We start from the raw sequence: 144179 nt of genomic DNA, 5'->3' as shown, positions 1-144179 counted from the left end.
ATTCTGGTCCCAAGATATTGCTCAGGTCCCATCCTCAATGCAAGTGTGTGGAATGTTTTTACCTTGTTTTATCACCTGCCAGGCAAAATAAATCTGAAAAGTAATAGCACACCTCTCCTGTATGATCTGAGGTATCATTTATGTCCGTACCACAAAAGGTGCTGGACAAGTTATGCATTTTGGAAAAAACCCTAACCTAAAGTATGAACAATAGTAGAGTACTTCTGTAATAAAAGTTATAAATACTGGTTATATACAATCAACAAACTCTGCAAATGTTACTAATTTCCTATTCATTTAAGATATTAGCATGAACTAAATTATGGCAGGTATCACGTTGGAGTCTGTCCAGGTACTCTTTGGTTGGCATTGCCGTAGCGATAAGTGTATGATAATTTATGCAGCTGATGCTGAAGTCCAAGGCTACAATCCAATTCTGGTTTATATTAACAAGCAGACACACATACACTTTCTCTCCATTTTACTTTGACTATTTATTCCTCCCATTTCTTTAACTGACCTATTAATTCAGATATTACACATGAGGAAAATATGTCTTAGCCTTCCTTGAGTAATTCCTGTCCTTTTCCTTTCCACTTTTTTGCTCACTCATATTTCTGAAAGGTTGTTTTGGTAATAAGTGTGACGAATGATTATAGTGGCCAGTAAAGTTTAGTCACAAAGCAAGAGAAGATGGTCATACTTTCCACTGAAGTGAGTCTCTCGCTCTTTTTCTCTCTCTTTGCATGACAAATGGAAATCTATTAGCAGACTGTTAAAATGGCCAACCACTCTTAAAATGGGGGAAAAGTTTTGCACCTTTGTAGTTTTATCTTTGTAGTTTTAAGATATTAATTACATTTGTTTAAAGGTGCAGTAAGCGATGTTAGCAGTTCTGAAACTTCCATCGGACTTAGCCACCGATTTAGACACGCCCCTCTTTCCCAAACCCCTCCCTCCAAATATACAGCTGCACTGTCAAGACTGTCACTGAGCAGAAAAGCAGCAGTGCATCTTCTTAGTAACAAAATAGCACACTCAACTGACAAAGGTTATGAATCTGGTTATGGCATTAAATCTGAATGATTGAAATGAAATGACTGACAGGCAGAAAGCAAATCAAAGTCCTCTGATTGGCTGATTAAAGAATGTGACAGTGGCCTAGGGTTACATTTCTGTTTGGTTTTTACAGAGTCTAGTGCTGTCACAAGACTAGTTAGATATCTCAGGACACTTATTACAGTTCTTTAAGTGAATGTGAGAAGCCACTGCTTACACACTAACCGCATCATTAACATCATGTGTGCTCTGTGTGTGTATTAATGACAATGAACAGAGCACTATATCCACTGTGAAGCGCAGCATATGCAGAGTATATATTTATATAATAAAATAATTGCCTTTAGCGGTTTAATAAGCACATTAGCCCATACAGCGAATGGCTTTTCCGGAGCTGAGAAGTGAAGTCGTCAGAAACGCCAAAATAAAAGCTCCATTTAACTAGACGTGTGAAATTGAAAAAATGGGACAGAAATGTATTACTTCTGTATAGTAAAATGTAATATTCAATGTATTGGTAGTAATAATAATAATAATTCAATAATAATTACATTATATTTAAACAATATCTCACATTTAAATTTCATAACAAATTTCCATCAAATTTAATGGAGTAATCTATAACAAAATTAAATAATAAAAAAGCTTGGATATTAATTATTCATTTATTATTATTAATTTGATTTTGGATGGAAAATCAATTTCAATTTGATAGAAAAATAGGCTTACTTTTTTCTTTTTTTTTTTTTTGAGTGTGTGTTGAGTAGTTTTTTTATGTATCTAAGGAGTTTCTCATTATTGTTTGCTTTACAAATAGTTGTAGGAAAATATATTTTGTAAAGCTGCTTTAGAAAAATATTTATTGTGAAAAGTGTTTATCCACATTTTTTTTTTCAGGTTTATACATTTTAAATTACTGTAATACAGTGTAGATATATACTTTCTGCATTATATTTTAATAATTTGTTTTGGCTTAAGTACAATTACAATATAGAGCGAATTATTCATTTTGCAAACATCGTGTTGTCTTTATAATATCACGCTTGTTATTTTTCTCATACCATAAAAAAGGGTCTTTATACATGAAAATGCATAACTGCCTTTATATTTCAGGAAGAGAAGTTTATTTCAGAGAAGTGAGATAAAGGCAGAGCTAACTGGGGTGAAGTTATTTCTATTGCTGCTGGCTTCATCACATTACAACTCTCCACAGCTTTTTCTCGACCACACCACCAAACACACTGACTTACCAAACAGAAATCTAGACGGACACACGCTCGGCAAACACATACACACACACATTCCGAAAAAAATTTCCTTTAACTTTCTGCTGCAATCACACCAACGTGCCCCTGTTTCTCTTTCTCAATTGCTCACATCATCTCTCACAGGTCAATCTTTAATGCTTAACCGAATTGTCTGTCTATGAGTGATAAAGTTGAAAAGCATGGGGCCAAAGTGATTTGGCAAATGGGCGTGGCTATATGAAGTGTGAGTGATAGGAGTGACTGTTTACACTGTAAAGTCAAAGTGACTGGGTGTGGCAATGTAGAGGTTTCTGAAAGATCAATTGAGCATGGTGGAGTAAAGTGTAATAAATATGGCAGGCCTAGACAGAAATTGCGTGCATAAAACTCCACAGAAACTCTGCAGATTTCCACAAAATTGCAGCCTCTGTCTTTCACAAAAGTACTACATATCCCCCATCTTTTGCATGTTTGTTTATTTATTTTATTGTCTTGGCTAATTTGGGTATTCATTTGAGTAATTTCAGCTCCATTTAACACATTTTAGTGGGTTTAACTCTCTTCAGCAGTAATCCGCAGATTTAACACAAAAAATAATATAAATAAATTACATTAAATTATTAAAAAGTTGAAAATATATAAAAAATTAAGGTGGAAATGCATAATCATAGGCTGTGAAAAGGGTCCACTTGTAATTTCAACATACTATGGGTGAATATGTGAAGTGTAAAGTGATTGGGGATGGTGCAGAATGCAAAAAAATAAAAAGTAATAAATAACTGATGGTGACTGTGTCACTCATGTTGATTTTGTGAACAGAGAGTAGCCGACAAAAACACAGGCATTTTGAATCATGCAAAATAGGAAAGTAACACCTGAACATGCAGAGACAGGAAGCTGGCCTTCTGAACAGGAAATGAAAACCATGAGGTGACAAAAGAAAAAATCTTTGTCAACCTGCAGATTATTACATGAGGCTTCTGTCTGGCTCCTTTTCTAGCTCAAATCGGTGCCAAAAAGAATAGACACACACTGAAGGAAGTGAAGAAATTTTCCATCCAAAAATGTTTCAGCATTTCAATAGCTCTCTCTCTCTCTCTCTCTCTCTCTCTCTCTCTCTCGTCTGAGCACTGGTATGTGTCAGGATGCTGTAAATTGTGTTGGCTGGTGGATGTGAACTCTTGCTGGGTTAGAAAATATTCTTGTTACTCAGTAAGTCTGGGCACCTTTCGAGTCAGTGCAGCTCATCTCTGTATTGAATAACCTCATTTAAACCTGGAAAAACCCCACCCACTATTTTTCACTGTCCCTAACTTCCTTCATATTTTATTTCATTATCTGAACAGAGCTATTCAAAGCCAACTAATCTACTAAAGTATTCAAAAAATCCCTACTTTTGTGAATATTCTGCTGTTTTTCAACACATTTTGGTTAAAGCAAACAGACATTATTTATCTGAAAATCTTTGAGGTGAATTCACTAAGAATTACCGGACATTTTGTACATTTTCGGGTTCCAGTGAACTACAGTGGATAAACTTCTACAGCAGTCAAAGGGAGTTCATAGCAAATGTATTTTTGTTTTTCCATTTGCTCCAATACCAAAAGAAAATTCCACTACTAAGATTCCATGGAACAATAGAGAGTCATGGATTATGGCCATCTAAAAAGAGAAAAATGGCTAATTTAATGTCACTCGTTTAGCAGCTGTATGTGAATCCCCATCAAAACAGGGCTGACTTTTTATTTTTTATTCCAGGCTAATGTAACACAAAAATATTGCTGTAAATGTTCACTAAATAAATAAAAATTGAAAATATAAAAACGTTTGCTAGATTTAAGGCTGCTAAATAAGGTGAAACCGCAACATCACAGTCTGTGAAAAGGGTCCATTGCGTCCATAATAGGAGGTCTTTTTGCACAGAGAAGATTAAATAATGACTATGACTTCATCTACAGGAAATATTCACTATGCAGCACAGTTTTGGTGGATTAGCACCTGGTTAAACTGGATTAGAGGAAGAGCGATATATTGGTTTTACCGATATATCGGTTTTACAGATTATTCAGATCTGACAGCTGCTTTTTGGAACTATAGTTATCGGCAAAAATCTCTACCGATAGATAGAGTTTTTCAAAGCAGTGTAACAGAGCCAAGTCCCTGGTGTATTTCGGCTTGTTTATAGTTAAATGTCCAGCGTTATGCACCAAATCTGAACTTTTCTGGTTATTATTGGGACTTTGGTTGCACACTAAACTGCTTTTGGGATTTAATTCATTTTGGACTCTTGTAGTCTCAATGTCTGTACCTTACATAGTAAGGAAAGACTAAGAAATGTTTTATCATTTTATAAATTGCTTTAAAAAAAAATAACTATTGGCCGATTAATCTGTTATCTGCCTTTTCCACTACCTTGGTTATCAGTATTGACAAAATCAACTATTGGTCGACCTCTAAACTGGATTGCAGGTTAGTGAATAGTGTTGGTTAAGATACTTAAAAATGTAATCCACAACGAATGACTGATTACTTCTCTAAAACTGTAATCAGATTATCTTGCTGATTTTATTTTATTAAGTTACTTTTAGTTTTTAGAATATTAAGTTACTATTATTTATTTTTAAGTTACTTTTTAAAAACTTTCATAGAATTGTTTAGTTTTTCCGCTCAATGAATAATAATAATTTTATGAATAATTTTTTCTTGTTCACTGTCACATGCACATCATACTGTTCCCCCTTACAATGACTCGTTGGGGGGCACACACCCTTAAACTGTCACAGAAACACAAACAGATGTACATATGAACATAATTCATGTTTTAAATGTATTCAACATAAATTATATAAATTGTAATAACCCAAGTAATGTACATAAAAGTAATTAAATTAATTGAAAGTCAGTAACTGTAATCTGATTACAAGAAGTGAAAATGTAATGTATTACACTATTTTTTGAAAAAGTAATTAGATTAACTAAATACTAACTAAATTATCGAATTACTTTGTACGCAGATTACACTGCTAGTGAATAAGACACTGTTTTTGCATTGAAATACAGTGCGCAAAAGTACCCGTTTAGTGCGTTCGCCCCTCTGGATTCATAACTGAGCAACACTGTCTAGCTGCACTGCTGAAAGTCACCAGTGATGTTTCAAATGCCCTTGATAAAAGCAGCATTGTGCTGCCCTACTTTACTGATTTATTGAAGGCATTTGCCACTGTAGGCCTTCAGTTATTACAGCACCCCAAACTCCAGCATTGCCCTACATCACAATGTTAGAACCACTTTTCTAATAGCATTAATTGTGATGTTAAAAAAACTATTTGTCAACATTATAAAGCATCTCCAAGCTGATCTTTAGTCTTTCTATGGCATCTAGGGCAAGCATTACTATTGTCATTGCTCATACTTATGGTTACATTAGGGTTAGGGTTATGTTCAAATACCTACACTGTTAAATGTTGGCATGTAACTCCGACACCGTTTGTGCTACGGACATGAATGATACCTCGAATCATGTAGCTTGTTGAGAAGAGGTGAGTTGTTACTTTTCTAGGCAATCTAACTTACAATGTTTGTCTGGCAGTAGGGCATGGCAGTATGGAAACAAAAAGAGTTTTTCACTAAATGAACACAAGTATGAATGATATTTACTGGGGGTCTGGGTAGCTCAGCGAGTAAAGATGCTGACTACCACACCTGGAGTCGCGAGTTCGAATCCAGGGCATGCTGAGTGACTCCAGTCAGGCTTCCTAAGCAACAAAATTGGCCCAGTTGCTAGGGAGGGTAGAGTCACCTCCTTGTGGTCGCTATAATGTGGTTCTTGCTCTCAGTGGGGAGCGTGGTGAGTTGTGCATGGATGCATGGATATATATATATACAGTCGTGCTCAAAAGTTTGCATACCCTTGGAGAATTGGTAATATATGTACCATTTTTAAAGAAAACATGAGTGAGCAAGCAAAACATTTCTTTTATTTCTTAAGGGATTCATATTCAACTGTGGGTTATAACAGAATGGCACAATCATAAAACAAAACATGGCAACAAATAAAAAAATAAAAAAAGTCTGCATACCCTTAGTTCTTAATACTGTGTATTGCCCTCTTTAGCATCAATGACAGCGTGCAGTCTTTTGTAATAGTTGTCTATGAGGCCCCAAATTCTTGCAGGTGGTATAGCTGCCCATTCGTCTTGGCAAAATACCTCCTGGTCATGTAAAGTCTTTGGTTGTCTTGCATGAACCGCACATCTGAGATCTCCCCAGAGTGGCTCGATGATATTAAGGTCAGGAGACTCTGATGGCCACTCCAGAACCTTCACCTTTTTCTGCTGTAACCACTGGAGGACTTGTTGACCAAACATAGCGCTTATGGTTGTTACCATAAAGCTCTATTTTGGTCTCGTCACTCCAAATTACAGTGTGTCAGAAGTCAGAAGGTGTTGTCGGGCATATTGTAACCAGGCTTTTTTGTGGCATTGACACAGTAAAGGCTTCTTTCTGGCAACTCGATCATGCAGCTAATTTTTGTTCGAGTATTGTCATATTGTGCTCCTTGAAACAACCACACCGTCTTTTTCCAGAGCAGCCTGTATTTCTCCTGAGGTGACCTGTCGGTTTTTCTTTGCATCCTGAACAATTCTTCTGGCAGATGTAGCTGAAATCTTTCTTGGTCTACCTGACCTTGGCTTGGTATCAAGAGATCCCTGAATTTTCCACTTCTTAATAAGTGATTGAACAGAACTGACTGGCATTTTCAAGGCTTTGGATATCTTTTTATATCCTTTTCCATCTTTATAAAGTTCCATTACCTTGCTATGCAGGTCTTTGACAGTTCTTTTCTGCTTCTCATGGCTCAGTATCTAGCCTGCTCAGTGCATCCACGTGTGAGCTAACAAACTCATTGACTATTTATACACAAACACTAATTGCAATTTAAAAAGCCACAGGTGTGGGAAATTAACCTTTAATTGCTATTTAAACCTGTGTGTGTCACATTGTGTGTCTGTAACAAGGCCAAACATTCAAGGGTATGTAAACTTTTGATCAGGGCCATTTGGGTGATTTCTGTTATCATTATGATTTAAAAAGTAGCCAAACAACTATGTGATAATAAATTGCTTCATATGATCACTATCCTTAAATAAAAGATAGAAGATCATATTTTCAAAATCAATGCCAAAATTTCACAATTTCTGCCAGGGTATGCAAACTTTTGAGCACAACTGTGTGTGTATATATATATATATGTTGTCTTATTGTGTATTTCTATATATACTTATATTTTCTATTCGCTTTTTATTTTTATTCTATATTTTATTATCTCTGTCTTGTTGTTGTATTGTTTGTGCACTGGAATCTTCTGTCACCAAGACAAATTCCTTGTATGTGTAACCATACATGGCAATAAAGCTCATTCTGATTCTGATTTCTGTATTTACTTCACCTTCACCAGGAGCTTTTATTTTGGCGTAAAACTGAAAGTGCTTAATGCTGAGTTGTTTACAGTTTACAATGTTCCTTATGACAAATCTGGTAAAAATTCTGTCATCTCCTTCATTTCTGAGATACTGTAACACATTTTAGATTTGTATAATAACTTGTACAGGTTACAAATATTTGCAATTGCATGAATATATGAACCCACAGCACCTTTTCAGGGACTGAAAAGCATGCACACACAGCTTGTCATTCATTCACGCTGAACTGCACACAGACCATGTATTAATTTAATTCAATTGAACCCTTGTGGTTTAATAATAACATGACTAATATTGCGATTTTTATATTATTTTCAGCCCTGAATGTTCATGAAAAATGTCTCATGATGGACACTTTAGGAAACTTAACATTTAAATAAAAAGCAAATTCAAATCATATATTCACGATATTGCTTAATTTTATATCGGCAGCAAATTATATAGTTAATATTCGATATATCGCCCAGCCCTACCTGGTGGATGATAGTACGGGTGGAAAAGGCCTACAAACTTACAGACTTTAAAGAAAGGACCCGAGCCATATGACTTAGCTTAACGTAGATATCATCCAAAACCCCCTAGGTACATGCATAGAAATTAGCTAAAAACATTCATAAATCATCAGCAACCACGTAGCAATGCCCTGACAACCAGTCACAACACTAGCATTGTGGTGATGCTTTGCATAGGAAAGAAATAAAAATGTAGTTTAATTTTATGATATAAAGTTGTGGCAATACTGAAATGTTAAGACAGCAAAGTTAATGGTGTTTTTCAAGTTTATGTAAAATTTACTGATTTCATGGGGCCTTCATATTTCTTCATAGATAGCAACACTGATCTGTGTTTATCCACAAAGGCACTCTGGGAAGTCATCGTTTCCACATTTGTAAACTATTTGTGATAAATGCCTCACTCAACATGTCTTTATTTGGGATTTATCAAGTCCTGCTGTTGAGCCCAGAGATTAACAGTTTTCTCATGTTATTCTTCATGGTCTTGAAGAACGGATTATCCGCTATAAATCAGCTATATTCCCAAACAATATGTCTTGTCAGTGTTGTGCAATGTACTTTTATGTTGTCATACTGTATGTTTATATCAACCTAGTCTCATAGAATGGATGTTACTATAACTACATTTTTGCAAACTGACTTTTACGTGCAGAATTCTACATTTTGTTGCAGTTTCCTGGTGAAATCAACACTAGAGGGGCTACAACAACTGTGTTTTATTCACTTTCACAAAAATAATGACTACAACGGCTCATGACTTTTTAAACACTTATTTTTCACTCTATTACTCACACACAGCTATGTTATGGTATCGAAACACTTTTACTATAACGCATTATTTGAAAAACTATACATTTAAAGCATGTATTATAGACCCACCTACATTTACACACTTATTCCAATGTGATTAGCTTCTGCGGTAGCTCACCTGATAGAGTGTCGGACTTTGGACTCGGAAGACCGCGATTCAAGACCAGTCAAGCACGCAAGCTGACACGTGAGACGAAAGTGTCATAGAAGCGATACGAGATGACGTTGTTGCTTCAGAAAATGTGCTTTTCATTTCTCATTTTGTTTTTGGACACTATAGGTTATAGGTTTAGGTGTTGGTTAAGGGTAAAGATGTCTGTTTTGTTCACCTCTTATTTCATTTTAGATCACTATTGGTAAGGTTTAGGTTAAAATTTTAGGTTAGGGAGGTAAGTTTTACTCATTAAAACCTTTATAATATTCACCTTAAAAACCTCGTCTGATTACGACACTATTTCATTCGCATTTGGAGGCCCCCGCCCCGCATTTCACTGGGAAACTGCAGCCAAATGTGTAATAAGGCACGTAATTTAGTTTTTTTTAAAATGTTGCCACGGTCACATAATGTTTATTAAATAAGGCTGGTTTATACAGTATATGCGCTGAAGTAACTTTCCTAGCCAGGGTTCTTTTCAAAAATCAACAAACATCTTTTTTGCGGTTCATTGAGAGGAAATCTGTTGGAATAAACTGGTCTAATGTCAACAAATCACTATAACTAAAAGATTAAACATAACCCCAATAATACGCCATATACTGTATCAATCCAGAGGTTCTGTTTTCAGTCAAAAAACATTATTATTTCCACTTGATCTATAGCAACAGTTGATAAATTAGGAAATTAAATTAAGTTTCACTTGTTGAAACAGTTAAAAGAGCGAAAAAACAGGAAGTTTATGAGTAACGGCGAGTGAGAAGTTCTCACTTTGTAAATATCCTCTTTTGGAACAGGCCTCACAAAACCTAACAAAGCCTAATACTGTTTGACCCAAAGTGTGTTGAGAAAGAAGCATTTCAGTTCACTTCACATTTTAAAACAGAAAAAAAATGTGAACAGTTCGCAATGACTAAACAGAACAGCCGTTCAATCCCTCCCGCCAAGTATTATTACCAGCTACAGATGTATCGCCAGTAAACAAAACCATGATCTGAAGAAGCCAGTCAACATCATATAAACACCTCTCTTGGATTTTCTAATGAAAAAGCAGTTTAATGCTATTATAAAGCAAGTTGTTCAGAAATACATTTTCTTCTGAAGCACTCATATATTCAGAGGCAAAGTCGCTGACCAATGGCATTTGGCGTTTGGTATCAGATGTACACCACTGGCTCTTCAAGTTACTTTGAATACAAACAAATAGGTTGCAGAGAAACATCGGAGGAGAGTGAGAGCAATCAGTAGCTCTTATGACTCCTAAACACAGTTAAACACTTCATAAAATGAAAATCAAATAAGTGTGAAAGACATGTACATATAACGCCATGCAAATGGTTTGCATACCGGAACCTGAACATTCACAAGACAAAGACATACAAGAGGAAGCTTCAATGCATGTCAGAATATATACTATATTTATTTTAAAAGAAAAGGGGTCTAATAATGCTAAAAGCCTCTTAATTTGTTAACTAAGTAACTTTTATACAGAAAAAAAAAAAATATATATATATATATATATATATTTAACTATATAACTAAGGGAACTAATTGTTTTAAATGTATAGTATTTAACTGAATAGTTCTTACATGATTACGAACTGTAAACTATACAGTCATCAAAATGACATCCTGCAATGTTATTGTATTTCAAACGGTAGATTTCTGGCAAATACAACTACCATTTTTTAACAATAAATGTAAAAACTTCATTTGTATGTAAATCTTTTTACATTGGACTGAAAGTTTATGTAAAATATTTATATAGAAGATTTATTATAAACTGTGGAAACAGTTATCTGTATATATAATTAAATATTTTACATTAACTTTCAGTCCAATGTAAAAGGATTTACACACACACACGTATATATACATATACGTATATATATATATCACCAAGTTTATACATAATTTTTTTTCAATCAGCGAAATACAAATTACTACAAAACTTCCGATTTATTGCAGACAGAAAGACGCAAGACGCAAATTAAGCCATCGACAAATAAATCACAATAAAAACAATGGTTACCCCTTTTAAAAATCGACATAATCAAATGGATGTTTTGGCTTTTTTGATACAAGCTGCATAATTAAATACATTTTAATGCAAACACACTCAAACGTTATAAGAGTTTATGAGTAGTAAGTGTCCTGTCAATCATAAATTACATAAGTAATTGAGTTATGAATGTAGTATGTAGAATGTAGTGTAAAATCAAGCTAAAGACATAATAGTAAACGTGTTTGAGCATGTTTGTGTTGCGTTCGTACTTACCCGCGTGTGGTGCAAAAGCTGTATCTCCACTGAGAGAGAGACAGGAACTCACACATGGGTCACCAACCAATGTGGCTCACCACAGTGCATTCTGGGTCACATACTAACATATATCCTTTGTGTGTCACAGTGCAAGAGCAAACGCAGCACAGAGAGTAGCATGCATGCAGAACACTGTGTTAAAAAGTTTAAGTGTGTTTAAGTGGGTTTCAATGTGTGGTCACATGATAAAGACAGAAGCAACTTTGTATGTGTATGTGCAGCGATCATTCTCTCTATCACCATGGAAACCAGCTTTTATCTTATTTGCATCTGGGTGTACCAGCCGCAGAGAGAGCTGTGTCATTTTACCCCCAAGAAACACTGCTGGCCTCCTTTAAAAGTTTGCCATTAAATCCACACTAGTTTCACATGTGTAAATACGCTCCCCTAATCCTGAGCATAAAGAAAACAAAGCCATAATCCCAGTCCTCATTTTAGTCACTGAGAAACTTAAACTTCAAACTTCAAAAAGAGGAAACGACTTTCATACACTGCTAAAGATAACAGGACGCAACATCTTGCACCGGAAGAGGGTTGTGTTTGCTGCATATATGCGTACTTGTGCTTGCATATGAATACGTGTGCATGAACTTGTGTGTTTTTGAGGTTATTTGAGGTCTGTCCAGTAGTTCAGTCATGCCAGGTGTTATCTCAGACTTTCCACATGACTGAGCTGATGGTCGAGTTCCTCTTCTTGACTCACTCACCTGGCACAAAAACACTCACATCTCACTAATGCAACTCCTCTGGTGTTATTTACACAATTACAGAGAAAAAGGTAGTATACTCTTTCAAGTAAAGGTTCCAAAAAGGGTTTGACAACCTGATGCCATAGAAGAAATATTTGTTACTACGATGCCATAGAAGAATCTTTTAATGTCCCTACGATGCCATAGAAGAACCTTTTTAAGAGGCCGTTGACATTGAACTTGTTTTTGTATCGCTGTTTTTCAACCGCTTTTCTTTGTAAACGTGCTAGATGGACATCTTTAATCGGTGCCACACATCTCAAGTTTTCTAGAAGGGGCGTCATGTTTTTTAGATGCATATCTAGTTAAAAAGAACTTCAACTTTTAAAAAACATGTCTTGAGACACCTGTGTTCTGTCCTATTTGTTGAGCTGCATATAGCTTTTTAGTGCAAGAACACGTTCGGTCTGAATGGACCTTAAATTGATAGTTCACCCAAAAATGAAAATTCTCTCATCATTTACTCACCCTCATGCCATCCCAGTGTGCATGACTTTCTTCCTTCTGCTGAAAACAACAAAGAGTTTTAGAAAAATATCTCAGCTCTATAGGTCCATACAATGCAAGTGAATGCTCGTACCACGGTCAGTTGAACTACTGCGCAATTTGATCACGCTCAAACAAGCTTGTAAATGCAAATGTTAAAATGCATCGCCTTCAAATCATGCACTATGGTAAACGTGTTTAGATGTCATTTTTTCAAAGTAAAAAATACGTGTTTATGAACATATAATCTGCGGTTTGCTTGTGATTTCTGTGAAAGTGAATAAAAGTATTTGTTGTTGTAGCGCCTCTAGTGTTCATTTCACCAGGAAACTGCCACGATACGTAGAACGAGCCACGTAAAAATCATTTTGCAAAAATTTTATAATAACATGATTCCATGAGACCAGGTTGTTTTTAGGTCAAACATGTTAGGTTCTGTGATTCTTTAGAAAGCCATCGATATACTGGTGTCTCAAAGAACCCTGGAAGGCTTCATTGGATGACACACTAGAAAATTATGAATAACCAATTTTTTTTTATCTCTATAGAACAGTTTAGCCAACTGAAGAACCCTATATAGCATATATTCTTTTCTGAATCTAAGGTGCAAGAGAACCTTTGAAGAACCTTTAATTTTAAAAGTGACTGAGAGTAATGAGGAGAGAGAGAGAGTGAGAGAGAGAGGAGAAATGGAAAGGAGATCTACTCTATACATGAAGAAAAGGAATGACACAGAGAGAGAGAGTGAGTGTTCAACATAAAATGCTTCATTTCTAGACTGATTATAAACCTTTCCTTGCTCACTTCTGACTTGGAACAACGCTCAGTATCAGGATGCCAAATACACTTATCATGTGAAATACCTAATCCAACTGCTTTCTCAAGCCTCCGCTGGACAGGAAGTCCTCGTCTAGCTATCCCAGCAATAGTACACATGCAAAGTCTGCAGTCTTACCTGATTCTAACAGCCTCAGATCCAATCCCATACGTCCGCTCTGTCTGCCGATAGGAAGCAGGTTCAGTCCGTCCCTACTTACGGTCCCCTGGCACTGCAGTACGGCTCACAGCTGGTGCATTCCTGCTCTGCTCTTCCTGAGCTGATGGATAGAGGAGAGGAGATTAAGATTAGAGACAAGGAAATAGGTAAAGAAAGAGAGGGAGAAAGAAAGAAAAGGAGAGACATAGAGTGGCCACAGGGTAAGAACTTACTGTAAAAATCATCCATTACGGTCAATGTGAAGTCAGCAGATCATGATCAGCCAATCAGAATCTTGATGTGTGAAAGCAAGAGAGAACTGCATAATGTATTTGTTATTATTTAATTTCATTGTCAGTGATCTGCATGAATAGAAGTATTATGATTTAAAGCAGAAATGTCAAGTAGTTATTGAATTCTCTGTGATGACACGCAGAGTAGAGTTAGGCATTTCGAGTCGAGTACTCTAACACATAAAAAACTGAGTAATCGATTACTTGAAATTTTGAATTTGAGTTTAATCTTCAACTTTTGATCCTGTTTTTCTAATGATAAAATGAGCACTATGCATAAACAACAAGATCTAGATGAAAAAATGAAAAACAAAACAAAAACATACCTCCCAAGTCTTCTGAAGTGATATAATCAATTTAAATAACGGCAGAATTTTCTTTTTGGGTGAACTAACGGCAAGATTTAGGTGACAGAAGCAGTTTCAATGTTGCCCACGGCAGGCAAAGGGCACAAAGGAAAATCAAATTGCAATATTTGAGTAGTGTTTTTACTAGTCGAATATTTAAAGCAGAATGAGTACTCGATTAATCGTTTACTTGTGCACATCCCTAACACAGAGCAAAGACTTCTGAAAAACCGATCCATTTTCTTACACTCATGACATTTGATCATCACTAAAATACAATTAAAGGGAATACATTTCACACCAAAATCAAAATATAAAAATGTTATTTTACATTTAAATTAATCTTTTGAAGACATTTTGCACTGTGACACTACTTTCATAACAAATAAGTACATTTCCCCCCTCAATTCTCATTACCGTAAAAATGCATCTGGATGTTTTACTTTTGAGTTTGTTTGAAATTGTCATTATTTTCAATTTATGTATACAGTATACAGTACTGTTTACAGCATATACCCAAGTGTGACGAGAAGGAGGGCGGGGCCGGGCCGTGACTTCGCACACCCAGCCCCCAATCGGGCTAATTAGCCGAGGAGAGAGATAAGTGCAGCGGGTTGTAGCATATGCTGCACTTATCCCTCTCCTTGGCTGATTAGCCCAATTGGGGGCCGGGCGTGCGTAGTCACGGCCCGGCCCTGCCCTCCTCCTCGTCATACCAATTTACAATTTTTGATTCCAAGAAAGTTCAAGGAACGATAGTTTTTGGTTCCCAAAACATTCCCAGAACAGAGCTCTAAGGTTCTTTTTGGTTATCCAAAGTTTGTTTTACATTGTGGATAATGGTTCCTCTAATGTTCCTCCAACGTTCCCTTAACCTATAATTTCTGGTAAACTTTCTGCAACCATACTGCAACATTACATCAATAATCAGTCTACAAGCAGTGTCATGTTTTGATCTATTGTTTATATCATCATTATAATAAGCCAGACACATAACAAAACTTAATATGTGAGATTTAATTATGACATTAATATGTAAGATTGCTGGAACATGCATTTTTCATTATTATCACAATAATGAAATTGAGCCCAGATTTTACCTTTCCTAAAAAAGCACTCTACCTTAGCACCGGGCATTGTATATAAGTGTGAATGCAGTGATGAAAATCATAATTTTCCAGATACAATGATTACATTAAAACTGGCATAAATAAAAAAATAAATACTTTACTATTCAAATAATATTCTGTATCATTATATTTTGGCATTACAGTCATAAAAATGTAAGAAATAAAATGTATGAACATACCGTGCAATTAAATAATGATTGTGCTATTAAGTATTGATAAACAAAATCAGTTTGTGTAAAACCACATCAGTTGCAATAAATGAAACACAAGAAAGAATCATTCTTTCTAAACAGTTTTTAGAACTGATCTAATTCTCATACTTCAAAGCTGCAGATGGTGACTGACTCATCTCAGCTGTTAGGATGCATTTGATTATGAATTTAATCCTGTGTAAACAGAAAAAAGGATTAGACTTTGAGAAAGGGAGATGGATTGAGAAAGAAAGTGAGTGAGAAAGATGCCAGGCATGAGCTGGCTTGGGAATACGCCTTTTTCTCTTGTCATTCTGGCATAATCTGGCTCTCTTAATCCCAGAGGATCACCCGTAGGTGATCACCCTCTCTTCATTCTTAAAATCAGGATTGTTTTAGCTGTAAAACTAGAACACCATCCTGGTAATGATGTCATTTTGTGCTCGGTCAATCAGATTCGGAGAACACATACACAGAATAATAAAGACAGTGATGCCATTACTGGTCAGATCAATGTAGAAATGCTCAAATGATGTACAGTTTTTTTGTTCTTGGAGCTATTTAAATACTACAGCATCAATACACTGGTAACACTTTACAATAAGGTTTCATTTGTTAACATTAGTTAACAACATTAGTTAACATGAACTAACAATAAACAATACTTATTAAGCATTTATTAATCTTAGTTAATGTTCATTTTAACATAGAGTAGTACGTTTTTTAAATCAAATGTTTTTTAATATGTTAACATTAGTTAATGCTCTATGAACTAACATGAACTAAAAATGAACAATATCATTTTTATTAAATAACATTAACAAAGATTAATAAATGATGTAATAATATATATTGTTCATTATTTGTTCATGATACCTAATGCATTAACTAATGTTAATGAATGGAACCTTATTGTAAAGTGTTACCAATACACTGTTAAAATACGTATTATATTCAACTTCGGAAGTGTGTAATAATTTCTAAACCACTATAATTACCAAATCGAATTGTAAAAATAATTACTGTATTCAAATAGGCTTCTCAACCACTTCTCCCATCTGCAATAGGTCAGGAAAACAGATACGAGATTATAATATATATACAGTATATACAGTACATATACTAATATAGATGTATTAATTATATATACAGTTGAAGTCAGAAGTACACATACAATTAGGTTGAAGTCATAAAACTCATTTTTTAACCACTCCAAAGATTTAATATTAGCAAACTATAGTTTTGGCAAGTTGTTTAGGACATCTACTTTATGCATGACACAATTAATTTTTCCAACAAATGTTTACAGACAGATTGGCTGTTCACATAACCTGAAAGGCTGCTCAGCAAGGAAGAAGCCAATGCTCAAAAAACGCCATAAAAAAGCCATATTACAGTTTGCAAGTGCACATGGGGACAAAGATCTTACTTTTTGGAGAAATTTCCTCTGGTCTGATGAAATAAAAATGGAACTTTTTGGCCATAATGACCATCATTATGTTTGGAGGAAAAAGGGTGAGGCTTGCAAGCCGAAGAACACCATCCCAACCATGAAGCATGGGGATGGCAGCATCATGTTGCGGGGGTGCTTTGCTGCAGGAGGGACTGGAGCACTTCAAAAAATAGATGGCATTGTGAGGAAGGAAAATTATTATTAAGCCATGAAGTTAAAGCTTGGTCGCAAATGGGTCTTCCAAATGGACAATGACCCCAAGCATACCTCCAAAGTTGTGGCAAAATGGCTTAAGGACAACAAAGTCAAGGTATTGGAGTGGCCCTGACCTCAATCTGATAGAAAATTTGTAGGCAGAACTAAAAAATCTTGTGCGAGCAAGGAAGCCTATAAACCTGACTCAGTTACACCAGTTCTGTCTGGAGGAATGGGCCAAAATTCCAGCAACTTATTGTGAGAAGCTTGTGGAAGGCTACCCAAAATGTTTGACCCAGGTTAAACAATTTAAAGCAATGCTACCAAATACTAACATATTTTATGTAAACTTCTGACCCACTGGGAATGTGATGAAAGAAATAAAAGCTGAAATAAATCATTCTCTCTACTACTATTCTGACATTTCATATCTTAGGGGGCTTTCGCACTGGGCGCGTTCGCTGCGGTCCTATTCCGAGTGCGATTGTTCCCGATGCCCCCCGCAGCTTTGGTCTGGTTTCACACTCACTTGATTCTATCGAACCCCGGTCCATTTGAGTTCATCTTACGTCATCACAAACACGCATGGAGAACACAACGCGACTCATCATACTTTTTGTTTTTTTGTTATTTTGGTGCCATTATGCACAGCAGAGTGAACGACAACTGCGTATATGTGCGCTTCATGGTGTAACTCATCAGATGTCCAGGGGAAGGTGGCTTGCTGCTGCTCGCAAACTGCGTTTTTTGAGGAGACAGCTGATTGCAAGGAATTCATTTGCATCTTTGTTGACACTGCACGCTTACTCATGCTCGTGTCCAAGGTGAAGTTATAGCCACTGTCATCTCCTATTATACCCTATATTTATAACCTATAATAGTATTTATGTATAGTTTTTATAAGGTGTATAGATAGATAGATGTCGTCATCGGCTAAAACGCATGCGCAGGTTACTGTACTTCCTGAACGAGTGCGCACCCGAGTCCGAGTTGCTTTCACATTCACGCGAATCATGCTACAGTTCCATTGCAACCGAACTCAGACCACCTCCTACAGGTAGTCTCGGGTTCGATAACGCGGTGCGCTCCCCAGTCCGCATGACAGCTTTCACATTGCCAATTTTTCATGCAAACCGTGCTGTGTTTCGAACTAAACTGCCAGTGTGAAAGCACCCTTAAAATAGTGATCCTAACTGACCTAAGACAGGGAAAGTTTTCTGCGATGAAATGTCAGGAAATGTGAAAAATTTAGTTTAAATGTATTTGGCTATGGTGTATGTAAATTCTGACTGATATAAAATATATACTTTATTAGGTACACCTACTTATTCATGCAATTATCTAATCAGCCAATTATGTAGCAGCAGTGCAATGCATAAAATCATGCAGATACGGGTCAGGAGCTTCAGTTAATGTTCACATCAACCATCAGAATGGGGGAAAAAAAATCTGATCACAGTGATTTAGACTGTGGCATGATTGTTGGTGCCAGATGGGCTGGTTTGTGTATTTCTGTAACTGCTGATCACCTGGGATTTTCATGCACAACAGTCACTAGAGTTTACTCAATATGGTGCCACAAACATCCAGTTCTGCAGATGGAAAGCCACGTTGATGAGAGAGGTCAACAGAGAATGGCCAGACTGGTTCGAGCTTACAGAAAGGCTACAGTAACTACGATAACAACTGAGCAGAATAGCATCTTAGAATGCACAACACGTTGAACCTTGAGGCAGATGGGCTACAACAGCAGAAGATCACGTCGGGTTCCACTTCTGTCAGCCAAGAAAAGAAAGCTGAGGCTGCAGTGGGCCTACCATCTGTGTACCTCAGCAGAAATTGAGATTCATCAGACCAGGCTATGTCTTTCCAGTCTTTAACTGTGCAGTTTTGGTGAGCCCTTGCCAACTGCAGCCTCAGAAAAGGAGAAAACGTTGTGGTAATCAACATTATGCCACAAATGCAGTCGATTGAGCTTAACTTGTTTTTAACCTGGAACATTCCTTTAAATCAAGTAACCTACAGTTATATATCAATATTTCTATGAATATAATGTAAATATCAATATTTATATCAATATTTAAATTATTGCCATTACATGCCAGGTTTACTATAGCTTCTTCCATCAGCAGTGAGGGATTCACATGTGATAAATGTAAGGAATTAGTCAGAATCCGAACACTAGTGAAGGTCAGTGAGAAAGAGAAGCCGGTAGATACTGTTTCGGATGTGGGTAGAACAGCGAGCAACACACACTTCTGCTCTAGAGCCCCCGCAGCAGGGCGATCGGGTGATGTCTCGGCAGCATACTTGCTCAGCGACACCACACTCCTGTTCCTGTTAGGGTTTCCAATCGATTCTCCACACTCAGTGATGCACCCACTGAGAATCATGTTGAAAGAGCCCTAATAATTGGTGATTCTATTGTAAAGAACGTGGAAATAGAGACTTCAACCAACACTGTTAAATGCATTTCGGGGGCTCGGGCATCTGACATCAGATCAAATTTTCAGAGCTGGCTAATGCTAAACACAGATTTTCTAAAATTGTTATTCATGTCAGCACTAATGATGTCCGGCTTCGCCAGTTGGAGATCACTAAAGATAATGTTAAAGAGGTGTGTGAACTTGTAAAAACGTTGTCAGACACTGTAGTATGCTCTGGCCCCCTCCCTACTCGTCATGGTGATGAGGTTTATAGTAGATTAGGTTCACTGAACGGCTGGATGTCTGAGTGGTGTCTGGAGAATAGCATAGGATTTATAGACAATTGGAAGAGTTTTTGGGGTAGACCTGACCTGCTAAAGAGAGATTGACTCCATCCCTCCAGGGAAGGTGCCGCTTTTCTCTCTAGTAATCTGGCTCAAAGTCTTAATAATGATAGTATTTGACCAACTGTGGCCCAGATCAGGAAGCAGACAAACTGGTTAATCTGAACGTCTGCTAGCTGCCTTGAGACGTCACATAGGTCACATAAACAACAACACATAGAGACTGTATCACCTAGATATCATATAGAGACTGTGTCTGTTCCCCGAACTACCAAACACAAAACTCTCACTAAATCATTTAGAAAAAATTTTATTTAAAAAAAAAAAAAAGGAAGATAAACATCATATAAAGGCAGGGCTACTAAACATTTAGATCTCTTTCTACCAAAGCACCAAATGTAATTGTAAATGAAATTATTACAGATCATAGTTTGGATGCGCTCTGTTTGACTGAAACCTGGCTTAAACCGGATGAATATATTAGTTTAAATGAATCTAGTTATTGTTATAAACATGAGCCTCGTCTGAAGGGTTGAGGAGGAAGTGTTGCTACAATTTACAGTGAAATTTTTGGTGTTACTCAGAGGACAGGATATAAATTTAAGTCTTTTGAACTAATAATGCCTAATATGACACCGTCAGATATAAATAACAAATCTCTGGCCTTACTCTGGTTTCCTTGGTGAAATTGCAAATTTTCTATCTGATCTAATAGTTAATGTAGATAGAGCTTGAATTGTTGGTGACTTCAACATTCACATAGATAATGAAAATGACACATTGGGATTAGCATTTATTGATAATCTCAACTCTCTTGGAGTTAGACAAAATGTGACAGGACCAACTCATCGCCATAATCATACACTAGATTTATTTCTGTTATATGGCGATGATGTTGATACTATAGAAATTCTACCGCAGAGCGATGACATCTCAGATCATTACCTCGTCTCTTGTTTGTTGCGATCAGCTAATGTCACTCAATCTACACCACGCTATCGTTTAGGTAGAACTATTCTTCCAACCACTCAAGATAGCTTCACTAATAATCTTCCAAAATTGTCTTACATACTCAGTAAGCCAAAAAGTCTAGAAGAACTTGAGGAAATAACTAAAAATCTAAATACAGTCTTCTCTAGCACTCTTGATAGTGTCGCCCCACCTCAGAAAACAGTGTCTCATAATTTTGCTCACGACCAACTTCAATCCTTCACTGTCTTAGGTCATGAAGAGCTAACAAAACTTATAAAAAAATCAAAAGGCACAACATGTATGTTATATCCAATACCAACTAAGCTCTTAAAAGAGGTATTCACAGTAATCTCAGAACCTCTTCTTAATATTATTAACTCCTCGCTATCCTTAGGACATGTCCCAAGAAACTTTAAAATGGCAGTTATCAAACCACTTATTAAGATGCCACAACTTGATCATGGAGAACTGGCTAATTACAGACCGATTTCAAATCTACCATTTATGTGGAAAATAATAGAAAAGGTAGTGTCCTCCCAACTATGTTCATTTTTACAGAGTAATGGAATATATATGAACAATTTCAGTCAGGATTTAGGCCCCATCACAGTACAGAGACTGCACTTATCAGAGTTACAAATGACTTGCTCTTATCATCTGATCACGGCTGCATTTCTCTTCTAGTGCTTTTAGATCTTAGTGCTGCCTTCAACACGATAGATCACGACATTCTCTTGAATAGACTAGATAATTATGTTGGCATTAGTGGACTTGCATTAGCATGGTTTAGGTCCTATTTATCAGACCGCTACCACTTTGTATGTGTAAACGAATAATTGTCAAATCAAACAAAAGTTAAGTATGGAGTGCCACAGGGATCAGTTTTAGGATCTCTGCTTTTCTCCTAACTTAAGTTTCCACTGTTATGCCGATGATACCAAACTTTATATTTCTTCTAAACCCAATGAAAATTCACAATTCTCCAAATTAACAGATGGTATCAATGAAATCGAAGACAGGATGGCCAGAAATTTCCTTCTGCTCAATTCCGACAAAACAGAGGTACTAATGATTGGATCAAAAACCTCTAAAAATAAGCCGCTAAAATATTATTTGACTCTCGATGGATGTACTGTTACGTCGTCTTCTTCTGCAAAGAACTTAGATGTTATATTTGATACCAATCTGTCCTTTGAAAATCAAATTTCAATGTTTGTAGAACAGCATTCTTCCACCTGAGAAATATTGCTAAATTATGACACATGCTCTCTGTTGCTGATGCCGAAAAATTAATTCATGCGTTCATGACCTCAAGACTAGATTATTGTAATGCATTACTGGGAGGATGTCCAGCAAGTTCAATGAATAAACTTCAATTGGTTCAAAATGAAGTTGCCAGAGTGATGACTAGAACTAAGAAATATGATCATATTAGCCCAATTTTATCATTACATTGGCTGCCTGTTAAATTTCATATTAATTTTAAAATTCTGTTAACTACATACAAAGCTTTAAATAGTTTAGCTCCACAGTACTTAAGTGACATTCTGACACACTATATTCCTTCACGTTCATTACGATCACAGAATCCACTGCTACATATCACTGAGAGATGACGACAAACTACAGCCTGTGCTAGCCAGACATCACTTCAGTTTTTTTACTTCAGAGGATGAACTGATGGCAATTCCAACTGTAAGACATCGGATACTTCATATGCCACTGCCTGAACCTTGGACTTAGGATGGAACCCATCGTACCTCACTGAAATGACCTGCAGGTTGAACTGCGATGCACCTCATCATTTATCTCTGCCTACATCACCTTTGTCTATAGATGGACTAAACTCATGAAATGGAATACATAGACTATTATTTAACTGCCAACAAAAGCCTTCATCAGCCAACTAACAAAGGACAATGCTTCTATGTAAACTTCTGCAGTTAATCCAGGATGGACTTCAAAAGACATTAGTCATTAATCTTAAAGTTCATAAAAAAATATTTTATTTTTATTGTTAAAACACTGGACATTAACACTTACTTAATTTACAAATGTAAAACCATGACTTGCACTGCACACAAATAACTAATATTGGCATTATATTCATGTTGTTTAGCCAGAGGGGAACTGGCCCCCACAGTGATCCTGGTTTCTCCCAAGGTTATTTTTCTCCATTAACCAACATCTTATGGAGTTTTGTGTTCCTTGCCACAGTCATCTTCAGCTTGCTCACTGGGGTTCTAAATACAATTATTATTTAAATATTTAATTTCTATACACCATTTTCAATCATATTTAATCAAACTACACAATTATCACTGTAAGACATTATAGATATTACAGTTTCATTTTTATTTTTTTTTATGCAAGATTTCCTGTAAAGCTGCTTTGAAATGATGTGTGTTGTGAAAAACGCTATACAAATAAAAATGACTTGACTTGACTTGACTCAATAGGTCATAAAAACAGATAGCCCTGCCCAAAACCATTGCCATTGGTTGAGCCAATGTTGCTATGTTGAGTTTGTCAGAATGTTTAAACAGACAAAGCAATGTTTAGATAGCATCACAGAGGGTATTATGCTGGGATACAAGAAAGTATTTTAACACTGAAAAAAATTTCACAAATCACCTTTAAACGTTGCACAAAAAAAAAAAAGAAAATAAAAAGAAAAAAAAAAAAAAGGTTGGTAAATGTACATGTCAGTCAGACAATTACAGCCTGTCTAAGTGGCAGTTCCTGCTCAAAATAAGCTGCAAAGTGGACCAGATTTGATGCTAAAAGACAAAAGTTTGACTACGCGAGATTATGTATACATACTGTATGTGTAGATGTATATGTGTGCATGGGTATTTGTGACAGTGTAAGAAAGAGAAAATGGTGCAGAAATATATATTGATCCACAGACACACTGTGTCTCACTTATACAGGGATCTCTAAGAAAACAGGGCCTGTCTGGATTTGAATTTGTGTTCAACCACTTAAGGTTTTTGAGTTACATCATTTTCTATTTGGAAAAGGAGCAAACTTTTTGGTCTCTTCTGTTTTGCTCACAATACTTTTGGCACAAGGCTGCCATCACATTCAAACAAGTGACAACAGATTCCACACATGCAGGCTGGCCCTGTGTTTACAGAAGATAAGCTTTTGCTTACAAAAGTCACCCAGCGTGAGGAACAGCCTGCCTCCGTCTGTTTAGCTTTTCACTTATGCATTGCAAACTCCAGATCACCTTTATCGATCAAACTAAACAAACAGTTACAAGGCCATAGCATTATTCATTCATATACCAGGGAAGTTGCCACTTTGTAGACAAGCAACCATAAGATACAACATCACCCTGACCAAAAACACAAGAGAGAGAGAGAGAGAGAGAGAGAGAGAGAGAGCGAGAGAGAGGCACTGGACATAATTATACCCTCATTGAGCCAATCACATGACAGCGCCTGAAAATAGCAGAGGGCCACACCCAGGCTGAGCCATCAAACGCCTTCTATTGGGATGTCATTATCTGCTTATAGGATTCACGCACTAAAAGACGAGAGAGAAAGTGAGGGAGGGTGAGGAGAAGACGAAAAGGGGAAAAACAAACTCTAGAGACCTGAGTCATTGCCACTGAGGGAAAAAGAGTAATTGAAGGAAGGAAGGAGGGAGACAGAGAGACAAAAATACTTGTTACCTTGTTGATATACTATATATTGATAATGGATAAAAATGCAAAAAGTAATGGGTCAATAACAAATAGAGATTTCCGAGATGAAAAAGAGAAATCTTTTGAAAATGTAATCTTTGTATAAATGTTAGTTTCAAACGTTTTTGGAATGATTTTTTTTATTGTGTAATGTTACATTTTCCTTACACCTTGAAATGTGCAAGTGTACACATCTTAATCATAATTTTGTATTTCTATCTTTACATTCAAAAATGTTTGCAAACATATTTTTCAAAGTAACAAATATTTTTACAAAAGTTTTGAATCACAAATATTGAATCGTCATTGAATTGAACCTTGTCTATATCACACTTACTTTGATTTGCCAGACAAAAGTTTTTCAAATATTAATTAAATGAAAGGAATGTTCCAGGTTTGATACAAGCCAAGATCAATCGACAGCATTTGTGGCATAATGTTGATTACCACAAAAAATTATTTTGACTCCCTCGTTTATTAAAAAAAAAAAAACTACTATAAGGCTCATTTAATAGAAGTGTAACATGATTGTAGGTTAATAAAATTGCTTACTAACCTTATCTGTGTAAAGTCATGACAACGTAATGCCAGTAAGCCCTGTAATCTGGTAAACTCCAGAATGCTGGACAATCCCTGATTTTAATCACACTAAAATCATTATCATAAATAATGTACAATTCTTGTGGATAAACTTTTGAAACTGTGAGCATTATAACATTTATGGACTGGCCCCATTCACTTACATTGCAAGTGTCTTACTATAACTGCGGGTTAAGTTTATTTATGCATACCTCTTTACTGCATTATAGCCTATACAGCTAAAAAAAAACTCGCTTCTGGCGCCCCTCCGTGGACATTTCACTTGGAAAAAAAGCTTACACATTCCCATACGCCCAACAACAGTTACCGCTTTGGCCACTGGGGGCAGTTTTTCACATTTCGGTAAGCACAGACCGATTATCGATAAGAAAAGTCAACCTACTGTTTCTGATTTCACTCTGAGATCAGTCTGGTTTGTTTGAGCATCCCGACCAGCCTGACACAGCAATACTTACTCAACCAATGGTATGAGTTTGGTCCAGGACTATCTGTTTGTCCACCAACCAGTAAAGCATGCCAATAAACCACTTTGAAATCTGAAAATAGAGAGACAGTGTCACTATAATGCAACATGACAAAACTAGATTGCTACCATTTTTATCAACCTGTCTACCATCTTGCAGTGTAGAGAAATGTGTTAATTATAGGGGAAGCGATCTAGTTTTGTCGCGTCTCTTGCTCCCATTGTAGATAGATGGGTGAGAGACTAAGAGTGAAAACAACAACCCACAAAATAGCCGAGCAAAGACAGTCATTTGCGCCACCCACACACTGAGACACTGAGGCCTTCATCACTGTGTGTCGAAATGCACAGTGGGTTTCATAATGCAGTGACATCACCTGTGTGATCAGATAATGCAATGTGCGAGATTTCTGCTGTTAACGCCCACGTTCTAATGAGGTCACGTCACATTTACAAAAAGGTTTAAATAAGGTTACATAAAAGTTTAACAAACTTAAAAGTTTCAAATTATAACCAAAAAAGATTTACAGACTGATGGCATAGGAGAACATTTAGAAGTTTCACAAAATGACTTTTTATTCTCTAGTTCTTCAGAAAACCATCTATGAACTGGTGCTTTAAAGAACCCAGAAATCAAAACACTAATCTGAAGAACCCATATTGTTACATTAAGAAATTTTTTAATCTTCAAAGTAGCATTTAGCCAACTCAAGAACCCTATACTATATATATATGTATACGTATACATTTACATTTATTCACTTGGCAGACGCTTTTATCCAAAGCAACTTACAAGAGGAAAACAAAAGCGAATCATCTTAAGGAGACAGTGGTATGAAAAGTGCCATATATATATATTTATCTGAGTACACGTGATGTAACGCGAGTCGTCACAATCATGTGGAGCGATAGACTGCCTTCATGAGCGCTTTTAGCTTTACTCTCTTCAACATGAGCACTCTTGGTGTCAATCAAACATGCGTGCAGGTGCTCTCAATATCTCATCATCAGTCTTTGTTTGAGAAAAAACTAATATGAACTCACAATTGTCATGTTTTCTTGAGAAAATAAGTTTGTATATATTCTAGTCATTTATATGTGGAGTGGTGGTGGCGTAGTGGGCTAAAGCACATAACTGGTAATCAGAAGGTTGCTGGTTCAGTCCCCACAGCCACCACCATTGTGTCCTTGAGCAAGGCACTTAACTCCAGGTTGCTCCAGGGGGATTGTCCCTGTAATAAGGGCACTGTAAGTCGCTTTGGATAAAAGCGTCTGCCAAATGCATAAATGTAAATATTGTATATCACTTTTCACAATACACATAGTTTCAAAGCAGCTTTATAGAAAAGCCTTGTTCTCTGAAAGCCCCCTGTAAACAAGCTGAACTGACCATAGCAAGGAAAAAACTCCTTTCATTGTTATTTAGTAGTGAAAAATAAACTATAAATATATATAGCCGCCTGCTAAACTGAATGCTGATAGGTTTTAGGTGAGTTTTGTCTGAGATTTTTGCTTATTTGTAGAATTGGGAAGAGTGATGCACCAAGATGGTCTGTCAATCACTAAGACAGCCTGACTATTGATAATGCTGACAAATGTACAAGCCTCACAAAAATAAAATCAAGATTCTGTGTTTCTGCAAATTCTACAATTTCATGTGGATCGAAGGCCATAGCAAAGGCGCGGGAAGGGGGGTGCTGAGGGTGCTGAAGCACCCCCTGGTGAGCAAGACTGGAAAACAGTATCAATGAGATTTCATATATTTCATTGTATTTATGTAGTATATATTATACAATTTTCGCTTTCAGTATATCTGTGATTTATGTTAATAAAAACAGCGTTCCGTTTCGGAGAGATGTTTCGCGCTTGTGGGCAAGGCCCCGCCGAACTGAAGAGAGCCCTTGTGATGGATAGTTTCCCTTTTTTCTTTTATTTCCACAAAAGCAAAAAAAAAAAAAAAAAAAAAAACTTAACAATTGTTAACAATGAAACAGTAATTTGACAATAAATTAAGATTAAATTGTGTTATTTTATGATTATAGTGTTTAATAATAAATATTGTTGTGTAATATTACAGTTTATATTAATATAAACAAATTAATCAATCCTCAATTTTAAGATTTTTGCTTCAGAAGAATATTGTGCTTTACTCATGTGAAAGCTCATCCTTCGAAATTATAATAATTTACAAAAAACTAAAAACAGTACAGAGCTTTAGTGATCTCATGTTTCGTTGCCCTGCGGATGGCACTAAAACCTCTGAGCATCGGACTGTCTCCCAAACTTTGTGTTTAAAATGAATAGCTTGTGTTGTTGTTGTATCCCTCACTTATTTATCCGTTTAATCGCTGGAGACAGCTGAAGACTTGACTACGAAGTAGCATGAGCCAGCAAAGACTCACACATGTTAGATTAATGCACATACACACAGAGATTGACACCTTGGATATTGAAAATCTCATGAAGACATTTCTTTGCAACACCCCTGTGTGCAAGGCCACATTTGGTGTCTTCAAGTAACAGGTAGGACATTTCTTAATAGCTTAATATTTTAGAATAGGGGTTCATTTTAATAGATATTTTGTCTGAACAATTATATTGTGTTTTATGGTTATTTCTCATTCACACTGACACAACAACAGTTTTGATTGTGGTAGAATGAAACTAATGCCTTGGCTGTCTTACTGAATGACTTAATTGCTGGTGAAAATGTTCCATTGCGTTTTGTATGTATGTGTGTGTTCGGTAATAGACATGATCCCCAGGGAGACATGGTTATCTGATGCCCTCGTTGCACTTGCATGATGTGTATATCATCCGCCTTAACTGCAGCACCCCTTGCCAAAAATTTGTGACCGCACCTTTGGGCCATACGCTCAGCATAAGAGAGATCTGAAAGAGAGGTGTGGGGAAATGATGCAGTTCAGTGGGTGACTGCTCTCTCTTTGATTAAGCCTGATGGATGATTGATTATTTGTGAAAGGGCTGTTTAAATTCACAGATGGTCTTGGCGTAAAACATGTCGCCTGGATATTACATACTGTGCATCTCTTATTCATGGGGCGTGAGACTGGCTGCTAAGACAAAATAAAGTGAAATTCATAAAATCATGTCCTTCTCTTTTTTGCCATTTTTAAATCTCTTTGTCTGAACTTAAGCAACAATACTTCTCCTTTTTATGTAATGTGATACTTTAAGCTACAGTGCAAAGATCTGGGCTCTTGTACTGTGATTTCAGACCTTGCAAATTAAAATAGCATTCATGAAATTTTAATTGCACAAAAAAGGAAATGAGGAGCGCATATACTGTATTTATATGTGGTCTGCAACAATCTTTAGGTAGGTGGTCCGTGTCAAAGTAACATCCACATGAATGCCAGAAGCCAAGGTTTCCCAACATTGCCCAGAGCATCACGCTGCCTCTGCTGGCCGGCCTTCTTCCCATGATGCATCCTACTGCCATCTCTTCCCCAGATAAATGACGCACACGCACCCGGCCGTCCACATGATCTAAAAGAAAAAGTGATTCATCAGACTAGGCCACCTTCTTCCATTGCTCCATGGTCCAGTTCTGATGCTCACGTGCCCATTGTAGGCGCTTTCGGCGGTGGACAAGGGTCAGCATGGGCACTCTGACCTGTAAGCGACTATGCAGCCCCATACGCAGCAAGCTGCGATGCACTGTGTGTTCTGACATCCTTCTATCAAGTCCAGCATTAAGTTTTTCAGCAATTTGTGCTACAGTAGCTCTTCTGTGGGATCAGACCAGACGGGATTGCCTTCGCTCCCCACGCACATCAATGAGCCTTGGTCGCCCATGACTCTGTCACTGGTTCACTGGTTGTCCTTCCTTGGACCACTTTTGGTAGGGGAACACCCCATATGACCTGCCATTTTGGAGATGCTCTGATCCAGAACTGACTGTTAACTAGGAGCCTAACATATCCCACCCCTTGACAGGTGCCATTGTAATGGGATAATAAATGTTATTCACTTCACCTGTCAGCGGTTTTAATGTTGTGGCTTATCAGTGTAAATATACAGTTGTGCTCAAAGGTTTGCATACCCTTGGAGAATTGGTAATATATGTACCATTTTTAAAGAAAACATGAGTGAGCAGACAAAACATTTCTTTTATTTCTTATGGGATTTATATTCAACTGTAGGTTATAACAGAATGGCACAATCATAAAACAAAAAGTCTGCATACCCTTAGTTCTTAATACTATGTATTGCCCCCTTTAGCATCAATGACAGCGTGCAGTCTTTTGTAATAGTTGTCTATGAAGCCCTAAATTCTTGCAGGTGGAATAGCTGCCCATTCGTCTTGGAAAATGCCTCCAGGTCATGCAAAGTCTTTGGTCGTCTTGCATGAACCACACGTTTGAGATCTCCCCAGAGTGGCTCGATGATATTAAGGTCAGGAGACAGTGATGGCCACTCCAGAACCTTCACCTTTTTCTGCTAACCACTGGAGGGTCAACTTGGCCTTGTGCTTGGGGTTATTGTCATGCTGGAAAGTCCAAGAGTGTCCCATGCGCAGCTTTTGTGCAGAAGAATGCAAATTGTCTGCCAGTATTTTCTGATAACATGTTGCATTCATCTTGCCATCAATATTCACAAGATTACCCATGCCTTTAGAGCTCACACAGCCCCAAAACATCAGTGAGCCACCACCATGCTTCACAGTGGGGATGGTATTCTTTTCACTATAGGCCTTGTTGACCCCTCTTCAAACATAGCGCTTATGGTTGTGACCATAAAGCTCTATTTTGGTTTAGTCACTCCAAATTACAGTGTGTCAGAAGCTGTGAGGCGTGTCAAGGTGTTGTCATTTGTGGCATTGGCGCAGTAAAGGCTTCTTTCTGGCAACTCGACCATGCAGCTCATTTTTGTTTAAGTATCGTTGTATTTTGCTCCTTGAAACAACCACACCGTCTTTTTTCCAGAGCAGCCTGTATTTCTCCTAGGTTACCTGTGGGTTTTTCTTTGTATCCCAAACAATTATTCTGGCAGTTGTGGCTGAAATCTTTCTTGGTCTACCTGACCTTGGCTTGGTATCAAGTGATCCCTGAATTTTCAACAAACTCATTGACTATTTATACACAGGCACTAATTGCAATTTAAAAAGCCACAGGTGTGGGAAATTAAACTTTAATTGCTATTTAAACCTGTGTGTGTCACCTTGTGTGTCTGTAACAAAGGTATGTAAACTTTTGATCAGGGCCATTTGGGTGATTTCTGTTATCATTATGATTTAAAAAGGAGCCAAACAAATATGTGATAAATGGCTTCATATGATCACTATCCTTAAATAAAAGACATTTTTTGCATGATCAGTCATATTTTCAAAATCAATGCCAAAATTTCACAATTTCTGCCAGGGTATGCAAACTTTTAAGCACAACTGTATGTATTATATATATATATATATATATATATATATATATATATATATATATATATATATATATATATACACACACACATATATATGCATTCAGAAAGTACTCAGACACAGTTTTTTCACATTTTGTTATGTTGCAGTCTTATGCTAAAATGCTTTAAATTATGTTTTTTTTTCTCACATCAACCTGCACTCCATACACCATAATGACAAAGCAAAAAATAGATTTTTGATAACTTTGCAAATTTATTAAAAAGAAAAAACTGAATTATCACAGTGACATAAGTATTCAAACCCTTAATTCAGTACTTAGTTGAAGCACCTTTGGCAGCGATTACAGCCTCAAATCTTTTTGGGTATGATGCGGAAAGCTTTGCACACCTGGATTTGGGGATTTTCTGCCAGTCTTCTCTGCAGATCCTCTCAAGCTCTGTCAAGTTGGATGCGGACCGTCGGTGGACAGCCATTTTCAGGTCTCTCCAGAGATGTTTGATTGGGTTCAAGTCCGGGCTCTGGCTGGGCCACTCAAGGACATTCACAGAGTTGTCCCTAAGCCACTCTTCCATTGTCTTGGTTGTGTGTTTAGGGTCATTGTCCTGTTGGACCAGGTTTTCATGAAGGATATCTCTGTATTTTGCTGCGTTTAGCTTTACTTCAACTCTGAGCAGTCCCCCAGTCCCTGCCACTGAAAAACTTCCCCACAGCATAATGCTACCACCACCATGCTTCACCATTGGGATGGTATTGCACAGGTGATGAGCGGTGCCTGGTTTCCTCCAAACATGACGCTTGGAATTGAGACCAAACAGTTCAATCTTCGTTTCATCAGACCAGAGATTCTTGTTTCTCACAGTCTGAGAGTCCTTTAGGAGCTTTATTTGCACTGAGGAGAGGCTTCTGTCTGGCCACTCTGCCATAAAGTCCAGATCGGTGGAGTGTTGCATTGATGGTTGTCCTTCTGCAAGTCCTCCCATCTCCACACATGATCTCTGGAGCTCAACCAGAGTGACCATCGGGTTTTTGGTCACCTCTTTAACCATCTTCAATCCCTTCTCCAGCGATTGCTCAGTTTGGATGGGCGGCCAGCTCTAGGAAGAGTCCTGGTTGTTCCAAACTTCTTCCATTTAAGAATTATGGAGGCCACTGTGCTCTTGGCAACCTTCAATGGAGCCAAAAACAAATTGTAGCCTTCACCAGATCTGTGCTTCGACACAATCCTGTCTCTGAGCTCTGCAGGCAGTTCCTTTGACCTCATGGCTTGGTTTTTGCTCTGATATGTATTTTCAGCTGTGAGACCTTATATAGACAGGTGTGTGCCTTTCCAAATCATGTCCAATCAATTGAATATTGCCACAGGTAGACTCCAATAGTAGAAACATCTCAAAGATGATCCAAAGAAATGGGATGCACCTGAGATACATATCACATGTCATAGCAAAGGGTCTGAATACTTATGTCAGTGTGATATTTCAGTTTTTTTCTTTTTAATAATTTTTCAAAATTATCAAAAATCTGGTTTTTGCTTTGTCATCATGGGGTATGGAGTGTAGATTGATGTGGAAAAATAAAATAATTTAAAGCATTTTAGCATAAGGCTGCAACAAAACAAAATGTGAAAAAATTAAGGGGTCTGAATACTTTCTAAATGCACTATATATATATATATATATATATATATATATATATATATATATATATATATATATATATATATATATATATATATATATGACAAACACACATACACACACACACATATAGTGCATTCAGAAATGAGATATCATTGAACACAACTGTATAGTCTGCTATAATTTTGAAGTTATGTAAAATTTCAGATTCACCCACCCCTAAACATCACCTAAAAAAAGTGAACTACATGTATGCGTTTGTGTAGATGTGTGAGTGTTTATATGTATGCCTTTGTATGACATGTTAAGTCAACATGAAATCAAAAACGACCATATTCACTAATTAAAAACACATATTATGACTTGTCTTTTTTATATTTCATATAAATGGAATAACTTGTTCTATCTATGAAACAGGGCAAAGATGTGGGCCCTTGCATTGCATGGAGATATAAAGAGACTTTCTGCTATACTATTGCAAATGTTGGGAAATCTGAAATTAAAAAGCACTCATAAGAGGAATGCTCCTGTCTGCTGCTGGTTCATTCCTTCATTAGTGTCCCGTGTTGTTTGCCGCTGACCCCTGCAAAGAAATGCTGACACACTCAAAGTCCTATATTTAGACTTTATTAGCAATATTAAATTCCAGCTCAGATGCTTTCACCATAACGCCTGGAAATAGTTCACATCCAATATGAGCGTCATAGTCATGTGCATAAAACAGATAAATAACCTCACAGAGTTCTCCAAAGATGGGCCATACTTAACGAAACAATCATTTAAAACGAGACAGATATCATTATGAGGTATGAATTATAAATGAGTTATAATGAACAACTTGGTACACTGAGTCTATGTCCCCAGACTTTGACGATTTGTGTTGATGATTTCTTTCTTTCATAAATGCACTTTTTAAGCTACAGGACTGGAACACATCTTTATACTGACGTTCTGACAATTGTATAACAGTAATAATCATAATCATTGCATCAAGCCAAAATGCTTCTTCCCACGAGGCTAAAGTGAAACAATAGCATATTTGTGAGCAAAGTTAGCCTGAGGGAACTGTCAATGGATTAACGATATCTCTTTAAGTTATAAGCCTTTGGACAGATAAAATCTTTTTTCCCACCGCTATGATTGTGTCAGCTTGGACTGAGGTGTAATTTTGTGAACAGTGTTAAAGCTAATGTATGTTCTTTCTGCACCACTAGAGGCACCAAACAGAATTGCAAAAATCTGGTTGTTTTTGAAACTGTTTTCCCAAGCATTCTCCCATTTTCCATTGGTCAGACAAACATATTGTCCTTCCCCCAAACTCAAGCCACTGGTTGAGCCAATGTAATGTATTACTAAAATTAAGTTTATAACTCAAACAAGATGTGCATCTATTCAGACTCAAAAAGCGTTCAAGAAAATACATATGTTTAGCTTATGTGCTATGTGTAGCTCAATATGTGTTTGAGTTGCATCTTATAAAATTTCACTATTGAAGAAATGAATCCTATTTAATATCTGTTGCATTATCTATTTGATAAATGAAAAATAAAACATCAAAATACAATATATCAGAATACATTCCATTCTATTATTTTCTAATTGTCTCGAAGATGTTTTTAAAATCTGGAGCTATCTGGGCATTTTGTAAATCCATTTGTGATAGATACACGTGCCGGGTCGCTAAAAACCAGAGTATGTAATAATGTTTGGAGAAACACCCATGCATTTAAGGATTAAACTGATTTGTTCATAACTGTTCAATCATCCACAATGTTAGTGCAGTTATTTTTTTTAGCATTTAGGATGGCAACAAATCAAATCTTCTACCCAGAAACGTAAGACTCCAGTCTCATGGTCAGTTACGGATCTAGCCAAGTGCAACGTCCAACTCCAAAAATACAAGTAGCTGACCAATGTGCATTTGAATATCTAGATATGACCTCATGAAAATCCCCTTCTGCTAAAATACTTATCAGAAAGTACAAACGCCCAGGCAGCCACACCCCATCGCACTCTTGCCTTGTCTTGCCTAGCCTCTTATTTCATCTGTCTTGAGCAACACACAGTTTTCACACCTAGATGTGTGTGAGGTTTCTGACAGCATCACTCAGAAATGCAGTCCAACACCAGGATTAGTCATTTGCAATACTCTTTTATCCAAAACGATTTACAGTGCATTCAAGCTATACATTTATCAGTTTGTGTATTCGCTGGGTACCAAACCCGCAACATTGGCATTTCCTGTGCCATGCTCTACCAGTTGAGTTACAGGAACTTCAAAACAAGTGCAACAACTGTGCAGCGCTAAACTGCTACGATTCAGCTCTTGGATTGCACTATTCATATTTTTATTTCATTTTAGAAATGCTATGGTGGGAAATATGCTTTCACTTGGGTCTGTGAGTGCAAAGATGATGAGAGAGCTCAGATTCAGCCCAGTAAATCAAAGAAACTCTTTGCGCATATGTTAGTGAAGAAACTCTTCTTACGCCAACACATACCAAATAAGTAATATTCATTTAATTATATTAAATAGCCATCTAGCATTTAAGGTATCCAAGTGCTTGGCAACAGCATTGTGTTCATGTCACCATATTAGCCATTAAACTGCTACACTCCCACCTGCTGGTTAAGAGAGGCATTGAAACACAATGCCAGTTCATGCTCTGCAATGTAACTTTCTAAAAATCGAGTCTTATCTATAATATATCAGTTTATCTATAACTATTTACACTAATGCTGACTAGATGTTGTTTACTATTTGCCTTAACATGCATGCAGACAGTCCTAGATACTAAAAGGTTTGTTGCTCTATATTAACATTCAAATTCAGATAGCAAACATTACTTTCCAATTTAGCACACCAGCACATAACAAATGATCCATTAGACCTTTGATGTGTCATTTAAGAAACATAATTTAGACAAAGTTTAGTCTGCTTGGCTAACTCCAGCTAACAAGTCTGGCTTCAAAACTATCATACAAATGTTTAATAATTGCATATTTACAGACTTGCAATCATAGTGCACAAATTTGCACTATATAAACTCAGCAAAAAAAGAAACGTCCCTTTTTCAGGACACTGTATTTTAAAGATAATTTTGTAAAAATCCAAATAACTATACAGATCTTTATTGTAAAGGGTTTAAACAACGTTTTCCATGCTTGTTCAATGAACCATAAACAATTAATGAACATGCACCTGTGGAACGGTCGTTAAGACACTAACAGTTAAAAAACTTAGGACACTAAAGAGAACTTTCTACTGACTCTGAAAAACACCAAAAGAAAGATGCCCGGGGTCCCCGCTCATCTGCGTGAACGTGCCTTAGGCATGCTGCATGGAGGCATGAGGACTGCAGATGTGGCCAGGGCAATAAATTGCAATGTCCATACTGTGAGACGCCTAAGACAGCGCAACAGAGTGACAGGAAGGACAGCTGATCATCCTCGCAGTGGTAGACCACATGTAACAACACCTGCACAGGATCTGTACATACGAATATCACACCTGCGGGACAGAATAGCAATCAACAACTGCCCGAGTTACACCGGAAACGCACAATCCCTCCATCAGTGCTCAAACTGTCCGCAATAGGCTGAGAGAGGCTGGACTGAGGGCTTGTAGGCCTGTTGTAAGGCAGATCCTTACCAGACATCGCCGGCAACAACGTCGCCTATGGGCACAAACCCACCTCCGCTGAACTAGACAGGACTGACAAAAAGTGCTCTTCACTGACGAGTCGTGGTTTTGTCTCACCAGGGGTGATGGTCGGACTTGCGTTTATCGTCAAAGGAATGAGCGTTACACCGAGGCCTGTACTCTGGAGCGGGATCGATTTGGAGGTGGAGGGTCCATCATGGTCTGGGGCGGTGTGTCACAGCATCATCTGACTGAGCTTGTTGTCATTGCAGGCAATCTCAAAGCTGTGCATTACAGGGAAGACATCCTCCTCCCTCATGTGGTACCCTTCCTGCAGACTCATCCTGACATAACCCTCCAGTATGACAATGCCACCAGCCATACTGCTCGTTCTGTGCATGATTCCCTGCAAGACAGGAATGTCAGTGTTCTGCCATAGCCAGCGAAGAGCCCGGATCTCAATCCCATTGAGCACGTCTAGGACCTGTTGGATCAGAGGGTGAGGGCTAGGGCCATTCCCCCCAGAAATTTCCGGGAAATTGCAAGTGCCTTGGTGGAAGAGTGGGGTAACATCTCACAGCAAGAACTGGCAAATCTGGTGCAGTCCATGAGGAGGAGATGCACTGCAGTACTTAATCCAGCTGGTGGCCACACCAGATACTGACTGTTACTTTTGGAGTACTGACTCCCCCCATGTTCAGGGACACATTATTCCATTTCTGTTAGTTACATGTCTGTGAAACTTGTTCAGTTTATGTCTTAGTTGAGGAATCTTTTTATGTTCATACAAATATTTACACATGTTAAGATTGCTGAAAATAAAAGCATTTGAAAGTGAGGACGTTTCTTTTATTACTGAGTTTATATACAGTATATATTCACACATATATATATATATATATATACACACACACACACACTACCGGTCAAAAGTTTTGAAACACTTACTAATTCTTTATTATAATTTTTTTTTCAAATTTTAGAATAATAGTAAAGTCATCAAAACTATGGAATAACATAAATGGAACTATGGGAATTATGTTGTGACTAAACAAAATCCAAAATAAATCAAAACTGTGTTATATTTTAGCATCTTCAAAGTAGTCACCCTTTGCCTTGAATTTGCAGACATGTACTCTTGACATTTTCTCAACCAACTTCTAGAGGTATCACCCTGGGATGCTTTTTAAACAGTATTGAAGGAGTTCCCATCTATGTTGGGCACTTATTGGCTGCTTTTCTTAATTATTTGGTCCAAGTCATCAATTTCAAAAACTTTAAATTTTTGTTTTATAATGAAATTAATATGGTGGCACAATTATATTTGTCTACAAAATTAATTTCAAATATTTAAGCATATGCCTTCAGATAATATATTTTTAAGATCATGAGAAATATTTCAACCCGTTAAAACAGCTGGTTTTTGTGATGTAAAAAATTAAAGATAAATCATATCAGAATTTTTGCACCTTTAATGTAAAAATTACAACTTATGCAATGCCACTGAAAACCAAAGTGACACATTTCAGAGAAAAAAAAAAAAAAACTTAGAATAACCTAACTGCATAAGTGTGCACATCCCTGAACTAATACTTATACTAGTTTGATTTGATTACAGCACTCAGTCTGTTTGGTCAGGTGTCTATTAGCTTGGCACATCTTGACTTGGGTATATTTTCCCACTCTTCTCTGCAAAAACGTTCCAGATCTGTCAAACTGCGTGGTCATCTCCTGTGTACGGCCCTCTTCAGGTCCCCCCACAGAGTTTCTATAGGATTCAGGTCTGGGCTCTGGCTGGGCCATTCCAAAACATTAATCTTTTTTTGCTGAAGCCATTCTTTTGCTGATTTTGTTGTGTGCTTTGGATCATTGTCATGCTGAAAGGTGAAAGATCTCTTCATTTTCAGCTTTCTAGCAGACGCCAGAAAATTGACTGGTACTTGGAGCTATTCATGATTCCCTCCACCTTCACTAAATCCCCAGTTCCAGCTGAACAAAAGCAGCCCCAAAGCATGATGCTGGGTATGGTGATCTTTTGCTGATGTGCTGTGTTGTTTTTGCACCAAACATACCTTTTACAATTTTGGGCAAAAAGTTCAATCTTGGTCTCATCAGACCAGAACACATTTTGCCACATGGTTTTGGGAGACTGGATAAAAGTTTTTGCCAGGCATGGATGTTTTTCTTTTTTTTTTTTTTCATCAGAAAAGGCTTGGACTTGCCACCCTGCCCCATAGCCCAGACAGAAGAAGAATACAGGAGATAGCTGCCACATGTAGGGAGCAACCAGTACTTGCCAGAAAGAGCTGTGGCTTCTTTAATGTTGATGTAGGCCTCTTGACGGCCTCTCTGACCAGTTTTCTCTTTGTCTTCTCATCAATTTTGGAGGGACGTCCTGTTTTGATAATGTCACTGTTGTGCCATACTTTCTCCACTTGTTGATGACTGTCTTTACTGTGTTCCATGGTATATCTAATGCCTTGGAAAAAATGTTTTAGCCCTCACCTGAGCGATACCTTTCAACAATGAGACCCTGTTGATGCTTTGTAAGCTCTTTGTGGCCCATGGCTCTTGTAGTAGCATGCAACCAAGAAGATGACAGAAAAATCCAATAAGAACAGTTGAGATTTATTTGGAGTTACTCAGAGTCAATTCAGGTGAAGACAGGTGTGTACTATATCACATGAGCTTGATGATTGGTTGATTCTGAACACAGCCACATACTCAATTATAAAAGGGTGTGCACACTTATGCAGTTAAGTTATTCGAAGTTTTTTTTTTTATATATATATCTGAAATGTGTCACTTTGTTTTCCAGTGGCATTGCATAGGTTGTAATTTTTAATTACAGGGGTGTGTAGACTTTTTATATCCACTGTGTGTGTGTGTATATATATATATATATATATATATATTTTATTATTATTATTATTATTATTATTATTATATATATATATTTTTTTTACTTCTATCAAGAAATACATAGAATATTTGCTACTTAGCATATAAATGCAGCATGGTTTAAAAATAAGACTGTTCTGATTAAAGCTATCTCTTACAAAATCATTAAACAAGCAAAAGTACTACCAGCTCCAGAACTGTACTAAATTACTGATACAAGTCTTCAGACTCAGAACTTAAACTACCATTGAGATAAACTTCACCTTTAACTTCATCTTTAAACTGTCACATCAGCACTTTGAAACTTGAATAAAATTCCCCCTGAAATCTGCACTGACCTTAATCACAGAAAATAATCTGGGACTAGCACCCCTATAGAGAAATGTTACACACACACACTGTAAAGAAAAATCAGTTAAATTTACGGTAAAATACCAGCAGCTTTGGTTGTCAGAAATGTACTATAAAAAAATAAATACTGTGACCATGTTTCAGGTTTCACGGGATGTAATTTGAATGCCTGTATATTTTACAGTTAATAACCATTTATACTGTTAAATGAATGACATAGCATATACTAAACTTCTGGAACTTTAAAAGTCTGCTTATAACTTCAGCAATCACTGTACTAACAACAAAAGGCCACATGATGACTAAAAGTTCATCATGAGTGGCCCTTCCAGGATTAATAATTAAGACACATGTAGAGACATTGAACAGTGTCACTCACACAAACACCATCAGGGTAACAGTTGTGACACTAAAATAATGCAATAAAAATGAACTAAACTACATAAACTAAAACACAGAACAACCCAATGTACACAAAGAAGAAACATAACTATTCCCATAAAATATAATGAAATGGGATGGGTCACACAGGGACTTCTGGGAATGCCCGATTATTTTCTTTTACTGTAATTTTAACAATAGTTTACTGTAAAAAGTACATGTATTCTTTGTTAAACATGTTATACCGTTCACCCAAAAATAAAATTCTCTTATCATTCACTCATGCCAACCTAGATGTGTGTGACTTTCTCTTTTTTTCTGCTGAACACAAACAAAGATTTTTAAAAGAATATCTCAGCTCTGTGGGTCCGTACAATGCAAGTGAATGGTGACCAGAACTCCAAAAGCTCCAAAAAGGAGATAAAGTGAGCATAAAAGTAATCCATAAGACTCTGTTGGATTAATCAATGTCTTTTGAAGAGCTCCAGTTGGTTTTGGTAAGAACAGACCAAACTGAAACTCCTTTTTCACTGTACATCTTGACAGCATTCTTCATTTGTGTTCAGCAGAAGACAGAAAGTCTTACACATCTGGGGTGGCATGAGGGTAAGTATATTTGGGGTCTACTATCCCTTTGATTAAAGAGTAAAATCATCCTTTTTAAATCTATTAAAACCAAATGTTAACAATATTTTACCGTAAAATTACATGTATTGTCTTGATATATATATATATATATATATATATATTATTATTATTTTTTTTTATATATTTTTTTTTACCATACTTGTTACGTTACTACACGTAACCAATTACTTTTTTTTTTTTTTTACTGAAGCATTTTTACATTCTTTTACTGTTAAAATTACTGATTTTTTTTTTTTTTTGTGAAATCCATGCAACAGCATTTATTGTGTTTTGGATGCTGGTCTGGATACATGGGATACATGCTGGTGTCCCAATCAGGCTTTTTACCTAGCTTAGCTTTTCCAGATCAACACCAGCACTAACAACCAGCATAAACCACCTTTCAAAGAATGGAATTCAGGCTGATCTTTTCAGCAAGGGGGTATAGAGTTGAAACACTATCAAATTATGTAAGACCCTTAAAATGAGCCAAGGCACCTATATTCTCCAAAACAGCTTTCTAGAATTTTCCAGAGGAGAATTATTACACCATCACAAGTGTAGGTAAATCACAGTGGAGATCACTGACTCATTCCAAACCTGGAGCCAATCCAAAGTTTTCGTTTTCTGGTATACTGTTAAGGATACAGCAACAGCAATTTTACACATCCACAGACCTCGTGTATACCTGGTTATGGTCACTTTGCCTTTAAGATGTCGCAATTAAATTAACAGGGTTGAAGAAGTGGCGTTTTACCACACACATACTGAACTTTCAAATCCAAAGTGCATCCCAACATCCAGACCACATTCATCTCATTGTTTGGGTTCAGTACTCACAATCCAGCATCCTGCATTAGTGTCAAAGTCAAATCAGCTGCAGATGGTCAGGGCAGGACCTGCAGGGTGGAGGGTGCTGATTTTACTTTTTACTAGAACTTTACAAGGGTGAGTAATCAACTACTTGAGGCAGTATGTTTTGAATTAACCATATATACCATATAAAATTAACACAAGTATTCTAGCATATCCTAACTTTGAACCATATTCTTACTTACAGTTCATTCATTATTGCCTACATTGTGCCAAATGGCGATAAACTCTTAAAGGGAAAGTTCACCCAAAAATGAAATTTGTCTCTTCATTTACTCACCCTCATGCCATCCCAGATGTGTGACTTTCTTTCTTCTGCTGAACACAAACAAATCTTTTTAGAAGAATATCTCAGCTCTGTAGGTCCTTTCAATGCAAATGAATGGTGACCAGACCTTTCAAGCTCCAGAAAATCACATAAAAGCAGAATACAAGTAACCCATATGACTCCAGTGGTTTAATATGTCTTTTGAAGTGATGGAATCACTTTTGGTGAGAAACAGATCAATATTTCAATCCTCTTTTACTACAAATTTCTATTTTAACTTTTAGAATGTGAAAGTTAAAGTGGATTTTTACAGTAAAAAGGACTTAAATATTGTTCTGTTTCTCACCCAAACCTGTTATATTGCTTCTGAAGACACAGATTAAACCAATGGAGTCATATGGATTACTTTTATTATGTCTTTATGTGACTTTTGGAGCTTGATCTGGTCTGGTCTGGTCTGGTCACCATTCACTTGCACTGAAAGGACTTACGGAGCTGAAATGTTCTTCTAAAAATCTTTGTTTTTGTTCAGCAGAAGAAAAAAACTGGGACAGCATAAGGGTTAGGAAATTATGAGAGAATTTTCATTTTGGCGGGAACTTTTTCTTCAGTGTATATTTGACAAGACTTCACAGCAGTGTCCTGCAGCGTAAAATGCTATACTCAAGCACATAAAAATAAAATAAAAAAAATAAAAAAAATGTTATACAACATTTTCTAATTCTTCTTGTATAATTATTACGCATGATTATTACTAAACATTTTAAAAAACTATAAAGAATCTGCTCCAACTGAAAAAAAAGTTTTAGTAAAGAAATGTATATGTAAGCACAATGTATATTTGCAGTATTTTCATGCATTTCAAAATAGGATATGCCTCAAGATCAAGTTTTTAAAATAATGAGAAACATACATTTAGTGAAGTGTGTCCAAACATAGATAGATAGACAGATAGACAGATAGATAGATAGATAGACAGAATGCCACCTACACTAACGTATTTACAATGAATCGGGTTCTTCTAGGTTGTTTAGAAGAACCTACCTGACAAATATAATCGTCAAGTAGCCTAATAATAATTATCATATTTAACAAACAGCCACACACAAAATAATGCTTACAAACAATGCTAACTGATCAGAATGTCATAGTCAAACTTCGTGTCAGTGACAGTGTTTTAAATGAATATACCAGTCAATTCTTGTAGATTGCTCTTTCCTCTAGGCTCACCACCAGACTGCTCTGTACCACATGTTAACCCCAGCTGGCCTCCATTCTCGCGATATTGGCTGCATTCCCGTGAAAAAACAATTGCATTCTCGCGAGATTTCTGTATCTGCCATCGCTGTGGAGACGGGGAGAGAGTGCGAAAGAAAGGGACACAAACTTGGGGGGGGGAGGGGGTAGGAAAGAGGGCGAGATTTGTCCTCGTTTCCCTTCAGCAAACCTGCCCTGATATCAGTGGATGGCATCGCTCCCAGACCCAAACCCAAACATGTCCAACCTCAAACCAGGCACCAAGAAGGACACCAAGATGCGGATCCGCGCCTTCCCCGTGAGTATCAGCCGGGATGAGCGCGCCCCAGGCGGCCGCGGGGATCACTCGAGTTGCGGGGATTTGGCAGAGCAGCAGGCCGCAGTTTGTTTAGATGTTTTGAAACGGTTTGAGAAACTTGTAAATGCTCTGGAGGAGAAAATGGTTGTAATGAGGATTATAATAGTGTCCAGATGGCGAATATGTTAATATATGGTTGCATTAATAGAAAGAGGAGTGATTGAGATAAGGATTGAACATACATAAACTGTGTAGAGAGATTTTTAATTTTGCAGGGTCTGTTTATCTTGATCATTGTACTGAAAATAGGTAGAGTAGTGCAGATCGTGCAGGGAAGATACACTCCTCACCTGCCTGTTTACTTTCAGTGTTTTGATCTGGTTTTATGTGGTTGGTTGGTGTTGTATTTTTATTTATTTATTTTTTTTTTTGGTCTTTCTGATGGTTGATATTGTGTGATTTTTGTCATATAGATTTAGATACTGTTTTATTGAAGGTTTGGAAACTCCACAGTGTGACACCTGTCAGCAAGTCAACATGACTCAACAAATGTCATTCTCTGGGCCTGGCCCCTGGAGTCACGAGTTCGAATCCAGGGTGTGCTGAGTGACTCCAGCCAGGTCTCCTAAGCAACCAAATTGGCCTGGTTGCTAGGGAGGGTAGAGTCACATGGGGTAACCTCCTGGTGGTCGCAATTAGTGGTTCTCGCTCTCAATGGGGCGCGTGGTTAGTTGTGCGTGGATTGCGGAGAGTAGCATGAGCCTCCACATTCTGTGAGTCTCCCGGTGTCATGCAAAGTTAGCCACATAAGATCCGTGCGTCTTGACTGTTCTCTGACACCCGGATTGAGCTGAGTAACCGCGCCACCATGAGGACCTACTAAGTAGTGGGAATTGGGCATTCCAAATTGGGATGAAAAATTAAAATGTTGTTCTCATTCAAATAAGCTGTAATAAGAGGATAAGAAATCAGTCTTGTTCAGATAAGCTCTGTTTTTCTTTTGGGACTTGACATGTCTCACCCTGTCAAAGGAATTCATCAGAAATCTTACAGCTGCCTTAACTTCACTCTTAGTATTACCCGCTCAACACTTGCAATGTGACCTAGATTCTAACCCAATACACCCCACGTCAGTTATCTTCTGTTTTGTCTTTAGGTGTAAATTCATTGCATGGGTATATGGCCATTTCTGTGTGTCATTATAAAGTTCAGTATCATTGTAAGTTTGGGACTTGTTGTCATTTTGAAGGAAATTTAGGCTACCGCATATTAGTTGAATTAGCCAGGTGTAAAAAAAAAAAAAAAAAAATGATGTATTAACGAATTAACTAATCGTGAAAAGTGTCATTTACACCACTCCATTTAGTTAAACCACTGTAACCAATTACAGACATATTTGTCTGGTTATCAAGTCAAGTTGCGGACTTGTTTCAATAATAGAATGAAAGAATAGAACTGCTTTTGTTGTCGATAATGTGACTATTTTTGAGCGTATGTCTCAGTGTTTAATTCATTGACTGTTTATTAAGACTCATTCGTCAGTGTCTTTGCATCTTCATTAGGGTTGGGAACTGAGAACCGTTTCTTGTTCGGAACTGGTTCCATTCTTGACAAAAAAAAAAAAAAACTGAATCCGATGATCTTCGTGACTTTTGGTTCCGGTAACGGTTCCCCTGCGAACACCATACTGAAATACGCTGACAGTGTTTCCATCAGCACCTCTACTGGGTCAAAAGCATAAAACACACAAACAAATGACTCTTATGAGCCGGCTCTATTGAATCTACAGCGTGAATCAGACAGCGCTACTGGTATGGTCCGATTCCCGAAAGAACGTTATAGATGAGCCGGTTCTTTTGAATGTACAGCGCGAAACATACAGCGCTTCCAGTATAGTATTAATCTTGTACTGATGTGCAAGTTATGAATGTCCAACTCGAAATGAAACAAGAACTGTTGAAGTCTTATAAGCTTGAAGTACAACATTAGACAACAGAACACAGTCTAAACCAGGGGTCGGCAACCTTTTTGACATGGAGTGCTATTTTCTTATTTTCCTGGTTATTGGCTGTGCCGTAGTACGCAATATTTTGTTTATTTCCATATTACTGAACTTATGTCATCTGCCTATCGTTGGCCTACAGTTCACAGCATCTATTTTGCAATTGAATCAGTCCGAGAGATTTATTATGAGGGATTTTCTAAGGATGCGTCAATGCACATCTGCGTCAGATGCTTTTGGAGCATCACCTTTGCGTCGCGTCATAAACATACAGTTTTTAGGTCGCTGTGTCAAGTTAAACATAGTTTGAAACATGGACAAACATGTCTTGAAATCCCTGCGTTCGTATTTGCGCTCCATAAAGCTATGTTTGAACGCAAGTATGTGTTTTCATCTTGTTTTGTCTGCTGTCGGTGAGTGTGGTTTGTTCTCTGTATAAGCGCGTTGCCCAAACAGCTGAAGTTACGCTTACTGCCCCCTGGAGAAAACAGGTGGTACTTCAAGCTTGAATTGCTCAGATGGTAGGAATATTCCTTATCACGGTCCAGGGACATGATTACTTGTGTTAATTTTAACGCATTACACTGAATTAACGCATTAAATCGACAGTCTGTATATATATAAAATCAAGCTTTTGACACTTAGGACAATTGAGGGACTTGTACACAACTATTACACAAGGTGCAAACATTCATTGATGCTCAAGACGGCAACACACTACTATATGCATACTATATGTAAATATCTGTAATGTAGATTCTGAAGAATAGTACTAAATAAAAAAATCTTTTATCTCTTATATTTGTAAATATTATGAAAGGGGTGTGAACATTTATGAGGAAAACCTGTCCTTTTGTACAAAAAGAATGAACACAGTCACAAATTTGCTTATTAAATTACTGATCATGAAATTGTGTGGAATCTTAAATATTTCTTATGTCATACATTTTTCAAAATCACACAGAGGGGTAATCACTAGTACGCTAGCAACAACGAGAGAGGAGCAGTCTCTTTTATTTATATGAAGTTTTTCGCACATGACGTGCATTCCAATCCACATCTTGATGTAATCCTTCCTCATGATCATGCAGACTCATCACATTTTAATTTTTTGTTTAGTTTCCCATTCAGCTTATGAAAACATGCTGCTTGATCATGAGGAAGGATTATATCATGATGTAGATTGGAGAATTTATATAAATAAAATAGTCTAACTCTCTCGCCGTTGCTGGCATGCCAGTGATTACCCCTCCGGGTGCCAATGCTGGTACATAGGTTCCGCGTGCCATAGGTTGCCGACCCCTGGTCTAAACTGTCTCTGGAACTGCTACTGTTTTGTCTTGTGACTTAGACCTGTGAGACTTTAATCAAGCAGTGCAGTTACTGACTGGTTGTTCATATGACAATGTTTAATTAAAGATACACGAGTTTTGTTTGGATAAAGTCCAGATATAGCCTAATTAGGATCAATTATTGGATTGGATATATGTCTCTAAGTCAGCAAACACAACTTTTACAAGAATTGTATTACATTTATTTCTGATTTGTTATATCTGCTCTGTAGAAATCTTAAAGGATCTCATCATTTGGCAACAGACTGCAGAAGACAGTAAATCCAATAAGAATTGCATTTCTCATTTTCAAATAATTCTTCCTCAAAAGTACTAAAAGAACTACTGGAATCATTACTGGAGCAGTTAAGGAACCAGAATCATTAAGAGGAATTGAAATCGGAACCTTAATCGTTAAATTCCTAACAATTTCCGTACCTAATTTTCATGACCTGTGCCTATTAGGCATGTAATAGTTAAAATTTCTCACAGTTCGATTTGTATCATGGTTTTAAAGTAACTGTTTTGGTACGGTATTATATTTGATATGTTCAGAAAAAAAAATGTACTGCCAAATCCAAAGTAAGAATGGTCTATTTGGTAAACACTTCAACAGCTCTGCCATTATTAAAAATCACCATGGTTTTACTACAGGTATATGGAAACTACATTATTACTGTTGTAAAACCAGGGTCCGAACTGAAGTTTTTAGCCCACCAGCCAAGGTAGATGAAAAAATTAACCAGCCAGTCAGAATTCTTACCGGACAGTTTTTTTATATATTTTTTTTAATTGCATTTTACAAGTGGATTTTACAGACATAAGAGAAAAATAAACAATACTATGAGCTAAACTTGCCACGATATCATAATTTTCACACCAGTGCAGTGTTCACATTTAAACCGACTAACACGGTATTACCGCTGGTTGGACGCAAAGTGGCACTATGGGGTAATTTTCGTTAAGCAGTAGCCTACACAATAACAAAAGGCAGCTTGATTTCAGACTTTGAACTTTATTTTTTTTATTTATTTTAACAAAAAATTCAAATTAAACTGAAAAAAATTAAGGGCTATTAGAATGTGTTCAACTTATTGAAGGATGGCTTTTCAGTAGTTGTGAAGAGCAACATCTCTTTGGCAACTAACCTACTTCACCCGTGCATTCTCTCCATCATGGGCAGGTATTTCGTTGTCTGGGCAAATACATCACTTATTGTGCGATGTTGAGTGTTTAATGTTGGTGTTTTATTACCTTTCATCCCAGGTCCCAGTTTAGCTGCTTCGGAAGGGTAATGACTTTGAATGTGTGTAAATAAATTTGTTTTGTTCCCTCCTAGGGCTGGGCGATATGCAAGAAATATGTTCACAATTTTTATATATATATATATATATATATATATATATATATATATATATATATATATAAATCACAATATCGAATTACATCATCAACCCCTTGGCTGATCGGGATCGGTGAATATTATTGCTTTAGTGATTTGGCATTGAAAATTAAAATACGAAAAAATTAAACCAAAAGACATTTCTAAATTCAAATTGCACTTCAGACTAAACAAAAAAGCAATTAAAATAACGAAGTGGTCAAAAATAAAATAAAAAAATCATATACCGTTGAAGTCAGAAGTTTACATACACCTCAGCCAAATACATTTAAAATCAGTTTTTAAATCACCATTTTCTGAAATTTTCCAAGCTGCTTAAAGGCACAGTTAACTTACTGTATGTAAACTTCTGACCCACTGGAATTGTGATATAGTCAATTAAAAGTGAAAAAATCTGTCTGTAAACAATTGTTGGAAAAGTTACTCAAGTAAATGTCCTAAACTACTTGCCAAAACTATAGTTTGCTAATTTGAAATCTGTGGAGTGGTTAAAAAATGAATTTTAATGACTTCAACCTAAGTGTATGTAAACGTCTGACTTCAACTGTATAACCACCTTTCCATTTACTGTCACGCAACTATCCATCTATGACTACAGGCTGAAAATTACTAATACAAATTAAGATCTAAAAACAATTATAAATGTAAACAATTATAATGATGTTAATAATCACTGAAATATAAATCATGGTTCGAGGTGAACGTGTTTTTGTATTATTTTATGATTTAATCACAGATGTATAGGCCATATATAAAGTTATCCTGCAGAGTTGTTCTCACAACGAACTACTCTGAGGAAATAAAGCGAAATTAACTCAAAGCAACTCCTGAGCTGAGAATGTCTGAGGTTATTTGCAGCATTCTCATAGACGATACTATTCAGAAGACTGAAACAAAGAAAGAGTGAGAACCCTTTACATACGCGTGTTCCACGAGACTGTACGCCTCTGAACAAACAGCGCATCAGACATGAGCATAGACAGCTTTTCTGTCATCTGTTTTTAAATATATAATAAAGTGTGTTTCTTCAAGCACGTGTCTATGTGTTTAACAGCATTCCATGACGTCTTACAGTTACCCACCATGTACATTATATTCGCTACCTGCAATTAAACGTCTTCTGTCAGTGCTCGTACTTTGCTGCCTTTGTAATTTGATATGTTGGAAAAGAACATCTGGCTTTCAATGCATTATTTAGGATAATTTATCATGGGTCGCAAACTCTTCATTAGGCAACTATTCTTTATTTAAGGCTATTCTATTTGTTAGGCTATTGTATTGATATGGAAAGTTCCATTCATAATGTTTCCCCCCTTTTACCCGTTATAAAATTTCACACTGGTGTTGTCTAGTGGTGCATCAGGAAATTTGAGGCCGATACAGATCTCAGATTTTTAACACTAAGATCGGCCAATAGTGATTTTTTTAAAAAGTGCCTTTGGCAAACTTTTGCAAGTTATATGCTGCAGATATATGTTTATGCCACACACAGACAAATAACGGAAACACTACAAAAAGTTCCATTTGTTTACATTATTTAACAACATTAATGTAGTTAACATGGACTAATGAAGTTAATGTTAGTTACAACATATATTCATTTTTAAAATCAAAAGTTGTATTAATGAACATTTAATGCACTATGAACAAACAATGAACAATTGTATTTTTATTAACTAACATTATGATTAATAAATGCTGTAAAAATATATATTGTTCATTGTTTGTTCATGATACCTAATGGATTAACTAAATTAAACCTTAAAGAAATTAAACCTTTTTATTAAATGTTACCAAAATTACATAAAAATTACATTAATTATGAATTGCTAGCATTTATTTGTATTGAAAACAGTTATGAATAGTTCTGTTGTCAATATCAAAAGGTCATTGCGACATACTGGCAACCAGTAAAAACTATGAGAGCATCACACACAGCAGAGATACTTTCAAAAATAAGAAAAATATATCCATTACAAGCTCTGTGTGAGAACTAAAACTGCTCCAGTGAGAAATCATTAATATCTATGATTTGTTTACTGTCTTTGGCATCTTGTTGTAACACAAATCACTAATTATTAAGCAAATGCGTGAAGACGCGGTGCTGTTATTGGAGGTTAAACAGTAATATCTGTTATTAGTGGTATTGTGATCAACATTAATCTGATTTAAATTGGGATCCTCACAGAATAGTGAGGATAGATATGAGAATAGAGTGACTGATGATGAGATATTGAGAGCACCTGCACACATGCTTGATTGACACTGAGAGCACTCATGTTAAAGGAAGTGAAGCTAAAAGCGCTCATGAAGGCTCAAACAGTCTCTGTCGCTCCATACAACGTCTGATTGTCACGTGTACTTAGATTTGTATTCGCATGTTTATTTGTTAATTCGTTTTATACCTGTTAGCAGCCTCTTTGTCCTCTTCCTGTTCACGGTGCAGCAGTCAGAATAACTACCGTAATGACTCTAGAAAATGGGCAACTTAATATTCATACACGTGTAATTCTTAACACATTTTTAAAAATAAAACGGAATATTCATGTGAATTACATCATGTCTGAAAGTTTAAGTTCGTGAATGCTTAGAATTGCCAACAACTCACCCTCCAAAGGTCACTCTGTCATGCTTCAAGGGCTGAGCAAGCACATTCATTAGAGTAGCAGTGTATGTGTGATTCCTTGCGTGATGCAAAAAAGATCGGCCCTGATTCAAGGCACGATCGGCCGATCACAGATTTAAAGGTAACACCATGCACCGTGGCAACCCTACTATAAGCATATTTAAAAGTGAACTGCTTTTTTAAAGAATTGTATCATTTTATTATTTATGAAATATTGAATTACCTGATAGTCCATTTAGAATTATTTTTCAGATTATTCATTTATTACAACAAAAGTAAATTTGTATTTTAAACTACAGGTTGTCATATGAACACCCAGTTAGTAACTCTCCACATAACACAGGAACAGGTCTTGGTTTATTTGGAGTAGGGCTGTCAAATAGAAATTTGTATATTCGTCGAATTTAAGAAAAATATGCACATTCGAATGCTAAAATGGCGCATTTTAATTTTGGATGTGTGCCAGGCACTGGCGATGACTTCAGACCAATTGCATTCTTGCGCTAAAAAAGGCTAGATGAAGCACAACAAAATGCAGTTTAATAGAAACCAGGTGTCTCAAAGCATATTTTAAAGTTCTTTTTAACTTAACACGGCATATATACATGCATATATACATGCACGAGACGCTGAATAAACAAAAACAAAGTGAAACAAAGATGTTCGTCTAGCGTGTTTACATAGAAAAATGAATGGTAAACTGGATGGTTGCAAAAGCGTTCGGTGTGAACAGCCCCTTACAGTAAGTGGAGGTCTTTGGCCATTGCGTCTTGCTCTCTTATCAGTATTTCTCAGATTAAGCAGTGGGTTTGTCTGTAAAGGAGTTCAAGTTGGAAATATGTGTCTCGAGATCCTCGCGTTCTGTTCCTTTCTGTTGTGTTCTGTTCTTCTGGGATCATGAGCCGCTTTACCACCGAGTTCAGCCGAAAACCACTGCTATCTGGGAATAATTCTACACTACATACAGCTGTAATTAATGAAAAATACTGTGGTATATCGCTGTTATTATGAAGTCTGTGTCTATGGTAGTATATAATGTGGCACCAGTGCAAGTGTAACATCATGTTAACACAGAACTGCCTATTGAAGCGTTTCCTCCCTCATTTTACTTTTGACTTAAAATTTGAGAATATGAACCGACTAAGTCTTTTTTATTTTATGCACTTTAGTTTAAAATTGATAGTTTTTTTTAACAGCCTGGAATGTTCTTTGCAATAATATAACACGGTGCTGTATGGTTATATGTATTCAGTGCGCCCTCTTGTGGACTAAGGAAATGTCATATCATATATCAATGTCGAGCGATTTCTGCAAACAGTTTTTTTTAATTTTTTTTTTTATGGCCCATGGGCGCTGAAAATTGCCTGCTTGCATGTTAAGCGTCTGAGACAAGTAAAGGACCAATCAGAGTTTTTTGGTTGTTGTTGTTGATATGTGCCATCGTGTTACTATAATAAAAGACCAGTGTGCAACACAGTCTCATTTAAACGGTCCGCATATCAGAGTCGCCATAGATACGCCTGAGCCCATACTGACCACGTTTACATGCACTTAAGAAAGCGGGTTATTCCAGGGTTTTTGCAGAAAGCGGTGTTCTGAAACATCATGTAAACGAGAATGCAGGTTTCTCCCGGAGAAACCATGTAACCATGTGGCCATGTAAACACATACGCGGCATTCTAACAGGTTTTTGAGGAGCGCACATGTGCGTGTAACAGACCGAATAGCAAACGTCATAGGATGGAGCCCAACAACAAGTCAAAAAACATTTCTGGGAGTACAGTGGGAAAAGCACATACACTGTAAACTATACCCATTTATAAACACCAGTGTAAAATATTGACGGTCCCTCACGTTCGCTTGTGTGCGCTCGTACATTGAGGGAATCCCGTAGTTTTATGTAAAGAGAAACCCCACTATTGAAGCGCAGTTCCGCTGCAGGTCATGAAAGAAAGGGAAGGAAACAAACACAGCAACAACTCTGGAATATCTGGAAATAAAGCAAAGCAACAGAGAATAAAAAAAGTGATTGGGCCGATACCGATAACGATTATTAGTAATACAGGAGATCGATAACCGATATTTGAGGCCGATATACATTCAGTAAAAATGTACATTTTAGTGTGTGGCGGAATAATCCACCACTCTGGCTCGTCATCGTCGCCCCGTCTCTTAGGGCCGCCCTTCTGCCAGGCTCACGACAGGAGTTGGGCGGGAGAGCAAGAAGAGGTGCATAATTAATAAGTCTCGTTTGGTCAGTGATGAATGAAGCACACCTGATGGGGATAATGCTTCATCACCGCTGTCTTTAAAACGCAATGCGCACCTCTTCTCGGGGAGCCGGCTTCAAATCTCCATGTGTGCACACACTGGCATCCTCGCACGCCCAGGACCAGAGCTGGGAGTGATCGGATGAGTGGACGCGCAGCCGGACCTGTTCTTCGGACCCCCCGGACGCCGTAATGAGTCGCCGGGGGTGAACTGCTCACGTTGCCGCCGACAGGCTAGATGCCGGGCCGCCTTCCCCTCACCCTTGCCGCGGGCCTGGGAAGACCCCTCGCCGCCCCTCGCGCCGTGACTTTGGAGGGGAGCGTGAGTGGCCGACTGACCCAGCCCGTGCCTTGGCTTTCCTATGAACACTACCCTGCCCCTTTCACGGAGCCCCGTTCATCGCGAGTATGCCAGATTCCCCCTTTATTATGAACACTATTCCCCCCTTGGACACTTTATTACCCCTTTTGGCATTTTTTCGTTTATTATTGTTTCCAATAAATGCCTCTCCGAGGCTTGACGCCACACCCAATGTGTCTGTCTCTTGCTCACCCTGCCACAAGTGTAAAAATTTACACTAACACAAACTCCAACACAAAATGTCATATGGTCTCGACATTTCCATCCCACCAAAGGTCCGGACAATAATAACGTATTATTTCATAGCCATTCTGACTACTGACAATTAGGGGTGTAACGATCCATCGATCTGGATTGATGCATCGATCCAATAACCAACAATGCAATGTTATCGATACAACACATAAATATCGATATAGAATTTTTTTTTAAGATGCACCTTTATTTTAATACTCTCATGTCAGCCACGTCCGTACGCATTTCTGTCAGGCGATGAAGCAACCTTATTACATTCATTTCACTTTATGATTGCTAAATACGCTTTTCATGTGGGACAAGGATGTGCGCAGGGTCTGTGAAGCCAAATTGCGCTCTGCTATCCTTGCGTGTGCATCAACCGTGCTTCCCATGAAACGCAAACTCCAGACCAGTGACAGGATCAGTGCGAGCACGTCAACCGGGCATCCCGCGAAACGCGAGCTCCAGACCAGTGACGGGATCAGTGCGAGCACGTTGTGTTTGAAAATCCCAGGAGATCAGCAGTTACAGAAATACTCAAACCAGCCCGTCTTCATGCAGATACGGGTCAGGAGCTTCATTTAATGTTCACATCAACCATCAGAATGGGGAAAAAATGTGATCTCATTGATTTGGACCATGGCGTGATTGTTGGTGCCAGATGCAGGGCTCCAGACTGCGACTAAAATGATCGCAAATGTGACCAAAAATAATTGATTGCGACTTTAAAATCTAGTCGCCAATGGCGACAGTCGGGTAGTGTGCGTTCATATGCGGTTTCGTCAGATATCATCTTGTGAGTAATTGAATACATCTATAGAGCATGCACCAGTGTGTCTCACGCCGCTTTTCACCCGTTCTGTTGTGATGAGCTCACTGAACCACACGCAACAACAAATCCAGCGCGAGAGAGTCGTGACCAAATGACTCTTTTGAACCGGATCTTTTTAATGAATCGCCAGAAAAGAACTGAGGGTTTGAACTCAGGAGCTCAGGTTAGCAGTTTGAATCGGATTCATTTTCTCAGCAAATCAGCCATCAGGGAACTCACAACTGGGAGTGCAGGCTTCTTTATAATTAAAAGTCCCATATTGTGTACCACTTTTTTTCATTATTGATTGGAATTGGAGTAGCACAGTAAACTGCATGTGGGATTTCATTCAGTTTAACACTTGTAGTCTCTTTTAGTCTGGAGCCCTAAGATGGTTTGGTTTGATTATTTCTGTAACTGCTGATCTCCTGGGATTTTCACACACAACAGTCTCTAAAATGTACTCGGAATGGTGCCAAAAACAAAAACCATCCAGTGAGCCGCAGTTCTGTGGATGGAAATGCCTTGTTGATGAGAGAGTTCAGCACAGAATGGCAAGACTGGTTCAAACTGACGAGGTCTACGGTAACTCAGATAACGGCTCTATACAATTGTGGTGAGAGGAATAACATCTTAGAATGCTATTCTGAGATGCGGGTTGGCACTGTTTTGGCAGCACGAGGGGGACCTACACAATATTAGGCAGGTGGTTTTAATGTTGTGGCTAATCGGTGTATGTATATATATATATATATACACTGATCAGCCACAACATTAAAACCACTGACAGTTGAAGTGAATAACATCGATTATCTCATTACAATGGCACCTGTCAAGGGGTGGGATATATTAGGCAGCAAGTGAACAGTCAGTTCTTGAATTTCAAGTGTTGGAAGCAGGAAAAATGGGCAAGCATAAGGATCTGAGCGACTTTGACAAGGGCCAAATTGTGATGGCTAGATGACTGGCTCAGAGCATCTCCAAAACGGCAGGTCTTGTGGGGTGTTCCCGGTATTCAGTGGTTAGTACCTACCAAAAGTGGTCCAAGGAAGGACAACCGGTGAATCAGCGACAGGGTCATGGGCACCCAAGGCTCATTGATGCGCTTGTGGAGTGAAGGCTAGCCCGTCTGGTCCAAGTCCACAGAAGAGCTACTGTAGCACAAATTGCTGAGAAACTTAATGCTGGCTGTGATAGAAAGGTGTCAGAACACAGTGCATTGCAGCTTTCTGCGTATGGGGCTGCATAGCTGCAGACCGGTCAGAGAGCCTATGCTGACCCATGTCCACTGTCGAAAGTGCCTAAAATGGGCACGTGAGCGTCAGAACTGGACCATGGAGCAATGGAAGAAGGTGGCCTGGTCTGATGAATCATGTTTTCTTATAGATCATATGGATGGCTGGGTGCGTGTGCGCCGTTTACGTGGGGAAGAGATGGCAGCAGGATGCACTATGGGAAGAAGGCAGGCCGGCAGAGGCAGTGTGATGCTCTGGGCAATGTTCTGCTTGGAAACCTTGGGTCCTGACATTCATGTGGATGTTACTTTGACATGTACCACCTAAATGGTACATGTACCTAAATATTGTTGCAGACCACGTATACTCATTTCATGTTATTCCCTGATGGCAGTGGCCTCTTTCAGCAGGATAATGTGCCATGCCGCACTGCAAAAATTGTTTAGGAATGGTTTGAGGAACATGACAAAGAGTTCAAGGTGTTGGCTTGGCCTCCAAATTCCCCAGATCTCAATCTGATTGAGCATCTATTGGATGTGCTGGACCAACAAGTCCGATCCATGGAGGCCCCACCTCGCAACTTACAGGACTTAAAGGATCTGCTGCTAACGTCTTGGTGCCAGATGCCACAGCACAAACACAGAGGTCTTGTGGAGTCCATGCCTCGATGGGTCAGAGCTGTTTTGGCGGCATGAGGGGGACCTACACAATATTAGACAGGTGGTTTTAATGTTGTGGCTGATGTGTGTATAAATATACATATAAATATTAGTAGCTAATTCTGTTATGGTGTAATTTTTTTATATTTATGATTCTGCCTTCCTGAATTGCTCTTATTCATAGGCTAGTCTGCACTGTCTGTTTTGTCTCAAGACCTGTCTGTCTTTAGGCTTGAGAGAGAGAGAGACAGACAGATGAGAGCTTTGCAGTGCCTGTGTTTGTACCAATTTAACTGTCTTCTGGCATGAGGCCAGACTTTTCGCAGAGCAGAAGCTGTGTTAGTAACACTGTGACATACATAATAATTATCGTGTTCATTTTGACATGCATAATTACTGGCAGCTGTTTAAAACTGTAAGTCACACACATGATTAGCTATCAGATGCCTGCTAGACATGTTTATTGTGATATGCTGAGTCATATCAAGCAGGGTTGGGCAATATTCAGAATTTACAAATTGGCTCCCTTTCAATTCATGAGTTGGAATATGAATTGAATTGGCTACGCCCCACAGGATGTTGTATTGGAATGACAGGAGAAATGCAATGCAAACACATGCAATTCATAGAAATTCAACTGAAGTCATAGTCACTCAAGAATTTCATTAATCCAATACAAGTTTTAAAACAAAACAAATAATTATTACATCATTAATTTGGACTTATTATGCAAGTTTATTCCTGATATGTAAAATACATTTTTTTTTCAACTGATATGATATTTCTGTAAACTAAGAGTTTAATAAATGTCAAAACAATTAGCACGACCATCTGCATTTATTTTTCCACATAGCAACAAAAAATATCCACCACATTGTTTTTAAATAAAATAATGGCATCAAACTTATCTAATGTTTCTTAAAATACCCCATATATTGTGTATGAAACCATGTTTATGGGTAATTCATATTGAAAAATATGTATTATTAAAAATCACACTTAACAGCAGTTGTTTTAATTCAACTTTATACTTGAGTACAAATTACAAATTGGCATCCTGTTCAGGAATTCGACTGCCGTTTAAAAGACATAGGCTATATTCAATTCTTAAGTGCTGAAGGTTAATGGTAAAGACCTGTGGTCATGTTTAGGCCAGTTTCCTGTGCTGGACTTGATACCTCAGAACAATTCAGTGTTGGGATCAGGTGAAAACTTTGCATCTCCTGTGTTATTTATTTGGATCTGTGCAGAAAGCGAAGTGGGTCTCTGGGTCCGTTTTCTTTAATATAAAAAAAAAGTATAACTACTAGGCATACACTTTATCTCTGAAAAAAAATTATTGTAGCTAGAGCTGTCACGATTACTCGATTTAATTCGATTAAAAAAATTCCTCGATTACAAAATTGCTGAATCGACAAATCAAAAATAAGGCAGAAGTGACAGTCCACGGATGAGGGTCCAAACACATAATGACAAGAGGTGTCAGCTGTAACACCTTGTCCTAACCAGATGTGACACGATAAGATTCCGGCAACACACAATCAGTCTGTCCACACCAGGCGCGATGCGTCACCATGATATTAATACACATAAATGAGGATAATTTACAATAAAATGCAGAAAACAGAGGATTCACAGATGAAACAGTCTGTTTATAGAACGCAACTAATTTACTCACTGAAGCTCTGTATTGGCATTCACTTTCAAAAACCCAGAGGGGATAAATACACAATCATACACATACACAGTTACTTTATGAATCGCATCCTTATTCAGTCTGTTACGATTGTTTATGTACACACAGTACTCCTGTTGTTATTTTGCCGTTCTCCACGTAAGAGGAAAGAAAGTTGGAATGAGCCGGTATGTCTTCCCTCTGCCATTCTGAATCTGAAGCGGTTTGTGTGTGTGATGGCACCATCTGAAGAGAGCGAGACTTTAAGCACAACATTCGGTAGATGTGTGACACTAGGGCTGGGTGATAGAACGATGTTATCGGATATCGACGATGTCTTACAAAGATGCCGATTGCGACACTCATTGACAGAATATGATCGACAATATCGGGAAATGGCAAAACCATGGATCTGGGAAGTCGCCAAATACATTAAACAGTAGCCCAGGGTGTGAAACTAGCACCCGCCATCCGCAAAATGCAACAAGGCTGAATCCAGTTCGCAAGCTCCTCGTCCAAATGTATTTCATGCACGGGTAATTTTGCTCATCTACCTGCAACAGGCGAGCAACGTGTAAGGTATCTTGGAGTGACACATGACAAGAAATAATGTTAGTAACAAAGAGACGTGCTGGAAGAAACGCACTTTATTATATTTTTAAGAACAGACAAAAGAAAAGCCATCAATGCTTGTGTCTCATTCGCTGTTTGTTCAGAGGCGTGCAGCACAAGCATGTCATGTGGAACCAGGGGCCGACTGACCATAGGGAGAACCAAACACACTCCCACCATCCAAAAATGTATGGGCAACAACCACCCCCCCCCCCCACAAATGAGATGATAACACACATTTGGCAGCATTATTTTGGGAACACGAGAATTTATTAGGCTTACTTATTATGATTATCATTGTCTTTACATTTATAATTGTCTTTAGTTCTTAATCTGTAGGCTATTAGTAATTTTCCACCTGATGTCGTTGGAGACAGTAAATGTTTAAATAAGGTGGTTAAATGAGATTGTTTGATCACTTCGTTATTTTACTGCTTTTTTTGTTTAAAGTGCGATTTGAATTTAGAAATGTATTTTAGGTTTTTCGTGTTTCATTAAATGAATAAAATGTTTAAAACAAAATCAGCAAAGCAAAAAAAAAAACAAAAAATCACAGATTCTTGGCAGGGGGGTTGACGATGTAAACAGATAATGCGCTATTTTTTTTAATGCGACTTGTCAAAATGATTTTTGCCAAAATCAAGTTGTTGTGAACCAGCTAGTGAGATGCCGACTTATTCTGCATAAGAATGATTTTAGACTAATTTGGTGACTGCACTGGCAGGCGTGACGTAGCAGAAATAGAAACCATTCCAAAAATAGAATGCCCTGTCACTGTCGCACATCGTGTGTCATGGCTGGTTCGGAAAAAAAATCTCTGATTAACATGGAAAAGGTAAAAAAAAAAAATGTGTAGCATGTCGCAGTGTTGTGTCGCATAGGGCTGCACAATTAATCAAAAAACGAATCGCGATTACGATTGCAGCCGCCACGGTTAGGTAATCGTGAAAACTGAATATTACAGCGTTCAATTTAAGTCTGCTCCTGCTTGGTCAATAGTTTCTATTTACAACGTGTTTTTGCAGCTGTTGAGTATTCTAACCAATCTCTAACATGTCCGTTGAGCAATGAAACGACAATGGCCAATCAGAGCTGCTTAAATTAGTCCTCCGTCCTATCAGTGTTGACAACTGATCCTAATGCACAAGTTTTCAACCGTCTGAATGCCCAGATGCTTGCTTTATGTTCAACCTCTGTTTGCGGTGGCACACGAAAATGAATACTGAAGAAACATCACCTGACACTTGAAAAGATGCTGTAGAACAAGAGTGAAAAGCACTTTGGAATTATTTTGGATTCACTGCATATTGCACTGCTCGCTTTGAGCGTAGATGTTAAATACACTGCAGATGAGCAACACGACAAAACTAAAATGCTCCCGTTCTAATCAAGGCATAGACGCGGTGTAAATAATTTATTTATTATATGCTGATTAGACAGCTTTGTTTTTAATGAGAGCTTTCGCGACAGTGCAGAACTTTGTGCGGAGCATCATTGAGCTCGCGTCGAAATGCAGGTCTCAAACAGTGTAAACCTGCAGCCAGTGTAAACCTGTAATGGGAGAGTTTGTTGCGTTGCTCGATTTCTGTGTACAATTTATTAAAAATCTAATAACAATTTTGTTTTGTCATGATAATAAGTTGGCCAATGTGAATTTGATTTGTACAAAAGAGCAATAAAGTAATTCAGCTTAACTGTTCTAAGTGTGTTTTGGAGGTGTAGCCAACATAATATGGCATGAATAGCATATTTCAGGAATCACCGTCATTATTATCGCGTCTGCTCTAATAAGACCCATTTGCCACACAGCTGGTATTAGCAGATTTAACATTTTCACTAATCGCACAAACTCCGATCGCAAATGACTTTTTTTAATTTCCAAAGTGCAACTACTGAGGCCAAAAATGATCTAACGGTGATCTTACATGAACAAGATCACCACTGAAGATCTAACGGGATCAATGGTCCCCTGTCTCGCCACCAAAGGGCTTACTGAACGCAGTAAGTAACTTGGTCAATTTAAATCGGCTGTTAATAAGTTTGAAAATTGAATGTCATATTATTTACTGTACGTGGACTAATAATTTAAGCAGTAATTTAGCAGTAATTTAATTTATTCTATACCATAGATATCCATTTTAAATCATTTTTATTTGGCCTAACATTAACAAACATTTGCAATATTTAATGCTTAAAAGATGCTTAAAAGAAACTGGAGCGCAGCTCATATTCACCATTGAAATCTGCTACTCTGAAGAACTCCGCACAGGACACGCTGAACTCTAAACCTATTTATCTACACAATCGTTTGCAATAAAGGCTTTTATGAAGCAACATAAAATAATAAAATGACAAAGATGTTCGTCGGACTTGTTTAAATTTACATGCACAAGCACTTTCTGCTCAGTAAATCTGACTGAATCAATATGATCTAATAAGGTTTGTGTTCTGTTCTGTGGAAATTAATGTAAGTGATATTTAAAAAATAAACAAATAAAATGGCATTTATATTTCCAAATAATTCAAACATGAATTACAACTCCTCGTGTAAATTAGATTTCATGATGATTAATTTTGTAATGGTTCGCAATGCCCCACTTCCATAGGTGAATTACGGACCGGGCCAATGGGGCCAGTGCCCAGGTGCCCTTGACTACCAGGGGCCAGAGAGGGCCCTGGGCTACAAGGTCTCGCAGCCCATCTACTTTGAAAACAAATATTTAATATAAGCTTGAATATGTGGGCCCCACAGCTTATACAAGGCCCCGTCATTAGGCCCCTGTGATTATGAGGGCCCTCAGTCCTCATATAGAACCCTTTTTCCTTCCTGTTTCTTATTACATTTTTGGAGCCACTCATAAATCCTACAACACCGCTTGTTTCATATTTGATACATGACTTTCTAGAACCTCTGCATCATCAAAATGATTCAAACTTAGCTAAAATACCTGTTGTATGCTGTGTACTAGATGTTTACTGCCTCCTGGTGAAAGTTTCCATGCTCTTCTGGAAGTAGAAGACCTAGTAATATATTTTCAAAAATGGCTACCTTCACATTGTGATGCACTCGACTTTTTGATGTGAAATCTTTGCTGATTTTGATAAAGTAAAATGAACAATAACTATTATATTTTTACTGATATTTCAAAATTAGTATTTATTGAATTGAAGCAACATGTGCACATTTAAAAATGCATTATTTTATAGACAAATTGTGTTTAAAATTTGTGTATTAAATATGATACAACAGGCTTTTGAGGTATAATCTCTCAATCATCATTCCATTAAATTCATATCCACCACAATAAAAAAAGCTTTTAAAATACTGACTTATAGTTTTTAAAGATATACTTGAAGATATATTTATTTTACATATGCAGCTTGCTCTATCATTATATAGATATTGTGGTTTTTATACATATCTCATGGTTTGTTATTATAATGTGATCTTACTATAATAAAAAAAAAAGTTTTACAATGTAAATTTTTTTTTTTTTTTCAAACATCAATGTAGTGTTTGGTGTATAAAAAGATGATAATTGATTGAAAAAAAAAAAAACATATTGCATTTGAGGTGCTGATTGAAATGTCATACATTTCTATAGTGCAAGGAGAGGAAGTTGTCATGGCCAAACTCCAAAACATTTGGTATCTCTGAAAATCCCAGGGTGTCCTCTTAAGATACACAAACTATACACCATTTATTGCTATAACTGCATGTTTGCTCTACATTACAAAAAATAACTTGGCTCTGGTGGTTGGGAAAAATAAGTTTTTGATATTTTATTTTGTGTGGTACAAAAGTACTGATTGGACGTTTACACATTTTGTGACATGCTTGATTTTTGTTTTGTTTTTGATATGCATAATCAAAGTTCAGATTGATATGTATAACAAACGCTAAAATAGAACTGTCTCTTTAAGAACAGCCGCTGTTCAGCGAACAGTTGAGCGGTTTCTTTACCACATCCGTGCTGTGTGTTTGAATTAATCTGACTGTAAATAACAGAACAGGTATAAAAAGAGTCATTATCTGCCCCTGCCCACTTCCAATAAATATTTTATAGTTAATGGCCATTATCACAGGTAAAACTCAATGTGGGAACCCAGAGAACTATATTTATTGAATAAAGCCACAGCTCTTTATGCTGTCAGTCAAATATCAACGTGAGCCGTTAAAAGCCACACAGCTGCGCCCTTGCACCCCGCAGACATATAAAACTTTGGCTTATATGTATCTCTCAATGACGCAATTAATGTTAATAATATTGTATTCTTTGTTGCATGTAAGTGATATTTAAAAAAATAAACAAATAAAATGGCATTTATATCTCAAAATAGTTCAAACGTGAATAGAACTCGTCCTCAATGAACAAGAATTGTGGGCAGACATTGTTTCCAAAAAGATAAAATATTTTATTTCCATGGCCTGTTTTCTCATATTTAAGTTACAAACTGAAATGTCTTGATCGTGTTGAACAAGTTAAAGAAAAAGTAGATCTTGCATAAAAAAAAAAAAATTTAAAAAAAAGTGGGCACACCTTGAGCTTGAATTATATACATTTTTATATTATAGATCTGCTTTGGGTGTCTGTTGGCTTAAGGTATTGTTTGCAAAATTGTTTTGTGGTTTCTAATTGTAGAGTGCATCAAAACTTAGGCTAATGAACTCATTTTAGCCAAACGTGACTTCACCTTGACAACTTTATGCAATCTGAGTTATTAAATAATATATTTCCGATTACTCGATTAATCGTCAGAATATTCGTTAGATAACATGATTACCAAAATAACCCTCATTTTAGCATTTGAAGCCGTACAATTGTAAAATACAGTTAAAAATAACTGTTATAAGCACATTTTGAAATCTATTCATGTGCCAAAATGCTTTGTTGCTTGGCAACCATAAACAACCTACAGTTAGGTTAATCAGCTAGGGTGAATTAATGTAAATTGGGCACTTTTGACATTTAGATGACTGTAAATACATTTCTATTTTATTTGTTTATTGTGCATAAAGTTAAAGGGGATTGTTAGGCATTGCCTTGACCCTAATAATCACTGTAAAATCACTCTGGCATCACTCAAGCTTATTGCTTTATTTGACCCTAAACATAAAAGAACCGGCTAACTGTAATGCCTAAACAGTAGCTTTTAATTTCGTTGACTAATTGGGTGATTTGTTTGTTTTGTAGATGACCATGGATGAGAAGTATGTCAATAACATCTGGGATCTTCTGAAGAACGCCATCCAGGAGATCCAGAGGAAGAACAACAGTGGGCTGAGCTTCGAGGAGCTCTACAGGAACGCATACACCATGGTGCTGCACAAACACGGGGAGAAGCTCTACACAGGCCTGAGGGAGGTGGTCACCGAACATCTCATTAACAAAGTATGAACTCCTCTCTCACTCTGGGATCTTGCTGTTAATATTTAGATTCATGCAGTCTAGGTAGATCTGCTCTTGAGAAGACTGTGTTAAAGGAATATTCCGGGTTCAATACAAGTTAAGGTCAATCGACAGCATTTGTGGCATAATATTGGCTACCTCAAAAATTCATTTTGACTTGCCCCTGCTTTTCTTTAAAAAAAAGCAAAAATCTGTTACAGTGAGGCACGTACAATGGAAGTAAATGGGGCCCCATCCGTAAAAGTTAAAATACTATTTCAAAAGTATAGCCACAAGATAAGATGCATGGGTAACGATTTTAGTGCGATAAAATCGCTAACTAACCATTTTTGTGTAAAGTTATAGCCAATTTTACAACTTCGTTGCCATGATGATGTAATGTCAAGAAACCCTTAAACCACTTAAAATTACGATATAAACAAATAATGTTCATTACCGCAAAAAAAAAGCATTTTGTTTCACCCCATATTAAAACAAAAAACAAAAACACGAATTTCACTTATAGTAAGGCACTTACAATGAAAGTGAATGGGGCCAGTCCATAAACATTAAAACACACACTGTTTCAAAAATATAGCCGCAGGATGTAAACATTATACATTTTAACATGATTTTAGTGTGATAGAAGCATTTAGTAACCTTGTCTTTGTAAAGTTAGATCTAATATTACAACTTCATTGTCATGACAACATAATGCCGGTAAACCCTATAGTGCCCGTAAGCAATTTTATCACAAAAGCCTAACCTAATCCCTGAACCGAGGTAAAATCACTGTAACACACAGCCTTTCATGGCTTATCACCTTATTTTTCTAAAGACCTGCTTAACAAATCTTACAGCCTGTAAAGTTAACAGAGCATGTGAAGGACTCTGATCTTCACTGTTTAAGATATATATATAAAATGAGGGCTCTGGGGTTTTATCTCTAGCTGGCTGTGATTAATAATGTCAGTTTAGGAGAAGGTGGAAGCAGATGGTGGAAAGTTGCCTGTCCCAGTGGATTTTTTCTCAAGGTGATGTCATTGTACAGACAGGTGGCTGAAACCCATGTGCTATCCCTGCAGTAACAGCTTTGTTTTTTTACCTGTCCTCAGGTACGAGAAGAAGTGCTTCACTCATTAAACAACAATTTCCTGCAAACGTTAAATCAAGCATGGAATGATCACCAAACGGCCATGGTCATGATTAGGGATATCTTAATGTACATGGTAAGTTGTTCATTTAAACTTGAGGGGGCTGTAAATATTACAGAAATTATTGGGTTGGAGCATTCAAATCAATATTGTTGGTTTTAGAGGGTTCAAAAGTTCAGGGCTTGTGTCTACTAAAGACATAATTTATTATGCATAATATTAATTAAATAATTTATCTCTCTGTTTCTCTTTAGGATCGTGTGTATGTTCAGCAGAATAATGTGGAGAATGTGTATAATCTCGGCTTGATCATTTTCAGAGATCAGGTGGTGCGGTACGGCTGCATCAGAGACCACCTCAGACAAACTCTGCTGGACATGATCGCTCGAGAACGCAGGGGAGAGATGGTCGACAGGTCTGTGCCACATCTGTCTGTCTTTTACAGTGTTACAATTTAATAACAAAGAATGAAAGCAAGCACTTTTCAATTTACAGAAGCCCTGAAGTGGGGAAAAAAGTTTCACTAGGTGAATTTCTTTTTTTCTATTTGGTGTCTTAGTGCCTACCTGAGCCTTTGTCCTAATGTTTTTTTTTTTTTTTTTTTTTTTGCTAACTACCAATGTGGTACCAACCTAAGCCACCAGGTGCCACTATCAGTAATTATGAAATCTTATGCTTACAAGGTGACAGAATGTCTATGGTACTTTATCTGTTGATTTATAGATTTATAGTTATAGTATAATACAATAACAAGATAATGTTTTGAAAATCTAAAACAAGAAAAAAAAAAAAAAAATATTAGGCAGTCTTTTAATACATGAAATCCTATTATTAAACTAACCTCAGGTTACAGATGTTTCATATGGCATTTGTTGTCAAATCAAGAGTTCAACACACCACTTATCACGAAAAACACAGCGAGATGCGTCGCAACGGTCAAAGTCGTCCATCTAGCACATGCTTACATAGGCAAACAATTTTAAAAAGCACAATATCAGTAGCACTATCGATATTTCCAGTGGTAAAGGTCATCAAACAATCAGAAATAACTCCTGTTGTCACACTTGACAACGAATGCCATATGAAAAATATGTAACCTGGGGTATATTCATTTAACTGTGGGATTTAGTATATTAGAGAGAAAACAAAATGAATAGGATATACAGTGCATCCAGAAAGTATTCACAGCGCTTCACTTTTTCCACATTTTGTTATGTTACAGCCTTATTCCAAAATGGATTAAATTCATTATTTTCCTCAAAATCCTACAAACAATACCCCATAATGACAACATGAAAGAAGTTTGTTTGAAATCTTTGCAAATTTATTAAAAATAAAAAAACGAAAAGAAAAAAAAAAAAAAAAATCACATGTACATAAGTATTCACAGCCTTTGCTCAATACTTTGTTGAAGCACCTTTAGCACCAATTACAGCCTCAAGTTTTTTTTGAGTATGATGCTACAAGCTTGCACACCTATTTTTGGGAAGTTTCTCCCATTCTTCTTTGCAGGACCTCTCAAGCTCCATCAGGTTGGATGGGGAGCGTCGATGCACAGACATTTTCAGATCTCTCCAGAGATGTTCAATTGGGTTCAAGTCAGGGCTCTGGCTAGGCCACTCAAGGACATTCACAGAGTTGTCCCGGAGCCACTCCTTTGTTATCTTGGCTGTGTGCTTAGGGTCGTTGTCCTGTTGGAAGATGAACCTTCACCCCAGTCTGAGGTCCAGAGCGCTCTGGAGCAGGTTTTCATCAAGGATGTCTCTGTACATTGCTGCATTCATCTTTCCTTCGATCCTGACTAGTCTCCCAGTTCATGCCGCTGAAAAACATCCCCACAGCATGATGCTGCCACCACCATGCTTCACTGTAGGGATGGCATTGGCCAGGTGATGAGCGGTGCCTGGTTTCCTCCAGACATGACACTTGCCATTCAGGCCAAACAGTTCAATCTTTGTTTCTCATGGTCTGAGGGTCCTTCAGGTGCCTTTTGGCAAACTCCAGGCAGGATGTCATGTGCCTTTTACTGAGGAGTGGCTTCCGTCTGGCCACTCTACCATACAGGCCTGATTGGTGGAGTGCTGCAGAGATGGTTGTTCTTCTGGAAGGTTCTCCTCTCTCCACAGAAAAATGCTGGAGCTCTGTCAGAGTGACCATCGGGTTCTTGGTCACCTCCCTGACTAAGGCCCTTCTCCCCCAATCGCTCAGTTTGGCCAGGCGGCCAGCTCTAGGAAGAGTCCTGGTGGTTCCAAACTTCTTCCATTTACGAATGATGGAGGCCACTGTGCTCATTGGGACCTTCAATGCTGCAGAAATTATTTTGTACCCTTCCCCAGATCTGTGCCTCCATACAATCCTGATTTTTTTGCGTTTTTTATTTTTAATAAATTTGCAAAGATTTCAAACAAACTTCTTTCATGTTGTCATTATGGGGTATTGTTTGTAGGATTTTGAGGAAAATAATGAATTTAATCCATTTTGGAATAAGGCTGTAACATAACAAAATGTGGAAAAAGTGAAGCGCTGTGAATACCTTCCGGATGCACTGTAGGCTCAGGACACGTAAAACAAACAAACAAAATTCACAGTAATTTATTATTATTATATATTATATATATATATAAATTATTTTCTTTTTTTTCACTTTGTGGTTCAGGGCTTCCATATCACCTTTTACTTTTATGAACTTTTTGATGAAATCATAAATCATCTACCAGCTCTATCACATGCACAACCATTAATAAAAGAAATGTTCCTACAGCTGCTTCACTTTTATTTTGCTAGTACAAATGAACTCACAGCAGTAAAGGTGTAATGTATCTGATGGTGTGTTTTGTGGCAGGGGGGCCATCAGGAATGCCTGTCAGATGCTGATGGTTTTGGGGTTAGAAGGCCGGTCCGTATACGAGGAGGATTTTGAAATCCCATTCTTAGACATGTCTGCTGAGTTCTTCCAGGTGGGTGCTGTCGTACTTGTTTTTATAAAGGAGTTTATTGTCAAAGGTGTATGTTTTGATAAAACAGGTATGAGATGGTCACATTATTGAAAGGTTTAGCTATTACACCAGTGTTCTAAACCACAATAGCTCAATCAGCTCCATGAGTGGTGGAGCCAATTTCCAGTTGTATGGTAATTTCACTTGGTTCAGGCAGCATTTTAAAGAATTATTATTTCAAAATGACAATGTTCCTTACCATGGGCCATATTGTTGAAAGACAAGCAGAACAAATTTCTGTATAAATTACATAAATCCGTTTGTAAGTAAATTGTCACATGCAATTCAACTCATTCTCACACTCAGCTTGGCAGGTAATGAGTATAACACCTCAGATCTCTCTCTTACTGTGAGTGTATGTTCACGTCTGTGTAGATGGAGAGTCAGAAGTTTCTTGCGGAGAACAGCGCAAGCGTCTACATCAAGAAAGTGGAGGCTCGGATAAACGAAGAGATCGAGCGTGTGGTGCACTGCCTAGATAAATCTACTGAGGAGCCCATCGTGAAGGTGGTGGAGAGAGAGCTCATCTCCAAACACATGAAGACCATCGTAGAGATGGAGAACTCGGGGCTGGTCCACATGTTGAAGAACGGCAAGACAGAGGGTGAGCAACATGGATCTGTTTGAGCATTGACTAATTGAATGAGCCTTTTATTTTAGGGATTTCAATGAATATTGGTGACTGAATCAACTGCACTGTATGAGGAACTTGCTTCTTTGTTCCATAGAAAGGTATGAGAGTGAGTAAATAATGACAATTTAAATTTTTGGTTGAGCTACTTCAAAAAATTAATGATAGAAAAAAATTACATACAATTAACAACAAAAAAATCCCTCAAAAATAGTTGAAAACCATTAGATTTGGATCTAACTCAAGAGGGAGCTAACACTTCTGTTAATCGGTGAAGTAGAAGGTTTTCAGCAGCACAGCCACCAAACATTGGCCAATTAATTGGCCTGGACTTTACATCAGTCTGTCGTAGTCTCTCGATTATATCAAGCCCCTTTCACACACAGATCCTGGGATTAATCCCAAGAAAAGTCATTCCGGCAACTGTTCTGGGACTGCAAAATTTGTTCATGCATACTGCAAGAACTTTCCTGTAATCTGTGCTCGCATTCACACACAGTCCGGAACAATCCCATAAAGACAAAAGTGACATCACGGTGTGATGTCTAATATACAGCGTCTTAAGTTTACTGATAACCGCATCTTTTCTCTCAAGAAGCCCACTCTCTCATTCTTTTGTAAACAAATAAATTGCGTACGGTACAACCAAACTGACGGTTAATTACATTGTCTGTGAATGGGGAGTAGCTCCCTGGTCCTTGTATGAGATTCACATGATAGCCGTTTTATTGATTTTATTCCGACAGCTCATAAGATCATTTTTGTTTTGTTTGATATTAATTGTTTTTGTGTTATTTGCTGCTGTCTACCAACTGAAATGCATCCCAACAACAATAAAGATTGAAAGTTAAAGTAACCTCCAAATAAAAAAAAAGAAAAAGCACTGTATCAAGGTGCATTGCAATATTATTCATATTAAATAATAGAAAAATATATTTAAAAAAATGAATAATTTTCAGTGATACTGCCCTGCAACAGTTAAGTTGTGCTTTCGATTCAGTAATTGCGTTTGTAATTTAGTCTGGTTCTAAACAGGTCTACCTTCCTAAAAAATAAAGAAAACGAATTAGCTTACACCGACAAGGTAAAACTGTGCTTTTTTTCTTAAGACATTAGCATTTATTACAATCAAAAATTAGTAGGCTATTCATTTGCCATTTATTTGTTGGTTTTTCTTTTCTTTTCTCTTTTTTTTTGCACTAGCACTGCCATTTTTTTCTGTATGTCTTCAGCACTTTTTAATTTACAAATACAATGTAGGCTATTAGTAATATACAAATTGTATGCTAACTGTTGCGCTGCGATTTAAGCATTGTGAAGCATCGAGGCAAATGTCATCTTTTTGGTCATGATTTCTACAAGCTTTAAAATAAAAAAATAAAGCTATATTTTGGAGAAACAGAAATGTAGCCTTATTTGGAACCTAAAGTTTTGGAAAATAGCAATAAATTAATTTTCAGTATCGTTATGTTCTTGCACTTTTAGGGTTAAGAAAATAAATGTATGAACAAACAGTTGGCCTTTCGTAAGGTTTCAAGCACTGTGGTGAGTTAGTCTACCTAAAAAGCTATATTGAGTCATTCAAAAACTGGTAAAAGTGCACTGTATCTGGTTGTTTCTTATGTAAGCAGGTCTATAATTAATTGGCCTATACCTACCGTATTTTCACTTACATTCACCTTGCAAATTCTGTAGAATGTTGTTCACGGAGTTTGTACTTCAGGTTTGGAATGTTCCCTGCATGACACCGCACGTTTTTTCGTCACAGTTTAACTGGGTAACCATCATTTGGTTTATTTTAAAAAATTTTCAATCCCAAAGTATTCCTACTGTACATCGTGTACTTCAACCGCACCATATATGAGGGGGAAATAAAGTTCAAGCTTTGACATTCGGTGTGCTTCACTCTAAATGAAAAATGAATTGATTTTATCACGTCAGGTTGGTGAAGCTATAAATGTAGCCGACTGTTTCTTAATTTAACTGATATTTACAATGGAAACATTAAATTTCTGTACTTGTATATTTAAAACAATTTGAAAAAAATCCTAAGTCACACAATGCCGTGAATGGAAAAAAAAAAGGCAACTGTTTATGACAGCCTTATGTTTTTTTAAAACCACGGTACATAGTGAAACTGCTGATCCCTATTCTGCACACAAACTTTCTCCTTCGCATGATAAATACGTCATCACTTTGACACACACCCTTCACAGTATCTGCTCTGCTTTTTTCGTGCATTACGGCACCGGTTTGTGTTCACACAGAAGGCTCCCTGGCATTGATCTCGCCAATATCCTGGGATCAGACCCCAATGTGAATGAGGTTTCAGACTCTCTCTCCCTTCCTGTTTTGTTTTCACACAGTTTTTCTTTCTCCTCATTTTCAGACCTGGCATGCATGTATAAGTTGTTTGGTCGTGTTCCGAATGGGCTAAAGACGATGTGCGAGTGTATGAGCTGGTATTTGAGAGAACAAGGCAAAGCGCTGGTGTCAGAGGAGGGAGAGGGCAAGAACCCTGTCGACTACATCCAGGTACCCTCAAATCTCACCAAACTTAGCAACAGCTGACTAAAGCTTATAGTTTTACATGTTGAGTGGTAAAAACTATTGATTAAATTATATCATAATTACTTTATCTAATCCTAAATAAACCAAGAAAAGTATCTGCTAAAACTTCAGGATTTGGACTAGTGACAGTTTGTTAATATTAGGAACATAAACCTTGTTGGGGTTTTGTGGGCATTAAGAATTTTATTTTCCATGTGAACCATTCAGGGTTTGTTGGACTTGAAATCGCGTTTCGACCGGTTCCTGCAGGAATCCTTCAACAACGACAGGCTCTTCAAACAGACTATCGCCGGAGACTTTGAGTATTTCCTCAACCTCAATTCCAGATCGCCCGAGTACCTCTCACTTTTTATTGACGACAAACTCAAGAAAGGAGTGAAGGGGGTAAGAAATTGGTTATAGACCATCTTCCGTTCTAAATATTAAAACTCTGTGCACTGGTTTAAAATCTCAGGGGGAATTCAGTAAACAATTGTGCAACTTTTGGGTGTGGAATTTCAGCACAAAAACCTGCATCTTATTCACTAACCATCCGCAATCTAGTTTAAGCAGGCACAATCAGCACTGTATTTGTGCTGCGTCTCAAAAATGGAAATTAAGTCATTGTCATTGCTTTCTGCACAAACACGCCTCCTTTCTATGTAAATAAGGTATTATAGATTGTGCTTGATTCACAAAAATTGCCCGGCTATTAGCACCAGATGAAGGCAGGCGGTAAACAGAATTTTATTTTAAAAGAGATGTTTGTGTACATTTTCTAGCAATCATATCAGCAGGGATTCATCAAATAATGATCAAATGATAGAGAAGAGCATTATAACGGCATATATCCAGACGCGCAATTTAGTCAAGCGCACTTTCTGCAAAGGTTAAAGAGATGATTCAGGTGTCTAGATGACAGTAGTCATTGATGCTGTTTCGTCCCACCAGAGCGTTTCAGATCATGGTGGTCTGCCTCATCCTCCACTATATAATGCTCAGAATCAACTTGCAAGATCGGAATTGCGTGTGCAAATTGCATTCAGCACAGATTTTGTGGGCGCGTTTGCGATGTTGCCTGATCTGCATAATTCCTTTAGTGAATCGGTCGCTAAACCAGCCCAGACAGCGCGTGCAAATAACCAACGCTTTTACTGGCCGCAATTTATAATTAGTGAATTCCCCCTCAGTCTTTAAAGACTAGGCAATATCATTTTTGTGCTTAAGGATGATTCGTTTTCGGGGGCCTGGGTAGCTCAGTGGTAAAAGACGCTGGCTACCACCCCTGGAGTTTGTTATCCCAGGGCGTGCTGAGTGACTCCAGCCAGGTCTCCTAAGCAACCAAATTGGCCTGGTTGCTAGGGAGGTTAGAGTCACATGGGGTAACCTCCTCGTGGTCACTATAATGTGGTTCGTTGTTGGTGGGGCGCGTGGTGAGTTGAGCGCGGATGCCGCGGTGGATGGTGTGAAGCCTCCACACGCGCTATGTCTCCGTGGCAACGTGCTCAACAAGCCATGTGATAAGATGCGCGGGTTGATGGTCTCAGACGCGGAGGCAACTGGGATTCATCCTCTGCCACCCGGATTGAGGCGAATCACTACTCGACCACGAGGACTTAAAAGCGCATTTGGGAATTGGGCATTCCAAATTGGCTAAAAAAAAAAAAAAAAAAAAAAGGGATGATTTGTTTTCAGTTGTCTTTTCTTTTTACGAAGTTTTAGAAGACATTGTCGAAAACTAGGGACTTTTTTAACATTTTGCTTTTCAGGTTGTTAAACACGACAATGGAGAGAATGTTATTAATACGAGTTATGTAGAGATGTTTAAATTAACCAGAACACACAAATAGATCTGATTTCCCTGCACTCTGTTTTTGTAGCTGACAGAACAAGAGGTGGAGTCTATCCTGGATAAAGCCATGGTGCTGTTCCGGTTCATGCAAGAGAAGGATGTGTTTGAGCGTTACTACAAACAGCATCTGGCCAGAAGACTCCTCACCAACAAGAGCGTCTCAGATGACTCTGAGAAAAACATGATCTCCAAACTTAAGGTGGATATCATATCCTGAACTATTCTTTCACTTGATTCCTCTACATCAGTGGTTCCCAACCTTATTCCTGGAGGCCCCCCAACACTACACATTTTGTATATCTCCCTTATGTGACACACCCAATTCAGGTCTTGAAGTATCTATTAACGAGCTGAAGAGTTGAATCAGGTGTGTTTGATTTGGGAGGTATCCAAAATGTGTTGTGTTGGGGGGCCTCCAGGAACAGGGTTGGGAACCAACCACTGCTCTACATGTCTAACGTGATTCTCTCTCTCTCTCTCTCTCTCTCTCTCTCTCTCTCTCTCTCTCTCTCTCAGACGGAGTGTGGTTGTCAGTTCACATCTAAACTGGAGGGCATGTTTAGAGACATGAGCATCTCTAATACCACTATGGACGAGTTCCGCCATCATCTGCAGACTTCACAGGTACATTGTGACATGAGGAATCAATTTTCCTTGATCTTTTGACATAAAAGAGGTCGTTGTATTATAGAAACATACTGTAAGTTTCAGAACTCAAAACTTCCTCCTCGCTGCAAAAAGAGCATTTGTTGAAACCAAGCTGAAAAACGACTCGTTCACTACTTCCTTCACATTGTGATGTCACACTGGGTTATACATTTACATCTGATCACCTCCACAACAACACATCAATGCCTACTTTACCCATATCACTTCCGTAGTCAAGTCTTAAAGGAGAAGCAGCACCAAAACCAAGTGTTTCTGACAGACGGTCAGAATGAGGGTGGAAAATATCATGTTTTACAAATATATGACTTTTTTGTGCAAAAAACTTAACTAACATTGTAAGTGAACCTTAAGGAGCATATTAAAATAATTTAAAAAAAGAATGTCATGACCTCTTTAAAGCAAATTACAATATTTCACACCAGATTTGGTGTGAATACTTTTGGTGCAAAAAATCATGGACAAATAGAACTTTTATCCTGTTTGCATCAGATGTGATGGAAACAAGTCTTACACCCTACAGACTTCGATTTTAATTAATGTGTGTGGTTTATTTTCCTTATGTTGCAGGTGTCTCTCTGTGGTGTTGATCTCACAGTGAGAGTTCTGACCACAGGTTATTGGCCCACACAGTCGGCCACACCCAAATGCAACATCCCGCCCTCCCCCCGCCACGCCTTTGAAGTCTTCAGAAGGTATGACTCAAAATCCATTGATTATCATCAAGCATAAGGTTGGGCGATATTACCAAAGTTCTGTATCACTGTACGAGTAATTTTATGTCACGTTACTGTTATATATGACAATACAATTTATTTATTTTTTTTATGGAAAAAAAGGGTCTATATATTAAATAACCATGTGATGGGGGTGGGCAATATAAGTAAAAAAAAATATATATATATAGATATATATTCTTGACAATTTTGGTTGATAATGATATAGCCTACACATTTTGATGGAAAGTGATTTAAAAACATCAACAAAAAAAAAATAATAATTTAAATGAGGTCCAAAGTAGCCTAATGATGTTTGTCAGATTTTTTCAGTTTTTGCTTGGTTTAATATGAGTTTAACTCTATGCAGGTTTTATTTGGCTAAGCACAGCGGCAGGCAGCTCACACTCCAGCACCACATGGGCTCTGCAGACCTCAACGCCACCTTCTACGGCCCAATTAAGAAGGTACAGACACCTACACATTTACTGTTGGAAACTTGTAACACCTCTCAAAAACAATGTACACTGTGCCCTTACAAGATACTGTAATAAAGCGACAAGTGATAGATCTCTTCTACTGTATTTTAGCATAAGTTTTTGACATAACTAGCCATGATGAGCACAACAAGAGAAGCACAATACATTTTGTTAGTCACTTCTACTTCTGTACTGGTTAGCTCAACCAACAGTGAGATCTCATGGGTCCAAATTATCCGCATATATTCAGCATCAAGTATACGCTCACTGAGCACTTATTAAGAACACTAATGTCCTAATAAGGTGCCCGATGTGGTCTTCTGCTCTTGTAGCCCATCCATCTCAAAGTCTGAAGTGTTGTGCATTCTGCGATGCTATTCTGCTCACTACAATTGTACAGAGTGGTTATCTGAGTCACCGTAGCCTTTGTCAGCTCAAACCAGTCTGGCCATTCTCTGTTGACCTCTCTTATCAACAAGGCATTTCCATCAGCAGAACTGCAGCTCTCTGGATGTTTTTTGTTTTTGGCACCATTCTGAGTAAACTCTAGAGACTGTTGTGTGTGAAAATCCCAGGAGATCAACAGTTACAGAAATACTCAAACCAGCCCATCTGGCACCAACAATCATGCCACGGTCGAAATCACTGTGATCACATTTTTTCCCCATTTTAATGGTTGATGTGAACATTGACTGAAGCTCCTGACCTGTATCTGCATGATTTCATGCGTTGCACTGCTACCACAAGATTGGCTGTTTAGATAATGGCATGAATAAGTAGGTTACAGGTGTTCCTAATTAATTGCTCAGTGAGTCTACGATTAACTGCGATTTTGTCGATTCACACTGGAAAACTTGTCGCTGTAAGTGTGCCACTTAAAAAAAAAAATAATAATAATAAGTTGAGCTTAACTGACTCTTGAATCTCTCTTTCTGTAGGAGGATGGGTCAGATGTGGGTGTGGGCGGGGCTTTGCTAACAGGCTCAAATACAAGGAAGCACATTCTACAGGTGTCCACTTTCCAGATGACCATCCTAATGCTCTTCAACAACAGAGACAAGTTCACCTTTGAGGTACAGTTTCCCACGCACCTTGTCAAAAGCCGTCAGAGTGCTGTGTTTAAGTGTTTCCTCATACTGATTTTGTTGACCTTTGACTTTTCAGGAGATCCAACAGGAGACAGATATCCCTGAGCGCGAATTGGTCCGTGCTCTGCAGTCTCTCGCCTGCGGGAAACCCACCCAGCGAGTTCTCACGAAAGAGCCCAAGAGTAAAGAAATCGAAAATGGCCATGTGTTTACAGTCAATGACCAGTTTACCTCCAAACTGCACAGAGTCAAAATACAAACAGGTATTGTGCTGAATGCAACAGCCACAAGGTGGTGCTGTTGAGTCAGAATGTAGGGAAAGAATTTAGATGCTTTAGTGAAGACTTGTGATCATTTTATTAAATGGAACGTTTAGATAAAAAGGTCAGAATTAAACAATTGAGGGTCAGTGTGCAGTCGGCTGGTCATTCTTGCAAATAAACCCCATTGGAAGCGGAGGGGTCTTGTATCACATTGAAGGGGTTTATTTTGCGACAATGATGCTTTTTTTTTCATGCTTTTTACACTCCTATTTACCAGATAAATAGACATGAAATATTAATTTGAGTTGAAATTTTATTATGTGAGAACAAAGAGACTGCAGAGCAACGCCGGAGACAAAGCTAGAATAGCTATGTAGGAAATCAGTTGCATGGGACAACAGTCAGTTATAAAATTTAGCTATCATTGTTGACTGCAGAATGCCCCACTTGATCATTATCAAATATTTTAGAGGGCTGTTTAAAAGATGAGATATTGTACCTGTATTTTCATGTCTCAAGTGATCTCTAGTGGAATTTGTAATTCACAAACGTAACAAATGTGTCTGTCTCACACAGTTGCTGCTAAACAAGGCGAGTCAGATCCGGAACGGAAAGAGACACGGCAGAAAGTGGACGACGACAGGAAGCATGAAATTGAGGCTGCCATTGTACGCATCATGAAATCACGAAAGAGAATGCAGCACAACGTACTGGTAGCAGAGGTGAGTGTGTTTTCATGAACGTTTTTATCATCATATACCAGTGAATTCCTAAAAACAATGACGATGAGTATCTGTACATTTCTAATTATCTGATTGATTGTCTCCTATCAGGTGACCCAACAGCTGAGGGTGCGGTTTCTGCCGAGCCCTGTGGTAATTAAAAAGCGCATTGAAGGACTTATAGAAAGAGAATATTTGGCACGGACGCCAGAGGACCGTAAAGTCTACACATATGTTGCGTAGTGGATCGCCTCTCTGCACAAGGATACGAATGTAAGAAAAGGAAAAATAAATGATTCTGGACTGCTCTTCGAATGGACTGGGAAGTTCCTTATTTAAAATAAAGATGAACTCTGGGTAGCGGACATCATCAATCATCATATTCAAATCAAACCATACAATCGGAAAATAATCAGGAAATAAAATAAGAAATCCATTGTGTTGTAGATTATTTTTAATGAGACCACTTCCACTCTTATGAGAATCTCAGCTATGAATGGATCCAGCTTCAATCTCTTCACCGTTTTACCCTCGTAGAGAACAAACAAAAAGAATCCCTTGGGAAAATGTGAATGCACTGCACATGCTGTTGTTGTTGTTGTTTTTTTTTTTCCAATATGCAATATTGTATAAAAGGCAGAATTATTAAAACCCCTAACAAAACAGCCAAAACATGGCTATGGAAATAACACAAACAAATAAATAAAAATGTTACTATTGAGCTTTTTGCCACTTTCTTGATGCAGTTATGATTTCCATGGTAACGTCGAGGCATGGAGGTGGAACTTGTCAGCATAATTTAATGCTTGGTTTATTAAACAAATACAAATGTTTCACACTGTCCCGTGTGGCTGTGGCGATCCGACTCCAAAGGAATATGAAATGAAATGCAGCCAAATAACTCTGAGAATTAGATGGTACATCACTATCTTCAATTTCCTGCTATTAAATGTCTTAAAGCCATTACTGTCAGGCTTGAGTTATGTGTGTGTGTGGTGGGGGGGGGGTCCAAACACATTGTTTTCAAAAATGGGTAAAGCAGAACATTTACACATCTGCTCAACAGGTCTTGGGTTTGAAGGTTTTGCAGAGCGAGTCAGTGAACATGTACTCCCTGGTGAAATAAAGGTTAACTAAATATATAAATGCGTGTGTATGTGTGCTGTATATAAAAATATACCGTATTATATATATATATATATATATATATATATATATATATATATATATATATATATATATATATATATATATATATATATATATATAAATATACACACACACACACACACACACACACACACACATACATACACACACACACACAGTTGATACCAATCCAAGGTCAGGTAGACCAAGAAAGATTTCAGCCACAACTGCCAGAAGAATTGTTCAGGATACAAAGAAAAACCCACAGGTAACCTCAGGAGAAATACAGGCTGCTCTGGAAAAAGACGTTGTGGTTGTTTCAAGGAGCAAAATACTTGTTGACCCCTCTCCAAGCATAGTGCTTATGGTTGTGACCATAAAGCTCTATTTTGGTCTCGTCACTCCAAATTACAGTGTGCCAGAAGCTGTGAGGCGTGTCAAGGTGTTGTCGGGCATATTGTAACCGGGCTTTTTTGTGGCATTGGCTTCTTTCTGGCAACTCGACCATGCAGCTAATTTTTGTTCGAGTATTGTCATATTGTGCTCCTTGAAACAACCACACCGTCTTTTTCCAGAGCAGCCTGTATTTCTCCTGAGGTTACCTGTGGGTTTTTCTTTGTATCCTGAACAATTCTTCTGGCAGTTGTGGCTGAAATCTTTCTTGGTCTACCTGACCTTGGCTTGGTATCAAGAGATCCCCGAATTTTCCACTTCTTAATAAGTGATTGAACAGTACTGACTGGCATTTTCAAGGCTTTGGATATCTTTTTATATCCTTTTCCATCTTTATAAAGTTCCATTACCTTGTTACGCAGGTCTTTTGACAGTTCTTTTCTGCTCCCCATGGCTCAGTATCTAGCCTGCTCAGTGCATCCACATGAGAGCTAACAAACTCATTGACTGTTTATACACAGACACTAATTGCAATTTAAAAAGCCACAGGTGTGGGAAATTAACCTTTAATTGCCATTTAAACCTGTATGTGTCACCTTGTGTGTCTGTAACAAGGCCAAGCATTCAAGGGTATGTAAACTTTTGATCAGGGCCATTTGGGTGATTTCTGTTATCAATATGATTTAAAAAGGAGCCAAACAACTATGTGATAATAAATGGCTTCATATGATCACTATCCTTAAATAAAAGACTAATGTATTTTTTGCATGATCAGTCCTATTTTCAAAATCAATGCCAAAATGTCACAATTTCTGCCAGGATAAGCAAACTTTTGAGCACAACTGTATATATATACACAGTTTTATATATATATACTCACCATCCACTTTATTAGGTGCACCTGTACACCTACTTATTCATGCATTTATCTAAGCCAATCGTGTGGCAGCAGTGCAATGCATAAAATCATGCAGATACCAATGATACTGTTCACATCAACCATCAGAACAGCAGACCAGGCTATATTTTTCCAGTCTTTAGCTGTCTAGTTTTCATGAGCCTGTGCCATTGCAGCCTCAGCTTTCTGTTCTTGGCTGACAGAAGTGGAACCCAACGTGGTTTTCTGCTGTTGTAGCCCATCCGCCTCAAGATTTGACATGGTGTGCATTCTGAGATGCTATTCTGCTCACTATAATTGTACAGAGTGGTTACCATAGCTTTTCTGTCAGCTCGAACCAGTCTGGCCATTCTCTGTGTACCTCACATCAACAAGGCGTTTCGGTCCACAGCACTGCTGCTCACTGGGTGTTTTTTTGTTTTTGGCACGTTAACAAAAAGGTCTCTTGCTTATCGGAAAGGAGGCGACGGGAACCAGATGAACAATCACGAAGACTTTTAATCAGACACAACACAAGCACTGATGCACACACACAACTCAGTGTGCATCTCTCTCTCTCTCTCTCTCAAACTGGCATCTCCAGCTGCTCTTTATCCCTCTCCCAGCTGATTGGGATGATTCAGTGACGGGCGTCCATCCTTACGGCCCGGCCACGCCCTCCTCTTCATCACAGGCACCATTCTAAGTAAACTCTAAAGACTGTTGTGTGTGAAAATCCCAGGAGATCAGCAGTTACAGAAATACTCAAACCAGCTCATCTGGCACCAACAACCATGCCACGGTCAAAATCACTGAGATCACGTTTTCCCCATTCTAATGGTTGATGTGAACATTAACTGAAGCTCCTGACCTGTATCTGCTTGATTTTATGCATTGCACTGCTGCCACATGATTGGCTAATTAGATAATCACATGAATAAGTAGGTTTACAGGTGTACCTAATAAAGTGGTTGGTGAGTGTATATATACTTTGTATATATTGTATTGTTATTATATTACTATAGTAAGGCACTTATAATGGAAGTGCATGGAGCCAGTCTATAAACATTAATTATTTTTCAAAACTGTTTCAGAAGTATAGCCAGAAGACATAAACATTATACATGTTAACATGATTTTAGTGTAATAAAATCGCTTACTAACCTTTTCTGGGTAAAGTTATGTAAAGTTTGTGTGTGTATTTATGTGTGTATATATATATATATATATATATATATATATATATACACACACACACACAACAGTTAGTTCCGGTCCTCGAATCTGACTGGACGAGAGACGTTCCATGAGTACTGATGTTCTCACACCATTAGCACTCGGACGCTTCACTGTGTGTATCACTCCGCTTGTGTTCGCACCATTCTAAACTAAAGTGTTAGAGCAGTGCAGATGTGGTTAGTGCTATCTGTCACTTTACATTTAATATTGTGACATTTTAGCCAGTAGGTGGAGGCAAAAGACCATTTTTGTGTGTAATATGAGCCAGTTGGTGATGTGAAGTGAGTCAGCGTCAGTCAGTGTTTTCATTCATCAGCACTACTTGACTGCTTGGATTACTACTACACTACTAAAGCTAGGAAATGGCTTAAAACAACTTTAACAACTTCAGCATTAAGGCTAATCACAGCTGAGAGACACAACAGACTGATTAATTATACAACTCAAGGCACTTATCTCTTACCGGAGTTTCCACATTGGAGAGGACAGACTGTACAAAATGGTGGAGGAGATTGCGGTTTTTATAGTGAATGACTCTTGTGCACCGGACACCGTGAAATAGGGAGGAATACCCCCGCTTGGACAGCTATTTTTCCACTGAGAAAATAGGATGAATTTGACCAAAATGACATTATCTTCAGAAAGCTGTCTAGACTACAACATCATCAACAGGTGATCACTCACGCTCTTGCTCTCTCTCTCTCTCTCTCTCTCTCTCACACACACACACACACATCCTTGTTTCTCCAATAACATGTTAGAAACAGCCCAAGCCGTGATACAAGTAGTTCTAAAGTGATGTTTTTGAGAAGCTTGGACACATCATTTGTTTTGAACCAGCAACGGCAGATTCCGATCCATGGTGTAAGAAAGTAGTTCCAAGTTTTTCCCTATTTTTTTTATTTTTTTTTTATTGTTCATCGAACTGTTGTGTATAAATGATATCACACTCGCAATCATGCTATATGGCACATAAGATGCTTCAAAAAAACATTTGTCTTAAGATGATTATTTATATTTTCAGCTTTAGTGTGTCAATAGTAAATATACATTTTAGACTCCCAAACATTTCTTTTGCAAATAGAATAAAACAGAAGAACAGGGCGCTCTGCAAGAGATGGCATGGTCCCCACAGAGCCCCCCACTGAATATTGAGTCAGTCTGAGATTACATAAAGAGACAGAAGCAATTGAGACAGCCGAAATAGATAGAAGAACTGTGGCAAATTCTCCAAGAAGCTTGGAACATCCTATCTGCCAACAACCAAGAAAAACTGTATCCAGGTTTACCTAGGAGAATTGGTGCTGTTTTGAAGGCTGTTGACTGAGCTGAACTTTCCTTTAGACATTCCTTTAACAGTAAATACACCTATTGGTTCTAAAGCCTTTTTAAAGGATAACAAATATTTTCAGGGAAATTAAGTGAATATTGTGTAAAATAAGTATTATTTAGTCATCTATAATTTCATGAATTTTATGAACATTTCATTTGCTATTATTCAATTGTATGCAGTTCCAGTGCACTTATCTGATTGGACTGTTTCAGTTTGATCAGCTTTGTCATCTTTGGTAAATATTTTCATTAAAGGAGCAAAAGTCAACCAAGTTGGCTACGCTATGTCTATGCAATATTAACTTCTTTGTTTATATAGAAATGTTGTATAAGAGCAATATAATGCAAACATGTTGCTTAAACCTATTGGTATTGACATCTGCCATCCTGCCCTCTAATTTTCTCTTTTGCCATTTAAAACAAACAAAGAAACAATGGTTTACCAATAGTATGTGCTAGTATATTATCCCTCAATGATTGGAAAACAAAGTGCCATATTAATTTGACACACACAGGCCGGTATAGAAAAGAAGAGCTCAAAAGTAGTATTCTGTAACCAAAACAGTCCCCTTTTGAGCCTTATGTTTGTGCTGTGCAACAAATTTGCAGAGCTGTCATTATTATTTTTCATAAGGAGTTATATTTCACACTGAATTCAATGTGAAGTGATGTGGCCTCCATTAAGCTAATTGATTGTGATAGTTCATTAATCCATATTTGAGCAAACGTATGACTGAACACCTGAGTACAAAAACCTGTCACCACCTGAGGGTGAACTTTAATCACATAGGCTTTAATCTACATTGCTATGCTTAGGATTTACAGAGAGAGAGAGAACTCTCACACTCTCATTAACATATTGAACCTACTTTCAACGTAATGCAACAAAACATCTGCAGCCCATTATTAAAAACACTTACTGTACCAGATGATATAAACCAGAGTATATCCAAAGCATGTCACATGCTTTATTTGGCACACTTGTAAGATGATAATTTATTTTGATGATGTGACCATCATAATGCGTCATACTGAGAGCGTGATTAATCATTTACCAGCACAGGAAATTAATGATTTTATCTGTTTCATCCTGGCACAGAGATTGCTGGGTGAAACATACCAGTGGAAATGATGACACACTCATCGTCATCGTAGGTGGATGCTGTTTAATATCCATTTAAGAGACACCGCATTTTTACGAGCAATAATAAAGGAGCTTGTTGGTTATTTGATGTTTTTTACATAACAAATATGTATCCAGTGTTACAGTCAAAAAACCCAACAGAGGTTGTAACACATTCTGTTACTCTACAGGAAGTTGCCTGTGTGACAATGACTGGCTAGGTACAAAACCTTAGTTTTTTTAATTATTATTATTTATGTGCATTTTGCCTTTATGGGACAGCCCAGTGAAAAATTATAGGAAAGAAAGGTGAATGGGATCAGGAAATGATGCAGGCTACATTCAAACCTGCGTCCCCTTCAGAGCACCATGGCTCAACCACAGCTTCAGCCAACTCATTATGCTGTAAAGTTTTTACTCTGCATGTTGTGGCCAGGTACATGGTTAAACACCTTAAACTGTTGCTTTTTAAGAAAACCTTTCTGTAGTTGTTACAGAGAAATTGAAAGCTTTCTCTGTAACGCTTTACAATAAGTTTCCATTTGTTAAAGAAACAGTTCACCTGAAAATGAAAGTTCTCCCATCATTTACTCACCCTCATGCCATCCCAGTATGTGACTTTCTTTCTTCTGCTGAACACAATGAAGATTTTTAGCAGATGCAATGCATGTCAACATGGTCAAAACTTTAAAGCTCAAAAAAGCATAAAATGGCAGCATAAAAGTAATCCATATCTTCAGAAACTATATGAAAGTGTGGTTTAGAAACAGATCAATATTTAAGTCCTTTTTTGACAATAAATCTCCACTTTCAAACTCTAAGCGCTCTTCACTCCTAAAAGTTATTTTTCTTTTGTTTTTGGCAATTCATATTATTCATGCATATTGCCACCTACTGGGCAGGGAGGAGAATTTATAGTAAAAAATGACCAATATTAATATGTTTCTCAACTCAAATCTATCATATCGCTTCTAAAGGTATGGTTTTAGCCACTGGAGTCGTATTAATTACTTTAATGCTGCCTTTATGTGCCTTTTTGAGCTTCAAGGTTTTGTACCCTGTTGACTTGCATTTTATGGACCTACAGAGCTGACATATTCTTAAAATCTTTGTTTTGTTTTTATGTGAACTATCCTTCAACATTAGTTAACATGAAGTTACAATGAACAATACTTTTACAGCATTTATTAATCTTGGTTACAATCTTAATTTCAGTATACTAATACATTTTTTTAATTAAATATGTATAGGTAACATCAGTTAACGCATTATGAACTAATATGAGCCAACAATGAACAACTGTATTTTTATAAACTAAGCACCAAGATTAATAAATGCTGTTAAAAATATAAAATGAATTGTTAGTTCATGATACCTAATGCAATAACAACTGGAACCTTACTGTAAAGTGTTACCGTGTTTACATAGTGGCTGTAAAGCTCTCTTTCACATAACATGAGCGAGTTATAGTTTATTTATTAAAAGGATGGTTCACCCAAAAATGAAAATTCTGTCATCATTTACTCACCCTCATATTGTTCCAAAACCATATGACTTTCTTTCTTCCATGGATCGCAAAAGTAGGCAGAATGTTAGGCAATGACACACTAGGTCACTATTCATTTTCATTGTATAAAAAAATATGCAATGAAAGTGAAAGGAGACTATAAATGATGACAGAATTTTCATTTATGGTGATATATCCCACACTTAAAATGTCTTCAAGTTTTCTCCAACAGTCCAGCACCTTCCAACTTTTTATTCTCTCAGTGTGAATGCCTCTTTAGATGTGTGTCCTCACTCTGATGGTTTGACAGCCATCGCCAAAGTCTCCAAGCGGCCCATGAACACTTTGACTTCATGTCGAGAGCTATGCGTCCACGCAAGAGGCAAGTGAGCTGGAAATGGTGTCCTATCTGAAACAAACGATTTAACAATTCTTAGACTCACTAGTAGCTTCGATTCTCCAGTCAGATGTTCACACTTAAGCATGATTGAGCCCACAAACCTCAGAATTATACAGAATTATAGAATATTCATACTGTTTCTGTTGACAAGTCTTTTAAATGTGCAATACTGAATATACACTGATGAGCCAAAACATTACCACTCACAGGTGAAGCGAAAAACGTTGATCATCTACTAACATGGCCACCTGTCAAGGTCTTGGTAGATTAGATGGTAAGTAAACAATCATTTGTCGAAGTCAACGTGCTGAATGCAGGAGAAATGGGCAGGAGTAAAGACCTGAGCAACTTTGACAAGGGCCAAATTGTTATGGACAAACAACTGGGTCAGAGGATCTCTGAAATGGCAAGGCTTGTGGGGTGCTCCTAGTCAGCAGTGGTGAGTACCTACCAACAGTGGTCAGAGGAGGGACAAGCCACAAACTGGCTACAGGGTGTTGGGCGCCCAGGGCTCATCGATTCGCGACCATGGCTCATCGATGCGTGTGGGCAACAAAGGCAATCCTGTGTGGTCCGAAACAACGCAAGGTCTACTGTAGCACAAGTCACAGAAAATTTTATCACAACACACGCCTGCTGCGTATGGGGCTGCGTAGCCGCAGACTGGTCATAGTGTCTATGATGACCCCTTTCCCCATCAAAAGTGCCTACAATGAGCACACGAGTGTCGGAACTGGACCTTGGAGCAGTGGAAGAAGGTCGCCTGGTTCGATGAGTCCCATTTTCTTTTACATCAAGTGGATGACCTTGTACATGTGCGCCGTTTACCTGGGGAAGACGATGAGCCGGTGGAGGGACTGTGATGCTCTGGACAATGTTCTCCTGGGAAACCATTCACGTGGACGTCAATTTGACACGTGCCACCTACCTAAACATCGTTGCAGACCAGGTACACCCCTTCATGGCAATGGTATTCCACGATGGCAGTGGCCTCTTTCAGCAGGATAATGCGCCCTGCCAAACGGCACACATTGTTGGGGAATGGTTTGAAGAACATGATGAAGAGTTCAAGGTGTGCCCTGGCCTCCAAATTCCCCAGATCGCAATCCGATTGAGGTTCTGTGGGATGTGCTGTACCAAAAAGTCAGATCCACGGTGGTTCCATCTCGCAACTTACAGGACTTGAAGGATCTGCTGCCAATGTCTTGGTGCCAGATACCACAGGACACCTTCAGGAGTTGTAGAGTCCATACCTCGGTGGGTCGGCTCTGATTTGGAGGCACGCGGAGGACCAACAGCATATTAGACAGGTGGTGAAAATGTTTTGTCTTATCGGTGTATATTTAATGTCATACCTGTTGCTTATACTGTACAAAACAAAAACAGAGGATTTAATGAAGCATGCTTCTTCTAAATTGCTGTGTCCTTGTAATCTATTGCTGCATTTGGTCACATGACAACTAATCTGTCCGTTTCCATCCAACATAAAGGGCTATGTTCAGAATGGAGTACTTGCATTCTGCTTACTGCATAATGTATAGTATATACTGTAAAAAGTCTCCTATTTTCTTTTAACAGTATGTGAAAAATTATGCAACATGGAATTAGAGATGTCAGACAGTAATATGCTACATTGTTGTCTCAACATGTCACATTTAATTGGGATCCAATTATAATCTTGGTAATAATTACAGTTACAAATGATGTGTAAATTGTGCACAGTATACCTACTATATACTGAAGAAACAGTACATGTTGTATGGTAGTATGCTACTCCAAACATAGCCACAAACACTTGTACACACCTTGAAAGAAAAGGCCACTGGGAAATGCAGTGGCTGCTTGTGAAACAGCGAGCCAGATGACCGTGTCAGCTCCCTGCTCCGCCGTACGCAGACGATCACGCATCATCTGATGGAATTGAGGCATCGCTGTGGCAACCGCTGAACACAACCAGACCCAGAGATTATGAGTGATGGGTATGATAGACAACTTTGTAAAACAGTGTAATGCAACCTAATAGATTAGTTAGTTGAGTTGATGATATAGAATATACAGTATGGATTATGTTAGCATGATTTATAGTCAGTGTGCTTGATTTTGAGACTGTTGATTTAGATGTACTTGTGTAATATAGTAAATAATATATATATATATATACACACACACACACACACACACACACAATTTATATTGTTCTATAATGTTATGTAAAATAAGAAAATGTACCTAAACCTTTAAGTGAAATAATAAATTAATAAACATAGGTCTAGGTCACTGACCAATATGGTATTAATATAATAATTGTATAAAAATAGTATATATATATATTAAAATGGTAAAAAATGCTTGTTTCTTTAGCTCAGCTTAGCCTAAAACTGTATTTCTCTGGTTAGTCCAGAGAATGTGTCTGTAAGTACCAAAGAAATGATGAAAATTGTATCTGTGTATCCCTCAAAATGACCCTTCTAAAATTAAAACTAAAACAAAATCTGAAATAATAAAACAAAAACAAATAAAAAATGTCACCTTCACACTTCACCTTTAAGTGGCCATGGAAACAAATAACTGAAAAACTGTAAATAAGCAAATTCATTAAGTCAAATGAATCAACAGTCAATATCATGTGTCAAATTATAAAAGTCGGTAAGAAACTTTTTTCAATAAGGTCCTATTCATTAACATAGTTAATGCATTAGGTATCATGAACTAACAAAGAACATAAATGTTTTTTTTACAGCATTTATTAATCTTTGTTAATGCTAATTAATAATAAAAAAAAATGTTCATTGTTAGTTCATGTTAGTTCATAGTGCATTAACTAATGTTAATATATACAACTTTTGATTTATAAAAATGCATTACTATATTTTGAAATTAACATTAACCAAGATTAATAAATGCAATAAATAAATAAATAAATAATAAAATAAAATAAAATGTAAAAGTATTGTTCATTGTTAGTTCATGTGTACTAATGTTGTTAACTAATGGTAGCAAATGGAACCTTATTGTAAGGTGTTACAAGTCTGTTTATTTTGCTGGTGGACTTATACAATTATTAATACCTGGTGTGTCAGCCCACCCAGGGTGCATCACAGAAAAAAAAATTTTGGGATTAGCTTTTGCCCAAACTTCTGTCATTACCACCTGCTGCCTCTGTGGAGAAAACACACACACACACACACACACACACACACACACACACACACTAATCTAAGTACACATGACGAGTGTTTAGTAAAAGGTCAGCATCATTACTGCATCAGATATTGTTTAATGGAGACACCGCTGTTGGTACTCAGTGTCACCTGTTGCTTGGCAACAGCTGAGCGAAAGGTAACACTGCTTGTCTCAATTTAATAGAAACTGCTGATGATTTTTAATCTCTTTTCATTAATTAAACATCCTCGGTTGATATTCTTTTCATAAATATTCTTTGTAAATTAATTTGATAAGAAAGTGTATGACAACACTTACATAAAGCACAGTGGCAGCACTGTGGTTCAGTGATGGTACATACCATGGTACTTTGATATATACTTTGATAAATACCAAATTATATATACCATTGTACTTAATGATACTGTAAGGTACTTAAAATAATACCATGGTATTATTACCATGGAAGTGTCCAAAAATCATGGTATAACCATAGTTTTCCATGGTATATTTTTTGTGATTATAACCATGGTACTTTTCTGTAAGATGAGGACATAAATAAAATAAAACAAATTCAAGGAATATTCCGGGTTTAATACATGTTAAGCTCAATCGACAGCATTTGTGGCATAAAATTTATAACTAAATTTAAAAAAGCAAAAATCTGTGTTACAATGAGGTGCTTACAATAGAAGTGAATGACATTAAAATACTTGCTGTTCTAAAAGTAAAGCCACAAGACATAAACAATTTGCATGTTAACATCATTTTAGTGTGATAAAATCGCTTGCTGACCTTTTCCGTGTAAAGTTATATCCAATTTTACAACTTTGTTGCCAATGTTACGCATTTGAAAACCCTAAAACAACTGTAAAAATTATGACAACTTTACAGCTCAAATAATACATACGTTTATAAGACAAATAATAATAATACAAATAATTCAACAGAATTCATGTAAGTGATTTTACAAAATTACAAGCCTCACATTTCTGCCTTTAAACCCTTCAAACATTGGCCCTCATTCACTTCCATTGTAAGTGCCTCACTTGATTTTTGCTTTAAAAAAAAAAAAAAAAGACATTAGAGAAGAAGAAAATTTAGTTTTTGTGGTAATCAACATTATGCCACAAATGCTGCTGATTGAGCTTAACATGTTTTGAACCTGGAATATTTCTTTAAATAAAAAAATGGGTATTTTGTAAATGGGTTTCATTTCATGTCATATTTAATTCCAATATCTAAAAAAAAATAAGAATTATATTTTATGAAGAACACACACACACACACACACACACACACACACACACACACACACACACACACACACACTCACACATACATATATAATATTTTAAGACTATTAAATATTTTTTTGAATAGTGAATTTTAAATAATAAGGAGGAGGTAAAGAAGGAGGAGAAGAAATAGGAGAAGGCGGAGGAGGCGAATAAATCTTCCACTTGCCATTTTCCCCTTTTCTACAACAGCCTCTGAAAACTAAATTTGGACACTTTAAATAAATGCCAGTTAAGGACACTTCCATCACTCAAATGGGGAATGTTGTTTTTTAAATAATATGAACATAAATTAAAGGCAGTACAACAAATATTACCATAATATATGCATACAACTGTACCTTACAAATGTACCTTATAGTTTAAATAATATATCTTTGTTTTGCATTACAGCAATAAAAATCAGGTTTTTTCCCATTATAGTAGCGCAAAAATATTTGTGGTCCTTCGTTTTGTGAGATTCATTTAATCTATGCAAAACATTATATAATTTTTTCTTATTTTATTCTTTTATTATTTATGGTGCATTATGACCAGGGCCTCATTTCCCAAAAGCATCGTAAGCCTAAGTAGATCGTAGAATCCATCTTACAATTCATATTAGTTTTGCGGCCTGTTTCCCAAAAGCATCGTAACTTAAGTAGTAGGCTACTTGAAAATGCTCGTAGATTTATGAGTGCTCTGGAGTAATCGTACAGCGCTAAGAGCATCATAAGCACATAGACTTATGCAGACACATGAAGGACAATCGCGAAATTACACTTCACACAATTTAAATACCTATAGCTACACTTTATGCTGAGACTTTAATATCAGGATATATGTGTTTTATTTATTTTTTATTTTAACAGGCAAATCTAATAATAATAATAATAATTAAATGCATAAAATAAATAGTCTAAATGGATGAATAGATTAATTAGTAAATAAATATAGTTGTTTGTGTGGACTAGATGGACTAGTTGGCAACAACAAAGTGCTAGCATTATTAATGCAGACAACTGTATAAATTAATATTAGAGAGAGAAGAAAAAAGTAATTAACTTGCTGCCGTGCATGAAAATCGTCCGGATATATTTGCTCATCATCCTACATTTACATTTATTCATTATGGCAGACGCTTTTATCCTCATCTCCTCTTCCTCTCTGACAGGCAAAGGCTCTCTCGCCAGCACTACAAGTTTTGTAGCACCGCACCTGCAGCATTGCTGTCACCATTTTCACTTTTGGTAGTAAAGAGCAAACCTCAGCTTTATTGGTGACTCTAAAGCGCATCTTCCAAACGTGTCCTTATTTTGCACTCCGCAATAATGGCGAACCTCGTAATACTCAATGAATGCTTGTAATTAGCAGGATCATACAGAGGGCCTCCAATCTCTTCACTAATCCCTGGAAGCTTTTATATCGAGAGGATTTTGTGAAAACAAAATATTACAAATGCACACCTGATTATGGAAGCAGATTGTGTAAAAGAAAAAGATTGTTCTGCACAAAATTATTGTAAAAACAATATGTAATTAAATCTTAACCGCTAAGATCGATCGTTATTGGGAAACGGGGCCCAGAACATTTCTTGACATTTTTGTGAGATTCACAAAAACACTGACTATCCATATATAGTACCTTGTTCTGTGCGTATACCATGTTACCATCAAACTGAGCTCTCTCTGTCTGCAGGTCATCTGTGTCCAGTTTCTGTACCAGCATCCCCCCTGATGACACTGTGATCTATCGGAGACATTAAAACCATCACTTTCTGCAAAACAACACATTAAACTCCAAATGCCCTCCAATACACACTAAATCTTGACACAGTGACCTCTGTGAATAAGTACACATACAGATATAATATTATTTGTGTTAATGAAAGTCATGAAAGTCATTCCTCTAACAAATTTGATTGGAGATCAATGTTGTTTTTCACTCACAACTCGAGGGTCCCTGCTTTTCTCCAACAACGGGATTAGACATTTTGTGAGAATATAAACACCTACAGAAAAGAGAGAGAGATTTATTCAGTTTATCATGTCATTGGGATGATCTTGCCCTGACAGATACACCTCTTTTCCTAGATGAATGTTTTTATTACATCACTAAAAGGACATTAATATAACCATGACTGTAGTTACCATAGTTACTACAATAATACTTTTTTTGGAAACCATGGTTTTGATACAATTAACCATTCTCCAACACATTGCACTGTGGTGTTTATGTGGGCAACTCGAGTTCGAATCTGACTTTTTGTTTTTTTACAAAACTAATATCTAGTAAAAAGTACTTTCTAACTCAATAACAATGTATGTATTGTATTTCTGTATTTGTGTCTTACCAAGAGTATTGGTTGCAAAGTTTTTCTCCAGTCCGTCAGGGTTCATTTCCCTCTGATTCACCATACAGCCGGCATTATTGATCTGAGACCGTGTTCGAGAAAGAGAGGATATTTGTACATCTGACCTGTAACCTGCTGAATGCTCATATTTGCTTTAATATAGTGAGGAATGAGAATCTCCTGCACTTAAAAACAATTAAAAATAATAATTGCCTATTTTTAAGATTTATACATCTGAATTTACATCAATTTGAATTGATTAATCTTTAAAAAATTGAATATATAAAACTAAATAAATGTACGTTTTATTAATTGCATTTGGTTTATAATATAATTTTGTTATTAAATTAAAATGTGCAAATCTTAAAAATATGCTAATATAATCCAGGGCGTGCTGAGTGACTCCAGTCAGGCTTCCTAAGCAACCAATTGGCACAGTTGCTAGGGTGGGTAGAGTCACGCTGGGTTAACCTCCTCGTGGTTGCTATAATGTGCATGGTGAGTTGTGCGTGGATGCCGCGGAGAATAGCGTGAGCCTCCACACGCGCTACGTCTCCACGGTAACACACTCAACAAGCCACGTGATAAAATGCGCAACTGAGATTCGTCCTCCGCCACCCAGATTGAGGCGAGTCACTACGCCACCACAAGGACTTAGAATGCATTGGGGATTGGGCATTCCAAATTGGGGAGAAAAGGGGAGAGAAAACAAAATAGGCTAATATATATATATATATATATATATATATATATATATATATATATATATATATACACATATACATATACATATTTAGTGTAGAAGATTATCATCATTCCTCACTATATTAAAGCAAATATGAGAATACAATTTTGAGTTTAAAAAAGCTCTCTATGCTCTTACCAAAACATTGAGAAAGGAATGCTCCTTCTTAAATGCCTCTGCAAACTCCCAAACTTTCCTTGACTCTGAGAGATCCAACACATGCACGTGAACCTCCTACAATAGATGCACAACACATACTGAGAAAAATATGAGAGGCAGAAACCATCTTTAAACCTTTAAAAAAAGATTCATAAATAATATAAATATTATTTTTCACACTGACTGACTAAGTTACGCATAATTTCTCTCCTTATTCTTGTTTCGTCCGAAATAAACCACTGAACTATTAAACAGATTTCTGCATGGATTTGGCAGTAACCGAAGACACTCACAGTATTTCCACTGGTTGAGACTATTTCTTCTCTTGCTCTCTCGGCTCGCTCTTTGTTTCGGCAAACAATATGGACAGTGCCACCTAGGATAAGAGGGAAAAAAGATGCTTTGAACAAACCCCTGCACTGAAAAAAATTATAAATTCCTCTGAATTTACATAATTTAATCATGTACATTGGTTCAACATGAATCAATTAAGTTGCATCAACTTATTTTTTTCCTCTTGGTTTAGCTCGTAAACCCTTTGACAGCAAATATCATTTGTTCACGTAATTTCAACATAATGGAATAAAGTTATTTTTACATGACCCAGTTAAGCAGCCTAAAAGTGATTTAGATGTGTCCCTAATATGACTAATTTCCTCAGTTTTGCATAATATATTTATGTCACATTACTCATTTATGTTGTAAGGTTTTTTTTAAATTAGCTAACATGTAGCTAGTAATAGCATACATTAACATGCTAAACACTAAATGGTAATTTCTCCTTTAGTAAAGCAACATACTTAATGGTATTTGTGTACCCGTCCTCAACCTAAGCAAAAGCTCCACTCTTCACCACAATGGTAACCCAGTGTAACAAAATCGGTTCTAAATCCCCAAATAACAACATGAAACACTATTAAGTCTCCCTCTTTTCTCATCTAGCTCAAAAATGCATAGAATAATAATGAATTTCAAACGTTTAACTCTCTGCATCAAGTCCCATGCAAAGCATGCTGGGAACTACAAATACCCAGCCCAAATCCCCTTGCCCGTGTTGTTGAACATATTTGATTAGTTCACATTTACCCTACGTGATTTAATCTAGTAGAGTGCACATTTTAGAAAATTACATTAATCGAAAGCAAAGAAAACATGTTTAGAGAGGAACACAAGTTTGTTGTGTAGATCACAAATAATATGATTTAGTAAATCGGGTTTTTTTCAGTGTAACGGCAAGTTTTAAAACATGACAGAAAATCACAAAATACGAACTGCTCTTCTTGTCAGTGGTTACTCAGTTTACTCAACCGTGCGTCTGTACACACTTCATTACCAAAGATGAGAACTGGGAAATTCTTAATCTTTGATTACAGTAGCTGTATTGTAAATTCTGCAAACTGGGAATAGTTTCATGGGATTTTCTGAGTGTAGTAGCTGAAAACTTAGAATACAAATAGAAAGGGGCTTTATTCCTTCAACAACTGAAGAAAAGGCAGCAGTGTTAATGTTTAACATAAAAATAACAGCAAGCAACCAACTATATTACACATTGCCAATTACAATTATTTAATGGCTTGACCTTTGACCTTTTAGCATAAGATTTATATACTTAATACATACTTTTTGTAAGTGGACAGAGTCTATATTCAGATGAATTATTATCAATAGAATCTATGTATGAATACTGAATATTCTGTATATAGGGGAGCAAAAAACCTTCTGTATGCAGTACATGCAACACATAGAGGTGCCACACAAACACTACATTAATGTTAAAAATGACAATTTCTATTTAAACAAATACTGTTTTTTTCATACCTTTATCCATGAATCCTCCACTTTTGGCAATGACACATTAGGTATTCTAGCGGGAAGTTTATTTTAGATCTTCAGGTAAAGTTTCATCCCATGCTTTTTGTATCACTTCCCAAAGTCTGGCTTGTAGGACACTTCTCACGGATTTTCCAGCCAAGCTTTTTCAAGCTTTGATTCATCCATCTATTATACTCATTATTATTCATTGACCACACTTTTTTTTATCTGTTTCTCCCCCACACCTATCATATCGCTTCTGAAGACATCAATTTAACCACTGAAGTCTTACGGATTACTTATATGCTGCCTTTATATGCTTTTTGACCTTCAAAGTTCTGGTCACCATTTACTTGTATTGTATGGACCTAAAGAGCGGAAATATTCTTCTAAAAATCTTTGTTTGTGTTCAGCAGAAGAAAGAAACTCATACACATCTGGGATAAAATGAGGACTGAGTAAATGATGAGAGAATTTTCATTTTTGGGTGAACTATCCCTTTAAGAAATAAAAAAGGAAGGTATACATCAAAGTACCATGGTATTGTAGGGGTTGTTAGAACAATAATTTCGGTACCTGATAATCTCGTAAAACATACCTTTTTTGGCTATGGCCATAGCTGTCGCCTTTCCTATTCCGCTGTTGGCTCCAGTGATCATGAAGGAACGTCCGACCATGGACACATCCAGATCCTTCGCCACAAAACTCTTAGAGGCATAATCAAATCCAGACCTGCTTAAAAAAATCCAACAATTAATAAAAATTTTCTGAAACTTTAACTTTTGACAGTTACATTTGTGCATTTGGCAGACACTTTTATCCAAAGCATTCAAGGTAAAGATTCATCACTATGTGTGTGTTCCAGGGGCATCAAACCCACAACATTGGCATTGAGCTAAAGGAACCGAAACCGTTGTAATGTCTAAAAGTGCATCTTGAACACAATTCTTGAATTGTTGTGTGACTTCTGAGCATCTGAGACAGTGCTCCTAAGAAAAGGGCACTGATCAGGGGCCAAAGGAGCTTCTGTGTGGGATGACAGAGCACTTGAATGAGCAACATGGGTCTCAATGGGGCCCATTGTGCTGTAATGATGACTGACCTTAAACTGAGGGCCTGGATGAATGCATGTCAGAGGAGATGACTTGGTGAACTACAAAAGCAACATTTGTGCAGGAAACCACTAAATCTAACAACATTTGTCTTGCCAGTACACATTTGAAGACAACTATGATTTGTAACAGTTCTAACCAGACACTAAGTTTATGTTCAAACAAATCAAAACAATAAAGACATATTTTAAACATGCATATTTTGGGGTTCACAAACAATAACACACTTGTTTGTAAAGACAAATGCGCCCCAAACTTTTCCTCATTCCTGCTGAAAAAAACTAAAAAAATTATATATATATATATATATATATATATATATATATATAGTTTATACCAGCTAAGACCATCTTAAACCAGGAAAGACCAGCAAATCAGCCTAAGCTGTTTTTTTTTTTTTTTGTTTTTTTTCAGAAGGGACCCCAAACTAAGTTCACAGCAACAAAGTAACCAAAACACAACAATAATGCAACAACTTAATTCAACAACTTATAATAGTTAAAAAGAGCTTTACCTTGTATACTCCCACATTCCCTTAATAAACCACACTATATTCCTGTAGAGAGACATTTGTCGCACTGTTGTTCACGCTCTGCCGGACAGACTTGTTATGACAGCTGAGAGTTACATTATATGACTACTGTAACTCCACAGGGCGCCATCTAGTGCCAGATGACAGATAATTAATTATTATCTCTGGAGGTCAGGTCACGGTGTTTAGCTATATTTCATGCATTATGGGTTGTTGGACTTTTGCATTTTCAATTATTTAATCTTAGGTAAAATTACTTAAATGTTTGTTTTTTTCTTTTCTTGGAAATCTATTCGTTTTTAAAAGTATATAATCTATTAATAAATGATTTATAAATTAATCAGTTGTTGTTGTATGACGTCCACTACAGCAGACATATTTAGAAGCCAGTTTCTAACAATTCATGGTATAATTAATAATGAATACAACAAATAATGTACATCCAAACCACCATAATTCCACATGACTATCCCCCCGTGTATCATTGTGTTTTTTATTTATTTAGAACAGCATAAATTCAAAATAGCTGCCGAATGTGATGATACACCAAGTAGGCATATATATATATATATATATATATATATATATATATATATATATATATATATATATATATATATATATAAAATCAATAAAACATTTGGAAATTAATATATTATTATTAAAAATTAATGTCAAACATAACTGTCGAACTAGAAATATTTAATCTAATTTGGGTTTTTGAAGTGGTTTTCCAAACAAAATAGTAATTAATGTCAAATCTATGGAGTATTTACGAAACGCACTTTGGTAACGTAAATTTCGTTGCTCCGCCCCTTCTCAATACAGGTGCAGCGCTTCGACCAATCAGAGCTCATATAGAGGAGGCGCACACGGTGATCCACGCCAAAGTCTTTCAGCAAGTCAGTCCACTGTCAGTCATCTTTGGAACGCTCTCGCGAAGCTATTTCCAGTCATGCCAGTGCATCTCCTATCTGAATGGAGAAAGACCTAAATCTCAAAAATGTTTGGTCAAGATTACGATCAAAGAGCATATTTAAAATCAGCAATAAAATAAAATACACTTTTAATCTGTCATAAAATTTGACAAAACTGGTATCATAAATTGTGATTCTTTACCATATATTACATTAAAAAACGCAATTTTCCCGGCTTTTATAGCTAATGCGCATGCGCGTTATAGAGTTGATTGACAGGTGATGTCTGTATCTAAAAGGTGATTGGCACTGTTAACTGTAAGGCGGGACTTCCTTTCTACATCCGTTGACCGTTGGGCGCTCAGAGCTCCGTGGTTGAGCGTTCCAATTTCTCCCATTCATTTTAATAGAAGTGGCCCATCTCTGCTAAGCAGTCTCTGTCCACGCTCAGCTGCGCATCTGCGCATGCGCGGCTTTCCATTCCCTGCAGTCTGGGTCTGGGAAGGGCAGCGCTAAATCCAGCTGTCCTGACTGACCAGCCGGGAAGTGAAGAGGTATTGTGTGGCTTTCAACCCTTCTTTCATACTTCTCTGTTTCAAGATGGTAAGTTTGACCGTATTTTCTTCAGCCTATCCTAAAAACTCGCATTAGATTACATATGTTTTGGGTGACACAGTGGTTATTTAACCCAACAAGTTGTGCGTGTACACCTGTCGATCCGTATGCGCGAGCGCTCCTGCGGACTTTAAAACTTTCTTGTTTTACACTAACTACAGCAAACATTGTAATTTATATTGTCTGTAAATCACATATTCTTGTTTTATTCAAAGTCTTAGCAAATGATTCGGAGGTAGAATAAACGCTGGGGAGTTCAAAAGTGTCGTTTCCGTGAAGTCATCTTATCTACCTGGATAAACCGGTTAGCTCATTTGCTTTGACATCGGGGTGTCAGACTATTACATTTTGCGACGTGTAAAGTAATTATTTTGTGATTTCACAACTTGTATTGTCTCAAAAGTCCTGTTGTAGGCGATGAGATATGTAAGACCGAGTAAACTTGTTTATCTGGTGATCAAATAGGACTTGGCCACTGTGTGTTTAGTTTGACTACTGAACCCCAGCAAGGCTTGATCTATTCCTGTGTAAAACCACTTTTCTGGTTAATGTTTGAGTGAGAAATGAATAACTATCAATACTTTACCAAAAATACAGTTTTATATATAATATATATATATATATATATATATATATATATATATATATATATATATATACATACACACAGCTCTGGAAAAAATTAAGAGACCACTGCAAAATGATCAGTTTCTCTGGATTTACTATGTATAGGTATGTGTTTGAGTAAAATGAACATTTTTGTTTTATTCTATAAAGTACTGACAACATTTCTCCCAAATTCCAAATAAAGATATTGTCATTTAGAGCATTTATTTGCAGAAAATGACAACTGGCAAAATAACAAAAAAGATGCCATGTTATCATACCTCGACTGATGCGAAGAAAACAAGTTCATATTCATTCTTAAACAACACAATACTAAGGTTTTAACTTAGGAAGAGTTCAGAAATCAGTATTTGGTGGAATAACATCTTTCATGCATCTTGGCATGCTCTCTACCAGTCATTCACATAGCTGTTGGGTGATTTATGCCACTCCTGGTGCAAAAATTCAAGCAGCTCGACTTTGATGGCGTATGGACATCCATCTTCCTCTTGATCACATTCCAGAGGTTTTCAATGGGGTTCAGGTCTGGAGATTGGACTGGACATGACAGGGTCTTAATCCAATGGTCGTCCATCCACACCTTTATTGAGCTGGCTATGTGGCATGGAGCATTGTCCTGCTGGAAAAACCAATCCTCAGAGTTGAGGAACATTGCCAGAGCAGAAGGAAGCAAGTTTTTGTCCAGGATAACCTAGAACGTGTCTTGATTCATGCGTCGTTCACAAAGACATATCTGTCATATTCCAGCCTTGCTGAAGCACCCCCAGATCATCACCGATCCCCCACCAAATTTCACAGTGGGTGCGAAACACTGTGGCTTGAAGGCCTCTCCAGGTCTCCATCTAACCATTAGATGACCAGGTGGAGGATCGGTGATGATCTGGGGGTGCTTCAGCAAGGCTGGAATCGGACAGTTTCGTCTTTGTGAAGGATGCATGAAAGTTATTATGTTACAATTTGGTGAAAGAAAAATCTCTCCAGACTAGTTATACATACATAACCGATTGCCTGACTTGCATTACATTATGTGACATTTTATTTAACAAGTGATGCAGAAGTGGCCTTTTTAATTTCTTAGGAATGACAACACACTACATAATCTAATTTAAACCAAAGCAGTAAAGTGGGCGTTTGTGTACGTGAGGTGGTTCTCCTGTGTGCTGTAGCTACTCACAGCTGTGTCGACTATAACAATAGAAGGAAAATGAAATCAGAGATGCACAGAACTGGACGCACAGCTACTGAAATCAAAGCAGGAACAGACCCAAGAGGAAACAAAGCTTCATTTTAACCTTTCCCCAGTAAAACCTCTGTGGAGATTTGTGTGTCCATGTGTGGGAGAGAGAAGAAAGTGTATGTTAAAATGTGAATATCATGACAAATGTCCAGGTCAGATTTCATGTCAAAACAGAAAGAAAGAAAATCAAACCGTTTTTAGTACTAATAAGATATTTGCATTGTGACACTATTTGAATGACTATTAAAGAGATAGTTCACCTATAAGTCATCATTTACTCACTTTTATTTTATTCAAAACATGCATGAATTTATTTCTTCCATGGAACCTAAAAGGAGATGGGTAGAATTATGTTAGCCTTAGTCACCATTCACTTTCATTGCATCTTTTTTCCATACAATGAAAGTGAATGGTGACTGAGGTGAACATTCTGCCTAATATCTCCTTTTGTGTTGCACAGAAGAGAGTCAAATGTGTTTGGAAAAATATGAGGGTAAGTAGATTATTTATTGGGGTTTTAATTTGTAATAATAGCTTGAAGTTATACTTTTAAGTCCATATCAGCTTTAAATAAAATTAAAATAAACACACTTTTGCGGTGAAACGGTGGCATAATGTGACTTGTTTATAATTGTCATCCTATACTAACTGATGCTTTTGACACTATCACAAGTCATTCTCACAATTTTGACGAAACCTGCCAGATATCAGCCAGATAGAATTACCTGGTTACGTATTTAAATCTGCAGAATTTGCAACAACAATGTTCAGTACATTACTGAATATCTAACGGTAAAGCTTGCGAAACATTAAACATAATGTAAGACATGGTGACAAAGCAGTGCTGGCACAATAAGGCAGGTGACTGTTGTGTCAGCTGGCTTTAAATTATCTCAGACTGGCCCCAGGTCATTGGGCCAACTTTATTTTTGAGTCCCGATATGTGGATCTATAGCAAACCATTTCCTTTCTCTTTTGTTTTCCTGTTTTCATGTAATGGGTGTGCCACATTGAAGAAATGCTTCAGAAATTCATATTCCTTTGGAGCACTATAGCCGAGTATACGCAAGGCTAACTTCTGTTTCCTTGTTTTTCCTTTGTGTTTTCATCATTCGGCCCTCATCAGGGTTTACTGAGGAAGCAAATAAAGAGTTCGCCAGCATGCTTTGGTCGTAACAATGAAGCAGCTGATGTTTTCATTTCCCCACCTGGTGTTTTTGCATATATGCATGTGTGGTTGTGAGCAAAATGAGTGGCTTGCAGCATCAGGCTCATTAATGCTCATTAATCATTTCATCCTCGTGTAAAAACGAATGATTGAGGAAACGAAGGTTCTTCTTACATGAAGTTTGGTGATCGAATCCTGAATGGAGCGAGCCATGAACTGTCACCATTGAACCCTTGATCAAAGCATCGCATTCCACGTTGCTCTAAGGGAATTGAACCTGCAATATGTGTACTGTGTAAGTCGTAGTGGAATATTTGCAGCCTTGTTTCATAGAATCAGATTACTATACCTACATTTTTGCTAACTGATTCTTAAGTGGCTCATTGGACATATTGCAGCAGTTTCCTGATGAAATGAACACTATAGGTGCTACAACAACAAAGATTTATTCACTTTTACTAGAGCTGTCAAAATTAATGCATTTTATTTCTTCATTGAATTGTAAATATTCACTTTATTCAGCGTTGTTTTTGTTCTCTGTCTTCTAAAGCATCCCGTTACTGTTTTGCTGCGTGACAAAGAGCTTCAAACGATTCAGCCCGCACGTTAGACAAATTCATTGAGAAGAACCGACTCAAAAGACTGATTAATTCACGCATCGGTTATCACTTCGATTCACAAGCCCTGGTGAGTTTGTGGCCGTGTTCACAATGGCATACTATCCATACTACTCTCGCTGTTTTTTGGCCAAACACAGGTATAACAGAAACAGTAAGAGTAGTATGGTAGTAAGGCATTTAGTACATGGTCCATTTGTTCCATGGGGGGCGCCACAACACATCATTGGAACACACAGGGCGCATTTTGTTTGACACAGATTGAACACGTACTTATTGGCTCAGTAGATCGGCGCCCCTCCAAGCAATGCCGCTATAGGCGCTCGCCTTTGTCACCTAATGGGTTGACCAGCCCTGAAAAGAAGTATATTTAGAGTTAAATTGATTAATCGCAATTAACTATGAAAAATTATGCGATTAATCACGATTACAATTTTTAATCGACTGACAGCACTAACTTCACAAAATCACAGATTATACTTTTCGCCCTGTTCCTCCCACAAAGCTGTTTTATTACATCTGAACACTTTTCCTATAGTGAACTACTTGTAAGGTGTTTTAACATTTGCATTACATAACCAACTAAATTTACAAGCTTGTTTGAGTGTTCTCAAATTGCACAGTAGCTCAACTGATAGAGCTTTACACTTGCAATGCAAAGGACCAGTGGTAATAAAACACCATAAAATGACGTGGTTGCTTCAACAATTGCATTTTTCATCTTGCATTTGCTTTTGTGATGCTATCGGTTAGGTTTAGGGTAGGGAGGTAGGCTTTGTTGATTTAAAACTCAATAGAGCATTAATCGTAAAGGTGCTGTAAGCGATTTGAACCGTTCTGGAACTTCCATGAGACTGAGCCGTTAAATTAGACACGCCCCCCTCTTTCCAAAACACCGAACCGTAGTAGAGCAGCAGATCTCTTAAAGGATGTCAAACACAACAGTGGCAAAATAACACCCTTAGCTGACAACTGTTATGAATCTGAATATGATATTATACCTGAATATTCCGCCTAAACTACTATACTACGAGAACATGCAAAATGATTGACAGGCAGAAAGCACATCAAAGTTTTCTGACTGGCTGATCAAAGAATGTGTCTGCGGCCTGCAGTCTCTTTTTGTGTTTGCTCTTTACAGAGTCTAGTGCTGTCACAGAGACTGGTGAGATTTATTTCAGTGATATCTCTGTGCTGTGTTCGTATACTGTATTTTTTGGCAAATAAGGTTATCCGGTATTCTGTGCAAACAGATAATTTGCATACTATCTGTGCATAGTATGCATACTCGTACTGCAAAAATAGGTTGAGTAGTATGCCAAACATCAGCTAGTGTCAGCTCATTCTGATACTTCTGTCATGTTACCTGATGTTTGTTACATGGCTGATACTGTATCCAAAAACGAATATTTCCTTATTTGCTGAATTGTTATGAAGGTCTCTGTATTGATTTGCTTTATTACATGCCATTACCCATTTTTGAGGTGGAGTGTTTCAACCATTTCAACATTAAAGTGAACACCCCTTCCAGTTTATGTTTTTATCTGTGACTAACGTTTCTGTGCAATAATTTCTGTTTACAGTTGGTGTGGCCAGTGACCTGATAATCTGCGAAAGAGGTTTTTTATAGAGAGTTTTTGTGACTCACAAAGAAAGCTTCACATGTTCTCTGCGCAGCTGTGACGTATAGCTGTGTGAGAAAAACAAAGCTCATTAGAATTTGTTTTTAGTGGTTCTATTTTCAGTATCATTGAATTGAGCTGGTTAGTTCTTTGGTGGAAAAGATTCACGTACAGATCTGTCTTGCGGTTGACAGCGTCTCTTTATCTCATGTTGATTTTTTGTTATTTGTGGGAGTAGAAAGGTTACACACAGTTCCTTATCTGAAATGCAATTTGTCTCTGTCATTTCATGTTCTTTCATTTCTATTTTGGCCCCCTTCACTGTGGCGTCTGCAGGGATGTTCTGCATGTCAGTGTTATGACCGCGGATCATTAATAAATAAGCCACCCCCACCCCCAAAAGATAAACAGAACAGATGAAAAACATTGTCATTAACCATCTAATTAAAATGCATATCCTGTTTCTGTCTGATAGATGCATTTCCTGTTGCTGTTCAGTCGTCAGGGTAAGTTACGTCTGCAGAAGTGGTTCCTGCCGCTCACAGAGAGAGAGAGGAAGAAGATTGTGAAGGACATGACCACAATGGTGTTGGCACGGAAACCACGCACATGTAACTTTCTGCATTGGAGGGATTTGAAGATTGTCTATAAGAGGTGGGCATGAAACTCCCCTTAAAGGAATATTCTGGGTTCAATACAAGTTAAGCTCAAGTGACAGCATTTGTGGCATAATATTGATTACCACAAAAAGAAAATTTGATTGGCTCCTTTTCATTTTGTTTTTGTTATTCATTTTTTTTTTTTTTCTCCCCAATTTGGAATGCCCAATTCCCAATGCGCTCTAAGTCCTCATGGTGGCGTAGTGACTCGCCTCAATCCGGGTGGCGGAGGACGAATCTTGGTTGCCTCCACAGAGACATGGCGCGTGTGGAGGCTTCAGCGAACCACATTATATCGACCATGAGGAGGTTACCCCATGTGACTCTACCCTCCCTAGCAACCGGGCTAATTTGGTTGCTTAGGAGACTTGGCTGGAGTCACTCAGCACGCCCTGGGATTCGAACTCGCGGCTCCAGGGGTGGTAGTCAGCATCTTTACTCGCTGAGCTACCCAGGCCCCCTGCCCCTCCTTTTCTTTAAAGAAATCTGGGTTACAGTGAGGCACTTACAATGGAAGTGAATGGGGCCAATCTGTAAACGTTTAAATACTCACCATTTCAAAAGAACAGCCACAAGACATAAACAGTATGCGTGATAACATGATTTAGTGTGATATAATTGCTTACCAACCTTTTCTGTGTTAAGTTATTCAGCTTTTTCTTGGGGGTCTTACTGGGCAAACGAATGTCGGTGGGACTTCCGCCGGAAGTCGTACTATAGCATTCCCTAGCTCTGGCTGCAGTCATTTTAGACCCTGTTTACAGCTGGTAATAAGACACGTTTTGGATGATCCGATGACAAATGGTCAGCGCTAAATATAATGGTAAATGGGGTGTAAAATGTTTTATGATTGGATCGCAAAAAACACATACAGAGGTAGTCAAAAACCACATTTAATTTGAGGCTTAATATGCTGTCCTGATGCGTCCCGGATGGCAGCGAAGCACCACCTCTCACCAGTCAATCACCCAGCTTACAAATGTTTAAATTTACATGCGGATTTAAAAACCGTCTGATCGGAAAACTTGAAAAAGCGATTACATACCCAAGGATGAGAACTTAACGGCCCTTCCACAGTGTTTCTGTCTGATTGGAACATGCAGGGGGACAAGATGACAAGCACACACATCTGTAGCTGAACTAACCCAGGTACTCCACTAAAACAACCAATAATTTTGCTCGAAATGTTGCGTTTGTGCTTAGATTAAATCTCAACTGCATCTGGGAGAAACATCGTGCCGGTTTTGTTTGCACTTTCTTTGTCTTTGTAACTTTTTTGCAGTTCATTATTGTTCAGTAACACACTGATATAGTGAATGATGTATGTCCTCAAGAAATCATACATGCTCTCCTCAAAATCCAAACACCTTAATGAAAGAATGAATGGATGTACACCACAACCACAACTGTGTTTACTTGATAACGGAAGTAACGCCCACATTTCGCGCTAAGCATCATGGGACGTAGGAAAAAGGTGGATAGCCAATTTTACAACTTTGTTGCATGACGATGTAATGTCAACAAACCCTAAAATGACTGTAAAAATTACTATTTAACCGACTTTACAGCTCAAATATTACATGCGTTTTAACAGAAGCATAAATGTAAGTGCTTTTCTAAAATTAGAAGCTTCATATTTTGGCCTTTAAACCGTCCAAAAATTAGCCCAATTCACTTCCATTGTAAGTGCCTCACTGTAATCTCAATTTTTGCTTTTTTAAAGAAAAGTACAAACGAGTCAGTTATTTTTTTGTGGTAATCAACATTATGCCACAAATGCTGTCGATTGAGCTTAACTTGTATTGAACCTGGAATTTTCCTCTAAGGTTTCTAATGGTAAGACAAATAAATTTCACCACTGTCTCATGAAGAAAACAGGGCTGCATATGTACTCTTTACTAAATTGTAATTTATTTTTTATTTTTATATTGTTGGATTCTAACAAACCAAGAGCATTCGATTCAGCATTATTAAAAAACGCAGCTGGAAGGCTTTGAGATTTGGTCATTAGTCATCTCTGCACAAGGTGTGAGCAGAAAACTTTAGTCAGCAGTCAATGTGATCTTATGTGGGCTAATTAAAAATACCACATACAAAGGGTTTCAAGTCCTAATAGAGTTTGTTGCCCTAGTCCATGCTATTTGCTTCTAAACCAGTTCAGTCCAGTTCTTCTGCTATTACAGATGTCATCTGTGTACTCCTTGTTTTCCATCAAAAACTTGTGTCAGTTTCCTACACAATGGCCCCCTATTACCCTAGAAGTTTCAGTGACGTCCCTTTTTCCCCGCAGCCGCCATATTTATTACCATCCATGGGAGGAACAATGGTGGTGAATGGAAAAACACACGTAAAACGATATCAAGAAAAACCTCAAAAAATGCTTTTGATCCATGCAAAGTCAAAGGAAAGGTGTATACATGTCTGATGTCAGCACAAATTTTTGCCAGATTTGACTTTTGTGGATATTTAAATATATTATATCCACAATTTACCTCTGTACGGAGGTGAGTCTGTTCTGTGACCGGCGAGTACACACACCTACCGGTACATCACCTTAAACATCTCTCATCCAGAAGTTATAAATGTTTGTTTTGTTTTCTGCTCTGATTTGGTCACTATATTACCAAACATCTGTGATGTAAGAGCTGCTTTTAACTCATGAAGAACACACAGAAAGCAACCGAGGCATAATAGTGAATAAGACTAATATGTTTACATTGTAGTCTGGTGGTGTAAATAAAGCCTGTGCTTCATGATCTTATGGTGTGGTGTTTGACTAATATTAGTATATACACTTTACTTCAAATATATACTATATATTCACATTATAGTGCTTTTTTATTTATTACAGCGTGTTACAATTATCGCATACCTTTATACCGACTGTGTTATGAATAACATTGTCCTATGTGCATTTCCAGTATAATTTTATCCGATTCGATGATGTTATAACTATAATTGACACAGATAACTGACATGTCTGAATAAATGAGCAAAGACCCACAAGTGTTTTTATCCGTGCTCTCCCTTTCATCGCTGCTTGTTTTGGGGAAATGTAGAGTCACTTAAGTCACTTAAAAGATCAAACTTTATTGAAAGAAAAATTACATTTCGGCTCTGGTAATTAAACAGCAGTATCACCTTTTCAAGATTTATAAATAGAAATAAAAATTTCACCAACTGTTGCCGCATCCCACTGCGCAGCACAATGAAGAAATATGGAATTTTGGTCACAAACATGGCGGCGCGGTCATACAGTGACAGGCGACTTGCATTTCGTCAAGTAATGTTTACCACAGACCTTATTTTACTCAAATTCAAAAACCCCATTATAAAAACCCATAGGAAAATCCTGAGGGAACCCATGGCAAATTCTCCTCTGGGTTTTTGGACTACAAGCTGAACAGCTCTATAGGGTCTAAAATAAATCCATATACTCACTGGAGAGTAGAAGTGCAGTATAATATTATACACTCTTTTTAAGTCTTCATACTTGCATAATGTGACTTTCCAAGTGAAACAGGATATGAAAAGAAAATATGGGTGTGATGATGAAGAGGAGGGCGGGGCCGGGCCCTGACTATGCACGACCCGGCCCCCAATCGGGCTAATCAGCCGAGGAGAGGGATAAGTGCAGCGGAACGCTGCATTTTGGGAGAGAGAGAGCCACATGCAGCTGCTGTGTGTGTTTGTGTGTCTTTTTGTTTAAATTAAATATTATTTTGACTGTTCAGCTGGTTCCCACCTCCTCCTGTCCCATTTGAACCTTGTTACATTGGTGCCGAAACCCAGGAAGGAGGAGGTATGCGCTGTCGTGGAGACTTCGCCACTGCCATCCACCCAAAGGAGCAGCTGCGGCCATCCGCTGGGGGACAGAGGAGTTGCTGCCGGCTGCCTGGACGTGGAGGAATGGCCACCGCCCACGAGGGGAGGAGGGGCTCGCTGTCGGCCGCCTGGAGTGGTGGAGCCGCTGCCATGGGCGGAGGAGTTCCCTAACGGCCGTCAAAACACGGAGGGGCGTTTTATCCGCCAGGGGTTGGAGGACTGGCTCCGGTCCACCCGGGGAGCAGCGGCTGTCATCCGCCAGAGGGTGGAGGAGTGATCGAGGACCAGGCGACGGAGTGTCTGCGAGCAAGTTTTTTTTTCTCTCTCTCACTATCACTCTGCCTTGCCCTTTCCCTCTACTCTTTCTTTTTTTGTTTTGTTTTGTTTTTCCCTCCCCTCGTCCCCCTCCCCAGCGCTAGAGAGGAGGGAAAAGCCTGTCGGCAGGCGGGGCAAGAAGGGCACCACCCCCCGGGGGGGATGTACGTCATGCCGGGGGTTAGCCCCCAATCGGGCTAATCAGCTGAGGAGAGGGATAAATGCAGCGTAATGCGGCAGTTCGAGAGAGAGAGAGCCACATGCAGCTGCCATGTATGTGTTTGTGTTGTGTGTCTTTTTGTTTAAATTAAATATAATTTAGACTGTTCAGCTGGTTCCTACCTCCTCCTTTCCCATTTGAACCTTGTTACAATGGGGCAGGACTTTATTCATCTGGAACTGATTGGATCATTAAAAGCGGGCGTTCCATGTAAGAATCATTCAGATGGTTGGAGGGGAGGGGTTAAAAAATAATACAAATATTAACAAATATTTTTATTTATTTGGAAAAGCATGCACAGATGAATCTTGCTCAATAAGATTAGGAACATCCAAAAATTGGTTTTTACAGCATGATATCATGGGAGAACCTTCCACAAAGAAAAGTTTTATCCTATACCTCTTTAGAAAAACATCTATATACTGTAAATAACCCAGAAACCAATATGCTGATCTGAAGAACCTATTATGTAACACAGAGAACATTTTACAATATCCAAAGGACCATCACTGTGTTCCAAACGGCATAAATTATGCCTTTGCAGGGCACTTCAAACAGAGTACAGTAAACAAACGGTAATAAACAAACCATTATAAATGACTTAAAATTTTATTTTTGAGCCATCTGAAGCTCTCAAAGTGGAGTTTAAAGACTTTGAAGTGAATAGGTCATAGGGATGATCACTTCTAAATGGAACGCATCCCTTTTTATCAAGAATCTTATACAACAACATACTGTATTGATATGAAGAGTGTTCTTTGCTTCATCGAAGATGCTGCAAATAACCTTTAAAGAACCTTCATTGGTTAAGAGTATATGGCATTATTTTAGCTCTGCATCTAAATGTTTTATGTTTCATTGCTTGACTGTTTTCTTTGTCAAACCATATGCTATATAAAATCTTTCTTGTAAGGCACCGAAACGGTACGGTATTTTTGTGAGTGACACTTTGCCCATGTGCCTTTGCGAGCCTGTTACTTAGTCTTCAGGTTCAGATCTGTATTTGACACCTCTCTTCACCTGTCTCTCTGTTCTATCCTGTTGTTTTCCCGTTGTGGCCTTTACAAATCTGGAGTTTTGCTATGCCAACAGTTGTGTAACATGGACTGTAGATGACGGTTATATACAGGATATTATTGTATTATTTGCAAATTAACTCTAAATGTAACTTCTGCTGTATATATTATGTCTAATCAATTTATAGATGATGGCTTACATCATGATTGGGCATAACTGATTTTCTGTTTGTATAAATATAAAAACATGCTGTATAAATGTGTTTATTTCAAATTTGTGTTTTGCGTTTGTGTTTGTAGGTATGCCAGTCTCTATTTCTGTTGTGGTTTGGAGAACCAGGATAATGAACTTCTTGCTTTAGAGATTCTGCACCGCTATGTGGAGCTACTCGACAAATACTTTGGCAATGTAAGTACACTCTCAGTATCTTTCAGAAATATCTTTTACGTATACAACAGTTGACATTTTCCATAGAATTTGTATATTTTTATAAATAATGGGGTGTTTGCAAAGACTTTTTCTGAACTTTGGAGGATGTGTTGTTTAGCAAGGTGTCATCCGGAAGACTTTCAGAATTTTTCTCACGAGTACATTTGAAAAACAGGGACTAGAAACTAACTGTTTTTCATTTCAGTTCGTTCTGAGGAAAAACAGCATTTTTTGTTTTGTTTTTTTTTTGTTCCGGTTCCAGCGTTCCGCTGCCTCCTTTCCAATTTGGAACTGGTTAGAGTGAAATTAAAGAATGGTAAATAACATTCTTTTTTTTAAGGACAGTAATATTTGCTAAGAGTGGGTGATATACCAGCTGCAGTGTTACCAGATCTCTTAAGAAAAAAAGGGACCAGGGGCCTCATGTATAAAACTCTTTTTAGATTTCTTCCTAAAAGTGTGCGTAAGCACAAAAGTCAGATTTATAAAACAATACGTATGCCAGAACCTGCGCATTGTTCCCTTAATAAATCCAGCTAGTGGAAGATTGTGCATGCGTGTACATGATTCATTCCCCATCCTGTTTCCTCCCCAAAATAACCATATATGGAGTGTTCAACGCCTGTTTTTACTATGCATATCCTCATCTGCATACAATTACCAAATGCATTTCACCATCCAGACATGTGAATACTGCATTTAACAGTGTGGCCAGCAGTCTTATACTCTCTGTTTCACCAAGCCATTTCACGTCAGTCAGAGTCAAATGCACATCACAGATAATCCCTACACGATTTCTGTAATAGCCTTTGGGAACAGAAAATATCACAAACTAAGAAATCTTCACTGTCATTTTAAGTTACTGTATGTTCCTTCTCTATGATGACACGGGAAAGTTCTCCAAACGCAGCGCATCCAAAACCAATATTTCCTTTTTACAGCTTATATTTGAATGCCTTTTCAATAAGTTACATAAAATTAATATAGCTTACTATTGGCTTGATAATGATTACTTCTGATTCAAGTGCTTAACTACATACTTTTTTTATTCTAAATGTGAATTAAATGAAAATAAGAGTTTATAATCAGTCTGTTCAGTTCATTATTTGTCCAGCTGGAGTCACCAATTCACACACAGCAGGACAAGAGTGCGTATGCAAGGGGTAGATCTTGCGTGTCAGTGTGCACATTTTCATGTAAAGTTTATCGTGAGCTGAGAAACAGCGTATGAACATTTTTGAGTGTACGCAGCATTTATACACAAGGCCCCTGGTCTGGAAAAAACACTCAAATTAAGGGACTTGCCTCAACCACATAAAGTGATAATTTGTTTTTCCTCCCCCATTTGGGGGAATTATCAGCATAGAAATCATAACAAGCAAAGTATACAGTAGCCTATTTAAAATACATATTTTCAATAAATGTATTCTTAATATTAAATATATCCCCACAAAAAAATTCCCCCTGCTTGGGTGTGTTTGGACTAAACGTCATCTTATGCTGGCCGAATTATTTTATTTTAAACTTAATAATTATTTAATTTGTATTATTTGTCTAATTACAGATCTGCTTCTCGTCAGAACCTGGCAGCATCAATGTGTAATATCTAACAATAATGCAAACTGATAAATGTACTTTTTACCTCCATATTGTTCCTTGTATCTGGATTAACCATGCATGTATGTGTAGTAATTATATATAGTTGTCTAAAAAGTCTTCAGCATTTCACAGAAGGCTACATCTACAATGTGCAATTAGGTAAAGAAATGCAGCAGTTATCTTTAGAATCAAAGCACATGATTATCATGTTCAACTATAAAGAAAGAAGCCTCATTTTTTGGGCAACAGGAAGTGGTTTATTTCAGAAAATGAACTGTAATAAACCATTTAGACTTCAGTTTCATGAAAAAAATTATCGGAACGAAATTAACCGGTTACCAACATTTAAATATTACGTTTTCATTCCAGGAACAATTGAAAGTGACTTTGTTCCCATTTTCAGTTAAATTCTGCATAAATTCATTTTCGGTTTCCATATTTGCTCCTTTGAATGTTTTCAGTCCCTGTTGAGAAATCGTATAGATTTAAATTTTTCTGTATGAAGCTTGTTTATTTGGTTTGTTTATTTATTCTCATTTATTTGCATTATTTATTTATCGATTTCACTTGTTTCTTGCCTATGAAAATGGCATGTCAATAGTGCTGATATGGCATTAAACAATATAAAACAAACAGACCTTTCTGAAGCAAATGAAATTTTTGCTTAGTGATTGTTTTGTTTGCCAGTACTTATTATTATTATTATTTATTTTTTTTTTCAATTTCTGCCTTTATAGGTGTGTGAGCTAGACATCATCTTTAACTTTGAGAAGGCGTATTTCATTCTGGATGAGTTTCTGATGGGTGGAGAGATCCAGGAGACGTCCAAACAGTCTATTGTAAAGTCTATAGAGGCATCAGATATGCTGCAAGAGGTCATTCACTCATTTTACTCTGATGCTCCATTTTTAGACAAACATACTTAAACAGCATTTTTAGAAACTGTAGATATGTATCTTGTAACATTGTAACAAATACAGTACTGCCTCATAAGATAACTCATATGGGCCATAATGTGAGCCTCAAATCAGTTAATTGTGAAGTTCTGTTTTGGTTTGTATGCTGTCTAAATAGACAGATTCTTATCTAGACAGCGTTTTCAGAGCCATGGATGGATGCATAGAGTACATACTGTACATATAGTACATGCATGCATTATTAATGCTATGTTGGAAAAGCTATAATGAATTTGCTGGAATATGTGGTTAGCAAGAAACCTCAGAATCCATGCCATGATCAAGCAGCGTTATGAAGCATTAAAGGCTGGTGAAGGAAGCTGATTTACAGCTGATTTTGAAAAGGTCAAACTATACTCAATCAAAATGAATCAGAAATAAAAATTGTAATAGAATGGAAGTGGGATCTACAAATGTGTTCAAGTGACCTCAAAATGGCAGCTATTTTGATGTTTTAAAAGCATTAAAGGTGGAGTGTGTAATTTCTGCGCTACTAGTGGCACCAAACAGAATTACAAAAATAAAGTATGTTTTAAAAAAACATTTGCCATCAACCCTTAGACTCATCATGCCTTTTTGCACTCTCTGATTCCCTATGAACAAATAGGCCATTCTAAATAAAAGATGATAAACTTCTAACGTCGTAATAACAAGACCACTATAAAATACTCCCATCATCAGCAAGTGCTTTGAAAAGCTTATCAGAGACCACATCTGCTCTGTGCTGCCGGCCTCACTGGACCCACTACAGTTTGCTTACAGAAGCAACCGCTCCACTGATGATGCAATTGCAGTCACAATACACACTGCTCTTTCCCACCTGGAAAAAAGGAACACTTATGTGAGAATGCTGTTTGTAGACTACAGCTCAGCATTCAACACCATAGTGCCCTACAAGCTTGATGCAAAACTCCGGGCTCTGGGCTTAAACAGCTCGCTGTGCAGCTGGATCCTGGACTTTATGTCAAGCAGACACCAGGTGGTCAGAATTGGCGGTAACATCTCCTCACCACTGACCCTCAACACTGGAGCCCCACAGGGTTGTGTTCTCAGCCCACTCCTGTATTCCCTGTACACACATGACTGTGTGGCAACACATAGCTCCAATGCCATCATCAAGTTCGCTGATGATACGACGGTGGTAGATCTGATCACTGACAATGATGAAACAGCCTTCAGAGAGGAGGTGCACACTCTGACACGCTGGTGCCAAGAGCACAACCTCTCCCTCAGCGTCAGTAAGACCAAGGAGCTCTTCCTGAGACGGCTGAGGAAGTTTGGAATGAACCACCACATCCTCACACGGTTCTACACCTGCACTGTAGAGCGCAAACTGACTGGCTGCATCTCCGCCTGGTACGGCAATAGCACCGCCCTCAACCGCAAAGCCCTGAAAAGGTTGGTGCGAACTGCCAGACACATCATCGGAGGTGAGCTTCCCTCCCTCCAGGACATATATACCAGGCGGTGTGTGAAAAAAGCTCGGAGGATCATCAGAGACTCCAGCCACCCGAGCCATGGGCTGCTCTCACTGCTACCATCAGACTTTTGAACTCTTGATCGCTCATGATCAACATATATCAGCACTGCACTTTATTAATCTCACACTGGACTGTCATAATTATATTTCTCTTAACAACACACTGGCAACTGACTATCAACTGACAGCCTGAATGTCAATACAACACTATACAACCTTACTGCACATTTATATATATATTATTTTTATTGTATACTGTGTATACTATATTGTGTGTATTCTATATTGCGTGTATTGTATACTGTACATTGTATATTATTATTGTGTTGTGTAATTGTGTATATTAGATATGTAAATTGTTTTTTGTAAATCTGATGTTTATTGTAAATTGGTATACATCTCATCACGGTCATGACTGCTATGCTGCTCGGAACTGCACCCAAGACTTTCACCAGCTGTTGCACTTGTATATGGTTGAGTGATAATAAAGTGATTTGATTTGATTTGAAATAAACACATTGGACAAAGCGTTGCAGATGCATCAGCTTGTCCAATAACATTGCCAGTGTAACAGTTCAACTGGTTTTCATGTTAAAGGTGGAGTAAGTGATTCCTAAGAAAGACTGTTGATATTTGAACTCAACAGCCAAATAAACACACCCCTCCCTTCAGTGCTCCTTCAGAAGCTTCGCCCCTCAAATTCATGCATGCCCATTGCCAATGCTGTGTGATCACAACAGTGTTGTGTGGATCGTCTGATCCACTTTGTGTATTTTCCCATTTACAGAGCCAGGGCTGTGTACAAACACCAGATTTTTTTTTTTTACAGCGCACACAGAACGGACAGCTAGCGGACCATTAAGAGATATTCATGGAATTTGACAAAAAGTGTATTGGATTAAAATTACACACTCCACCTTTAATTCATTTCTATGACTTCAGAACACAAGATCCATCTCAATCGTTATTTCTGAGCCGAACATTTCAGAACGTTGTACTTGGGTGAAGAGCTTCCAGCTGTTCTAAGCCCCTGTGCTCAGTTACAGAGCACCACTTTGGCCGTCACCTTTATACTGCAAAACATTATTGATTTAAAGTGATGGCCAGTGTGAGAGAGTGGTTTTACAGAGTAGTACAGCTAAATGGCAGCTTTCCTAGCATGCCTCATATAAATGAGACCACATTAACACCTGTATAGCTCATTGAATCATTTGTATGGCTCACTGTCATTTCATTCTAATAAGCAGCAGGTCATAGTCCATACATTTGTCACTGCTCCTTACTAAAGTATATTTGAAAGAAAGAGCACAAAAGAAAGTTTTTCCATAGCACAACAGTGGTTTAGCTTTTTTCAAAGCAGTGTTGCTTTTCCAGTAACAGTCTATTTTTTGTGGTCTAAGTTGTGGTCTAGCTGTAAACACATGGTTTCATTCACATGGTTCACAGCATAACCTGAGGTAATTAAACATACTCACTGAAAATGTTCACTCTTTATCCAAGATGAAATATTGGAAAGTCCATGAATCGATCATTCGGACCCAAAAAATAAATAAATGATGCATTACTTTATTTGATTCCCCATGCAGACACCAAAGCTGTATATTTGGTAGCCTTTATATAAAATAATATTGTAATATATTACAGCAGTTTATTGGTAGTCTTTAGAGTAAATCAATCTGTTCAAACACTAAAATCAATAGATATATGAAGTAGTCATTGTATATAAACAGTATGTACATACATGTGTATGCAATAATCTAATACTGTATATTGATAGTTATATATTTAAATACATACATTATTCCCCTTTAAATAGCTTTAATATAGTTCTCTGATTTATATTAGTGGCTTGTAGTGTTACTAATTACTTCAAAAAGATAGTTAAAGGAATAGTTCACCCAAAAATGAAAATTCTCTCATCATTTACTTATCCTCATGCCATGCCAGATGTGTTTGACTTCCTTTCTGCTGCTGAACACATACAAAGATTTTAAGAAGAATATCTCAGCTCTGTAGGTCCATACAATGCAGGTCAACAGGGTCCAAAACTTTGAAGCTCAAAAAGCATATAAACGGCAGCATAAAAGTAATCCATACAACTCCAGTGGTTAAATCCTTGTCTTCGGAAGTGATATGATAGGTATGGGTGAGAAATAAATCAATATTTAAGGCCTTTTTTTTGTATTATAAATCTCCACGTTCAAACAGACGTCCTAAGTGCTCTTCTTTCCTAAGAGTTCTTCTTTTTTGAGCTTCAAAGTTTGTTGACTTTTGAACCCTGTTGATTTTGTATGAACCTAGAGAGCTGAGATATTCTTCTAAAAAAAAAAGCATTTTTTATTGAACTATCCCTTTAAACTGCTTTAAAGTTCAACCATTTTAGGCTTGAATGCAGTTGAACTGCTTTGTATGATAAATAGCTTTTAGCTTGACAAGCTACAGTTTCAAGGTGACTACTGTTAACCAACATCAAGGGTAGCTGAAAATGTAATTTCCTATTATATAAAGAGCTGATCAGCTTTGTGCTCTTGTCTTCTCTTTAGACGATGGAAGAATACATGAGCAAACCAGCCTTCTAAAAGCAGCAGATGTGATGTGAGGTGTCAACAGGAAAAGAGCTTTGCCTCCGCAGTGTAGGTTGTGCCCTTCATTCAGGACATGTTTTTTTTTTTTTTAATGCAAGAAGTTACTGTTCAAACTTTATCCATGAGGGCTACATAAGAACTTTTTGATGTTGTTGTTGTTGTTGTTTTGTGGTATAAACACAGTTCTCCATTCCACTCAATTTTAATATAACTGAATCAGGGTTCTAAAGGAATTTTGGAATAATACAATGTTTTTTCAACTTATAGAAATAAATGTAATGCTGAATTTCAATAATGATAACTTAAGCAAGCACATAGTTTTGACTGATAAACTTAAAGAGAGATCACCCAAAAATTAAAATTCTGTAATCATTTACATCACCCTCATGTCATTTCAAACCCATATGACTTTCTTTTCTCCAAAAACACAGTGAAAATTTGGAAAGAATGTCAGCCTCAGTCACCATTCTGTTCTATTGTATAAAAATGCAGTGAAAGTGAATGAACATCTCCTTTTGTTACACAGAGGAAAGAAAGTCATATAGGTTGAAACCACATTAGGGTGAATAAATGGTGACAGAATTTTCATTTTTGGTTGAACTATCTTTTTAAACTTTTTATACCAAAATCATTTTATATAATGATTATACTGTATGTTTACAATAACCTTGAATCTTGGTTTTATAAAGTGCCTTTTCATGTTATTGAACATGTTGCATGTCTCAGGAGACAGTGATCTGAATAAAAATAATATGTATCTGTTTTAAGTAATATTAACAATGCTTTGTGAGCATGCTTTGTTGATATTGTCTTTATTAAAATAGTTTATATATATATATATATATATATATATATATATATATATATGATTTAGTCTTAGTCGAGTGTTTGTCTCAATTTCCTCTGTAATGAGATGCGACCGGTGCTGTCCAATGTGCTGAAATGCTGTTCTTCCTTCCAGAGACTGAAATTTTCTGAAAAAGTCTGTCATCCTTCACTCACCCTCATGTTGTTCCAAAGCAGTATGACATTTGTTTTCTTCTGTGGAACATGAGATGTTAGTCTGCTTTCATTCTGCCTAAAATCTTATTTTGTGTTCCATGAAAGAACCTTTATTTTTGTGTGAACTATCATTTTAACTGTCTTTTAATATCTCTTATTATAAGTCAATGTACTTGTTTATCTTAAAGAAGACACCCTTGAAGTTTCTTTGATAAAATGATGTGATAAAATAAAAATACATTTCTTTTATTTAAAAATTCTGGATACATTACACACTGGCAACTCTAAAACATCATTTTAGAAAGTATTTACTATGTATATGATCTATAAGAAGATTCATCTCAGTACAGATAAGCTTTAAGTTTGTAAGTTGTAATTTGGCTAGTGCACACTTGTATTGAATTATGCATAGCTCTGTATAATAAGGCAGCACAATACAGCGAGAGAAAAAATAATACGGTAATGCTTTATTCGTGTTTCTCTTCTCACACTTTAGAACACGTACAAAATGATTTATAAATGAGAATCACATCCATCTTTATTGGTTTAATAATGAAATAGCCTTTAAAGATTGCAGCAAGCGGAGTCGTACGACTACACGGGAACATTCTCTTGATACCAATGAAAAAGGAACAAGAAAACATTTTGAGGACCACCAATTCATAAATAACAGATATAATACACTTAAAACTCCCCACAATGATATACCATATATATTTACATCATATAGAATTCCAAGAAAACTAAAGCACTTTAAACATTGGTTACTTTTGAGGAGATATAGGCATGTCCAACGACTAAGCATTATTTTTTTTGTCTCCAACCGTATTCCAACAAGTCCCTTTTGCAGCAGGATTGGCTAGTAGGGGCTTCTTATAAGCAGTTTGCGATTTGGACTGTTCAGAAGTTGTTCAAATAGCCAAGGGAGCGGGACTTGTTGGGATACGAGTGAGGGAGAAAAAATAACCATTCACATTCCTGCAACCATTTTCCCATAGTACTCTTTTGCATCTTCTGTTTTGGACACAGCAGGGGTTTGGTCTACAGGCTCTTGAGTGGGCGGCTTTTGGGGGGCCTCTGGCTCCTCTTTCCCCTGGGTGTCTCTTTTGGCAGGCATGCTTTTCCCATTATCAACCTGATCAAAGAAATCTTTCATGGCCTCCTCGTATAACTCATAAGGCAGCTGTCCATCGGTGGAATCGATGGCTCGTTTGCGATTGCTGGAACTGGTGTCGGGGTACTCGGTCAGGAGTTTGGCTGCAAGGAAGGTCGACTCTTCATCCTCGTCTACTGCGTCATCATCATAGTCATCTTTTCTTTTGCTTGGAGCTTTGTTTAACTCGGACAAAAATGTGCTTCCCCGTCTTCCGCTTGGGTTGAAGTAATTTGCCATGGCTGTTTTGTATGGTCTTTGCTTTAGGAGAGATAATTTAGCATTTTTGTTGGCCAGATTCCCCAACCCAAGGACTTTTAATATATCTTCGGTCTTGACGTCATGGGGGATGTCGCTTACTGTTACTTCTGGCTGACGGCCGTTGTAATACTTGATGACCCGGCTCTTATACTGAGGTTGGCTGGGCTTCCTAGCCAGCGGGATCTCAGGAAGGCGCTGTTGTTTTCTGGTTTCCTCCATGAACAGCATTCCAACCAGGTCTTCAGGAGGTACCTGGAGCTTCACTGAAATAGCCGAGAGCAGTTGTTTGATAGCCCTAGGGTCGATTAGAGAGGGTCGGGGTTGAAGACGCCTCCTTCCTTCCATCAGGTCTCGTTTTTGGGCTTGGTCAGACATCTCCAAGACCTTCAACAGGTAGTAATCCACGAGTTTTGTGTCATCTTCTGGATTCTCCTCATCTTCATCGGCTTGGCCAGCTCGCCTCTCTATGATCTCGCCTGGTTCGCTGTTATCTGCTAGTCCTCGTTCATATTCTTCATGGCTACCTTTAACGACTTCCTCCGTCTCCATCTGCTCCTCTAGCGGCACCCAATCCTCCCCTCCAGTCACGTCCTCGTACGCCAGATTTCTGACCCTGTACAGATCGTCATCATCCTCACCATCTTCATCATCCTGTTTTTCTCGCTTGTTCTGTGCGGCTGACAGTTTACCAAGCTCTTCGAATATGGAGCGCATATTGGCGAGGCTCTGAGGGGTGTACTGCTCATCCAAATCCTCCGTTGCTCGCTTGTTGTCTCTGCCATTCTCATCATCCTCAAACATCAACGGATACTTCTTGTGGGGCTTCACAAAGCCACCGTAGTCTCCAACAGGGCTCTCTGCATCCCCCACCGGGCGCCTGCTCTTGTGAGTGAGTCGCCGCTCATTGCTAGGCTGGCTTGCTGGGCTCTCACCAGCCTGCTCGAGCATCCGAAGCAAAGATTGCACCCACTGTGGCACCCTTTTGTTGTCAGGCCAACGTGCCATGTCCTCGTGTTGGGGGGCGTTCTCATCCTGTAGGGAGGCGAGCTGCACTAGAAAGCGGAATTTGTCCACCTCGTCATAGTCCCCGGTAGGGCTCTCTGATCCATCAGCTCTCTGCTTCAAGCTTTCGATATACTCCAGGGCTTTGATCATATCGGTGCTGGGAGAGAGAAAACCACCCTGGTCACTGCCTCGCAGACGATGGTGGCGCACGGATGCACCCTCCACGGTTAGAGTTTGGAGGAGGGAAGCAAAAAGGACAGCCACCCCTCCAGCAGACAGTTTCGGTATTGACAACATGTTACTGCCTAGGGATAAACAAACAGAGAAACTAGTTAACCCCTGACATTTTAACTCATTCTCTTTTATATATATATATATATATATATATATATATATAAATGTGGAATGGTGCTTTTCAAGACTGAGTGCATGCAATTTAACCACAATCTTGATTGCATCTGAAAATGTAATTATTTTAAAGTTAAAACTACTTATGTAGGCAGTTCTAAGAGTGAACAGAGCTTAAGAGATGCTCAGAGCAGCAATGATGTTAGTCAGATCACAACATGTTTTTAAACGACAACAGCACCGGATGAGTCACCGCCTGTTGTCAAGGTAACCTTTGTGGCTTCCGATCTCTTAAGAACAAATCTGTTTGGTATTTTTCAAGCATATATGTTTGTAAAAGCATATCTCGATTTAAAATAAGTCTAGCATGAGTGCATTTTACTGATCGTCTCACAAAGAAACCGAGCAGATAATCCAGAGATGAGAAACACTGATGATGAATGAAAGGAACTAATAAAGGCATGCAGGAGAAAAGCGCGAGAGAGAGAAAAAAAACCAAAAAACTCCACACCTCTTTAACCGTCACAAAGCAGACTAAATCAAATGTTAATTATGTTCACACAACAAGCTTTTATGAGTATTAAAAGTGAAAATCAGCCGTCGTACCTTTGTGTAGAGTTCAGAGAATGTGAATAAGCGTGAACAGCATGTCCTCTGTGCGTTTCAATGTAATTCGCTTGTGTTTCAGCACCAGGACAGCTCCCCGCGCTATATATGGCGCCACCTGACCAGTGCGTCACCGATGCACACGCACTGCCGAGGCTGTGGATGCATACGTACTGAAATTAACGATTCACGCCGTTCATTTGTGATGAGAAACATGAACGGCTTGGTCTGTGCTTTTTATTAATGAAGAAGATAGTGTTCTATTTTTATAAATAACAGACAGCTATGCCTGCATTTCAGTTTTGTTTTGCCAGAACTGAGTTTTGACGCATATACCCCTTATGTATATTATATGTATATCCTTTAAAAAAGATTGCATATTAATTATGCTTTTACAGTAAGGTATGTGTATGTGTGGTCTATTTTTGTGAACAACAGCCAGTTATACCAACATTTTTATGCTTGAACTGACATTTGAAACACCCTAATAATAATAATAATAATAAACAAATTTTTTTTAAAAACAATATATATATATATATATATATATATATATATATATATATATATATATATATATATATACATACATACCATTGATAACTATAGCTTCTGTCAAAAATAAATAAATAAATAAACAAACAAATAAATAAAAAATGATACACTAAGTGCAATGGAACCGTAAAATGACATCATCCATTACTGTCAAGAAAAAATGTTCATTGACAAATTAAATGAAAATGAAATGAATTAAAATTAAAGACAAGAACACAATGATTCCAAAAACACTGTTTGAAGGAAATCCCATATAAATTCATTATAATTTTACAGTAGATAAAATAAATATGGCATTTTAGCAGAAGGTGTATATGCATCAAAAGTCATGGCTACCAAAAATGGTAGGTGGCTATAGCTGTCTGTTGTTCACAAAACTCCTTTAAGTATCACTGTATTAGTTAAATCACTTATCACTTTGTATTCTTGAATGTAACAGCCCTGCATAGAGAAATGGCAACTTGCAATGTTTTAGAATCATCTCTGTGGTTGGTGATTAAATATAAATCAGATTTTTTCAAAGTCTTTCTGTCTTATGAGGTGTATTGATTAATAAGAAAGGAGAATGAACATAGGTATGCAATGTTAAAATGGTTTCTTTGCAGTCTTTCTGCACACACGGGCATCACAGAGTTAAATCATCAGGCGATGAGTCACACACATACACTCAGTTGGGCTTATTGGCAGTGAAGAGAGTGGAAGGCCTCTGATGAATGTATGGTGGCTGGCTGTGGCTCTCTCTTCTCTGTCCATAGAGATCCATGGAATGGAGCATACATTAGACCCAGCGGGTGGGGACTGGTAGCAGCAGAATTAGGTGCCCTAGTGACATCAGTGCCAGAATAACACTCAATTCTGATCACTTTTCCTGGAAAGCGGAGAAATCCACCCAAAATCATTGTGAAAATGGGATGGCATTTGTTTATTTCAGGCACATTGTTTGAAGTATTTATAGCTGCAGTCTCCAAGTGAAAAAAAAAAAGAGAGAAAACAAATGTTTTCCCCCTCTTATTTGTGAAATCACCTCATTTGGGTCCCCGTAAGTTATTTGCAAGGCATGTTTGCTGAACCTTTTAAAGGAAAATTCCAGGATCAACACAAGTTAAGCTCAATTGAGAGCACTTGTGGCATAATGTTGATTACCACAAAAATTAAGTTTGATTTGTCCCTTCTGGGTTACAATGAGGCACTTACAATTGAAGTGAATGGGGCCCAATCCGTAAACACTGAAAAACACTTTTTAAAAGTACAGCTACAAGACATAAACAGTTTGTGTGTTAACATGATTTTAGAGTGATAAAATCACTTACTAACCATTTCTGTCATGTTTTTCTCAAATTTTACAACTTCATTGCCATGATGACGTAACGTGTTTAAATTGTTTAAAATGACGATTTAAAAATGTTTACAGCTCAAATACACAAGTTATAACAGAAGAGTTAATGTAAGTGCTTTTATATTAAAAGCTTCACATTTCTGCATTAAAATCCTCCAAAATGTGGCCCTATTCACTTTCATTGTAAGTGGCTCACTGTAACCTTAAACAGTTTGCTTTTTTAAAAGAAAAGGAAGGATGAGTCAAAATAATTATTTGTGGTAATCAACTTTATGCCACAAATGCTGTCGATTGATCTTGACATGTATTGAAACCAGAATGATTCCTTTAAGTTCCACAAATAACTATTTATTCTATATTCCTTTAGTAAACCATCTACAGTATTTGTCTATATACTGGTGGTTTAAAGAGCCCAGAAACCAAGCTGATCTGAAGAACTTAAAATATAATGTAACATAATTTTTTTTTTAAATCCCATAAGAACCATGTAGCAACTCAAGCAGCATATAGAGCAAAAAAAAAAAAAAAAAAATGGTAAGATAAGATAAGGGGTTAATTGCTAAACCTAAGGAGCTGCACAAAACATTGAAAAACCATTATTTTTAAGTGTCTAATTGTTTCATGTGTCTGTTTCCAGTCTTTCTTATAGCTGGGGTTTGCAACAAAATTTAGGGCCCAAACAAATATACTGGCCATGCTTGTTTGTGACTATTGGCAAAGCATGCTCCATTGACAACATTATAACAAAAACAGATTTAGATGAGGACAGTGCAGAGATTCCTTCATTAAGAAGCTCTTCGCAGCCTATAGCTGTACTGTTTTTAGTGCATACTGATTCAAGACTCGTAACACACAGTCAGCTGACTGCACTCTAGGGAGAGAGGGGTGAGACGGGCCCTTCTGACGTTAGAGGAGCAGTCACATGGTCGTATGAGTCATGAGTCTGTATGTGTGCGGGTTTCGGGGATGTATCCATGGCTGGAAACAAAACAATCTCCCCTATGTCTGCTTCTTGATTCATAAAAAAATCATATCTAAGTGACTTCCATTACTGTAGAATGCAGAAGGCACAATACACATCGCCACATCTGTTATCTTAAAAGCTTTATAAAAATAAAAAAACTCCTCCCTGCACTCTAAATAAGGTTACAAGAAACTCAACTCTCAACTCATTGAATTTGACAAATTTCTCCCTGTTAGAGCATCATTCGGTTGGCATTGGGATCAGTTTAGCTGATGCTCCACTAGTGGATGGGGAAAACAACAATGGATGGATGACTCTGAAACATGTCTAGCTGGAATTGGCTATAAATAGGTGTTGTGGAGGTGTCAGCGGGAGGTTACAGTCATGTGTGCGTGGACTGTGACGGAGGATCTGATAGGCTGAGAAATGTGTAGGCAGGTTGACAAGGGATTTTCTTGGTGTGACTGTGATTCTGGATATTAATTGCCTCAAATGAGTTGTTTTGAGGTGAAACTGAGCTTTTTTTCCTTCTACTTTCTTCTCTTTTTTTTATTTTTTTATTTTTTATTGTAGAGATTTGTGGATTGTTTTCCTGGAGTGGCTGAATGTGCATTTCATGGATTTGAAAGTTGGCAGAAATGAACAGTTTGATATTCATTTAGATTGCTTTAATACACTCTACAAAATTATAATTCTATTCATGCCTGTATTGTTTGTTCAGTAAAATATGTCTTAACATCCTTAACCCTTAAATGCATGGGAATTTAACCAAACACTTTTACATATTTGGGTCTTTAGAGACCCAGCAAATATATCTATCAAAAATGGATCTACAAAATGCCCAGAAAGTGTCAAATTTTATAAATAGTAACTATTAGTTTTTATTATGTCACACATTCATCGTGGCATTGTTTTGACAACCTTAAGCAATGTCACAACATTTATTTCCATCCAGAGTTGCATTCATTTTTGACCGAGATCTTGTATTGATGACGGAAGAATCGAACCACTCCGTAAAGTCTTTTCCAGCACATACCAAAGACTTTCAATGGGATTAAGGTCAGGATTCTGTGGTGGCCAAGTCATGTTTGAAAATGATTCCTCATGCTCCCTGAACCACTCTTTCACAATTTGAGCCTGATGAATCTTGGCATTGTCGCCCTGGAATATGCCCATGCCATCAGGGAAGAAAAAATCCATTGATGGGATAACCTGGTCATTCAGTACATTGAGGTAGTCAGCTAACTTCATTTTATTGCCGCATAATGTTGATGAGCCTAGACCTGACCAATTGAAGCAACCCCAGATCATAACACTGCCTCCAGAGGCTTGTACAGTGGGCACTATTCATGACGGGTGCATCGCTTCATGCGCTTACCTTCTTACCCTGATGCACCCATCGCTTTGGAATAGGGTAAATCTGGACTCATCAGATCACATGACCTTTTCCCACTGCTCCACAGTCCAATCGTTATGCTCCTTAGCAAACTGAAGTAGTTTTTTTCCAATTAGCCTCACTAACAAGTGTCTTTCTTGTGGCCACACAGCTGTTTAGTCCCAATCATGTAAATTCTCTTCACATTGTGCATGTGGAAATGCTCTTACTTTCACTATTAAACATAGTCATGAGTTCTACTGTCGTTTTTTACGATGTGACTTCAAGTGTTTTACTGATCTCCGATCACGATCATTCAAGATTTTTTTCCGACCACATTTCTTCCGCGAAGCTGATGGTTCACCACTATCCTTCCAGATTTTAATAATGCGTTGGACAGTTCTTAACCCAATTCCAGTGATTTCAGCAATCTCCTTAGTTGTTTTCTTTGCTTGATGCAGGGCAATAATTTGACCCTTGTAAAACACAGTAACATCTTTTCCACGACCATGGGATACGTCTTCTGACATGGTTGTTAAGAAAAGAGAAGCTACACACTGCATCAGTTAGGGTTAAAAGAATTGTTGTCAGCTGAAACATATTAATCACTGCAATAATGATCTAATCATAGACTCTTAAATATCTGCTTTTTTAATTCCAAACGGTGACTTTTTCTTTGGCTAGGCATTGTTTATTTGTATGAATATAATACTAATTTCTCTAGTAATAAACAAGAAAATAGATAGCATGTGATTGTAACTTATATAGATATGAAATAATCATAAAAATCACATTTATGGAAGTGCAAAAAAAAAAAAAAAAAAAAAAACACATGACACTATTACATACCTAGGGAGACCTTATACTCTTTTGGTCCTTATACATACATACATATATACATAAATATAATGGCAAAATTGCAAAAAATAAAATAATAATAAAAAATAATTATATATATATATATATATATATATATATATATATATATATATATATATATATATATATATATATATATATATATATATATATATATATATATATATACAGGTGCATCTCAATAAATTAGAATGTCGTGGAAAAGTTCATTTATTTCAGTAATTCAACTCAAATTGTGAAACTCGTGTATTAAATAAATTCAATGCACACAGACTGAAGTAGTTTAAGTCTTTGGTTCTTTTAATTGTGATGATTTTGGCTCACATTTAACAAAAACCCACCAATTCACTATCTCAAAAAATTAGAATATGGTGACATGCCAATCAGCTAATCAACTCAAAACACCTGCAAAGGTTTCCTGAGCCTTCAGAATGGTCTCTCAGTTTGGTTCACTAGGCTACACAATCATGGGGAAGACTGCTGATCTGACAGTTGTCCAGAAGACAATCATTGACACCCTTCACAAGGAGGGTAAGCCACAAACATTCATTGCCAAAGAAGCTGGCTGTTCACAGAGTGCTGTATCCAAGCATGTTAACAGAAAGTTGAGTGGAAGGAAAAAGTGTGGAAGAAAAAGATGCACAACCAACCGAGAGAACCGCAGCCTTATGGATTGTCAAGCAAAATCGATTCAAGAATTTGGGTGAACTTCACAAGGAATGGATTGAGGCTGGGGTCAAGGCATCAAGAGCCACCACACACAGACATGTCAAGGAATTTGGCTACAGTTGTCGTATTCCTCTTGTTAAGCCACTCCTGAACCACAGACAACGTCAGAGGCATCTTACCTGGGCTAAGGAGAAGAAGAACTGGACTGTTGCCCAGTGTTCCAAAGTCCTCTTTTCAGATGAGAGCAAGTTTTGTATTTCATTTGGAAACCAAGGTCCTAGAGTCTGGAGGAAGGGTGAAGAAGCTCATAGCCCAAGTTGCTTGAAGTCCAGTGTTAAGTTTCCACAGTCTGTGATGATTTGGGGTGCAATGTCATCTGCTGGTGTTGGTCCATTGTGTTTTTTGAAAACCAAAGTCACTGCACCCGTTTACCAAGAAATTTTGGAGCACTTCATGCTTCCTTCTGCTGAAAGATGCTGATTTCATTTTCCAGCAGGATTTGGCACCTGCCCACACTGCCAAAAGCACCAAAAGTTGGTTAAATGGCCATGGTGTTGGTGTGCTTGACTGGCCAGCAAACGCACCAGACCTGAACCCCATAGAGAATCTATGGGGTATTGTCAAGAGGAAAATGAGAAACAAGAGACCAAAAAATGCAGATGAGCTGAAGGCCACTGTCAAAGAAACCTGGGCTTCCATACCACCTCAGCAGTGCCACAAACTGATCACCTCCATCCCATGCCGAATTGAGGCAGTAATTAAAGCAAAAGGAGCCCCTACCAAGTATTGAGTACATATACAGTAAATGAACATACTTTCCAGAAGGCCAACAATTCACTAAAAATGTTTTTTTATTGGTCTTATGATGTATTCTAATTTTTTGAGATAGTGAATTGGTGGGTTTTTGTTAAATGTGAGCCAAAATCATCACAATTAAAAGAACCAAAGACTTAAACTACTTCAGTCTGTGTGCATTGAATTTATTTAATACACGAGTTTCACAATTTGAGTTGAATTACCGAAATAAATGAACTTTTCCACGACATTCTAATTTATTGAGATGCACCTGTATATATATATATATTTTATTATTTTATTTTTTGCAATTTTGCCATTTTTTTGTTTTTGTTTTGTTACACTATTATAGATTGAGGAATACTAAAGAGGTGTGGTCACAACTCCAAAAAATGGATGAGGTGCAGGGTGAGAAATGAGGTCACGGGTCTCTAAAGACCCGAGGTATGCGTTTAAGGGTTAAAGAAATGTTCCAGCAGAGACTATTTAGCCCAAGACGAACCACTTGCATTAAAATGAATGGGAGAAATTGGAACACCTAATATGGTGAATGTAGAAAAGGAAGTCCCGCCTTACAGGTAAAAGAGCCAATTACCTATTAGATACAGACATCGCCTCTCGTCAACTCAAGAAAGTGCATGCGCATTAGCTGGACCAGCCTGAAAAATAGCGTTTTTTAGTGTGATCTGAGCTAAAGGAGCACAATTTATGATACCATTGTTGTCAGATTTAACTGCTGATTTGAAATATGTTCTTTGATCGTAATCTAGACAAACCGTTTTGGAGATTTTGTTCTTTTCCCATTCAAGTAGATAGGAGCTGTACTTTTTTTGGCGCTTGTATTCATAGAAAATAGCCCCAAAGCATTTCCAAGATGGCCGCAGAGTGTTTGACTTGCCCTGAAAGGGACTTTGGTTCTGGGTTCAATAGAAGTTAAGCTTAATCGACAGCATTTGAGGTAAAATATTGATTACCACAAAAATTATTTTCGACTACTCGGTTATTTAAAAAAAAAACAAAACATGGTTATAGTAAGACACTTACAATTAAAGTGAATGGGGCCAGTCCATTAACATTAAAACACACAGTTTACATTACATTTATGCCTTTGGCAGACACTTTTATCCAAAGTGACTTACAGTGCCCTTATTACAGGGACAATCCCCCTAGAGCAACCTGGAGTTAAGTGCCTTGCTCAAGGACACAATGGTGATGGCTGTAGGGATTGAACCAACAACCTTTTGCTTACCAGTTCAGGGCTTTAGTCCACTATGCCGCCACCACCACTGGTGGAGGATTTGCTTGCCCAAATTCTCCACCACAATGCTAGTTATCACTATTGTGTGGTTGCACGAGTGTTTTGCATGTTGGATTTGTTCTATTTTATCGTGTACTAGGCGAAAATCCAATTGTTTAGAAAAGTAATATTACATCTCTCCTCAATAACCCACAAAATATGAGGTATCATCAGGGATGTAGCTATAATTTCATAAGTGAGGGGGACAGAATGTTCAGTGTAAGAACAAATCAACTTGACCAAGTAACCAAGTTTTCTGTTGTGTCTTGTCTTTGATGTACTTGTGTTGTATTCATAGCATACTTTCATTCTCTCGTTTTAGTTCGACAGCCAGGTAAAACGTCACCTCATGCAGGCAGAATTTTTGACAGATATTTACAAATATATTTATATAAATAAGGTCCAAAATCAACTTCATGTGGAATTTACTAATTTTATTTACAATAAGGATTACATATAGGCTAGCCAATGTAAAATAGGGTAATGTGTAATCTTAATAACCTTAAAAATACTTTGTTGGTTCATTTGTGTAACCTAATGTTATCAGGTTGTTTTGGTCATAATACTGTAAATCATATTTTTTATGAGCTGGTATGCTTTGGGACAGTTGTGTCTCTCACTGATCCAGTTTCGCGTAAAAAGCACAAATTTGAGAGTCACGCATAATTAAAAGAAAGAATATATTGCTTTAAGGTGCTATAGCTTTAATTTAATAATTATATCAAAGATCATTATCAAAAAGCATCAACGGAGATACCACAGGAACCAAAAATATGAATGGAGGGTATTTTTCCCGCATTCAGTTCATGATCTAGCCCTAATGGCGCGGTCACATTTCCCTTTGCTTGGTGAAATTCCGCTGACGAAATACAGTCATCACACCGTACATTTCCACTTGCACAGAAAAACTGCTCAAAGACACTCACAACACTAGGGAACAGCTTGCTCCGCGCCGCTGTCAATCCCACAATCCACCTCGCGAGTGTGGCGCTCGGCTTCCATAGGAATGAACTGAAAACGCTTGCTCAGCTTCGCTCATAACGTGTCAGTAAAAATGTTACGTCAATGGGAATCCATGCAATCATAAAGTTCACGCGATGGACTTCCGGTGGCGAAGAATTTCACCTCACGGATTTCGCAAGTTTGGTGAACTTTGACAGCATTGACCAATAGGAAGTTGCTTGGTTTGGCAGTGACCGTGTGGGTGCTGCTTCGTACACCGCTACACTATTCGCAAAGGACAAGGATGTCATTTAAACAGTGAGTTTGTTTTTAACTTAATGCCCCTAGAATATTGAGTGCCGTATTAACTCAACATCCACCCATGCCTTCTTCGCCCCACCTTGCAAAGATGTGATCGCGCCTTTATGTGCGTGTGAAGCCGGCGAAAATGACTTGCCAAGCAGCCTCTTAAGATACAATTTATACTTTAGGCAAGTGAAGTTATAAAAACACTCACTGCTAAAATATTTCCATCGTCCATTGAGAATATATAATGTAGCTGCCCACACACTCAAACCCCACACGAAGTTTGCTTTTCTGACCAAATTCCTGATTGAGTGGATTCCCTATGACTGTATTTCGCAAGCTGAATTTCGCCATCCAACGGTAAATGTGACAGAGGCACCAGGCCTAACCCTAAGTATGAGCAAAAATAATGGTAAACAACTATGGTGTATTTTACATTTAAAAACAGGTCTAGTTAAAGCAATGACATTTATATTTGCTTATCAGTGTGCTTAAAAAGCAATGAATTAGTTGTTTATGATTTATGCATGGTATTTTGGCTGTTTTAAAATTTTATAAGTGCTATCTGTTACATAGACTTTGTTATCTGGATATGTTATCTGAAGGAAAACATAAGTGCTGTTAATGTAGCTGAATTAAAAGGCCTGAACCTTTGCAGCGTACATATAATTTTTCTGTTCTCTAAACTGACAGCTTGGGTTGAGATTATATGCTTGGCCTGTCCTGAACGCTGTTTGATTTGATTCAACTCAATGAAAGCATCAGTTACACAGAGCTGTGTTCAGTATGCTGGGATGAGCAGACAAGCACAGCAGAGGGAGGGAGGGAAGGAAGGAGAGATGCATGTAAATGAGAATAAGAAGGGAGGGCCGTATCCTCTCACTGGTGTCATTCCTATTCTTGTAAATACAATTAAATCTATCAGTCAATTAATAAGTGCTCTTCCATGCACTAATGTAAAAATCTAGTTCTTTTTTTTTTTTTGTATCCTTTGCTCTTCCTAACCACCGCTCCATCTCTTTCTCTCACTCTCTGTCTTTCTCCAATTCTCCTCGCGGTTGCTAGGAGCTGTTGTGTGGCTCCTGGAATCTCAATTAAGGTTTGTCATTCCTGAGTCAACAGAAACCACCGGGTACCACGGTCTCTCTCTCTCTCTCTCTCTGTTGTGTGTCACATTGCTCAGAGGTTGCTCTTTCAAAGCTCATGAGTTTTTAGTCATTATCTTCCCTGAGGTCCACTGATAATGTTAGTAAAGTTTGTTTTTATTTGCATTAAAACAGTCATAATTTAGTAATATATGATCATTTTCCACCCTGTCTCTGGCCCTCTGTTTAAAATGGTCAGTTTTTGAATAAGCACCTCCTTAAAACTTCAACGTAAATGTCCACTGTTCTGATTGGCTAAAATCGTGCAGCCCCTCAAATTCTGCCATATTTGAAACTAAATCTGAAAAGAATCAACAAGCTCCACAACATTATAAAACTAAATTTCAGGGTTTACACAATGCACACCCAACATATTGCATCTCAATATAATAAATTGTTCAATTCAAAGCACAGCTGTTGACACTCACACCCTGTCTAGTACGGGACGCGAGAGTCACATCAAAAGCAATAGAACCCATTATAATCAATGATGCTGTCTATCATGGAAGCATCTGTAGCGGCGCGTCATGCTGACAGTAAACAGATGTACCGTTCCATTTTGCACTGCACACACTTGTGCTACTACTGCCAACAACACAAATAAATGGTTTAGAAAACCGTTTATTCTACGAAAGTTCATGTCGACGCGCCTGGTGCAGACAGCCTCAAACCGTTGTGTCACATCGGGTCAACGGACATGCCCGGTGTAAACAGGGTGTCAGCACCATAAACTATCATACAGTCATGACATTTGAAATATTCATTAATGGAACTGTTTACTTACTGTTTTGCATCGGGTCCAAGTGTTTTGAACTGCCACATCCTTCAATAATAGTTCCTTTGCAAAGCTTGAATCGTTTTATGACTGGCTCACAAGCAATCCACAATGAATGCCGAATAAACATACACTGAAGACACATCCACATGACGCACACACATAGTCCAAAGCACATTGTGAAACAGACACACACACATCCAGTTTCCAGTATCATCCTGCACTGAAATGCACATCGCCAGAAACGCATCTAAACGGTCAAACATGTCCATCCAGCGCATGTTTTCATACACCAACCATTAAAAGTAGCGCAGATGGGCAAAAGAATGTGTCCATGATGCGTTTGTGCTCAAAACAGCAAGAGGCAGCAGCTGAATGAGAATAGATTCTCCTCTTCAGAGTTTTAACTTGACACCGCGTCTTTTAAAAGCAGCCCGAGATCTGTATCAAGCGGTCAAAGACATCTGTCTGTGCATGTTTAAATACAAAAATAATTGAAAGTACTCCAGATGGCTCCCCTTTGGTGTTCAGGAATAGTTACGCAACACTGATTGTCCTTCTTTCTCAGTTGACAAACTCAAGCACCAGGGCCGAGGGTGTGATGATGTGAAGTAGGCTTTTTTGTTTATTTCGTTTTTTACAGCTTGCTGTCAATTAATGCTTTTATTGCATTGGGGATTAAGTTTTGAGTTCTGAAATTTACAGTATGTTTTAATAGTAGAAAGACCTCTTATATGTCAAAATATCAAGGAAAATATGATTCCTCATGACATGACCCCTTTAAGTATCAACTTTGCCTCATAAAATTGTACTAAAATTCCTTAGTAGTAAATAAAATAGAAACCAACTAGATTTTCACATTTTATGAAGAGCCCACCACCGCGATGGTAGGGTGTTGGCAGGACTCTGCAGTTGCTAAGGTGTTCTGAGTGTTTTTTGCATGTTGTGATGTGGTTGCTAGGGTGTTCTGGTTGATTGCTAGGTAGTTTCTGACTGGCCCTAGTCAAAAGAGCCCACTCCCAATCGCTAGCCTTTTCATCATTTAATCACATGTAGGATAAGAATTATAGATATCTGTAATTCAGTTAGTTAAAATGTTAATTCTTGATGATGCAATATTGTCCATATGGCTCAGGTTAATCCTTCAATGCAAGTCTATGGATTTTTTTCACACTTTTTTTGGTCCACCAAGCAAACATTATAAGCCTGATAGCTTAGAAAAGTAATAGCACACCTCTCCTCAACAAGCCACAAGTCATTAATGTCCGTAGCCTCAGAAAGCATTGTAGCATAGATCATTTGTTCTTGATGAGAAATGTTTATACTGAAATCTCTGAGCACATCTAACAGTTGTTAAGATCTCTTATAGGGTCTTTTTTTATCAGGTGGCAAAAAGGTCTCAATTTGCTCTCCATTTCATTACAGACAAAAAACAACATAAAAAAGAGATATTAAAAGCAATCTCGTTTTTTTTCTTCCCTACACAATTTCTGATTTCCTGTACGATTAGCTCTGCTTTCAATAGAACATGGTGTTTTACCATATCAGCTCATCTAAATGCCAGTACCTCTCCCTCATCTCTCCCCCTCCCTCTTTTTCAGTCTCTCATCCTCTCTCGAGTCCTTGTCTCCATGGTGATCTTCTGCTTTTCGTCTTTCACCCATCTCTCTTGTTCACTTGTTCTGTAAGTGCAAAAGTGAGAGGCAGCGTTTGTGACAGGTCGGCTGTAATAAAGATGAGGAGACTATCGTTTATCCATTATTTCTTTCTCTCCCGCTATATCTCGATCTCACACACTGGCTAATAAGGATATTTTTTGTGTGAGGAAACTTGGGGTTCCCATTTAACAACTCTGTTTTAAATATAAGATCCTGCAGAGAGAGAGAAAGGGAAATATGATTCAAGTGTCTTCTCATTAAGGCTAAATGCAGCAGTTCACCCAAAAATGAAAATTCTGTCATCATTTTCTCACCCTCATGTCATTCCAAACCTGTATGACTTTGACCAATTAATTTCCATGCTTTTTCCAGTCAGTTGGATAACTGAATATAGGCATTTAAAAAAATATGAAATAGATTAGAGAAAACCATAACTTGAAAAATATATATTCACCAGAAATTTCCCTAAGTTTTTCCTGACTTTTTGAGACTAACTCATTTCCATAACTTTCCCATTATTTTTTAGATTTAACTCCTGTCTGTGACTTTTCCCTGCATTTTGTTTTTATTTAACTCATTTGCATGACTTTATCCTAATTTGTTTTTAAGGTTTTACAAATTTCTATGACTTTTCCCCGATTTTTGAGGTTGAATTTACTTCCATGATATTGTCCTGACTTTTTGAGATGTAACTCATTTACAAAATTTGCCCTGATTTTTTTTTAAATTTTTTTTAATTTTTTTTTAGATTTAACAAATTTCCATGACTTTTTCCTAATTTTTTAGATTGAATTTACTTCTATGATGTTTTCCTGACTTTTTGAGATTTAACTAATTTCCATAATTTTTCATGATTTTTTTTAGATTTAACTAATTTGCATGAGTTTTCCCTGATTTTTGAGATTAAATTTACTTCCACTGTTTTCCTGACTTTTTGAGATTTAACTCATTTCTATAATTTTTCCAGATGTTTTTTTTATTTAACTAATTTGTGCAACTTTTTGAGATTTAATTTATTTCCACAATTTTTCCTGATTATTTGTATTTAATTAATTTACATGACTTTTTCCTGATTTTTGAGACTGAATTTACTTCCACAATGTTTTACTGACTTTTTGAGATTTAACTCATTTCCATAATTTTTCCTGATTTTGTTTAGATTTAACTAATTTTCATGACTTGTTCCTGACTCTTTGAGATTTAACTAATTTCCATTATTTTCAATATTTTTTTTTAGATTGAACTAATTTGCATGACTTTTTTTTCATTTAACGTAGAATAAAATCATGCAAAAGTAATTTGCATTACTTTTTCCTGATTTTTGAGATTGAATTTACTTCCACATAGTTTTCCTGACTTTTTGAGATTTAACTCATTTCTATAATTTTTCCTGTTTTTTTATTTTTTTTTAGATGTAACTAATTTGCACGACTTTTTCCTGACTTTTTGGGATTTAACTAATATCCATCATTTACATGATTTATTTAGACAACTAATTTGCATGAGTTTTCCCTGATTTTTTAGATTGAATTTACTTCCATGATGTTTTCCTGACTTTTTGCAATTTAACTCATTTCCATATGATTTTTTTTATGTAACTAATTTCAATGACTTTCCCCTGACTTTTTGAGATTTAAGACTGTCATTCTGCCTAACATCTTATTTTGTGTCCCACAGAAGAAATAAAGTCATATGGCTTTGGAACAACATGAGGGTGAGTTAAAGATGATGAGTTCAACTATCCATTTTTCTATAAAAGAATTTTGACACACCTCAGTTAGTGAAAACAAACAAACAAAAAATGTGTATAGAAATGCACTTACAATGGAATTTTATTGGGTAACTATTGTATGCTTGCCCCATTGACTTCCATTGTAAGTGCAAAACTCTCAATGTATTTTTTGTTTGAAAGATACTGTTGACAAAGAACTTATATTTAATCTGAAATATTCTTTTAAAAAAGCTTTTCTTTTTAACCTCTTTTCTCTCTCTCTGTTGTTTGTATTTTTCTATTTATTTCGCACTTATCTTAAGCCTTAATTTTAGTCTCCTCTCACTTTTTTATTCATTCTCTCTCTCTCTATCTCTCTCACCCTGCCCCCACACTCCTTCACCTTTCTCTGACTAATGGTCTGAATGACGTTTCTCTTACGTGTGTGGAGTAGAGGCTCTTTTCATTTTTTTTTTTTTTTTTATCTCTAACAATACATCAGTATCCCTAATGAGGAGAAATGAACATCAGCCAGTTTCTCCTGGTCTTTCTGTCTCTCTTGCCATCTTCTATGCTCTCAACTGTTTTCTGTCCTTTTCATAACTCTTTATCTGTTACTCTTCTTGGAAAGTGTTGAACAAATCATCCAAACGATGACCTTGTCTTCTTGTCGAATGGCCAGCATCATGTTCAGTGGTCAGATGTGTCGAGTTCCCCAGCTGTGATTATTCCAACACCATCTGGTTCCTTCTGGAACAGTTTGGCACACTTTTGGAACAGCATTCTGGAAGATTCTAAAGCCTTTGAAAGCTTTTTAGGGAATTTAAACAGAAGGCAAAGTGTTTTAGACAATATCCCTCAATAATTAGATCTTAGCCTCACTGATATTCAGATTAAGATAAGTATAAGTATTGTTGGTCACCATGGGATGCTAGTGTGCTGGTGTGTCTCACTGTGAATTCAGCAACAGTAGTTCTAAAGTTCCTTTAGAACTAACCCCCACCCCACTCCCAGTGGCCAAACCTGGAAGACCAGTTTCCAATTGAAATGTCCACAGAGTGGTGCCAAAAGCAAGTTGTATTTTTAGTTGTAAAGGATGTAATACAGTCAACAGGAATGCATATTTTATTAACCATACACCCTAACCCATACCCCAACCCTACACCTAATCATCAGTGGAGTAAACGTTTTATCTTAAATGGAAAATGCAACCTATATATGTTAGGTGTTTATTAATTGAACTTTTACAGGTGTTATTGTTATTAATTCTAGTAAATTTACATCTGCTTCCCAACTCAAAATCAATTTTTACTGTAGAATTTACATATAGACTGTGTACTGAATGTCTTACTACCATACTACTCTTACTGTTTCTGTTATATCTGTGTTTGGAAAAAAGTGTAGTATGGATAGTATGCCATTGTGAACATGGCCATAGACTCAAGAGCACGGGTGTAGAGCCGAGGAGGGCGGGGCCGGGTTGGAATGAGACACACCTGGTCCCCAATCAGCCTGATGGGGTGCGCGAGGGATAAAGGCGGCCATTAAAGGCGGCCACCCCTTACACTGGTGCCGAAACCCGGGAAGGAGGAGGGATTCCCGTCGCAGAGTCCTCGACACTGCCGTCCACCCAGGGGAGCGCCGCTGCCATCCGACGGGGGATGGAGTAGCCCGACCACCTGGACGCGGGGAACGGCCGCCGTCTGCGAGGCGAGTGGGGATGGGACTCCCCGACCGCCTGGAGGGAGGAGTGCCCTGCCGTCCCCTGGGAACGCGGAGGGGTTGAGAGAAGACCGCCGTCCGCGGGGGGAGGAGGGAAGCGACTCCCCGACCACCTGGAGTGGTAGGGCCGCTGCCAGGGGCGGAGGAGTGTCCCCACGGGACGCCGGGAACGCGGAGGGGCGTTCTGTCCGCTGGGGGTCGGAGGTCTGACTCCGGTCCGCCCGGGGAGGAGCGGCTGCAGTCCGCCTGAGAGGGTGGAGTAGTGATCGAGGACCACGCGACGGCGCATCAGAGAACCGGTGAGTTTCTTTTTCTCTCTCTCCTTTCTCTCTCTCTGTCGCTCCGTGTTGGCCTTTCCCTCGCGATTTTGTTTTGTTGTTTTTCCCCTCCTGTCTCCTCCCAGGTCGAGGAAGGCGGGGATGACCCGCCGGCAGTCGGGGCGTAAGGCACACATCAATTTTTACTGTAGAAAGTGCATTTTATAGTAGCAAAATATGCAGTATTTGTAATTTCACTTATTTGTGCAAAGCAATAATAATATCACTATATTATTAGTTTCTGTTTTTAAAAAAAGAAATAAAAGAAATCACTTTTTTAGGTGTAATCATCTGCAGAACTTGTTGGCACCAGTGCCACCGCTCTCAAATGTTAGTCTGGAGCCCTGCATAACTGTTTGTTTTACCTTAACAAAAGGAATTATTTTACGTAGCATCAAAACACAAAGCTGAAAAAAATTGTTGTTGATCATTGTTGTTTTTTTGCATACAGTATTGCCACTTTGTGTATAGTTTAATTAAAATGGTAACACTTTGCAATAAGGTTCCACTTTTATAGCATTTATTAATCTTGGTTAATGTTAATTTCAACATATTCTAATGCATTTTTAAAATCAAAAGTTGTATATGTTATCATTAATTAATGCATTATGAACTAACATGAACTATCAATGAACAATTGTATTCTTATAAACTAACATTAATTAGTTTATAGATTAAAAGATTAATAAATGCTGTAAATATATAGTGTACATTGTTAGTTCATGATACCTAATGCATTAATGTTAACAAATGGAATGTTATTGTAAAATGTAAAAAGTTTATGTACAGTACTGTGCAAAAGTTTTAGGCACTTGTGAAAAATTTTGCATAGTGAGGATGTATTCAACAATAACGCCATAAATAGTTTTCATTTATCAATTAACGTCATACAAAGTCCAGTAAACATAAAAAAGCTAAATCAATATTCGGTGTGACCACCTTGCTTTCAAAACAGCCCCAATTCTCCTAGGTACTCCTGGACACAGTTTGTCTTGGTTGTTGGCAGATAGGATGTTCAAAGCTTCTTGGAGAATTCACCACAGTTCGGCTGTCTCAATTGCTTCTGTCTCTTCATGTTATCCCAGACTGACTCGATGTTCAGTGGGGGGCTTTGTGGGGGCCATGACATCTGTTCCAGGGCTCCCTGTTCTTCTATTCTAATCTTTTCTATTTGCAAAATAACATTTATATTTCCTATTGACACACTAAAGCTGAAGATATAAATAACCATCTTAAGACAATTGTTTTTGTGAAACATCTTAAGTGCCTAAAATTTTGCACAGTACTGTAAATATGTAATACACATTTCTCAATTAAAGTCCTTGGATGCAGGATAGCAATTGACGATTTTTTAATCCTAGGTAAAAATAGCTTAAGTTAACTTATCTTAACGTAGGGCCAGTCATAGGCAAACGCCTAGGGCGCAATCGCTTCGGTGGTGCTGATCTACCAAGCCAGTTTCAGCATGTGTCCAATCTGTGTTGAACAAAATGCACCCTGTGCGTTCCGATAACCCGTTGTGGTGCCCGCCACGGAACATATAGACTGTGTACTGAATGTCTTACTACCATACTACTCTTACTGTTTCTGTTATATCTGTGTTTGGAAAAAAGTGTAGTATGGATAGTATGCCATTGTGAACATGGCCATAGACTCAAGAGCGCGGGTGTAGAGCCAAGGAGGGCGGGGCCGGGTTGGATTGAGACACACCTGGTCCCCAATCAGCCTGATGGGGTGCGCGAGGGATAAAGGCGGCCGTTAAAGGCGGCCACCCCTTACACTGGTGCCGAAACCCGGGAAGGAGGAGGGATTCCCGTCGCAGAGTCCTCGACACTGCCGTCCACCCAGGGGAGCGCCGCTGCCATCCGACGGGGGATGGAGTAGCCCGACCACCTGGACGCGGGGAACGGCCGCCGTCTGCGAGGCGAGTGGGGATGGGACTCCCCGACCGCCTGGAGGGAGGAGTGCCCTGCCGTCCCCTGGGAACGCGGAGGGGTTGAGAGAAGACCGCCGTCCGCGGGGGGAGGAGGGAAGCGACTCCCCGACCGCCTGGAGTGGTAGGGCCGCTGCCAGGGGCGGAGGAGTGTCCCCACGGGACGCCGGGAACGCGGAGGGGCGTTCTGTCCGCTGGGGGTCGGAGGTCTGACTCCGGTCCGCCCGGGGAGGAGCGGCTGCAGTCCGCCTGAGAGGGTGGAGTAGTGATCGAGGACCACGCGACGGCGCATCAGAGAACCGGTGAGTTTCTTTTTCTCTCTCTCCTTTCTCTCTCTCTGTCGCTCCGTGTTGGCCTTTCCCTCGCTATTTTGTTTTGTTGTTTTTCCCCTCCTGTCTCCTCCCAGGTCGAGGAAGGTGGGGATGACCCGCCGGCAGTCGGGGCGTAAGGCACACCCCCCCGGAGAGGAAGGGTGGGAGATGTACGTCATGCTGGGGGCTCCCCGGCCTGAGGCAACGCCGGAAGGAGTGTAGAGCCGAGGAGGGCGGGGCCGGGTTGGAATGAGACACACCCGGTCCCCAATCAGCCTGATGGGGCGCACGAGGGATAAAGGCGGCCGGGGATGACAGTTAGAGAGAGAGAATTGCAGGCAGCTATACTGTGTGGTTTTTGGTTGTGTGTTTGTTTAAGTTGTTCATTAAATTATTATTTAAGTTGTCAAGCCGGTTCTCGCCTCCTCCTTTCCACCGAACCCCCTTACAGCGGGGCTTGTGAATCGGAGTGATGCCTGATACGTGAAGAAATAATCACTCTTTTGAGTCAGTTCTTCTCAATAAATTTGTCTAACATGCAGGATGAATCATTTGAAGAGCTTTGTCATGCAGTTAAACAGTTACGGGATGCTTTAGAAGTCAGAGAACAAAAACAACGCTAAATGAAGTGGATATTTACTTACAATTCATTGAAACAAAACCTGCAACTTTATTCAGTCGTTTGCCAGTGATGAAGGTAATTTGTGAGTGCAGCCTGAGAGTGATTGTCTACTGTAGGCCAATACATTTTCTAAATAAAAGTATATCAAAATACTAACATTACATGAAAGCACTTAAAAGTACCAAAGTTACCAAGCCATTACCATGTTTATTGGACATGTTCCTTGGAGTACCCTATTTGGTTGACTGGAGGGTCTCGCCTAGGGTGCCAAATGGGATAGGACCGGCACTGGCCTAACCAACAAGATTTCTTTGTAAAACCATGTGTGGTGAGCAGGGCGTGGCCGAGTGATATGGATGGATGGCTGGGGGAGAATCAGTGCAATCAGCCAGGAGAGAGATAAAGAGTTGCCAGAGCCGCAGTTCAAGAGAGAGAGAGAGAGAGAGAGACGCACAAAGCTGTCTGTATGTGTGTGTGTGTCAATGTGTTTCACGTGACTGCTAAAAAGCAGTTTGTGTATCTTATGTGGTGCTGAAAAGCATCCAGTTTTGTTGTACACTGAAAAGTGTTAATAAATGTCTTACGTTTGGATATTTACCCGGCTTCCGGTTCCTCCTTTGTAGGAAAGGCAGAGGTTTGCCACACCATGCTAACAAGCCTCACCTTAACCCTAACCAGCACCACATCAGCATAAACCAGGGTAACCCTTACAAAGAAGGGTGAAATTATGGTATTTAAGATGCTAATACCAAGCTACTTTGATATATACTGTAAGATTACCATATTCATATACTGTACCATGATATTTAAATAGCATATTAAAGTCATTCAAGAATACCCTGGTTTTATTACAATGTACAATGTCAAAATACCATGTATTACTGGTATCAGTCTGAAAAGTTGGGGAACACATTATATTTACCTTATCAACTTAGCTCATAAATATTAAGTAGGTGACATAACATTTGCCCAGTTGCATTAAATAATTTGCAGATTCACAGGTAGGTGCTAGCAGAGACAGTATAGGATTAGACGGGTCACTGGTATACTTATAATTGGGAGAAATCGTAACACTTAGTATGGCACCTCTAGGAATAGAAGTCCTGACTTACAATTAAAAGAGCCAAATCACGTTTTTGATAGAGACATGGCCTGTCAGTTTTCATCGAAAACACGCATGTGCATTAGCTGGAGCAGCCTGAAAACTAACACTTTTAAGTGTGTTCTGAGATAAAGAAGCACAGTTTATGATACTATAGTTGTCCGATTGTATTGCTAATTTGAAATACAGTATGTTATTTGCTCGTAATCTTGACCAATGGTTTTGGAGAGTTTGTTTTTCTCCATTCAAGTAGATAGGAGCTGTACTTGTTTCCATAGAAAATAGCTGCCCAGAGGCATTATGAACATGGTGCCGGGTGACCTGACTTGCCTTAACCTTGTGCGACCCCGCGTCCACATGCGTGAACATTGTATTTTGGCTTCGCTATACACAACGCATAATTTAAAGGAATAAAAACCAACTGAATACTGTTCACATGACTCTAGACTGTCATTTAAGGGATAAACATCCGAGTCACGTGACACAACAGCATGCCATCGATTTCCATGTAGCGCTCCTACAGACGCAGCGCCAAAAAAGTGCCTCTGGTAAGAAATCTCTTTAAGTTTGTTTATTGAAACCTATTTGGTTGTAAAGTGTAGAGTCTCTAGTTTCGTTTGATATGCCGCTTTAAAAATCAGTTCAGGCCAGCACACAGAAATTGGCACTGTGTTTCCTCAAAAGTTGAAAAACATGTTGGTTATTTTGAATACCACATCTGTGGGTCATTTCACTTCATTTTAATATACATTTTGATTCTATTCATTAACATTAGTAAATGCATTCCTATATATTTACTGTGCATTTTCACACTGAGAGTAAATGGGTTCATCCAAAAGCTGAAAAATGTTGTGTTCAGAGGCTTTATAAGGAGTTAGGATGAAAATAAGGTGCATTTCGAACTTTTCTGAGACCAGTGCAGAGAGACAGCACACTGGAGGTTAAATAATTCACTAAATAGTGAGCAAGGGAGCATCCTATAGCTTTCTATGCAGCTATGTGCATTCAGTCCTAAAATCCGACCAAAAGTTCAGTTTCAGGTTGCAGATGATGTTTGGACCACTCAACATGTTTGGCAGACATGGGACAATGGTAATCAGTACATAGATTCAGAATTTTATAATGCTATATTTTATTTTAACATGCTTGACAGTGACAGGATGATGCTGGACATTACTTGGAATCAGAAATAATTATGCTAATTTCTGAAGTAATGTCTGTAACATCTCAAAAACATGAATAACCAACACTCCTGGAACAAAATCTGACTTTCTATACGTTGGTATTATTTAAAATTTCACAAATTAGGACTTTGGCCCTAGGCATATTAGGAATACCGCTTGGCAGATGCTTCTACTTGAATTTAAAGTTGTTGTTTTATGCAGCCAGCTACAGTGTTGTTCTTTGCATGGTGAACAACAAAAACACAACTCATAAAATATCATTATTTCCTTAAAAAGGTGGGGTAGAGGGGGTGGGGACATGTCCCTTCCAGTTATAATGGTTGATACACACAATTAGGTAATGCCATGGTACAATATCCAAAAATATTGTAATACCATGGAACCTTTTTTCCTAAGTGATATTCATGATGGTCTAAGTTGGTATTTTCAGCAGGTTGGACAAATCTAATATTTTTGTTGCATTTCCACTGTCACACCCACTTGCCCACGCAAACCGGCTTGAACTTACTGTTGTTATTATGGCAGATTGTGTGAATTGGATGCATGTTACAGAATATCACAGATATGGTTATAATTATAAACAGTCATGAAATGAGCTAACTCACATTTGTGTGTGTGTGTGTGTGTGTGTCTGTGTGTGTGAGAGTGTTTGTATGAAACGAAGACCAGACAGTTTTCACACCTTTAATGAATCACACTTCTAAGATAAAGAGAAAGAAACCATTTAAAGAGAAAAAAGGGTGAAAAGAGAGAAGAAAATGACCTTTGCTTGCATAGCCAAGCACAGTTGGAGCTGCTATGTTCATTAAAACCATCCGGCTCTACATCAGGACCAGCACACTGCACAGACAGAAAGGCAGAGAGAGAGGCAGATGAAGCATGGATATGGAAGAGAAAGGGGTGACTGCCCTGTCATAATACTAAAACTGCCAGAGTTTGGCCACACATCGAGTTTCTTATTAGACTTTTCCTTCCCACACATACACAGAGCTGCCTGTTCTGTATACATCTCTCTCTCTCTCTCTCTCTCTCTCCTTTTCCCTCCTTCTCGGTGGAGGGGCTATAAATATACTCAGTGATGACTCATACTGTATACTAGACATATCTATATCTCCAACCACACACACACACATACACATTCTTACACACTCCAACAGAACACACAATGTTATACCAAACTGATATCCCAAAAATATGCTATACTATACTATACCAAAAATGTAAATTCAGTCATCATTCACACAAAAAAGTTATCATTTTTATTTGTATAGTGTTTTTCACAACACACATCGTTTCAAAGCAGCTTTACAGAAAATTAGGCTGTAATGTCTTAAAGTCCTCATTGAGCAATTTAAATGAAAAATGTGTCATGCTTTAAAAATTATTTGGTTTTAGGCCCCCAGTGAGCAAGTCAAAGGTGACTGCACTTCATTTTCTGAGCCGCTCTCTTGAGAACATGAATGTGATCATTGTACTACGGTGCCAGGCTTTTCTCTTTAACTTTCATTAATTGAAGGGGGGCGACACTATCTAGAGTGCTAGAAAAGACTATATCCATATTTTCAGTGACTACATCAAGTTCTTCTGAACTTTTTGGCATATTGGAATACTTTAGACAGATGTGGAAGATTATAAGTGTATCAATCTTTAGTCATCGAAAGAATAGTTCTACCCGATCAATAACGTGTTGTTGATTGAGTGACCTTAGCTAAGAGATGCAACATGCAAGAGATGTGGTAATGATCTGAGATGTCATTGCTCTCTGGCAGAATTGCTGCATTATCAACATGTTATTGACCTGTGTGACGTCTCAAGGCAGCTAGCAGACGTTCGGTTTAGCCAGTCTCTCTGCTTCCTGACCTGGGCCCCAGTTAGTC

The 144179-nt window shown here is 37.8% G+C and overlaps 5 protein-coding genes and 1 long non-coding RNA gene across 28 annotated transcripts in view; 2 read left to right on the top strand and 4 right to left on the bottom strand.

Annotated features, from left to right (window-relative positions):
• The window catches only part of LOC127442071 (muscleblind-like protein 1), an 88240-nt gene extending 74333 nt beyond the window's left edge, over nucleotides 1–13907 (bottom strand). For 22 of the 23 annotated variants that reach the window (XM_051699787.1, XM_051699793.1, XM_051699795.1 and 19 more), the window contains exon 1: nucleotides 11547–11714. The gene's annotated coding sequence lies outside the window, so the exon portion shown is untranslated. Of the gene's footprint in view, nucleotides 1–11546; nucleotides 11715–13778 lie in introns of those variants that run through there. The other variant, XM_051699791.1, reaches the window with a different exon arrangement.
• Nucleotides 13908–25291: 11384 nt separating this feature from the next.
• Nucleotides 25292–43222, bottom strand: LOC127442091 (uncharacterized). Its single transcript, XR_007897435.1, has 3 exons — nucleotides 43178–43222; nucleotides 41686–41744; nucleotides 25292–25980 (listed from the first exon to the last, which is right to left on the bottom strand). It is a non-coding gene; the product is annotated as an uncharacterized LOC127442091 (long non-coding RNA).
• A 114-nt stretch (nucleotides 43223–43336) lies between these two features.
• Nucleotides 43337–77990, top strand: LOC127442066 (cullin-3-A-like). The gene is made up of 16 exons (XM_051699781.1): nucleotides 43337–43541; nucleotides 63958–64155; nucleotides 65268–65381; nucleotides 65561–65721; nucleotides 68149–68263; nucleotides 68678–68906; nucleotides 71323–71468; nucleotides 71712–71888; nucleotides 73364–73534; nucleotides 73852–73959; nucleotides 74572–74696; nucleotides 75088–75184; nucleotides 76135–76269; nucleotides 76361–76547; nucleotides 77124–77269; nucleotides 77381–77990. Exons 1-16 carry the CDS (start codon nucleotides 43452–43454, stop codon nucleotides 77510–77512), a joined length of 2331 nt encoding a protein of 776 aa, XP_051555741.1. The 5' UTR covers nucleotides 43337–43451; the 3' UTR covers nucleotides 77513–77990.
• A 5421-nt stretch (nucleotides 77991–83411) lies between these two features.
• Nucleotides 83412–96520, bottom strand: LOC127442080 (dehydrogenase/reductase SDR family member 12-like). Its single transcript, XM_051699832.1, has 10 exons — nucleotides 96424–96520; nucleotides 95396–95529; nucleotides 93279–93361; nucleotides 92965–93060; nucleotides 92082–92163; nucleotides 91678–91739; nucleotides 91373–91477; nucleotides 88358–88448; nucleotides 87095–87232; nucleotides 83412–85298 (listed from the first exon to the last, which is right to left on the bottom strand). The coding sequence occupies exons 1-10, from the start codon at nucleotides 96477–96479 to the stop codon at nucleotides 85180–85182; spliced, it is 966 nt and encodes a 321-aa protein (XP_051555792.1). The 5' UTR covers nucleotides 96480–96520; the 3' UTR covers nucleotides 83412–85179.
• A 1285-nt stretch (nucleotides 96521–97805) lies between these two features.
• ap1s3b (adaptor related protein complex 1 subunit sigma 3b) lies at nucleotides 97806–117543 on the top strand. Its single transcript, XM_051699851.1, has 5 exons — nucleotides 97806–97961; nucleotides 103720–103898; nucleotides 109580–109688; nucleotides 112046–112183; nucleotides 116288–117543. The coding sequence occupies exons 1-5, from the start codon at nucleotides 97959–97961 to the stop codon at nucleotides 116321–116323; spliced, it is 465 nt and encodes a 154-aa protein (XP_051555811.1). The 5' UTR covers nucleotides 97806–97958; the 3' UTR covers nucleotides 116324–117543.
• A 233-nt stretch (nucleotides 117544–117776) lies between these two features.
• LOC127442069 (secretogranin-2-like) lies at nucleotides 117777–121183 on the bottom strand. Its single transcript, XM_051699785.1, has 2 exons — nucleotides 120705–121183; nucleotides 117777–120055 (listed from the first exon to the last, which is right to left on the bottom strand). Exon 2 carries the CDS (start codon nucleotides 120045–120047, stop codon nucleotides 118302–118304), a length of 1746 nt encoding a protein of 581 aa, XP_051555745.1. The 5' UTR covers nucleotides 120048–120055; nucleotides 120705–121183; the 3' UTR covers nucleotides 117777–118301.
• Nucleotides 121184–144179: the final 22996 nt, after the last annotated feature.

The sequence above is a fragment of the Myxocyprinus asiaticus genome, chromosome 6 (assembly GCF_019703515.2).
Source record: "Myxocyprinus asiaticus isolate MX2 ecotype Aquarium Trade chromosome 6, UBuf_Myxa_2, whole genome shotgun sequence".
Classification (NCBI taxonomy): domain Eukaryota; kingdom Metazoa; phylum Chordata; class Actinopteri; order Cypriniformes; family Catostomidae; genus Myxocyprinus; species Myxocyprinus asiaticus.
This window is presented reverse-complemented; position numbering and strand designations above follow the sequence as displayed.

Coding starts and splice junctions, on each gene's coding strand:
- LOC127442080 (XM_051699832.1), bottom strand. CDS start 96,479: ATGTCTCTCTACAGGAATATAGTGTGGTTTATTAAGGGAATGTGGGAG. Junction 93,061..93,278: donor TCTCAACCAGTGGAAATACT/GTGAGTGTCTTC, acceptor CATCTATTGTAG/GAGGTTCACGTGCATGTGTT. Junction 91,740..92,081: donor CTTTGCAACCAATACTCTTG/GTAAGACACAAA, acceptor TCTTTTCTGTAG/GTGTTTATATTCTCACAAAA.
- LOC127442066 (XM_051699781.1), top strand. CDS start 43,452: ATGGCATCGCTCCCAGACCCAAACCCAAACATGTCCAACCTCAAACCA. Junction 73,535..73,851: donor ACATGATCTCCAAACTTAAG/GTGGATATCATA, acceptor TCTCTCTCTCAG/ACGGAGTGTGGTTGTCAGTT. Junction 74,697..75,087: donor GCCTTTGAAGTCTTCAGAAG/GTATGACTCAAA, acceptor AACTCTATGCAG/GTTTTATTTGGCTAAGCACA.
- LOC127442069 (XM_051699785.1), bottom strand. CDS start 120,047: ATGTTGTCAATACCGAAACTGTCTGCTGGAGGGGTGGCTGTCCTTTTT.
- ap1s3b (XM_051699851.1), top strand. Junction 103,899..109,579: donor TTGAAGATTGTCTATAAGAG/GTGGGCATGAAA, acceptor TTGTGTTTGTAG/GTATGCCAGTCTCTATTTCT. Junction 112,184..116,287: donor CATCAGATATGCTGCAAGAG/GTCATTCACTCA, acceptor TCTTCTCTTTAG/ACGATGGAAGAATACATGAG.